This window comes from Phoenix dactylifera, chromosome 13, assembly GCF_051530095.1.
Source record: "Phoenix dactylifera cultivar Ajwa chromosome 13, Ajwa_hap1_PhDact_Kaust_v1.1, whole genome shotgun sequence".
Lineage (NCBI taxonomy): Eukaryota > Viridiplantae > Streptophyta > Magnoliopsida > Arecales > Arecaceae > Phoenix > Phoenix dactylifera.
In genome coordinates, this window is record NC_143202.1 from 22,459,784 (window position 1) to 22,561,656 (window position 101,873).

General features: G+C 38.5%; 3 protein-coding genes across 7 annotated transcripts; 2 read left to right on the top strand and 1 right to left on the bottom strand.

Moving 5' to 3' along the window:
• Positions 1-7,533: 7,533 nt before the first annotated feature.
• On the bottom strand, positions 7,534-25,576 carry AUG6 (HAUS augmin-like complex subunit). 2 transcript variants are annotated; one of them, XM_008814203.4, is made up of 13 exons: positions 25,225-25,576; positions 25,021-25,077; positions 24,839-24,933; positions 22,460-22,610; positions 21,302-21,427; positions 21,022-21,181; positions 15,956-16,016; positions 15,607-15,877; positions 13,170-13,295; positions 9,304-9,459; positions 8,901-9,147; positions 8,264-8,722; positions 7,534-7,885 (listed from the first exon to the last, which is right to left on the bottom strand). In XM_008814203.4, exons 1-13 carry the CDS (start codon positions 25,447-25,449, stop codon positions 7,845-7,847), a joined length of 2,175 nt encoding a protein of 724 aa, XP_008812425.3. In that variant the 5' UTR covers positions 25,450-25,576; the 3' UTR covers positions 7,534-7,844. The 2 variants fall into 2 exon arrangements, with proteins under 2 accessions (XP_008812425.3, XP_008812424.3); XM_008814202.4 differs by having other exon boundaries at positions 8,901-9,153.
• Positions 25,577-32,559: 6,983 nt separating this feature from the next.
• On the top strand, positions 32,560-46,677 carry LOC103723315 (plant UBX domain-containing protein 1-like). 4 transcript variants are annotated; one of them, XR_015972816.1, is made up of 9 exons: positions 32,584-32,796; positions 37,291-37,393; positions 37,660-37,728; positions 37,980-38,053; positions 41,275-41,404; positions 42,861-42,965; positions 44,468-44,686; positions 45,117-45,170; positions 46,443-46,660. XR_015972816.1 is itself a non-coding variant. In XM_008814201.5 (8 exons), exons 1-7 carry the CDS (start codon positions 32,776-32,778, stop codon positions 44,671-44,673), a joined length of 708 nt encoding a protein of 235 aa, XP_008812423.2. In that variant the 5' UTR covers positions 32,560-32,775; the 3' UTR covers positions 44,674-44,686; positions 46,443-46,677. The 4 variants fall into 4 exon arrangements, 3 of the variants coding, with proteins under 3 accessions (XP_008812423.2, XP_038986823.1, XP_008812422.2); XM_008814201.5 differs by lacking the exon at positions 45,117-45,170 and having other exon boundaries at positions 32,560-32,796; positions 46,443-46,677; XM_039130895.2 differs by lacking the exon at positions 46,443-46,660 and having other exon boundaries at positions 45,117-45,339.
• Positions 46,678-52,972: 6,295 nt separating this feature from the next.
• Positions 52,973-98,118, top strand: LOC103723314 (glucose-6-phosphate 1-dehydrogenase, cytoplasmic isoform). The gene is made up of 16 exons (XM_008814199.5): positions 52,973-53,196; positions 55,123-55,380; positions 57,657-57,742; positions 60,295-60,361; positions 60,441-60,627; positions 63,139-63,296; positions 63,471-63,539; positions 66,142-66,200; positions 66,786-66,822; positions 70,748-70,819; positions 71,023-71,170; positions 71,407-71,502; positions 79,659-79,729; positions 93,467-93,582; positions 97,633-97,678; positions 97,747-98,118. The coding sequence occupies exons 2-16, from the start codon at positions 55,177-55,179 to the stop codon at positions 97,912-97,914; spliced, it is 1,584 nt and encodes a 527-aa protein (XP_008812421.2). The 5' UTR covers positions 52,973-53,196; positions 55,123-55,176; the 3' UTR covers positions 97,915-98,118.
• The last annotated feature ends 3,755 nt before the right edge of the window (positions 98,119-101,873 follow it).

The following is a 101,873-nucleotide window of genomic DNA, read 5'->3' on the forward strand; positions in this document are numbered from 1 at the left end:
GATATAGATTGGACTGATTGAAATTGCAAGGTCAAGTACAACTATTTTTTTATGGATTGACATTGTCGTCTTCAACTCTTCTCTTTCCTCCTCTTCTTCTCTCTTCTTCCACTTTTTTTTTTTTTTGCGCTAATGTGGGTGGATCATACTTGACGGGTACGGATACATCTAATAAAGTCAAAAAATAGGATATCTCGGAGTGCCAAAGGCGGCTTCCCATCTCCAGTTCACAAGGTGCCTCCGGAATGACGAGCTACATACGCAGCCACCCAATCCGTAGCACCATTGGCTTCACGGTAAATATGCTTGGCCTGAAAGGCCCATCCATCCCTCTTCATAGCCCAAATGTCCTGGAGCAAGGGATGGTCACTACCATCACCCCTAGGACCCCTCCGGATCCAACTAATAACGGTGGCTGAATCACCCTCCAGGATGATAGACCTGGCCTGCAACACACACCGGGCGTGGCGAAGGCCCGCCCTAGCAGCTCTCAGCTCCGCACTCGGAACCGAAGTGTCAAATAACTGACTACCCCCAGCAGCCACAACCCTAGTAGACGGGTCCCGAATAACGAAACCCGCGCCTCCCTTCGTGCCACCATCCAAAACTGATCCATCAAAGTTGACCTTGAGGAAGCTCGGGGGTGTGGGGTCGCAGGTGAAAAACACCGTACGGGATACTGCCGAAGCAGAGTGGGAGCCCCAGATGTCCCGAGCTATCAAGGTCCCTCCAGTGGGGGTGGTGTGACACAGCTCTGCCGCCTGACTGCGGGCACTCTCGACCACCAATTTCGGCGACTACATCGTTCACCGAATGTACGAGCGTTCCTGGCCAACCAGATCTGGTAAGCGGTACAGTTCGCTCGAACCACCTCCTGACGAAGCGCCGGAGACTCCGAGCCCTAGCGCAAGGCCTGTAAGAACTGGTCTCTACAGCTCCACACCAGCTGTGGGACCCCTGCCAGATGCCAAGTATCCCTTGCCCATGTGCACCGAAACAGGGCATGGTCCACCGTCTCGACCACACCGCAAACCCCACACTCCAATGGGATCCTCACTCCTCGTCCTCTAAGTACAGCTCTCGTAGGAAGACGGTCTCAGACCACCTTCCAGAGAAACAATACAACCCTCGGGAGGAGGCACAATCAGGACCTGGCTCGTACTCCCGCCTAAAAATGTGGGAAAGATCGCCCATCCTGACTCTGGGACTGGCCGAGGAACTCCACACTCGTACATCTGGTCCACCACTCTTGGTAAAGAGAGGGAGCGGACCCGCTCCGCCAGATGCTCCTCGAAGAAACGGGCCAATCGAATTTCATCCCAGCCGGCCTCCCCGGGGGTCATAAGATCACAGACATGTTAGACCCTCCCCAGCCTCGACACTAACTGTAGTCAACCAAAGGCGCAGGGGGAGACCATCAACCCATGGGTCCCCGGTCACGTCGATGCTGCGCCCGTCGCCTATCAGCCATCGGGTGTGATCCAACACCATAGGCACATACCTCGCTATCTCACGCCATAGAAAGGAACTTCTCCGCCCTCCTCGAGCCCAGCCCTCCGAGCCTACCCCCCCATAGCGGGTAGTCATGATCCGGCTCCCAAACCTCTGCGGCTCGAGGAGCCTCTGGTGCTGGCTTTTGAATTGGAAGAAATGCCACGCGCTTGATAACGTATTACTATGGAAGTCTAAGAGGGGCTGCCCCTCTTAGACTTCTCAACGATAAGCGGGAAGCATGCCGGGCGAGGAGCAGCTCTCGTCTCTCCAGGAGAGACAAAACCCCTAGACCACCCTCCCTAAGAGGAAGGCAGATACTCTCCCATGCCACCAGGTGCACCCCACGGCCCCCACCATGCGAGCCCCATAAGAAGCCCCGAAGAAGTCGCTCGATCTTCAATAGGACTGATCTTGGCACCACCGTGTTTACCATGAGATAGATGGGCATGAAGCCCAATACAGATCTAATCAGCGTTACTCTACCCATCATAGATAGAGATGTTGCCCGCCAACCCTCTAGCCTACTCTGGACCCGTTGCACCATCCCGGTGCACTCGGATACTCGCAGTCTCCTACCTGTGATCGGAACACCCAAATAGGATCAGGTCCCGTCCTGCTCGAGCATCTCCAAAATCCTCCGAATCCCCCGTCGAACCCCGGGTGGCATACTCGGGCTAAAGAAGATGGCGGATTTCTGGGCATTCACTCTCTGACCGGATGCATAGCAGTAGGCGGCCAAAACCCGCCTGATAGCCTGAGCATCTGCTATGCGAGCACGAGTCAGGAGGAGGCAATCATCGGCAAAATGTAAATGTGATATCGGCTGGGCCCCTGGAGCTGGGACATAAGCCTCCAGCTCTCCGGTGGCACACGCAGCCCGCAATGATCGAGACAAGACATCAGAACAGATGATAAATAGGTACGGGGATAACGGGCATCCCTGCCGAAGCCCCACAGTAGATCTAAAGAATGGGGACGGTGAGTCGTTGACCAAGATAGAAAACCTCAGATCATGGACACACCCCATAACCCAACCAATCCAGGTCTCATGGAAACCCAGACTCTCCAAAGCTAGCGTAAGAAAACTCCACCTGATTTTATCGTAAGCTCGTTCCATATCCAGCTAGATAGCCATCAGGCTTCGTCGCTTCGAGGCCCCTCGAAGATCCTACATCATCTCTTGAGCCACCATGACGTTATCGGAAATACTCCTACCTCCCACAAAAGCACCTTGCTCTTGACAGATAATGCCAGGGAGAAAGGGCTTCATGTAATCCATCAGTATTCTTGCCACAACTTTGTATAAAGTTGTGCACAAACTGATCGGTCTAAGGTGGCTCGGCTCAGACGCATTTTGACGCTTTGGTATTAGCGTGACAAATGTGGCCTTCCAGTCGTCAGGCATCCCTGCCCGATTGAAGAAACACAAGACCGCTTCCACCACTGCAATCCGGACAATACCCCAGTATCTCCAGAAAAAGAAAGGAGGAAAGCCATCTAGAACTGGAGCCCTATCCTCACCCAGTGCCCAGATCGCCTCTCGCACCTCCCCTCCGTCACTGGTCGAACCAACAGTGCATTCTCAGCCGCACCAATTTGGGAATCAGCTCTCGGGAGCTGGCCGGCGACGTCAGACCCACTATCCTTCGTCCAGCGAGAGTGAAAGAAATCGAGTAGGATATGGCTGATCGCCGAATCATCCTCCACCCTGTGGCCCCGCTCATCCCGCAAGGAACGAATCATGTTCCTCTGCCTTCTGATGACCGTAGATCAGTGAAAGAAACTAGTGTTCCGGTCACCCTCTCTGACCCACTGAATTCTAGTTTTTTGTCTCCAGAAGATCTCATGTTGACGCAGGATCGAGTGGTGGGTGGCGAGAAATCCCCGGAGGCTCACCATGTCGACCTCGGGGAGCGCACCCACCTGATCTTCTCTTCTTTGGAGATCAACAATCGCGGCCTCCACATCCTCCAGCTTCCTAAAAATGTTGCCCACTACCTCACGGTTCCAACGACGTAGCCGTCGCTTAGTTAACTCCAATTTGCATGAAACCCTCTACATGGCGTCACCGTGAACCGGCAAACCCCAAGCTCCCCGGACAATGTCCCAGGATTGAGGAAAAGACAGCCAAACCTTCTCGAAGTGGAATGGGCTCTGGTGACTCGAACCCGATACCGTCGAAAACAGCAAAGGACAATAATCCGAAGCAATTCGGGGTAGATGACTAACCCTGTAGGAGGGAAATCTGATGAGCCAGTCAGTGGAAGCAACAGCCCTATCCAGTTGCTCCCACACCCTAGCTCGTCCGAACTGGTTGTTACACCAAGTGAACTGCGGACCGGAGAAACCCAGATCTACTAGGCCGTTACGCGAGAGGAAATCGCGGAACTCCCTCCTATCCATAGTGTCAGTGAAGGCCCTACCTCCTCGTTTCTCGCTCCCCTTCAAGATGCAATTAAAGTCACCCACCATCGCAGTCGGAAGACCCTGAGCAATTAAGTGGGTGAGCTCATCCCACAAAACTCTCCTAATCCGATGGTCAGTACTAGCATACACTCCGCTCAAGACCCACGATGCAACATTAGGTTCCGAGATAATCATAAGGACCTGTTGGGAGCAGTTATGGAATACATCGACTGTAGCCACCCCCCGCTTCCACAGAGCCACAATGCCTCCGGACAGCCCCTGGGAATCTACTGCATATGACTCCCAGTCAACCTCAAACCGTCGTAAAACACGACAGAGTCCTCTACCGGATAGTCGTGTTTCATAGAGTAGGTCGATCTCTGGACTATAGATCTGGACCAACCTCCTAAAGGATGACATGAAGGCCGGCTTTGCCGCCCCCTACAGTTCCACACAAGAATCCTCATGGGGAAAAGTCCGAGAGATCGGCCACAGGCACGTCAACCCTCTGGGCCGCAGGGTCCATCACCATCTCGTGATCAGGGTCGACCCGCTGACCCTCATCCACACTAGCCCCGGACACGACTCGCAACACTGCCGCCTTCACCCGTTGTACGACTGTCGAGTGATCCGCGGACCTACTAGCAGCCCCCTCATGACCACTCGAGTCACCTACCCCTGGCTCCACAAGTGCAGGCGTATCCCGCCCCGCCAGAGAGTCACTCATAGGGCAGTCAGCGCAGACAGGAACCCCACTAGTCCTAGTCGCGTCACCCAGATCGGGCCCGCTCGAGACACCATCCCCCTGCCCCACATCCACCTCTAGAGGGCCTAGAGTAGTGAGGATAGCGGACGGCGGATCCGCCCCTGGGGCCTGGGCCCTAAACTGGAAACCACAAGCACTGGGCCCCGCAAACTGGGCCAGATCAGGCCTTGTGTCAGGCCCCATAGGGCCCAGTTGGGCCATGAAAAGTGGAAGGCCCCCGCCCACAGGGGCCTTCCCAGGGACTTCCGCGCGTGGCCCAGTCAAGTTGGGCCACGCGCAGACCTCCGCGCAAACCACGCGGGGCGCACGTGCCTCGCGGGTCGCTTGCCCGGCCGAGCCGCCCTTGTGGCCCGCCCGACCCCGGCCTAGGGAGTGGCCCACTTCCAGTAGCAACCCAGAATTTCTGGGCCGCTTCTTGGGCTGAACCACGGGCTGGCCCGCCGACCCAGAGCTCGGCCCAACCTGATCCGACGAGCCGGCCCGAATCCTAGGCGGCCAGGTCCTATCCACCGTGGGCACCGAGTCAACACGTCCCACGAGCGAGTCGCCGGCCGTGTCAACTCGAAAGCCCTCCTCTTGCCCGCCGGAGGCCAAGGCCGCCACCACCGGCGGGGAGTGGCGGCGGGCCACCTTGGTAGGCTTTTGCCAGCCCTCTAGGTCCGGCAGGGACACCGGAGGGCTGGGCGGAAACTCTGAGGAGAGAGAAGATGTGTTATATTATAATTCCCTCGCAAGTTATATGGCAAGTACAAATTTTACTTTATTTTTCCTCTGGATCCTTCCTTTGATAGTGCATATTGTTGCCGCTGAAGAAATCGACAAGCTCCAAATTGAAGAGATCAGATAAGCTCCAAGCTGAAAAAATTGGGAGTATATAAAAAAATATAAAATATATAAATAAATCTATCTTATCCTATTAATTTAAGTTTTAGAATCATTGGTGATTTTAACATGATATCAGAGTAGAGATTCTGACTTCGCTTAAGCTTTTAGAATAAGTAGTGATTTCAACGTAGTATCAGAATATAAGTGCGAAAGGTGACGCAAGCGCAGGCGGCAAATGCGCCGCACTTGGCTCTATAAACGACAGGCTCCGAGGTGGTCCATCGCTGCTGCCGTCACCGGACAATGGCAACTGCTGCATGCTCTCGGCAGAGGAGGATGAAGACTATGTAAGGAGGTTGCGAGGGCCGAAGGGGTTCTCTTTAGCAGTTGTGGAAGCAGTGAAGAGGTGTGGAGGGAATGGCTTTGATCTCTATTTTGCAGTTGGCTGCGGCTGCCGGTATACCAAGTGGATTTTGGGGTGGAGAAGGCCAGTGTGGGTGGGGATGGCGAACAAGCATGCGAAGAGGCGTGGGTGTCACTGGAGGAGGAGAAGGAGATGGTGTGGAGTTCGAAAGGGATGAGGAGCTGCTCTCCTTTCTTTCCCACCCGAGATTTTGTGAGACGGAGAGCCATCTTATGAGGGCGTAGAGGGGAAGGTAGGAGGAACGTAAGAGTCCCTTCTTCTGATCTTCTCCTTGAGTTGTCCTGATGGTTATTATATTGTCGTCATCGCCGTTTATCGTGTTGCTATTATCATTTTTGGATGAAGCTAAATCTTGGCGCGTGCAAGAGAGAGTATGAATAAAAAAGATGTAAGGTGCTGAGAGTGGATCTTTTTTCGATAACATCGCTAAGAAGAATGCAATTGCAATGTTTTTTTCGTGGGCTTCGGCTCTCCTTTTCCTAAATATATAATAAAAAAGATACAATCTTTTTACAATAACCCTACTAGAGGAAAATACAAGTTCGTTGTCGAGGATTATTTCGGCTTCCAGCATAAAGGTAAATTACAGGTCCATTTGCAGCAAATGGATTGCGGGCAGTCTCATAAGTTACTGAAGAACAGAATTTTGTTTGGGTTTTTTTATTCATAACCATCCACATGTTTTTAGAAGGCAGCAACGTAGCTTTCTACTTGTATCCGGATAGAACTAGAATAGAACTCATATGAACCCGTTATGAGTGGGAAATTATCTGAAATTTGGCTACGAGCATCTTCTAAAACTCGCAGGCCGAAAATAATCAATTGATAGTCCCTGCAGCTTCCTGAAACTCATCAAGTAGAAACAGGGGGCATGAAGAAGAACAGATTTACCAACGGCATTTCATAGTCTGGAGAAGGGATTTTGAACCTCGACAGTCTACAAAGACTCGTACTGGTTCCACAACCATATTTGAGGCGGCAACCAAAGGCATCACATTGAGTCCAGCACGTAGATTGACCGGAAGGTTGTTAAGGCTATATAATGGAGATCATTTACCCATCATAGCACACCAACAGTTCAGGGCAAGTTCTATTATGTGTTTCCTGACATGGTTAAATATCTTGGTAATTCATGGACTTCCAAGGATGCTATCTGTTGAGGGATGATTTCCCGGGAAACTCCATCTTCAAAAAACTTGCATCACCAAAAGTTGTACATATAATGGCAAATGCAACGAGGCAATAAGTGAAGCACTGATCTTAGTTAATCATAATTATAACAGATATGTTATAACCTCCAAACATCAATCCATACCATGTTTCGAGATGAGATGAATGGACATGTTATTACAATATTGCAGGATTTGGAATAACATGAACAAAAATGCTTCAGTAACTCAGAAATATCACTCGACAGTTAAGTCAGCTGGTGTGGTGCTCTCATTGCTCCCTTTGAATTGTTATGGTGAACTGTGCCACATTTAATGAAGCAAAAGGGACTGGTAAAAGACACCTCAGTGACTTCCTTGTGATTTTTCTGAGTTACTGTAGCATTGCTCTAAAAGAAATAAGATTCAAGCTCAGAAACCACATAAGAAGCATTGATGGCAAAAGGCAGTGGGAAAAGTTGATTTTGACTTATTACAATACAATTACAGCTGCTGTAAATTAAATACAGAAATGGCTGGGCATCTCTAGTGTACATTGATGTTAGTACTCGCCCATCCCAATGAACTCAAAAACAATTCCATGCCTCCAGAGAATAAACTCTTAACTCACCTTTCCACCACACGAGTCCGCATGCTGAAGCTTGGTGGATGTACAAACACGTGTTGGTCCTCAAACACATGGACTGAAAAGAATTCTGAACATTCTATCTAGTTGCCGAGCATCAAGTAATTGACAACCGCGAAGAACTCATTCTCGACTCTAAAGCTCCATTAGGGCGGCATCAGTTTCAGATAATGGCGCTGCAAAAGGAGAAAAAATAACCTATGAACAAGTCCTGCATAGTTTGTGAAGAAGCAGGCTGGGAGGTGCGATCAAATAAGCAATGATTTGGTGAGATTTACATGCCCTGGTATGCAAATCTACTCTCCGGCATTAAATCCCCCACAAAATGAGGACAACCCATGAAAGACATGATTTGTGCAACTGATTTGTGAAACAATATGTCCTTATAGGATTTATACTAACAATTGTCAAGTGGTTTTCCTCATCTAAGGTCTATTATATCTGAGATGGATGCATGAGTCTACATGCAAACAGCTAATAAAAAGAAACGACATTTGAAAACCATTACAGAAACAAGTCAGGGAAGTAATTTGGTAGGATAAATATTTATATACCAAGCAAGTCCTCATATGTATCTTGGAAGAACGATGATTCCATTAGCAATGGAGGTGAGAACACTTGATCCAGACCATCATCAATGTCAGTAAATGTGCTCTGCGCATTACCAAGGGCTGGCTGAAGCAGTTCTGTCTGGTTTCCGTAATCATCAAGACCATTCAACTTATCTGACACGACTGGCACTGAATTTAACTGGCTCTCAGTGTTAGAATGGAGATCTTTTGTATGCCTGGAGACACCGATTTCTGGTGGAGAGAAAACCAATCGCTGTTTTCTTCGATTCGGAATAGCATTTACTTCTTTTCGAGAAACATCTACTGAGAGAGGTATGAAGAAGTGTTCAGACTCATCATCACTGCTCTTATCTTGGGACCATTCTGCGTTGTTTGACAGCTTTGACAATGCAGCTTCACGAACAGAACGCCTAAGGTTCCGAGCATAATAACCATCACCATCTGTAAAACCAGGAAAAGAAAGGAACTAAGTAGATAAATAATAGTATGCAGAAGAATGGCGGTGCTCTTTATCACCAGAAACCTAGAGAGTTAAAAAAAAAAACAAGCAAAGAGGCTTAAAGTTCCGTAGACATCTATAGGAAAAGCCTCAAGCAGGCAAACGATCAAAGGTTCTAACCTTGTGCTGCACCATCAGTTTGACCTTTTGTAAGCTGTTGTGCAATTGATTTCCCTACTGGTAGACTTTCTTGGTTGGATTGTGTAGTTAATGCATGCCGTTTTGGTGCATGCATGCCTTTCCCAGATGAATTCGGAGTTAAACTAAATAAATGAGGAAGCTTCAAAGTTGGGCTAGTTGAAACTTTCTCAAGCTGGACAAAGGAGAGTTTAGAAGTCATCTCTGCAACTTCATCAATGGCATTTTCCTGTTTCTAATTGAAAAATGATCAGTTGGAGGACAAATAAACATATAAACAAAGATAACTTTTGTAAACAAAACTAAAAAAAAGTATGTTGGATTACTACCATTCAAAGCCAAAAGTGTTATAACACATATAGTAAGAGGATTGATGAATTCTTACTGGCGGTCTTCCAATACATTGAGACTGCATGGGTGAGTTTGATCTCGCATCATATTCATCCATCGTAGTTGAAGAAATACTGTTTACTTCTTCAGTGAGCTCTGATATTGACTTCTGCATTGCTGGAACAGCTTCCTTTAGTTGATTGATGAGGCCCTATATTGCAGACAGTTGATATCAAGACGTAGCCAAAACTATTGAAATTTATGGCATAACATGACCTGAATTTCCAATGCAAAGATAACAACAATGTAAAACGAAGAAATGATATGCATGATTTCTAGACGCCATTAGGACAATTTCCATAATATAAATGCATATACAAGAATGGGGACACTACATATTAAGGAGATATACACCTAGAACGGCAGTGCACATCCCATTCTGCAAGGTCCAAATTGTAAAAACTAGTTATGATCATCAACTACCAAGGATGAAATCAACTGAAAATAAAATTCACTGTGTGCACACATATGCATATGATGGACCACCTATATTGAAAATTCACAACATTAATCATGAGCTATGATATATCAAATACCTATAAATTTAAAATCAAATACTTTGGTAGTTATTTTTTTATCTACCAGAAGAAATAGGATAACAAAATGCTTCGTTATCGTAAAAATAGCGAAGCCACCGATCATGATCCAATCTCCAACACAAACAGATCAAATTCCAGCAAATTCTGATGTTTTCAGCCATAATTTGTAATAATTCGTTGTGCCTTACCAATAAAATCATTCATCTTGTCCACTTGATGCATAGGTACGAAATTTCCAGGTTTACCACTTCAACATTATAATACTCTAGATCTTGATCAATAGCATAGATTTCTTTATTTAAATAGCCTATCACAAAATTTGCACTGAACTACCGGCTCAATAAGCACTCGCACATGTTCCTTTGTACGACGAAGTTATCTTCAGCTCAAGCAGTAGCAGACTAGGCAAGATATTGCTGTAATCCAATTGCACATGACAGTCAGTGTTACCCTCACAATCCACATCTTAGGTTTTCTGGACATGCCAAGCACTTGGAATGCTTCATAACACTCAACACATTGAATCATTGACACAAGATATCATCACCGTTATGTGACTGCTTGGCACTTACAAAAAATTCATAATTCTAATACTAAATTTATCAAAGTTTTTATTAGTATCACAAAGCAACTGGTCCAACTAAATACATATAAGATAGAACTCATCCCTGTGTCATATATCTTAAAGATTTCTGTGTTAGGATCTTTCAAACACCTCAAAACTTGACATCATGTCACATGTCTAACACTGACATGGATGTCAATGTCCATGACGAAAGCAAATGTCTCGGCATATATATTACCATCCACTTTTAAAAATCCACAAGAATTAAGCCTTATATCACACGACTTATAAAAGTACTAATATGACCAATCAAATGATGAGAAAATATTATTGCATCATCCGAATATTTTCTGGACAGAGCCAAGATTATCAGAATGTTCTAATTTATCCATAGCAATCCGAAGAGACAAAAACACCACAAAATTATAAAAACTATAATTGTTAATGAATGCAATCTACATGATTTAATTTACTATTGTGAGTATAGTAGTATAAATTTATGACTAACAATTAACAAGGAAATTAATATAAGCAGATTTACATGTTTCTTAGGAAATTTAGCAGCTTGTCATCAAGGATAAAGGATTCATGTATCATGCCCATGCCAATCAGGGTCAGCATAACATGCATATGATTATGTATGCGCATGTATTAAATATAGTAAAATTCACAACTATAATGCTAAGCTACTTCTCTTTATTCAACTTATTTTATAAATCAACCCACTTCAGCTGTTTTATACTGGTATGTAGACAAGTTGTAAACACATAAATTTAGCTTTTAACTAATTCATAATAATTTAAGATCATAAACCATTCTACATAACTATGTTGATTGCTATTCAATATGCATGCAGCTCAACTTCAATTTATTCATCACATAGATTAACTTTACAAAACTATATTACACAATAACACAAACAAGTTCAAACAATCATGCTGAGAACTATCAGAAATGTGCAATTATTTTACACATTACCAATGTATAGTGTGTATTATACAAATACTACTGTTACTATGGAAAGTCAATATATTAAAGTACCATTGGAAGATTATATAATATGGGATACCATATTATACTAGGGTGGTACTTTCCAAATAATTATAGTCTCATTATCATTCAATCTGTAGATCAGTTTTCCAAGTTCATTATAAACAAAGCAATAATAGTAATAAAAATACAGATAAAGTATTCCAGGCAATTTAGAAAGGAACAAAGGTTGTGCCACTATGTATCTAACTATAACAATATGTATCAAAACGACATGCATCAATTCGGGCCAAAAGATACAAATATAGAGATACGAATCATTATCATGTCAATAGACTAACATAAATGGTACAGATTGTAGATTAAACACAGTACGGATGGGCACCTTAATTCCAAGTTATTATTTAATTGAAATAGCACTAAATTAATAAACAAATTTGTTTTCTATCAAAAACAGACAAATAAGCAGTTCATCTATCTACCCCTTCTTAATGGAGCCAATGGGGCCAAATTAGGCTTGCTTTTGATCTTGATATTAGAGGTTCCCCTTCATAATGGGGTTGCATTAGCCTTGATTTTAGCCCCTTCTTGATGGGGCCAAATGGGACCAAACTAGGCTTAATTTTATGTTTGAGATTAAAGTCCCCCTCCCCCAGTTTTGTTCGATTTTAAGCTTATTGGGTCAAATTAGGCTTGATTGTAAGCTTGAGATTAGAGTTTAATAGAAGTAGACAAGATCTAGATTTGCCCTAGCTCATAATCAAACCTATTTGCAGTGTCTTTGGGAAAAAGCTACAAACATTCATGTAACTTAAAAAGAAGTCATAAGAATGAACTCCTACGAGCCAGTTTTACTCATATTATGGGCCTAAGTACGTAATCAATAACATAGTTAATATAGTTAAGCATACTATTATGCTTAGTTCTAGAAGCACTAGAAGATTAAAACTCTTTCAAACATATTGTCCATATAGAAACAACATCAACATGTTAATTGAAGTAATATTATCTTCATCTAGACTCATTAGGTCCTTGACCCTTTTTTATTAGTTTATATTCTCTGATAATTAAATATATTCTTATAAGAGCAAAATAAGAACTGAGAAAAGGAAAAAGAAAATATAAGAATATCTCTTTAAATCTTGGAGGCAATAAAAAGAAAGAAAGAACGAAAGAAAGAAGAGGAATTAAACCACGCCCTCAATTATCTGCATAAACAAATAACTGAGAATCCTTTCTATACACAACTTTCCTTCTAAGGAATCCTCCACTAATAGCCAGGTACTCTAGGAATGCCAATCCTTAGCGTTGTAACAAGATTCAGTACTAACTCCAAAAATAGATAAACTTCAACTAACTAAATGATTTTCACCATATGTCATGGAAACCTTTTGGCTATTAGTTCTTCTATTCTCAACTTCAGTGGTTCACATATTTAGACTTTTATGAGGACGAACCTTAACCGAATATAGAGGAACTTCATGAACAATGACAGCCTGAACAAGAATGATAAAATTACTTCATGAACAATGACAGCCTGAACAAGAATGATAAAACTACTCCCACACCAAAGACAGCAGAAGCTGCTTGCTATATTTCCTGCTTTAACTCAGTATGTTGCATACTGTATATTTCTTGACAATGTTTTGTTCCTTTTTTGGATAAAAGAACATATGCTTAGCCCAATCAATCATTCATAAAATCAAACATTCAGTAACAGCAAAAACAGTTATGAATAAGATAACTGCTGTGGAAGTATCGCCAAACCTGTATGCTAACTAAATGTTGCCGATGTTCTGCAAGGGTTGCAGCCAATGACTCAGCATGACCACTCGTACTGGTGTCACATGTACTACGAAGTAGTTCTGGGCCCTCCCCATCATTAGCCTTAGCCTATACAGACAATTGTATAGCAATTTCTTGAGTCACAAAAAATAGTAAACATTATAGAAGAAATTAATCATGTATTGGGTTAGCCTCCAAAAAAAGTATGAGCATGATCTAAAACGGAATAAAAAGATCAAAGAAGGCTAGATTATGGAATAACATGTGACAGCATCCAATGATATACATATTCCCTATGGCACAATAAATTACAAAATAAATTGATATCTAAAAAAACTGCAGTTAGTAATAAACTATATATCAAAGAACTGATTAACAATTATGTGACCAGCTTATTGGATAGCAAGTAACAAATCGGAATGGACAAATCAAGTCTTGATACAATTAGTTAGATAAACAAGAATTGATTTATTAACATTGTTATTGTATTCCATGAACCTTCCTTAGTAAGTCATTCTAAAACACACCCTTCACAATTTATCGGCTAAAAAATTTACTTACCAGATATCAATTACTCAGTAATACTGATGCATTTATTAATATTTTTAAACATTCAAGTTATTAATAGAAGAATTAGGGACAAGTTGGGATTTAAAATACATAGGACCAGAACATCCAAATCCTAATGCTAGATCAATTAAATCAATCTGTCAATCAAACTATGCATTCTGAGGAAAAAGGATGTTAGACATGACATGTTGAATTTTACGTGAAGAAAAGAAAGGGTAGATTCAACCCTTTGCATCCCCTCCTCTCTCCCTTAAACTCTTATTTTACTATATTAACAATTTATCCTCTTTCAAATGTTCCTCACTTATCCTTGTTTACTGCTATTAACAATAAAAAAACTCAGACCATAACAGATCTGAGTCAACATCTGCTAGAATCTTCAGCAAATTGTCATCAATTGCCCCTTTTCCAATCTTCCTATCCTACCCTTTTTGCTGCTACGTGCTTCTTTTTTATGTCAGAACAACAAATCTGAGAGATTTGAAATCAGCTATGCATTAAAAACCTCTCTAAAATCTTCCTCCTTTTGGGCTACTAAAAAAACAATTTGGGTCGACAGCAAAATATGATCCACTAACATTAGTCAAGGGTTTTTTTGTGTCCTCAACCTTTTATCATTTTTGTTGCAGTTGTGTTGCATATAGTTTGCAATGAATCAGCTAATATTTAGGCATTCCGCATTTTATGGCTATATTTATCACCTCACAAAAAGGATGAGAGGCACTATCCTGTGTCTTTATTGTTATACTATAAGCCTGTAGTATCTTGTGAACATAGCATTATTGAAACAGAAGAGGGAAAAAAAACTAAATACAGAACAACACTTCAAGCACTGCTGGTATATATAATGCATAAAAAAATCATGTAATTATTTATTTGCATATTTGTTGTTTTGAGAAGTAACATAGTCACATTTCATCTCTCTTCATTACAGCATCTTAAGGGAAAAACAACTAGAGTTAATCCTACACAAATAACAAACCACGCATCATATTAAGGATGAAAAGTAAGTACATGCTCTTATGTTTATTCTTTATTATATCAACATTTATATAAATCATATGTCATTTGATACCATACAAATTAGCTGGATACTTAAGGATCAATGGGTGCTTTATAAAGCCAAGTTAAATACAGGCAAAGGTAAAATTCAAGATGATCCATGTGGTAGGTTCCTAAAGTCTCAGATATCTTAAACCTTCACAAATAAGTCTTACCCCATAAAAGGACTCGATGTTATTGGAAAATTATGGCTGATAGATGTTCAAAATGTTCTACACAGGTGTACCACCATGATGAAAGGAAGAAAAAAGATATCTAAGCACATGAATTAAAGACCTTAAACAAGGCTCGCACAACTGAATTTTTCCACCTTTTTACTTGACTAACATTGTTGAAGATGTGTTGTGCCTTAAATAGATAAACTAGACATTTGACATCAGTATACTGTCAGTTGCACAAAACAGACCAAACTATCAAAGGCATCACATTCAATCTACATTAATCATTTGACATAAGAGAGTAAAGAATGTTTTCCAACAGAATATACAGAAAAACAACAACACAAGAGACAGAATGTCATGTCCAGCACTTAGAGATCTGCACCAGATTTGTTGGCGAAACATAGGTTTTGTAAACTCATGCATAATGCTAACAAATTTTGTTTGATCTTCAAACACACACCACATGATCCTAATAAGACCTCCAGTAAGAGCCAATCATGCAACCATAAGACACTTACCATTTGAATATTTTTAGTAATTCTTTGTTTAAAAAAGAAATCACAATTACAGTTGATTTTAAATGAAGATACATTTTGCAACTTAATTTACAACACAGATTAACTTACCAAGTGAAGTGATTGTTTATGAATTCGTTGTAAAGCATGGGTCCAACGTCTGAGAATTTCGGCTACATCAACAGCTGGGTGAACCCTCCCACTTCTGTCATCTGCCCTAGAAAGATTTTCATTTTTTCCTTGAAATTGAGGCGAATCCATTTGCTCCCGATTATCTATGGGTGAAGACATTTCACCAATGCCAACTGATAGCACATCTGAATAAGGAACATGTGAACTTAGATCCATGGCTGCAAGCAAAGATGTTCCAGAGATGCGGTACCTGATAAAAACAACCTGAATGTAAGAAAACATCGAGTTTTGTTTTCATATATATATTCTAGGAAATTTTATATTTCACCTATGTTCACGATGGGCTATCAAGTCCTCAATAGGGCCCGAAGCTAAAACTTCATGTTGACCTGCATACAAAAATAATTATCAAATATTCCTAAAGCAAGTCTAGCAAATATAAATCATTGATGGAGTCAAAAAAATTAAAATTTCCTTAACATTGTGAAAGTGTTAACAATAAATTGATTACAATGATAAAAAAAAAAAATCAAGGCCTGGTAACATAACTATGTTTCATGCTAGTGAACATGCAAACAAATTTAAAAAGAAAAAAAAAACCTGAATTCAAATGCAGCACATGCACAATATAAGCAGGAGAATCTCCCAATCCATCTGCATATCTAGGTAAAATAAAAAAGAAGAAACTCCATTTCAAACAAGAAAAATTAGAAGCATGATTACATATAAGCCCATGATAGAATAAGGTTTTATTTTCAGTAATGCCCACTAAAACAATTTGATAAAGAAAAAAAAAGGAAACGAAGAAACACAGGTAGCAATGTCATATTTTACTAAACTAAAAAAAAAACTATTAGTAATTTGCTCATTGCATAAGAACATCATTTTGTAGCTTTATATCTAACAAAACATGTACAAGCAAACAGATTTCTGCCTGATGTTGGAATAAAACATTATTTCTTCCAACACTGTGAAGGACTTGATAGTGCAACTGCATATAGCATATTTGCATATCCCATTTGGCAAAAACAAACATAATAAATAAGAAATAAAAGCAGCAACATGAAAGATAACAAGGAACAAGAAGCTAAGAAACAAAAGAGATCATCTATTCTGGACTTTTTATTTCCCAAAAAAGGTGATGTTTCAGTTGAGATCGATCAGCCTTTTTGTTTACATTACACCATTCATGCATAGTAGTCCCTAAACTTCACAAAATTTAAATAGGAAATAAAAATATTTCCAATAAGAACTCTGAAGCAATTCTTCTCTTAACCAATCAATATACGAAGCTCCCTTCATCACCTATCCCAACTAACAATCTAAGGGCCTGTTTGGGTACTCCTGTAGGGACCGGAGAGAAGAGGGCTGAGGGGAAGGGTGCAAGAGGGAGAGGGAGAGAGAGAGGGGAAGGGAGGAGAGGGGGGGGCAGGGGTTCAGGAGAGGAAGAGGGTTGATCTCAAGAGGTCTTTTTTTTTATCCCACATGATATGGGAGTTTGGCTTGATCTGAGATGGGCCCAACTAACTCTCTCAGCCCACAGAGTCCTACAAGACTGGGTTGGGTTGTTCCTATACATGCCATGAATAAACAGCTAGTTTTAGAGTTTCAGCCCGTACTTTTGTTTATCCAAATCTTTTGTCATTTCTTCACTTTTTAAATGTTAGGAAGCATTTTCACTAGATTAAACTTAAATTTTGTAACTTATGAAAAACATATGGAAACATCTCGGCATTAATTTTGTCGGTGAATTGAAAGAGAAGCAAAATTCCAACATAGGTTCGGGTACTCTTGATTTGGAATCTGATAGGCATCTCCATTATCATATGTAAGTTTGCCATCAATGAAAAAAGTAATGTATTGGAAACCAAACATAGTTTTTTAACACATTAAAAAAAAATAATATACCGATGTGAAACCACCAACAAGAGAATCATCTATGGAGCAAACTCCAAGGTAAGAAGGCTTGGTGGGATGATTAAGCAAATTTCTACAATCAACTGCCAACATGACATTAAGGTAGCATTTGGTGACCCAAATGGGATCACCGAGGTGATCATAGATCACTAGCGACCCTTATTCTAGGATAATCTGATCTCCAATGATTTAAGATCATCGTATTTGGTATGCTATGTTCTAGTGATTAAAGATTTTCAGATATCCACAAGTAACATATCCGGTATTCCATAGGAATCCAAGATCACTGACCATATAATACCAAAATTACCCCAGATACATTTCATAAAAATATTTTTATTAATCATATAAAATATATTAGAATAAAATATTAATATATTTATTTATATATTAATTATTAGTATATTCTATAAAAATATATTTGTTAGTGCTGCAAATAATTAATCCAATAAGATATATTAATTATTATAGAATTAGTATTTTTATTTAGACTCATAATATATTTTTTAATACTAATAATTATTTTGATTGGGAAAATAAGGCAAACAGAAGTAAGATATTAAATACTTTCATTATATATGTATAAAATACAATAATATTTTTATTATAATTTAAAATTATCATTGAATAATAATATGACAATAATAAGAACTATCAGATAACTTAAGCTAGACAGAAAGGTGCAAAAGTCCACAGTTCCTTAAGGATCGGTGGAAGACCTATTTGAGTGATCTTTCTTCGAATATGCTTGTTCTGAGCCCAGCTTTCAAGATGATTATAAAAAAATTTTACGCTGCCATTTTTCCAATATCATTGAATAGCATGGCCCGAGCCTAAGGTCACTCTAGTGACTAGTTCTCCCTCTCTTCCTGAAGCTATCCTTAAACAACGGTGAGATCCTTTCGTCCTCTGACTATGAGATAGAGAAAGCCAATCTGATCACCAATAATATATTATAATATAATATATCATATAAATAATATATATAATATCATATATATATTATTGATATAATATATTAATGGTATATTGATATACCTTTTTTTTTACTAGACTGAGGGACATTTTTGTCCTCGACTTTTAACCCAAGATCACTATTCTGGGTTGATCTTGGATTTCCGACCTCGAGGACCGACATCCCATCATTGGGGCGGGCGGTGATTTGAGGGGTGGGGATGATTTGGGATCATTGCCATATAGGATCACCATGATGCAAACAAACGCGCTAATCTCATCACCTCCTTCCATATCACCATTGATCTTAGGATGATCACCCCATACCAAACGCCCCCTAAAAATTGGTGTTGAAGACAAAGCAACTTTAGTCAGAAGTGAGATATCATGAAATCTGGAAGGTTAGTTAGCAGGTATAGAAACCTACCTTATTGATTGCATTTGATGCCCATGCACCTAGGGAGAGATAAGACAATTATATATTACCATAAATAATTGATTTTGAAATACTCGGGCAATCAATTCTAATACCAGGATCTAATATTTATCCTTCCTCATAAACTAAAAGATAATCTCTTTGCAAATGCCAAAGAGCCCTTCAAGAAATTGCTTCAACTAGGAAGATACCTTACCACTTCTTCGGTGGTAGGAGGTTGAGGGGGTGTAGAGTCCAGGTAGAAAACAATTATTTTGCATTATATCCTTTAAAAAAAGCATACACACATCTATTTTACCAAAAAAGATATATCAGTAACTTCTAAATTTCAAGTCCCATTCTTGCCAAAATTAGGAGTGAATGCAGGTATGTCAAAGCCGGATATTGTAGAAACACTACTAGTAAGAAAGCAATTAGGAAGAACGTGCAGGTTTAGGATTCCAGAAAGATTTTGAAGCAGATGCATTAACCTAAAGAAGATTCCAGCTAATAAGCTCTCATTGCTTCAACAACTTTTAGCGAACATATACAAGCCTAAGTAGCGAGATGTAGAATTTGACATTCAGCTTTCACATGTCCCCACTAAATCTAGTCAAAACATTCCAAGCTTGCTAGCCACAATGTCTCGGTAGAGAGTTTGGAAAAGAAATTCAGGCTGATAAAGAGGATAGCACATGAAAGAATATATCAACCCCCTAAGGAAGTGAAGATGCTTCAGCATACTGCAAGGCAATTTCCACATTGGAGCTCGATCAAAGGCTGCAGTTCTTTGGTCAACAGAGGAATGGATGGGGCAAAAACTTATAACCCTTTTGGTGTTCTCTTATATCAAATTTGATCTTCGTTTGAGCTTGATCAAGGCTGATGTCCTCTGGGTTGAAAGAGGACTGGATGCAACTCTAATTTAACCCTTTTTGCTTCTCTCTTCTATCAACTTTGATATTGAAAGGAGTATTTGCAATAAAGAACTAATTGCAACTTGGGTAGACTCGAGAACAAAAAATTGTTTTCTATTTATCTGGTGCCATTGAAGCATAAAACCAAAGTATCATCTACAGAAAACTTCAAATGACAGATTAGAGACTTTCCTCTATAGGAAAGAAACCCAAAATTAAGCTCGTATCTAATTTTATTCGTCAATCTGTTGAATATTTTTCCAATTACAGGCAAATAGGGGTCAACAACTACATGTGATGAGTGTGGTATCAAAATACCAACAATTGGAACTAAGATTTTTAGATTGAGAAATCCACTTGCACCTTTTCTTCGAGACCCTAGATTTGAGTTTGCAAATTAAAGCAAGAATATTCTCATGAACCCTACAGCAGATACATTCATGTGTGACAACAAAGCCAAAGTGCGTTACTTCGCTGTTCCAAAAAAAGCATCCTTTGATTGGTATTTTTATTTAAGATGGAAGCATGCTTAATTCTCTGGGAGCCCAAACATCGAGTTGCTAATAAAACCTGGAATATCCTAATGACTCCTACAAAGAATATATTCATGTGTGGGAATAAAACAAAGCATGACACTTCACCATTCCTGAAAAGCATATTTTGATTGATAATAATATCTTTGTACTTAATTTGGAGATATGCAATGTGGAAATAATAAACAACACCTAAAAAGGTACTTATAATCCTAAAATTTTTATAGAAATTATTCTGTATCATAGATTCGCACCAGATGATGGAAGTAATTTATCAAAGTTGCCCCTGACTCTCTAAACATAGTTAGGATGCCATATTCCAATTTCCAAAATCTTCACAAGAAAATTGACGAAGCAGGAAAGTCAAATCCTCTTCTATGGAAATGAACTCTAGCAATTTCATCTTATCAAGGATGTCCTACAAGTCCTTTATAAATTGGGTCCTGAGGACATTAATAACCATAGCTTACAGCTTTTCAATAAGTGGGTATTACTAGAACTGGAAATGAGCTAGAGCCAACCTGAAGCATTTAAGGCAATATAAAAGGAAGATGTTTTAGCGTCAGACCTGTGAAGTCTGACAGTTCAAGGAAGTTGTCCAAACAGTTCAAGGAAAAGCATGTATATGTGTATTCAAATGATAACAGTTTAAACTTACTCTTGCGAGCTAACAATGATTCCCAAAGGCGAGTCGCTTTAGATACTAGATGGGAATTCTGACCAGAAGAGCCAGAGATGCGATCATCCCACAATTCCCCTTCCGACTTAGCTCTGTTTCTCATATCCTGTAGCTTTTCTAACTCTTGCTGCAAATAGGCCTGAACATAGCAATTGGCATATAAATAACACTGATGTACAAAAGGGGGGATTTGGGAGCAGAAACTAATGAATGCATCATATGTAATAATTTAAGAGACTATATGGAAGTTACCATCTACCTCTTCAGCACAAAGACCACGAAACTCGGCAGTCATTTCATGGGCTAAGTTAGACCACATAGTTTGCCTATGAACAGCCACATTTGCATTTTTCAGAAATCTCCTTCGCTCGAGAGCTATTCTAGCCTGTTTAGCAAGAAAGGTTATAAAAGCTGTAAAAAGTCACCAGTGTGAATCTGTAACGACTGATTGCTATATGCTTTTGAATAACAAATACTAAGCAAGGAAGAAATATTTAACATGGTAAGAAAGGATAGAGAGCTGGTACCTACCTGAGGGCCAGCTCAAATTTTCCAAGAGGCATGCAGCCCATTAGAAGAGTTCAGGCCACATTTTACACTGCTTCTCAAGGCCCAAGAAAACTTGGGTTTGACAAATGATTAATCATCTCTCAAGGGAGTTGGAGAGAGGAACAGAGAAAAGAAAGATGAAAGAAGGGCAAGAATTTAAGAGGTCCTGAACAGCAACATAACAAGGCACAGCCTGCATTAAGGCAATGAACACCACAATAGACATGGAGCATACAAAAAGCTAGATGATTATGTATGCAACATGGTGAGATGTCAGAGCAAGGAGGACAATAATGGAAGCAGGCAGAGGGAGAAGCAGAGAAGGCAAGAAGAGGAGTAAAAAGAGAGAAGAGAGGGCGTGATGGTCAGAAATGGAAGAATAGGAGTAGAGGAGGGGGAGCAACAATCGGGCAAGTAGTCAGTTTCACAAAAGGGGTAGGCTGATGACAGTTTTCACTCAATCCAAACATGTTCTGTGCCTGAAAAACTAAGATCGACCATCCTGAAGCCTGATTTTAATTCGCCCAAACGAAACCTGACTATGGTCTGACCCATCAAGCCTATAGCCAACCTATGCTACCCATTACCAAAAAGCTATAACCATCCCAAAATAGTTCACTTTTTCCTCTTTCTATTTGAAGTAATTGAATTTTCAACTTGCTATAATTATTCTATAAAAGAAAGCAAGGTTGCTATAATTATTCTATAAAAGAAAGCAAGGGAACATCACTAGACAAAACAAAATTCTCATGTAAAATATTGAAATGAATGGTATACCATAATCCAAGTACTACCAGTCAAAATATACGATCAAATAGAACCCCAAAGATTTACCTAATAAAATAGAAGATCAAATCATTTATATTACCTTGGTCACAGGAAGTAATGCAGCTGCATGCAAATATGAAACATCAGTTAGTGGAGCAGGTAGAGGGTTAGAAGTTGCATCGGCAGCAAATGTTCGCTTATGAACTTCTCGTAAGGCATGCACGGAAAGTTGCCACAAAAGCTCAACAAATCTGCAGTCAAGGAAATTCACACTTTAGATGTTGCAATGGTTGCACTGATTGATCCAAGGAACTGACCAACAAAAAGCATAAAGCATGAATATCTTAAATGGGGGGAGAGAGAGATTGTATTCATAAAATAGAAAGTAAACCAAATAATAAATCTTTCAAAGTAAGATCTCTAGATAAATAATGATGTAAAGACTATCGTGGTAAAGAGGAGAGACAAACTATAAGAAATAGAAATGGGAAAAAAATAGCAGCCCTCATTAAACTTCCATTTAATGATAAAGGTATGGCCATATTTCATTTAAGTCTCTTGATCTATTTACACAAAATTGTGAGTTGTCTCGCACACACTTACTTTTGTTTATCCCTGAAAGACATGTATAAGTCTGATAAAATCAAGCTGGGCGCAGGTCAAACCATAATGTACCTGATCAACTTGAATTACTATTAATCTGAAATTAATCTTCGAAATTTTTACATGTAATGGATATTTATGCAGTTTCCAACACTTTATAGTGATGTACCTATGTCAAATTACTATCTCGCTATGTTTTGATATCAAATATTCAGTACTTCAACTGCAATGTGTCCTTTCCTTTCTTTATTTTGCACCTTCACTATGTTTTAACTCGAAAATTTCAGTAGTTCAACAAAATGGTCAAAAGATTCACTTTAACAAGGTCGCTTGGCCCATTATATCCAAAATTCAAATTTTGAGGCAAACCTTAGGCATATCACATCTTGATTTTATCTTCATGAGATGTAGTCCTTCATCAGACATGAATATTGTATATCATTTATAAAAAGAAATTGAAAGAAAGAAAACAAGCAAAAAGGAAAAATTAGACTTCCATAGTGATTGATAAAATTAAATGTGGTTGACCCTACTACAAAATTAAATTCAAAGTAATCAACTGCAATGCTTTTTCCCTCCTCTTTCTCTTTTACCACTTAAACTTACATTCTAAATCAACTCCTACACAAGGCAACAACTCCATGGGAAATATTAACAATGCCTTCAAGCATGAGTTTGAGCTAGCTCAAAACTGGGCACCATTTAGGTACCCACATAAGGCAGTCAACGATGTAATTCATACCCTGGAAAGCAAGTAATCACAGAAAAGAGATCGACTGCACTTGAAAACTCAGGCTTATATCCACCCGGAACTTAGTAGAATCTTCTACCTAGGTTAATGCACCCTCTTCAAAACCTCCTCTAAATCTGAACCCTACACAAGCTTCCACAATTAAAGTGTTTTTAGAATATCCCTCTAGCCACACATGTACACGAAAACGTTTCTCATTCTAGCAATCAAGACCTAGAATAGGACCTAATATGCTTGGCAAGTCCAATAATAATCATATCTTGTTAACTTCTAACATTAGGATAGGTTATTTCAATATGTATCGTAAGAGGAAACCATTTCAAGGACTTTAAAAAGCATTAATGCTATGGGTTTTTTGATGGATATGTTTTATATAAATTTCTATAACAAAAAACAGAGGGAAAGGAAAGAAGAAGTAGGAGATATGATTGCACACTGGAAGATGGATGATGTTTAGGTAGAAAGCAACAAGAAAGTGAGGATCAGTGTTTAATATTTCATTATTATGACAAGAAGTTTTTTGAATGTAACCTCTACTTTGCCTGACTCTAAATGATGCATCTATATATGGCATGCAAATCCTCCCAGTTTGAAGCCCAAAATTTTATAGAAGTCGTGCGATGTCAGAAAAACCACCACAACTTTAGTTTTCATATCTTTTGAAGTATCAGCATCATGCTGCTTGTCATCTCAAAACCTTTTATTGGTTATCATACCTCGTGCCTCCAGTCAAGGGCGGAATACTTGTCAGCCATGTTGCTCAATTTGGACAAATATATGGCATTTCCAACACCCCATGAGAAGCAACAGCATAAAAATCACCCAAAAGATATGCAAATAGAAATCTCCCAACATTCTAGAAGTAACGCATACACTAAGATCATGACATAGATCTACATTTCAAATAAAATGGCCAGCAAAGTTGGTAACTTAATCATGTCCAACTAGAAACTATTCCAACCCGTCCAGCAATACCAGTCCAGAATTGAAATTACATCCGAACATCACTTTGGAAAACACGTGATATGAGTTCCAACATTCTCATAACAGGAAACGAACAAAAGCTTGTGATCTGAAGCAAAACAGAAGAATGCTTAAAGGAAAATGTGGAAAATGAGAACTAACCTCGGCCCACAACAAGTTGCAAGCGACGAAACCCTAGAATTACTCCTCGGCAATGCCCCTTGAGACTCCAGCTCACTTATGATCCCTTGCACAATCTTCCCAGGGAAAGGAAACGCAAATTTCAACAAAAACAACACTCCAAAAACCAAAAATTCGCACAAAAAGAGAGAAACGGGATCAACCTTTCGAAAGTCCCGGGATTGGGCCGAATCGAAGATCGGCCACACCTTGTCGAAATCCTGCCAGATCAACAGATCCTAGTCAATTAAAAACAAATAAAGAGAATCGGAAGAACCCACAGCGAGAAATGCCGATCCAGATCAAATTCGAAAACGAAGAGATGGGACAAGAAAAGGAAAGAACGGGGCGATTGGGTCGGGTCATGCCTTGGCGGATTGGACGGGGCCGCGGAGAGCGGAGAGGAGGAAATAGAGGAGCTGCTCGCCCATCCGGGGGTTGGAGTGGCGGAAGTGGCCGACGCGGGGGCTGCCTCCGCCGCCACCGGCGGCGCCCATGCCAAGGATCGCCGGATCCAGCCCTAGGAGGAGGCAGTTGGTGTACATGGCGCTCTCCAGCTCCGCCTCCCGCTCCTTCTCGCGCTCCGTCGCCATTGCCGAGCCCTCTCTCCCTCTCGATCGATCGATCGATCGAACGACGGACCGGCCTCCCTCTATATCTCGGGGGGAAGGAAGGATCTGGCTTTTTTTATTTTGTCGCTCTTTTTTTTATTTTCTTTTCTTTTCGCTTCTTTTGGTGGAAGCTTTATAGGCTGGGGTTTTGCAACTTGGTTTCTACGGGGGCGGTGGGACCCACGTCTGGGAGAGGGGAGCGGATTGGCCCGTTTGAAATCGAAAGAAAGGAGTCGAACGGAGGAGGATTGTGGTCACCGCTTCGTAGGCTTACCGGATCCCGGTGCGAGGTGTTGTCCTGGTTGGGTTCATTAGGTAGGCGGAGTAGACTGGGTGGAAGGGCTGGGAGGAGGGTGCGATCTCGTTGCCGCAGGCCGGCAGGGTGTATTTTTTTGGCAATTAAAAAATATTAGAAAGAAGTTTTAGCAAGATCCCTATAACATTTTAGCAATTTACGTCTACATCCCAAAACTTCTAATTTGTTTAATTAAACCCCAATACTTAGATTTTCATTGTAATATAGTCCAACTGTTGATACGAGCTTTAACACTATTAACAATATATATGAAATATTTTAATTATTCTAGAAAAATCCTAATTTATTTTTTTAATTTATCAACACATTCTTTCGAAAATGGGGTACAGAAAAAAAAAAAAAAAAAGGAGAGGCAGCTATGTTTCCTCTTCCAATATGGTGTTGTCGCCGCCGTCGCTGCTCACAATGAGATATTTAAAACTCTTATTTTACCATTAGCAATAACTTATTTCAATTGTACATCATAAGAGATTCGAACAACTGCTTCAAATAGAAAGCACAGTTTGCAGAATCTATGGGCTTATTAGTTATATAACAATTGGCACGTACAATAGGTTGAACCCTGACTCTTTCTGGCAGTGTTGGTTCGAGTCCAGCCCGTTATAAAGCAAGAAGAACTAGTTGTAAAGTGCCAACTTTCTCCGGCATGGTACAGGCCTTTCTAAGTGAGAAAATTTTTTCTCTCTCTCGTCTAAGTGCTTTCCTATATTGATTTCTTGGTCATCAAAGACAAAAGCTTCGTCTTTGGAAGCACTAGTAGCGTAAGGCAATCGGGCCACTCGAGCATCTCTGTATTAGTTAAGGCTTTGATGACTCAAGATAAATATTAAGATCATGGGGTGCCTACAGGGCGATCACGGGTGCGAGCCAGGGATCTTCATGCTCTAATTAGTAGGGAGTCGGATCGACAGATTGAGGGAGGATGGATTTGGAGGATGACGATACATCCATGTGTTGCTCTCTTTGTCTGAAAGGTGGCATGGGGTTGCTTACCGACCAGAAGTTTATTGGCCTGTCGAGGTATGCAAATCACTCAGTGTTGTGAAGTGTGTGCAAATATTAAGGAAACTATCGATTATGTCCTCCTGCGGTGCCCCGGGCTAGGGCGATTTGGTGGAGGGCCTCTGGGCTACTACCTCATTCAGTGGAATCGGCACAGAATTTGATCCTTTTGTTGAGGGCTTCCATGCGGAGCCCTACCACTCATGAGGCCGGGACTTGGAGGGCATACCTGGCCTACCATATATGCTTGGACAGGAATGACAGTTTGTTTGAGGGCAGGAGGTCATCTCCGTGGTTGGTGGTGGACGGAGCTATGTGTCAGGCAGGGAAGGTCTCTACCACTACCACTTTGTTCTCTTTCGGAATGACCAAAGACATCTGGGGTACCCCATTTGCTCTCTCAGCCCTAGATTCGTCTTTGTTTCTTAGGTGCGTTTACCCCTTAGTCATGTCAAAGTGAACTTTGATGGTAATATGTCGATGGATGGAGTATCTGGTGGTGTTGGTTTTGTTATCCGAGACCACCTCGATAGTTTGATAGCAGCAGGTGGCCGCCGCACACCTAGTCTCATTATACTAGGGGCAGAGCTCCGGACAGCTTGGGAGGGGCTTCTCTATGCAAGGCGGGTCTTGGGAGCCGAGTGTGTATGCCTTGGGGGGGATTTCTTCATTGTGATAGACTGGATCTTGGGAGTGGACAGATATGGTGACGGTCACTCTCTTATCCGAGAGTTTCGTAAACTGGCCTAGGAGTTGAGAGATATTCAGGTAGCACATGTGTTTAGGGAGGCGAACAGTGCAGCAGACTAGGTCACCTCCTTAGTCGTCCGACACTCTGGGGAGTATTTTTGGATATGGACAGGAGACATATCCCAACCTTTGTACTTTTTGTTTTCTTTTGATCTCATTGGATGTACTTGCGTTAGGGCTATATGAATTGCCGTATTTATCTTAAAAAAAGAGAGAGATAAATATTAAGAAAAGAAAAGCGAGGGAAAGAGGGGGCAACCCGTAAGAGTCCATAAGCTCCACGCGACTATCAGACGGTGCTCCTCTTCTTCCTCTGGTCACTTAAGCAAAATAACACAAAACTCTTCGTACCCCGCAAAGCGGGAGTGCTTTTTTTTTTTTTTGCTAAAGCAGCTATTTCATACAGGCCGCGGCAATGGCGAAGCTCCTCCTCTTCTCCTGATCCGATCGCGCAGCGGTGGCACAGGCGGCGGCGCGCAGGGCGGTGGACGCGGGCGGAGCCGAGCGCGACGAGGCTTCTTCTCCTCCGGATTCGGCACGGCGGCGGCACGACGAGGGCCTCTTCTCCTCCGAGTCCGGCACGATCGGCGACGGGGACGCAAGCGGCGGCGCGACGGGGCTCCTCTCCCTTTCTTTTCCTCCACGGGAGCCGCCGCAAATAGAGAAACTCACTCAGGAAGGGGAAAGGAGGTGAGTTGTTTTTTTTTTGTTTGCGTTCTCAGCTTGGGAGAGAGAACACCCACAAAACCCCCTTATTTTACCAAAAAAAAAAAAATCCCCTTGAGCCCCCACGTGAAGCAAAAGCCTCCCACGAAAGAATTTTTTTTTTTTTGTTTGTTCTTGGCTTTTGGGAGAGTCGGAGAGAGGAGACTAGACACCCGCAAACCCTGAGCCCTCCGCCGATAGAATGAGGGGTATTTTCGTCTCATGATAGAAAATAGCTAAATAACGAAAAGTCACTGGATCGGTTGTTATAAAACCAGTCAAGAGGGACTAAAAGTTAAAATCTGGCCCAAAGATGGACCAGCCATTAATTTGCCCAAAAAAAAATCCAAGACATTCTTCGAAGCAACAGCAATGGGAATAGCTAAAGTGGTTGTAATTCCTCTTGTGAAACCCTCTGCCCAATGAAGCAGGAATAGTTGGAGCAGCTGCAATTCTTCTTATGAAACACTTTGCCCAGTGAAGCATAAGATTTAGACAAGTCTCCCCAAGGAGGAGACAACCCGGAAGGAGGCCACTGCCCAGTTCTGCTGGCATGATGAAGCTTGATACCAACTGCTTCATCATGAAAACAAGGTGACTGAGGATTACTTGAGTTTTGCCCAGTTATTCACTGCCATTTGGAAGGAGATCTCTCTATTACTTGGAGTTCTGCAAAGCCACTCCACCTTTGATAGCTTGTGCATCAATTGGCGAAGGAGAAACTTCCCAAAATCCACCTAGCCAGCAGTCCTTATGCTGATTGTAGCAATGGCCAGGGTGACCTGGAAGGAATGTAATAGGAGGATCTTCATATGCAAACAATCTTCTGTCTTCAATTGCTTTTGAAGGTCTACATATGTCCTTTCAGTGAATGGTCTGTCCTTTGCAACTACAAGCTCTTTAGGATAGGTTAAGCCCCTGTTGACCCCCTAATGGATTTTGATGAATACAAAACACTAGAGTATAATTCCATTTATCTTAACAATTTAATTGAGGATTTCATGTATTTTATTAGGAATATTGTTAAGAAATGTCTAGGCAAGTTCCCATGATTTTTAAGGACTTATTAAAGAATTTTTGAGATGAAAGAAAAAGTTCAGGGACAGCCGAGACGTCTCCGGGTTGTCTCAGAGACGTCTCTGGCACAAACAGGAAGGACTGGCACGTCTGGAGACGTCCCTGGCACCTGCCGAGTCGTCCCCGCGATAACGGAGTCGACTCTCTCAGTAGCGGAGTCGACTCTCTCAGTGGCGGCAGAAAGGCAGTTTTCAAGAGATATGCGCGAGACGTCCCCACCGTACGCGGAGTCGTCCCCGCAAGTAAAAAGCAGACTTCCCGAGTCGTCCCCAAGATAGCGGAGACGGCTCTCTCAGGGTTTTCCAGAGAATGACTTTTTCGGTGATAAGGCAGCGGAGACGTCCCCTGAAAGAGCGGAGTCGACTCTCTCAGGGAATTCCAGAAGACATGTTTTTCTGAGATAAAGAAGCGGAGTCGTCCCCGAGGCAGCGGAGTCGTCCCCATTCAAAAAGTGCAAACAAGCCGAGACGTCCCCGTAAAGTGCAGAGACGACCCTCTCAGCAAATCAGAAAGGCAAGGATTCAAACGGTACAATTCCAGAGTCGTCCCCGTAAAGAGCCGAGTCGTCCCCAGACAACGTAAAAAGTAAAATCTTGTAGCCGAGACGTCTCTCGTTGAAGCAGAGACGTCCCCGGAGCGCCTGGGACGCGACTGACAGCTTTTACAGGTTTGGTTTGAATTTCAAACCTCTTTTACTTTATCTCTAACGGCTATATTTGCTTTTTGAGCTATAAAAGGGAGCTCTTAAGTGCTTCTCAATAACTTTTTACCAACCCAAAGCAAAATCATTCAAGAGAGAAGAAAGAAAAAGAGGTTCAAGGGAGTTAGTGCATTCAAGTGAAGAAATCAAGTGCTTTCAAGCTTCCCAAGTGATTTCTAGCTCAACTACTCTCTTCCGCCCGGGATTCAAAGCTCACACTCAAACCTACGCAATCCACATCGGAAGAATCACCATTTCCCACGCTTCCAACGGCAAAAGGATTCTTCCGGGTTCTATTATTTATCATTGTCATATTTGCTTATTTAGAGCTTTCTAATTGTTTGTAAAACTCTTTCAATATTGTGCTTGTTCCAGTCAAGGGACTTGGAACAAGGGAAAGGCGTCCCAAGCCTAGGTTAAATTGGGGGTTTTAGGGTTCGTTGTTAGCCCGGTGTAAAACAACGAGTTGGGTAGTGCACTCGCAAAACTACCGGACTGTAATCTTGGATTATAGTGGAAATTCCCAAAGGTGCTTTGGGGAGTGGATGTAGGAACAGTGGAAGCTCCGAACCACTATAAAACCTTGTGTTTGCGATTGACTCTTCTCATCCCTCTATCTTTACTTTAGTTCATACATTTGCGTGTTTTACTCTTAATTAGGCAAAAAGTTTTAAAACACCCAATTCACCCCCCTCTTGGGTGACCATCTCTGGGCAACAGCCCCTCAATGCTACATCCGATCCCATTGTCTCTTATGAGATCTTTGCTTCAAAGTTTGATCTAATGCTCAGAGTTCGGAAGCTGCAGGTGAACTTATGGTGGCAGTGGAAGTAGTGTTCAGAACTATGCTCTCCTTGCCGTTGTCTCCTACTGTCAATCAAGATGGAGAATTCATCTTCGGGCTCGTTTGGTTCGGGGAAAAAGAAGAAAAAAAAGTGTGGTCAACGGAAAAGTAATGAGATGCCTCTTGTTTGGTTGGAGTTTTCAAAGTAGAGAGACGAAAAAGCTATATTCCCATGAAAATATGATTTTCATATTTTATGAAAAAGTTTTTTCATGAGAAACATGGAAAAGTCTTTTCCATGAGAAACATGGAAAAGTTACTTTTTCATGAGACATGAATCACTTTATTTTTATTTTTTTCCAAAAAAGCCCTTCAGCATTAAAGAGTTATTAAAGGCCTAATTTTTATTAAGGGTATATTAGAAATTATACATAACTTTTCTAGAAAAGTGGATGGTCAACCAAACATAAGTATTCTGAAAATCTATCACTTTTCCATGGTCAACCAAATATGCCAAAAGTACTTTTTCAGGCATCATCTTTTTAGGAATATGCTTTCCAGAAATCATAATTCTAGAAGAAAAAATGCTTCTCACAAACCAAACGAGCCTTTAAGTGATGTCATATGCCTTCTTCTCGGTTTAGTTTCTGTAACTCTGTTGTCATCTTTTTAATAAAAGTCGGATGGTGTTCGCACCTCCTATCTCCTAAGAATAAAAAAACAAAGAAACCAAGGTGACGAAGTAGCAATCATATCGAGTGATCTTAGAATGGATTTGGGTCTCATTCAACTTGAAAACGTGGAAGGAGTAAGTGCAAACAAGTAGGTTTTGAAGCTATACAAATAAAGATAAAATAGAAGTATGTTTGAAGCTCGGAAAAAAAAAAGGAGAAAAGAGTGAACCTCCTATCTTCTGACCCACTTTATCATAAAAAATAACAGAAAAAAAGAGCAAGAAATAAAGAACGAGGAGGATCCATATTCAAGAAGAAGAACCACCCAACAAAGCACCGGATCCGTCGCCTCCCATTGGACGACTCCTAGCCAGCGGAAAGAAGGAAAGAGGAATGGGGAGCCGGAGCGGCTCAATGCATTTGGGGGCCTAAGGTAAACTCACTAAGTGGCTACGGAGTCGAGTAATAAACAGTCTTAAGAACAAGACATGAAAAAGAAGAAAAATAAGTAGGATCCTTGTGCAAGGGTGCTCTATCTCTCTCTCTCCATTTATGCTAACTTAGGTATTTTTTCTCTCTATCATCCTCATCTAAATTAAATTATGATGCAATTTTACCTAATGCTCAAACTTTTTCAAAGAAAGTTGTAGCTATTAGAAAAAAAAGGAAACTTGTAGCTAATACCAAGAAAAAAAAAAAGCACCAAACAAAAAGAAAAACCCTCTTTCATCCACACACACACACACACACACACACACACACACACACACACACACTATATATATATATATATATATAATTTTATAAAGATAAGTTTTGGTGTAATGATAAACTTGCTTCACTCCAACCTAAAAATTCTGGGTTTAAAATATGGAATTTAGCCGCCTTTTTTAATTATTTACCTACTCCATATTCTATAATATAATAAACCAACGAGTGCATTTAAGAATATAAATTTCTTAGTAAAATTATTATTTTATATTTATTTTATTATTATAAATATATTTTTATATTAATATTATAAATTTATATATAATTATTTTTTTGGTAAAGATATAATTATTATTACTTGATATTAGTGGATATAAGCATTTGTATTATAGCTAGTAATGGTAAATAACCGTAAGGGGAGAGGCTCCCCTGGAATGTTCGCCGCTGGTTTCCAGCAAATGAAACCTTACCTAAGAGTCGACTCCGTCACCGATGATGGCACGAAACCCTTCTGCCTTCTTTTAAACTGGTAAACCTCCGCTACCCCTTCGATTCCCAAACCGAGAAGAAACTGCTGAGACTGAGATCCATGGAGGCGCAGCAAGCCAAGGTCTTCTCTCCCCCTCTCCTTCTCTCTCGCGTTAGTTAGTGGTTCTTCTTATGATCTATTCGCTTCCTGTATCCATTCTGGATGCTTGTTCTTCTGTACGTGCCGGATCCAATCCCTGGTCTCTACAGCGATAGGGTTTGTTTTCTTGGGTGTTATGTGAAATTCTGGGTGGTGATCGAGTGATCAAATCAATTGTGCTTAGATTTGTGATGAAAACCCGGTTTTGCTCGAAAGGAAAATAGATCGATAGATTTGTTGCTCAATATGCTCTCAGTATTGAGTACGATAGATATGATTGGGTCAGGCAAACGAAACCGCTCATCAGAATATTTGGAAAGTTTGGCCGTTCTCTGAGTTTGGCTTTTAAGTAAGGTGGTCTTGAGTTGTATTTGATGGATCATAGGGTGGAGAAGTAGGCTATGATTGTATTGCTTCCAAAATCTATAGGAATTGGCAGCTTGATGTGATTTTTCAGGGAGTTTTTAGTTGTTTTTTTTAAAAAACATTATCTGATTTTAACTTAGCTTTGTTTCTTGCTGTCATAAGGACATGAGGGTTCTGTTTGAAGTCTCATAGATAAAATTAGTGTTGTTTCTTCACTGCAAAAACGATGGTGGGCTCTGCTAGTCTCTTTCGCTGTAAATATACATGTTTGACGTTGCTACTACATTTTTTCAGTGGACATGGTAAGAAAGTGCTTGCATGAAGCTGCGATCAATAGAACCACTTTGTTTGGTATATGATGTTTGGTAAATACATGACACAAAATCAACTGATAGCAGGGAGAAGAATAAAGAGGGTCAGATAAAATGTATAGGCAGAAATATTGGTGTAAATGGGTCTATTCATGTTTGGAATTGACATGAACTAGACCTCACCTATATTGGACGAAGATTTTGGATTTAGACATGAAATTACCTATTTATGTAACTCGAATAAGGGTGAGTCTGGCTTATGCTTGCTTCAGCTTTGAGTTTAGTAATTTTAAGATAGAATTTAAGGCAATATCAAGTCAACTCTGTTTAATTCCAAGGGGTTGGATATGGTCTTGCAAGTCTTAAGTTAATTTGGTTTTAAGTTCTGAATTAAAATTGAGCTGGCTTGGGTCTGTGATGAGCTGAATTGGATTTGATTTTTGCCTGGTCCTCTTGCATTTGGAAGAATTTGATCTTACACAAGTTGAACTCATCATTATGAAAAGATGAAGAAGCTGCTTCATATAAGCATAAGGTGAAATCCACTTTTCTTGCCTCGCCGAATAAACTTCTGTAGACCTTTTCTTATTTTAGAAGTAATTTCTCACCTGTGGAATTTTTCATATAAAAGTTTATTTTTTTGCTTTAAAAGTCTTAGCTTTTTAAAAATAAGTCAGTGAATGATAACGTATCTCAGTGAATGATAACATATCCTGAGATGGTTCTCAACAAGTTGACTTGACCTGACTCATTGAGTTACTTGAAGGCCACAATTTTTTGCATGGCAATCAGCATTTGTACTCCTAAGCTGGGAGTTTTTAGATACTCTTGCGATAGCCAGCCTCTCCACCACTCAAGAAAGTGAGCTTTGTAAGACATTGACATTCTAGTGAATACCTCTTCCTCCTTACAAGCCTCACTAGATCGGACTTCTTGCCTGTCTAAAATTAAAGCTGTCTTTCTTAATATTTGTATAAACTGTCAGACTCTTAGTCATGGAGCTATTGGAATTAAATGCAAAAACCATAACATAAAGAACTTTAATCGGCCAATTCTTAAAATATTAAATAAGATATAGAATATTCAACTGATACGGTTTATGTGAAGAAAACTTTTTTAAGTAGTCAATTCTTCATGTTCAATTGTTAAGTTTTATTTTGTTTTGTTAATTCTCATTTCTTATTCCCAGTTCCATCCTAAGAACTTCTAGCCTTTGAAATTAATTGATATATTTGGACATGGAAAATGCCTCATCTCGCCAGAAACCTCCCTGAAACACATTCAACTCATGGTTTTTCTTCCTAACTAGCAGGGACAAAGTTGGTATTTTGACCTTTAATTAACCACCATACATCCTATATATGGTGCTAAACCAGTTTACACCATTTTGGGAGCTCCTTGGGAAAATGTTGCAGTTCTTCCAATATTAGGCGTACTGAAATGCACTTAGAACCATATTTCATCTGTTCTCTACAATCATTGCTAATGGCCTATATACATATCTGGCTCCTTGACTCATCAGAGAACTTGCAGATTTTTTTTTCCAATGAAGAACATTAACAGCATGCAAGGACTTACTGGTATACCTACCTAGCTCATTAAGAAACATGAAGATGCATCATTAATGAAGGCTCAGGAATTGATGGTTCTCTCTTTCTAAATTGTAGAAAACATCTCCCAAAGGTGACACTCCATTAGGGCATTGCTTTAGCAGGAGACAATTCAATGTTTATCCCTGGAGCCTTTTTTTTTTTAAAAAAAGTACAAGTACTGTCTATAAATTTGTACATTATGAATAAGATAATTACCATTTGCTTGTATGGAACTACATTATTTCTGAATGAAAATTGAGTGATTTCTCACAAGGGAGATCTAATGTTTCTAAATGAAGACTCATGTATTCTTACTCTATTACAATTCCTAGTCTGTCTAGCATTATGACCAGAACATTTTTGTGCATGTATTATAAAATTAATGCATGCAAGTTTGCATTTTTTTCTAAATTTGTACATATTGTGTATTTCTCAATATTGAAGCTAGATGGCAGACAAGATTGAGGTGGAGTGGTGGAGATAATGGATGTGATGAAGGCAAAATAGTCCTTAAACAGATTGAACCCAAATTCATTCATGCCTTGCGGCTCGTAAATTGTGAGAAAAAAGCTCTTGAAAAAAAATATATTTGGATGTGCCTAGGAAGTTTCTCTATATGAAGTAGTACAGAAATATTTTAAAATATGAGAGCCACTTTTCAGTGATTTTGGTGACTGTATTTGAAAAATCTTTGTACTAAAACAATGCTAAAGCAAGAAATTGGACTCTAATTGAATCCATGGCTACATGGGTAGAATGTGTTAGCAATTGAAAGGTTATTAACTAAAGAGCTGCTTGCATGTGCTAAGGAAGTAGGTGTGAGAATAGAGCCAAATTCCAAGATGAGTGCTGTTCACTAGGGAAATGTTGCGAAGGGTGAGCTTGGAATTTTTTGCTTAACATCGGTGAAAGGGAAAAGAAAAAAGAATCTAAACAATGGAGATAAAATTTCCTCTGTTGATTTGTTGAAAGAAATAATGCATGGAGATGTGAACTTGGCTTTCCATTGACAGACATTTCGATGTACAGCCAGACAGATCAATTTTTTCCCTCCCTTTGGAATGCTTAGGCTATGCCTGGCTGGAATAATCAAGTTAAAAAACCTTGTTATATGTTGAATCTACAATATATCTGGATGCTGAGATGGGACAATAGGAAAATTAAGGAACATTTGTTTGTAAAAGTTTGCTCCTACCTCTTTTCCTTCAGTCGCTTATGTGAGGTTCAAGTGATTTGGCCTTCTGATAACCTGATAGTTCGGAAGAATTGGAGATTCTCTGGCATTTGTGTAAGATTTGAACACAAATTGTTGATAGGATTGGCATTAGTGGCTCAAATCTTTATCAGAGTCAAATTCCTACTTTATTTGCCTTGAGAATTGAAGCTAGTCATTGCCATTAGGGAAGAATATTTGTAATATGGCCGACATACTTATAGTTTCAACGTGGACATGCAAAGAAGCAATGATATAGGTAAAGGAAAAGGATAAATGTACGATGGGATATGTTCAGAGTTCCCCTTCAGTTCTATTGCAGCTAGGTTTCTATGTAATTAAGTTATGATCTTTGTGCATTTCAACCTTGTGCTGCTAGATTTCCAGTATAAAGTATTTCCATATAGAGATCATCAATTTTCATAAGGAGAAGTTTATTGCTTGTTGACAGTTGACACAGGGAGTTTAAAACAGGCATGGTAAGTGCACTTAATATCTTGGGATTTCTCAGAAAGGTCCAACTTATTCATGCTAGAAGGAAGGTGAATGAGCAAAGATCTCTTTCCAAGTTAAGCCCCTGCTGTTGTTGTTCGTTTGTGATAACAAATAACCCCTGCATCGAGAACTAGATGATATCTTATTGGATGTAAGCAAGGAAATCTATTCATTTCCATTTGGCATATATTATCCTGTCCAGTTTTTCTTTCCCAGTCAATAGAATCATTCTTTACTTCCATATACATTTGAACCTCAGCATCAGTTAAAGTTTTAAATTATGTGTTGCATTCAGGAGTGTTGTTTGCTAATTTTTGAATGCGAACAGTATGGCTTATAGGTCACTTTCGAGTTTCAACTTTCATTGGTAAACATCTGTCAGATATGCATCTCTTTAGTGACTGTTGATTGCGATGGCTGTGCATTGGTGTAAATACTCATGGTTCTTTGTTTTGTTTGTGAATTTAATGATTGTAACTTGCGATTGGATTACTTTCAGGCCAAGCTTTTGGCTGTGGCAGAAGAACTTGGCCACGAGATACATGTATTTACAAACGCAGCAAATTCTGAAGCATCCAATGAAATGTCTGCTTCTTCCAAAGGTATCTGCCTTTTCTAGTATGATACTCAAGCTTGTTTAGTGTTTTACTTTTCCCCAAATAAAGTAATATCTTATTTGAAAGAATCACAAGAATCTTGTGAATTTCAGAGCTGCTGAATTGTTTTTGCACTATGTATGATATTTACCCTTTTTATGTAGGACTATGCTTTTAACTGTATTTTATTTAACTATAAGGGATCACCAAACTATTAACAAATAGTATCTGGACATTGTACATGTGATATTAACTGCTGGTTGTATGCACAGAGGAACCTGATGATTTCTATGATTTGACTCCTGAGGATTATTATCGAATCATGTCTGACAGAATAGGAGGTAATGTTGATATGACATGTTACTTTGTCTGTAATTTGGCCCAAAATTTCTGTACTAGTAGTACTTCTGAAGCTCTTAGAATTTGTTGAAGTTGGTTTGTCTTTATGTATTAGAATATGTTGTTGCAATCCATAAAATTTGTCATAACTCTCTAGCACTACTTCTCAACTTCTTTACTTCTTGGAATCCAATTTTACTCTTAGTTCTACCATCTTCAGTACATGGTATTGATGTAAATAAACTTTGAACAGCCCAATCCCAAATTCTGAAGACCCGTAAAATGCGGGAAGCAGAGGCAGCAGCCCGTAGAGCAAAGATCACCAAGGTACTTGTACATACAAGGACTTCTAAACTAAGAGTGTCCCAATTATCTTTCTTCCTTCTTTCTTTGTTAACTAGCACTACTTCATACTGCCTAAAGGTTTTGAATTTTCCTGAAATTTATGTAGTCTCTCTAGCTTGTTTCTTCATGTGCCTTTTGTTTCCTGACACTTTTTCTAAAATCTGGTTAATTGAAAGATAAATACAACCTTAAAATAATCAGGAAACCAAGAATTTGAATTCAAAGATTATTCATATATTTAGCCTTAAAATAATCTCATTAAAAAAAGTGTTTGTGGAGGACTGAAATATGGAGATGGAGTACCAAGTTTTTGTAAAAACTTTGAAACCTTTGGATACAATGCCAAAGGAAAGTGAATATTGTGAAGTTACTTTGGATCCTACTTAGTGGGATAAGCTGAACAGATGAGTTAAAAGAACATAACAAAAGAAAAGGAATGAGTTGTTGTCTCCTAAGGGAAAGTGAATATTGTGAAGTTGCTTGGATCCTACTTATTGGAGAAGCTGAATAGACAAATGAGTTAAAAGAACATAACAAAAGAAGATGAATGATTTGCTAGAAGATAATCACGGAAGAGTTGCCAAGTGTGAGGAAAATTCACTTGAATTAAAAATCTTGACCTTATATCATACATTTATGGAGGTACCTTTTTTCCATTTCATTTTCATACTCATCGTAATTGTCAAAAACAGAATTTGAGGTGAAGGACCATTAAAGAGGTAGTCTTTAATGGAAGACCAATGTCTTGAACACCAATAGATACTGTAACCATCAAACCCCACCCTGTGGACCTCTCGAGCTTTTGAATGATTTTGAAGCATAGAGCAAAGATATCGAAATCAATCCCTATGTTTGGATTCATCCCAGCACATGATTCACATTAAAAAGGCATCAGAATTGAGGTGTGCTATTTCTAGCTCTCCTTGACAAACAATTCTTTATAGATTAGTTTTATGATTACATGGGATGAATGAAAGAAGTAGCATAATACAACAAAGTTCACCAAATCAATATTGGAGGTTGTATTGGCTGGAGAATGGTTCAGTATGGTATGAGTCCATACAATGCCGTTCTGGGGTGTACCAAAAACAGGAAGGTGGGGGAGGAAGAAGGAGAGGAGAAGAGAGAGAAAAACCCTAACTCAAACCTTTGGAGGTGTTCTCTTGGATCCATGGCGCATAAGGAGCTTCCAGTCCTGGTCTACTCCTCCTTGGAGGTGGTATATGGTGAGGGATCGTTGCTGGAGGAGGTGCAACTCTAATTCCAGACAATCAAGGCTAAGTTCGTCGAGCTCTTCGTCTAGGAGCCCGAGGTCTACACTTGAATGCCCAGTGAGGTTTTTGATCTATGGATTTGTATTCTTTGGAGCAATGGAGAGGTGTCCGGTGAGAAGACTCACAGAGAGGGGGCAGAGGGAGAAGGAGGGAACGTTGGGTGGGTGGGTGGGGTGTTGTGTACCTAGGAGCGACGGGTTAGTTGGCAAGGGTGTGATGAGCGCGAGCAAATGAGAAGCAAGAAACGATACCTTTGGAATTGAACCGAGAGGTTTTTGAAAAGATTTTATAAATGGAGGGCCGAACTGAGTTGAGCGGCCAAACTGTCCCAGGCCGGTGCTGGCATAGGCCAAACCGGACGGTTTGGGTCGGCTTGGCAAGCATTATAATACATGATGCATTATGACCTATGCTAATATATTTGTTCTACTTGATTAGGATGGAAGTGTATAAGCTTTGTATTTTCTAGATAATTTTTTTACAAGTAAGGTTGTACACTTTTTGTAATTGTATTTTTTCTATATATCCTCCAAAATGCATATTTTGCAAACTTGAAATTTCATATATTTCCTTGCAAAATGGTGAAAAATTTGCGGACTGATCTGCCCTTCCAATTAACTTCCATACGATGATCATTTGAAGCTTAACATTTAGTAGTTATTTGATTACTCTTTAATAGGTATAGTTTTTCCTAACTTCTCTAGTCATTATAGTCTATAAGAAAATGTGGCATTGCCTTTAGCTTGCGCTTCATGTGTGGCCTCCATTGCGACACCTGCAACATAAGCGGCCACCTCTATGCGACCAAGATTGCTCTCGACCTGACCGGCTACTCTGGCACCCTCTCCTCCTCCTATTGGGCCTTCGCATGCCTTATGTCCCTCTTCCTTTGCAATAATTGTTTTGATGGCCTTGTACCCCCACCACACCCATCACTCTCCCCACACCTTTGCTACCTCACCCTCTCTCATTATGCCTTCTTTAGTGAGATCCTTGCCATCGGTCCGCCTTCACCATCGATGAGCTCTACCTTGACAACAACCTCCTCTTTGACTCGAGCCAACCAGGTCTAGTGGCACTCTTTACCCTCTAGTTGGAGCTCCATATGAACAACTTTACTAGTGAGTTCCTAGACCTAGTCCCATCTAGATCTCTACTTCTACGATGCCAGGAACAGGAACTTCTCCTGCAGTTTCCCTACAGGAACTTCTCCTGCAGTTTCTCGATAGGAAGTTGCCCACACCAGTGATGATCTCTCTCTAAAGCAACCGGCTAGTGATGGTGGTAACACCGAAGATGCTCTAGGTGATGGATTTCCGCCACAACGGGCATTATGGGATGGTCTTGGCATTAGCGTTGGAGCACCCATTGCTCAAGTAGCTAACCTAGCCACTAATTTGAGTTAATTCAACACTTGGGAGGATGGCGGTTTGGGGAGCTGAATTATTGTGTTGGACCTAACCACAATTAGCCTAATTATAGGTTTTTTCCTGCTTATCTAGTTGCATCGAAGGCATTATGGGATGGTCTTGGCATTAGCGTTGGAGCACCCATTGCTCAAGTAGCTAACCTAGCCACTAATTTGAGTTAATTCAACACTTGGGAGGATGGCGGTTTGGGGAGCTGAATTATTGTGTTGGACCTAACCACAATTAGCCTAATTATAGGTTTTTTCCTGCTTATCTAGTTGCATCGAAGGTATAAGAGTCCTTTTGCACCTATAGTTGTGTTTTAGCCCAAGTAACTAAATAGGCATATGCTAATAGGATGGGCAGATTTGCAAATTTGGACCATTTTGCAAGGATAAGGGTATATATATGCAAAATACCCTTTCCTTTTATGGCTACTCTTTGATCTCCTTCTACAATGTGGACTTGATTTGTAGTGTATGACTTTTAAAATTAAAATTTTCTCTTTATGTTTGTGCAGGTTGTGATTAGGGTCTGCTTCCCTGATAATTACATTCTTGAGGTAAAGTTTCATCCATCAGAGAAAATTCAAAGTTTGATGGATCTTCTCATGAAAGTAGTGACTCGACCGGACCTACCATTCTATTTATGTAAGTACTATATGATTCGGCTGTATGGAAGAACTCACATAAAATTGTTTCATTATATGGAGATATTAAATTTTGGTGGAATCATTTTTTTCATTTGTAAATAATCACTAAAATTTTTCTGTATGATATTTAATACTTTTTAATATTTAGGTGTACTTCATTTGTACTTGTAAAATTTTAGGTGATTTGCCTTGAAAAGATTACTAAACTATGCAAGTATGATGTACTTAAATTTCCTCATATTATCCACTGAAAATAATTAAAGAAAAAACTACAAAGCCTTAATCTGGAACCATGACCCTATGGTGGGCCTTATGGTTATTTCTTTTGTCTCTTTCTTTAAAAAAAAAGTGCAGCAGTTAATGTTGAGAAATTATTTATAATATATTAAATCCTGCTTATGAACTCTTATTACATCTGATTATTAGTTATTGACTTACTAAAGATTGTTGAGCAATATCAATACGAGCTTTAATGTTAAAGTTAGTTTTGAAGGTCTTTATGGGGATTGTTAAACTTTCCTTTTAAATGCACATCTCAGCATCTTTATATTTATTTAACACATCTCTAATCATTCACCTAAAATGCAAATTCTCAAGTTATGGTCTTTAAAAAATATTAGGAAAAGCTAGATAAATGTAACTAAAGGAAAACTTTTTCCTTTTTATCAATTTTTATTCCCTCTATCACCAACTTCTTAATGTAGCTTATCTTCCTCCCTTTTATCATGTATAATAGAAGCTATCTTATCTCCATTTTTTAGCACATTATTTTAGATCTCTTTTGTTTCACTAAAAACTCTTTTTCCTGCCTGACCTTTCGGTATACTCTTTTTATAATCCTCTCTGTCTTCTCTTTTTCTGATACTACTATCGCCCCATCTTTCAAACAATTTGATTGACAGCCACCAAAATCCTAGAAATGCTACTGATTTTACTAGGGCTGTTAACTGGATGAGTTTGGAGTAGACCATCCCTAATCCATGAACAGCTTGAGCTGGCCAAGACAAGCCCATAACCAATTTAGGCCTGCTGCAGCTAAAGTCTAATCCCGAGTTGCCTGTTTGATACAATGTCTAGTCATGTTTGACACAACCTGTAAATAACAAAGGCAACTAATTTTATCGAAGTTGAAGATAAATAGTGATGTACTGTTCAATGGTTGCCACTGAGTTGTCATGTTATCTTTGGGGTTCAACTATAAGCCGTATCGTGTGTGAACCTTGCAAAATCATATAAAATTAGTAGATCTTGATTCAAATTAAATACTCTTGCATGCTATTTTGCAAAAGTTTTGACTATAACAGCATCTACATCAGTAGCTTGAAATCAAAGATGTCTTGAACATTTTTATTATCTCCTCAGATCATGTTTATATGTTCACCTAGATAATAGCTATTCCAGCCTATGCATGCGGAAAGTCACTGAGACACTGACTTTATTTTTCTGTGCTTCAGATACCACTCCTCCAAAGGAGCGAATCAAAGACATTTCAGAGGATTTCTATTCAGCTGGCTTTGTTCCTGGAGCTATAGTTTACTTTTCTTATGATCTACCAAAAGGTTTACTCTTTCTACTCAAATGGCAAATCAGTTAAGAATAGTCCATTACATGTTACTACAACTGATGTTGTCAAACTTTGTTGCCTAAGCGGTTTGCATATCCGCCATATAGGACTAGCCTCTAGGTGTAGCAGGCATAGCTGGGTATCCTCAGGCTGGTCTGTGAGCACAATGCCTGCGGCAGTTCAGGAAGCTGCATAGCTTATAACCTTGCACCATGATGTATCCGTGATACTTTTATAGTGTATCACCTAGGGAACTCTGGCTATATTAGAATAACATGTGGTTTGTGTATACAACTAAGCTCCTTTTCTGATATTTTATATATTATATACATGGTTTTATAAGCTAGCCTTGGGGCTTAAAAAAGCTTAAGCTTCAAGGAGAGACGATGAAAAAACAGCCCAAGACTTCTGCCTTGGGGTCACTTACTAAGTCTTACACTTATGAATTAGAACTTACACTTTACAATGACTTTTAAGGCAAGAAAGAGGGATACAACTCCTTTATTTCCTCATATACTATCCTCTTAAGATTACAAATGTAAAACTTAGCTTATAATTTAATTGATGGTCAACATGATGATTGGTGGCCTCAGGAAAGCTGTAAACTCTTTTACTTCATTTTTTCATCCCTATTCTATGTGACATTTTAGGATTTTAGCCTATGCTTGACACCTTATGAGTGATGTTTCTATTGTCATTGTGTTATCTATAATTTATTGATTTTAATTTGAGGCTTATGCTTTAATCTGCTGTTCATGCTTTAAATGGCCTTGAGGCTTACGCCTCGTATTTTTAGGCTGAGCTGCCTTGTCTCCACTTTTAGCCTTTTAAATCATGCTCTGTAGTATAAAATACAGGTACTTGAATCTAATCTTTTATAAACGTTTGCCCATAAAGAATAAACTCTCTCTCTCTCTCTCTCTCAATAACGGGAACTCATGTTTCAACCATTTAACTCCAGTAGCTATTTGTGTTACCTACCTCTATGCTATTCACCATTTTTTATTCCCGAATGCCTAATATATCATTTCTTAAAATCTGATAATCCAAATTTTGTAGGTGAGTGTTATTACCAATATGATCACACTCATCCATGTAATATATGTTTAGTTACTTTGTCTGAAGTAAGCTGTTTAACACTGAAATATAGGAAGTCCAAACTTCATGTTGTTTCAGGTTGTTGACTAGACACCATGACTTCTGTTCTACTAGCTATTCTGATTATAAGAAGTTTCATGCTGTTGTTGCTACTCTTAATTTTATTACCTGTAACTAAAATAAAAAGATACGTTAACTTTGTCCTGTTACTCTTTGTAAATAATTCCTTATAACAGGCTATTCACATTTTAATGTAAATGCAAATTTTAATGGTAGCTATGGAGTTAACACAGGGTCTGGTACTGCCCATTTATAACTTATTTGATATATTATTGCACCATGAATCTTATGTGTAGTAATCAAATATTCATTAAATAACTTGATGTGTTGTTGTGGCAGATAAAGAGTTTCATAGTGCAGTTGCAAAGATGGGGCCTTACCTTCGTGATGATATCTTATCTTTGAATGGATTGGATCTTACTCCTGAAAAGGTGGATCCCATCTCTTCTGGACAAGAACCTCCAGCAGTGGAGAGACCCGCTGCTGTTCCTGATCCTAAGCCAGCTGTGAAGAAGCCGGCTAAGCCAAAGTGGCTTAAATTGTAAAACCATAGAAAAGGTAATTTTCTGATTTCACCTTTTTGTTTGTTATTCTAATGGAATGAAATTTGCTGTAATGTAGCAGACCTATAGCTAGGTTTTCCTTTGGGAATAAAAGGATATTGGTTACTAAAGATGACAAAGACTGCTTTAAGTTTTAAAGTGAGAGACTGCTTGAAGATGTGATTATTGTCTAGCAATTTATACAAGCAAAGAGCATGCACAAGACTGCACCAATTATGTGGAATAAATTTTATGATCTATTGGAGAGTGGTATCTCCACTGCTGAACCTACTTTAATTAGATGGAGAGAATATTAAGACAGGTGACACAGATCTTAAATTATTTAGATATGTGATGACTGGAAAAGAAAAGGAATCTTCCATTTTTTTATATTGAAAAGGAGAAAACATATAAGAGTACTAATTATTGGTCTTGGCAACATTAAGGGCGCTAATGATGGAGCATCCACAAGGCTGAGTAGTTGTTGCAAGATTGAACTGGTAAGATCACTTGTAGTGTTTCCAAACAGGAGTTGACTTCCAGCCCTTGTTTCTTTGTATGCATACTTCACATCTGGAATATTAAATGTTAGTGTATTGGGTCTATGCTCCTGTTCAAGTAATGTGTTTGACCAAGCAATCAAAAATTCAATTATATTCTTCTTCCTTACTTTTCTCCTATTAATGAGGTTTGCTAATAGGATGTTTTCTAATTCCAGGGAGTATTTACTAATGCACTATCGAGTCTGTTGGAAGTCGTGGTCCAATTAATTAAAAACCATATCTTGTTGGGGGAGTTTGATGGGATCCATCCATTGATTGACATCAAATTCCCTGTTGACATATCAATCATCTAGGGATGCTTCCTAGCCCTTGTGCTTCTGCTGAAAGATATCATTGAGATATTACATTCTAGACTTGTAGAGGGTAAAGTGGTGGGGAAATGATTTGTTGGTACGGTCAAGGATAATGAAGTCCAAATGAGGAGTGCAATAATGATAGGTGTGTAGATTCCTGAAAGTGTGAAGAGTGGACTGAGACAAACTTGTGAAGATGTGGAAGAATTTGTATGAATGGTGCACCCATTAATAAATAGGATAAAGCTTATTGTTTAAGATTGGAAATGTGTGTTCGGAATATTGGAGAGCAGATACAAGCCTGAGTGTAGCAGAGATGTCAATGTTGGATGGAAATGAATCTTGGAAGACAAGGACAGAAAGGAACAGAAGACTAGATTGCTAATTAAAGACTATGAAAATGTGAAGAATTTTATGAAGAAAGATTTTTCGTTTTTGGATCGCGGGTTTGGTTGATGCAGTGGGCAAATTCTAGATATCAAAGGTGTGAGAAAGGATTTATATTACTAGTTTCCATCTAATTACTCCGCTGCGAATTGTGCTAAACTGTAGACGAGCTCATGAGGAATGTTCATGGGATGTTGCTTCACACTAACAATATAACCATGTTTTGTTTAATGTTGTGGGGATGGATTGTGAAATTTAATTAGGTGTATCAATGAGCTACGTTGTGAAAAAGCTCAGGAGGAATTTTCGCATAGTCTATTCTTCACAATGATGTTGCTGTAACCATTTGTTTGCTATAGTGTGGGGGTATTCATGCAATGAGGTATCCTAGATATAACTTGTCATGAGGGATTAATTATACTGTCATTGATGCAGACCCTATTCCAAAAGCATTGTTTACAAAGCTTGCATTTCTGCCATGCAAGGTTATATGCCACAGAAAATAACATAACACCCTGTTTTTTCATAGGTAACAAAGAATTGGAACTTCACGACAATGCATATTAGGAGTTCTGACCAGAAAGAAAGTGTGCTATGAGTTTCCATCTAATTCACCATTATGAGTGGTGCTACACTTAAACAAGATCAGAAGGAATCTTCACAGGATGCTTGCTTTAGTGCTATAACATGATTTATTTAATGTTGTGTGGATGGACTAATTTTATAACAAGGCATTCAAGAACTAAATCTGTTCCTGGTGGAAATGCTTCTCTTTATTGTTCTCTTCATTTATGCTAATTTTGTCCAGGTTCGATTGAGAAGGATACTTAATCTAACATGTCTCACTAATGGTGGTGCTAAAGGATGCTCAGAAGATAAAAATAAAGCAAATTATTTGAAATCCTGTCAGAGAATGAGGACAACTATGGATTATGTGCACATATTGCATCTCAGCATTTGAAAGAGATGATTTTTAAGAATCTTCATTGTTTAACTTGTTTCCCTATATGTCTGCCATTTATTTTCTCAGTTTGGCTTTAAACCATACCATCAGCAGTTTTTTTCATGGCCCCTTATTTGATATAAGCTCTACTTAATAGCAAGCTTAATACACTACTTATTGCTCACGATTCTCTTACCTTATCAGTAGCAGTTCATTCTTCTGAATATCCTCTGAGTGGCTCAACTGATCTGCAAAGTGGTTTGGATTTAGTTCAGTTTCTTGACTTCATTTGTAATTGGTTTGGATCTAAATCTGATCGCATCAATAGTATTGACGCACTAGTGCAAAGCACTTATCGACATTTTCGCACCAGTTGATGTAACTTGTCTGATCTAAATGGACTGTATCAAGAGGAGCTATAGGTGATCAGTGTAACATGCTTGAACTTGTGTCGTCTCCTTTAATTTCAAGCTGATTTCAAGCTTTTCCTAAAAGCCCATTTAAGGGATTTCACAAGAATCTAAGTCCCTAAGACTATCATACCCCCCCAGGAGAGAACCTGGGTAAAATTGAGTGGGGGATTTAAACCCATGTCATTGATACCAGCAGGGATTGTAAGTGAGTCAAGTTCGATCATGATCGAAACAATCTAGATAATTTGCATTTGAACGGAATTGAATCCAAACCTGATCCAATTCCTTTTGGGTTGGAATGGATACAAAACTATCTTTATCAATCCATTGGATTTTGTAGGTCAAATCTATTGAAAATAATTCAATCAGAAACTAATAAATATATACAAATCGATTATCCAATTATATCATAAATATATAATAAAATAATAGTATGCAATGTGGAAACATTTATCAAAAATTTATTCTATATAAGATTTTGATGGATGATCACAAATGATTAACATCATAAATTGTTGATAGTGTGTGTTACAAAAATAAAACCAATTTCTTATATTCAAGGAGGGTTCTGGATTAAGTTTGGAGTTTTTTTTTTTTTGCTGTAACGAATTCTTCATACAGTGTGTGTACGAATACACCTAATAAAATCAAAATACACTAGCTCACGAAGTGCCAGCGGCAGCTCCTTTTTTTCTGACCAGAGGGTATATCCTGAGTGGTGGGCTGCATGGCAGCCATCCGATCGGCCGCCCTATTTGCTTCTCTGAGTACATGCTCGGCCTGGAAGGCCACCCCATCCCTCATCATCATCCCTATGTCCCAGATCAGGGGGTGGTCCGTGCTCTCACCCCTCAGCCCCCTTCGAATCCACCTGATAACCGTGGCCGAATCGTCCTCCAGAATGACCGATCTGGCCTGCAGCAACATTCGTGCATGTCGAAGACCAGCCCAGGCAGCTCGCAACTCTGCCCTCGGAACTGACGTATCAAACAACTGGCAGCCGTCCGCTGCCACCATCCTGGAGTGCAGGCCCGTTATAACAAAGCTTGCACCGCTCTGCGTACCTCCATCCAGCACTGACCCGTTGAAGTTGACCTTGAGGAAGCTCAGGGGTGGGGGCTTCCAGGTGAAGAACATCGTCTGAGGAGCTGCCTGAGCAGAAAAGGAACCCCAGGTATCCCGAGCTATCAAAGGTCTATCTGAAGAGGGGGTGGGCTTGATCTCCATCGCTTGTACTCGAGCGAACTCCGCAACAAACCTCGGTGACACCCTACGCTCGCCAAAAGTACGAGCGTTCCTTGCTAGCCAGATCTGATGCGCTGTGCAAGTCGCTGTAATGGTCTCCTGACACGTCCGCGAACTGGCTAACCACTGGCGTATCACTTGTAGAAACCGTAGCCTCTCACTCCAGGCCTCCTATGGGATCCCTGTCCACTGCCATATCGACCTCCCCCATATACACTGGAATAGCACATGGTCCACCGACTCCTCAGCACCACATGTCCCGCACTCCGCGGGGATCCCCCAGCTGTGCCCACTCAACACTGCTCTCGTCGGAAGGCGATCCCACATCACTTTCCATAAGAAGAGTGCTACCCTCGGGTGCAACTTGGACCTCCAGATCCAAGAACAGTCTGGCCCCAGCTTATGCTCCTGCTGGATAACATGGGAGAGATTTCCTAATCTAACACTAATCCTGCACGAGGTACCCCAAACCTTGACATCTGGCTCTGCATATCCTGGTACCGGAAAAGACCGCATCCTCTCAGCTAGGTGTACCCCGAACAACCGTCGTAAACTAGCCTCATCCCACTCTGCCCCACCTGGCACTAGGAGGTCGCACACTCGCAGCCCCTCCACTGCCTCAGTGTCAACCATGGTCGGCCAGCGCCTCAGGAGAAGGGTATCCATCTATGAATCACCAGTCACATCGATACTCCGTCCATCGCCTATCAGCCACCTGGTGCTTGCCGACACAGTCGACAAGTACCTCCCAATCTCACGCCACATGAAGAAGACTCGACGCCCGCTCCGTGCCACCTCTGAGCCCCCGCGACCATATTTAGATGCCATCACCCGACTCCAAAGCCCATGTGGCTCTAACATGAACTGAACTGTGTGTTGAGCAATGAAAGCCTCGCGCGCCTCTCCAGGAGGGACTGCATCCCTAGACTACCCTCACAGGTGGGAAGGCAGACCTTCTCCTAGGCCACTAGATGCACCCCATGGCCTCCACTGTGTAACCCCCACAAGAAGCTCCGAAAAAGTCGCTCGATCCTCAACTGAGTTGTCTTCGACACCACAGTGTTGGCCATGAGATATACCGGCATGGACCCCAACACCGATCTAGCCAACGTCAATCTCCCCATCATGGATAGGGATGCCACCCTCCATCCCTCCAACATGCTCTGGAGTTTAGCGATACAAATCAAATCCATATTCGAAATGGATGATGTTTTTAAACGCAAACCTAGTCCACTAAATTTTAGTTCGGATCAAACTAGATTAATCTCGAATCAACACCATATTAAAAAGCGGTCAAATTAATCCACTTGTAGCTCTAGCATGAACCGCCAATTGCTTCACCAAGTTCACTAGTTGGCACTCTCTAATCTTATAGTTAAAAAAATTACATTCTTTTCATCATCAATTATATCAATAATTAATTATTATAATATATTTGTTATTTATTTATCTAGAAGTTTGGATGGTTTGTTAATATACTGTGCTCGATATGCCAGAGCCAACTCCAGCGAAAGAGTTGAAATCATTTTTAGGAAAAAGCTTCCTTAACTAGATAGGAACGCCAGAAACAAGCAGCCTAAAGGAAGAGAGTAATGTCTCTATAGGTAGCAAGAAGCGAATGTCAGTCAAGCGGGCAGGAGTTAAACTTTGAGCTGACCACAGCTTGCTGGCCAAAGTTTTGCATTTTTAGAGAGCTCTGATTTCAAGGATTCGAGGTCCCTGTAGTTTATGCTTGATATGACCCCCAGAATTGGATTAAGTTTTTTTTTAACCTCTCTCCTAAAAATATCGACATAGTTAACAACAGACTCCACCAACCATGCCTGAGTTTTGGTAGCTTCCGTGACCCACCCACCGAACCAAGACCCATCGGATGGTGCCCACCATCTCTCGCTCCTGTCAATGTGTTGTTTGAGGCAATGATGCCATGGATGGTTGCAGCAATTGCGTGCCTTCGCCGACCAGGTGGACTCATCCACAGCCAAATTCAAGAAGAGTCCATAATGAGTGAGGGCCCAGGCTTGCACCAAGTTTAATCCAAGTCTGTGTGCATGCCCCAGCACACAATGAATGTAATCCATGGGAATCCCCCAAATCCATCTTCGATGACAAGGAGTTTCTGGAACTCAATGCAGATTGTACGAGTTCTTATGTTTAATCACATATCAGCTATGTACTGAATTAGCTCTTTTAGATGAGATTCTGAGTTGTTACAAATGGTATCAAACTAGATTCGTAACCATGAGCTGATTTGGATCTTTAGCCTAACAAGGATGCTGGCATATAAATGAGTAGAGAATATATGTTTAATTTCACATCAGATATATGCTGGATAGATGTTGGATACTTATATATAATTAAAATATCTAAATAATATTTTTTGGTTAGGATTCGACTTTTTTGTGTGGCTTACATCAACACCAATTGACCTTTTTTTTCCCTTTAGACTATAGTAAAGAGGATTTCTCTTCCATGCTTATCGCAACGGATAGGAGAGTTATGGCTGAGCTACCGGTATAGGCTGACGTTTAAATAAATTAGGTGGGATGGGCTTTGGACAGCTTATCGTCCAACTACTCGTGCCCTCCGATAACAACCATCCTAAATGAACGTGGAACTGTGGAAGTGAGACCTGCGTGATGCCAAGAGAGTAAAGGAGGAAAAAAAAAAGGACCGCCATGAAGCATGATTCTACTGACACTGCATACATGATAGGATATATTTTCTAAAGACACTCATCAGCTGCTACAATGATTTTTTTACTCATGCATTCACCATGTTAGGTCTTTTAGTTATTGAAATGTATGATTTTAATGTTAGTACTTGCTGTACAATTTAATAGTAAATTGCTCTATGTAGTCATTAATCAAGACAATGATTCTTTTCGTTAATCCTTTTACCTTGATGAGATAAAAAATTTGAAAGAAAAAAAAGGATGTGTTCTAAAAAGCACTTCTTAATTTCCTTTCTTTCTGAAATTATTATAAATATGAATTGACTCAATGTTTAGATGGTTAGAGTTACAATGTTATTTGTTTAGGTCGTAGGAATTCCTTGTGAAGCTATATGAGATAATGAGGCACAGGGGTTTCGTTGGAATTGGAAACACATGAAAACTAGAGCATTTATGATGCATTCCCATGCTACATGGTGCCGTTTTTTTTTTTTTCAAAGGGAAAAGGTGGCAGATCCCTGCTTCATTTCATGAAATGTAAAATTAGATGATAAATTTCTCTTGGACAATGCATGAAAAATAGAACTAAAAGAAAGGCAAAATGCTTCTAAATTTAGGATGATAAATAATGAATCAAAGCAGGAATATCAAAATAATAGAAGGATCCAAAAGGACCTTAAATCTCACCATGTTATCTAAGCATGATTAATAACCTATGGAATGAATAATATTTAAAATTTAGAAATATATTTATCGGTGAAATAAAAATTCGACATTCTTTAGTTCAATCTTTTGCCCTTGTGGCTTTTCTTTTGTTCCTTTTTGTCATCTCGGAAGATGTTAGGAGAAAATATGTTAGGTATTTTTATATTTGAAATCAAAATTTCAAAATGCACAAGTCATAGCCAAGCACACTCAATGTGAGACAGGTTTTTATGCAACCTTTTGTTACTAGGTCAATATTCCATCCCGAGTAGTCTAAAATAGTATTCAACGTAAAAACAATGATAAAAATTGATTACGACACCCAACATGTCAAATAAAATTCTATCACTTTTGTCTTTCAAACTTATTCATGGAGATTGTGCCAAAAAAAAAATTATTCGTAGAGAGAGAGAGTCAATGAATGTATAAATCACAAAAAATTATAATACTTGTTATTAATCAAGTACATCTATAATTTTGTAAATATGCATCAAACACATAATATTCTTTATTTTAATGTTAAATCAATTACATATATAATTTTTTTTTCCTAAATGATACTATGTAGTTAGTAAGGGTGGATATTGGTGCAACGATAGAGTTGCTTCATTCTGACTTGAATGCCATAGGTTGGAAAACACAAAAATATAATTCCTCTCCATTTTTTCAAGACTATAGCAGCGGGAGTCTCATACTAGAATATCCTTATTGTTGTGCAATTGTGGAAGTACTTGGATTATCAAATTTCACGATGATCAAGAACATGAGATACACCATTCAAATAGTGCCATAGCTAATGTAAATAATTCTACTCCACTGACCGTTTTGAATAAAATAAATTCATCAACCAGGTGACGGCCGGTATTAATTGTTGTAGCACAACCAGTCACACGATTTTGACCTATGTATAACCTTGGTAATAATCTCCGAACGACACAAGGTATCCAAATCGGCCCGCAGGATTTATGTGGGTCCCAGCAATATCTCTTTCACTGAATCACGTGACGTATGTTCATGCGTCACCCGCTGGATTCGACGACCCAAATCTTTTTTTCTTCTGAAACGTTGACCGTTAGATTCTCTTCCAACGAACCAAGAGATGGGAAGCTGGGAACAAAATATTTATTCCCTCTTCCCTTCCTGTTTTTGTTTTCGTTCTCATTGCACGGTGCATACGGTGGTTGGTAAGGGGGAGAGAGAAAGGTGGTAGGTGGGGATCTTAAAAACCACGACTTTGGAGTATAAGAGGCGGTAGAACCCCAAATTCGTCCTTCTGCGGTGCTCCGAGATCGCATCTTGGAAGGTTTGCTCTTCTTCTATGAGCTCTGTCTTTCTTCTCCTTTGATCGTTTATGCTAGTTGTGTCGTGATCTCACTTGGAATCGATCGGTTTGATCTCTGCCCCATTATTGCATGCAGCTTATTTTTGGAAAAACCTGGGGGTTTTGGTGGGGTTTAGTGTTTACGTGGGCGTGCTTGGAGTTGATAGAATAGAAGGATTAAAAAGCCTCCTTTTTTCTTTATTCTTTTGAAATTTTTGTTTCATTAGAGGTATTTAATCTGTTGGAGACCGGTATTCAGATGTTTGAGTTCCTTCTATCAAGCTTAAATTTCATGACGTTATGTGAATTGAAGTATTCATGTTAATTTTTCTATTTGGCGTGAGCGCCATGGAACTTTGTTTCATCTTATGGTTCATACGTTAATACAATTAGTTTTGTTTTAGTTCTAGTTGATGTTATTGTTTTGAGGAACTCGTAAGATTTCGTTTTGGGTTAACATATTACTTTTTTCAAAAACTTTCTTGCTGCTAGAGATGTTATTACAGCATCGCAGTGGTTTAGTTAAGGTCTTGCTTTTGTAATTTTGCTTATTTATGTTGTTCTAGCAAGATGCTTAATAAAATATTTAAATCACATAAAAAGAAAAATTAACAATTGTAATAAAATAATAGCAAAGAAATATCTGGCTAGTGAGGTGTGAGGCACACCAAGAGACGCACTGTCCTAAAGCTGTTGTTGCCTCCTCACGTGCAGGTATTGGCAGTTAGCGACGGCTCCAAGATACAACCCAAATAGCTCACAGTGGGCCTAATCTACAGTACACGTCTGTAGTAGGCAAATTACCTATTTTATATCGGTTTCCCAAAATATAAAATAATATATGTAATTGTATAAGAGAACATGGTGGTAGGGAGAGACTATGAGAACAAGAAGAAATTTTTTTTTTTGGTGCAAGGAATGACTCATATATATTGGCCTTTTGTAATCCAACCATAATGGTTAAATACTTATGGCCTCATTAAGGCCATAATGAGAGATAATGGAAAGTTTTGAAACTTCCAAATGGAATTTGAAATACCTAAAGGCATGGTCTGCTGTATCGGTCCGTACCGGCCGGTACGGGCCGGTACATACCGGTCCGGCCTAGGACCGGTACCAGATCAGCGTGGAATCCGGTACCGGTAGTTTATTGTTGGAGAACCGGTACGGGACCGGTCCGGTCCGATCCGCCACCGGTACGCCGACCGGTACCGGTACAGCGGACCTTGCCTAAAGGTTACGACAATTCTTTTAAAATTTTGGGAGTTACAAATCTTTTTATTAACGCCTCTTTAAAACTTTTAAAACTCATTCAAATTCCAACAATTTATACTTGTTTGTATTCATATGGTGTGTTATGCTTTCACACAGTGCTAATCATGTTGATATCTAGTGCAAATACAGTCAATTGAATGCTAAGAAGGGCAGTATATCTGACACTGTAATCATTACTGCGCTATGATTATTCTACAAAGTCTATGATTGCTGGCAGAATCTATGATTGCTGGCATTACATATTTCTGATTTTTTTTCAGGGAAAAAACTTATCACATCATCTAGGAGTTGCTATTTCTGAAAAAGATACATTATAGTTCCTGACCGACGTTTGACATTTCATCTTTAAAGAGCAATCTTTATTTCCTTTAGATAATTATGGAATAGATAATATTGGAACTTTTGATATAATTATAGTTGAAAGACAGAAACAGATATATGGAACATAGTTTTTCTTGATTCTGGAACATTTGAAATTTAGATGCTCTATATATGTATTCTTACAGAAAATGCTGATAAGTTTTTCCCTTGGTTCTTTTGGGAGTATTTTAAGTATCACTTATGTGCTGAACTGAAGACTGCTTATTCTCTGCATTCAATAAAACTCTTTATCATTCAATATGCATGCTGCAGGTACAAATAAAAAAAACTGACCCGTGATACAGAAGAGAATTGCAACAATCAGCCATGTCAATTGAATCGCGTGGGTTATATTCAACATCAAGAAATAACTCACTTGAAAGAAACAGTTTTAGGAGTGAATCTTTCTCAGAGGACAGAGATAAGGAAGTTATACCAGAGGCTGGTGTCCTCTCAATTGTCGTGCTTGGTGCTTCAGGTGACCTAGCAAAGAAGAAGACTTTTCCAGCACTCTTCAACCTTTTTCGGCAGGTTTGTTGGATTCAGCAGGCTAGGAAGGTTAATGAAGGTCTTATATCTTAATCACCATATCCTACGGTACTTAGTTTAAAATATAAAGTTGCATTTGGGAGCTAAAAGACACAAGAAGTTAATGTATTACTTGCATATTGACTGATGAAAACATTATCAACCAATTCTTTTTGATTAATCTCTTTATGGAGTGGCAATCCTGGCAGCAGAAGAGTAAAGACAATTTTTCTATAGATTTAGTTACCAATAAGAAGGTAATTTTATAAGTGGGTGAAGTTTCTTATCTCGTTTTGATAAATGAAAACTCTGAAAATAATGTGCCTGGTTCGGTAATGTACTTTTCTGCTTTCAAAATTGTAATAAGAGACTGCTGTAAAAATAAAGCTTGTGTTAGAAAAGAACATCATTTAAGGTTCTCAACGTAGAACACATAATTAGATGTTATTAAGTTCATCTTATTACCTTTTGTCACTACTGCTTGCATTGCAGATGTCACTAAAAGAGCGGAAAATTGATGTTAATGCTAGGTCGTTTGGACCAATTAAAGTGGGGCAGCATTTGAAATCAAAAGCTCATTATGATTTTTCTTTCACTAATTTGTCTGTAAATACGTACTTCTGATGCACAAAGGTTCTGTTAACTGATTAGTTAATATCCTAAATTCTCAGATATCAATTCTTATTTTTGACAGGTGACCAGTTAATGACACTGGTCTACCTTCAGCATTGATGCATAGTATGTGCCTCTGGGGGACATCTTATAAATAGATTTTGACATAGTGCAGGGTGTGTAAAATTTATTGGTTTAAAATGCTCACTAGTAGAAAGAGCTCAGGAGTCACCAAGTAACACTGCAGACATTTGGATTTCATTGAGACAAAACTTGTTGTTTAGAATTTGGCAAATAATTCTCGCAAGGGAAGTAAACAAATATATATTGACTATACAATGCTTTAGACAGATTGGCTTTTTAAGAAACTTACTAAGCACTTGTTTTGGAAGCTGAGTGTGATGTTTGACTTGTTGCAATGGTTGACTGTAGATATTGTCGTAAGTCTTAGTTAATAGCTACTTTGCTCTGGAAGGAATTCCTTGCCTTAGAACCTCTGCGTATGAAAGTTTTGGGCTGTAGGTCTGGTCATTCAACAATTCACTCAAATATGCTCACTCTTTTGACATGCTATTTATTGAACCCCCAAATATATTCACTTTACATCATTAGTAAAACATGCATGTCTATGTTATTTAGGGTGTGGAACTATGGAGGGTTACTATGGAGTGTTTATATCCTTATATTGGTGCACACATATGATAACATTTGCTTCTCATCAATGTAGACTTATAGGTATGTTAGAGAAGAAATCTTTTGGATACTCTACTGTTTTATGATATATGATGTGAGTCATGTGACACATATGTACTGAATCTATACATGATTCATTATAAAATTAAAGTAGCATCATTCATCTTTATAATTGTTTAATAAGTGAGACCTGGTGCCTGAAATAATTCTGATGATCAGATTGTAAGGCGGTAAGTACTTTTGCTGATTCAAACTACATAAAGTTAAAACATGTAGGTAAAGCTTCATATATAATGCAACAATGATAACGCCACCACCCCTCCGCGCAAAAAAAAAGAAAAAGGAAATCTGGAAAACAGAAAAAAAAGCTTGCACACACTGAAATGCAAGCACTTTGGAAAATGGTCCTTTTGATTGAAATTAGGCAAGCAATTATAATTTCATACATGAATATCTTCTTTTGTTGAGTAAAATAAATTTGATAAGAGGATAAATGGGTGATCAGGAAATTGAATATCCAGTTATTCTCTGAAAGACTTTAACATAGAGAAAACTCGCTAATAGCTTATATTCAGATTTATATCCAGCCACCTTGGTTTAGGTCGGATTCGAACCCAGGTCATTGGATATCACAGCCCAATGGCTTAACCGACTGCAAAACCTACTTGTTTCTTGTGATGGAATTATACATATAATCTATCGATCTGTTGCTTTTCATGGTAATATTAGGCCATTTAATTTGAGCATTACTCAAACATGATAGCTAACAGCTGAAGGGCATTTGAAAATTTGTTGAATGGTATTGTCTATATGACAGTGTCACGATTAAGATTTAAAGATTTTTTGACATATATTGCTAAATTCTCATGTGTTATGGTCAAAGCATGTGTAGCTTCTTTCACTTGTAAACTTAGTTTCTTCTAATGTACAACATATCCTATATATATTTCTTATATTGGTTGAAATATTGACAGGGATTTTTACTACCCAATGAAGTTCACATATTTGGATATGCCCGAACAAAGATTTCTGATGATGAGTTAAGAGAACGTATCCGACGGTGAGATTTCATTCTTGTGATTTTACCCTGATTGGCATCAAGAATAACTACAGAAACTATCACAAGAATGGCTTATTTGTCTTTTTTACTGATCACTTTTTGCCTTGGAAAAACATTAAACAAAACATTCAGTGCTTTGCTTTATTAGCCCTTTGATGTTATACTGCAATTTCTTTTTTCTGGTCTAAAGAACAAATTTCTCTCCCATATATTTGTTTTATTAATCCAACTTGGAGCAAGTCGGGATGTTGTGTGCTTCTTTTTCTTCACCTTCCATGCACATGCTAGCTTGAAGGCATGGAGATAATGGTGGTTCATGGAGATCTGGTGGATATTTCATGAAAAGTCTTGAAGGGTTGGACCTAGAAAAGAGAAGAAGGTCTGTTGTTGACTTGTCATGTAATGTGGTGGGAAGTTGCTTTCAAGTGGGTTCATTTATGATATATGCAGGTGTTGAGTAATGATGACCCAGGAAAGTCTGGATGGTTGGAGTGGTATTAATGAGTAGGCGTAGAATTCAAATTTGGTCCCATGAATAGTGGGGAGAAGAGGGAAGTGGGTGATCTTGACGTGTGATTGACGTATCCCTGCAAGCTATCAAAGTGGCAACAACGCCCCTACAAAATTAGCTCCAACACATAGTACATAAAACAAGGAACTAACTAGTAGCATTAAATTTTCCAGAAAAGCACTTTACAAAGCTTAGGAGTTTGTAGGGTCCAATAAGGAGTGTTTACCATGTTTCTGTAATTTGTTGTCAATATGTGTGATACCATCTTCATGAATATTTTGACTTGGCACAGAGTGAGTGTGCAATTGCAGCAAGGCTTCGCAATCGCAAGAGTTATAAGTAACTAATAGAAATATTGTGAAATTTGGTAGAGATTGCTAGTAGGAATTGTAAGTTATAATTGCATTTAAAAGCAGTCTCACAAGATATGATTAACATTAAATTAATCAATTCTATGTGACTATGGAGGATCATGACTAATAGTCTAATGAGAAAAAAACAAGTGCAACTAAGGACATGAAGGCACTTCCACTTTTAAACTGAGGGTCGTCGAGCATGTTGTGGTTGATAGAGAGAGGGGGTCGTTGATCCCTTCATGGGTTCTTTTCCAAGCCTTATTGTAGTTGGCCTTTACATTTATCATGTGATGAGGAGAGTGATCTAAATTACTTTTTACAAAATGTAAATGCATTTGTGTAGACCATCTTGAATTGCATCCACCCATGCTTTTTTTTCCCCCTTAATTTTACAAAATGTGAATGCATTTGTGCAGGCCATCTCTAATTGCATCGACCCATGCTTTTTTGGATTGCTTCCATGATTCTCTAATATGGTTGTCTCTTTAGAATCTCTTGCATATTATCCAGCACAAAAAGAAAAGATTCATGGCATCCTTAGAGGATTCATCCATTCAAATAGGTTAGAAGGATGCACCTTGAAATGACATAAATAGAAAGAAACAAGATACATTCATCAGCAAAATGATTGTGGACACCATAAAACTTTAGATTAGGTTGGACATCCGCTCTAGAGGTAAAAGAAAAAGATGAAGTGGGTTGGACCTCCACTCTAGAGGGGGAAAAGACCCTAGAGCAGGTCAGATGTCCACTCTAAAGTAAAAGAAGAAAAAGATACATCATAGGCTTATATGCATTGTTTATTGGCTTTGTGTTGTGGTACATTGTGTTTGTCGAGAGAGTTTCAAAATGGAGGAGGATAGTTAGTTGCAGAAATTAGCTCCCCTTGCGTGTTAACTGATGGCTTTCTCCATAAGTAACAAACAAACTCCCCTTTAGTGGTTCCTTTAACTCCCTTTAGAGCTTGATCCATAAAAAACTTCCTCTTGATAGTTAATTCCATGAATAAGTACATGGCCTTCTACAAGGTGAATTGGTCATCATTGATTTCCTCGTGTCATATATAAATAGTAATTTTATCAAATAATGGTCAATTCATCAGTACCAACCATTTCAATAGTTGGCTGACAATCAACAATATTTGGATACAAAAAGATAGTAATAATTTGATGGTTAATAGTTCATGTGCTTAAAAGGAGAGATTATGACAATACTATAGCTGATGGCAATAGCCGAGAGGGTAAGAAAAATAGGGAGAGAGATACACCTAGAACTTCCTGGTAATGATGATCTTACTGATCTTAGAATCCCTGCAACATCTCTTAATTATTGAATTGAACTAGACTGAGCACCTCCCTTACCATGAGTGTGCGAGAGAGAGAGAGAGAGAGAGAGAGAGAGAGAGAGAGAGAGAGAGAGAGAGAGAGAGAGAGAGAGTAAATGCATACAAATGGATAAACTGATGGCAACAAAACCTTGCTAACAGGTTGAAAGAAAGCAAGAATATTGAAGGACAATTGTGCTTCTTTCAGGCCTGAATTTTTTGCTTATATATTCAATTTAACAATAACTGTCCCCCTTACAAAAAAGAAAGAAAAAAGAAAAAGATAACCGTCCCTCTACAATTCTGGCTTTGGCAGTAATTTCTCTATTGCAATTGCCTCACACTAATATTTATTGTACAGATTCCTTAGTCATAGTAAAGGAGCTTCAACTGAGCATACAGATGATCTGTTGAAGTTTTTACAATTGGTAAGTCAGCCATCTGTTTTCTGCCCTCTGAAGATTCTCAAGTGATGTACCTGAAAAAGTATTAAATGGTACTTTGCAGGTCAAGTATGTTAGTGGTTCTTATGACAGCGAGGATGGATTTTTGTTGTTGAATAAGGAAATTTCAGCGCATGAGTCATCAAAAAGAAGTCAACTGGGAACCTCTCGCAGACTGTTTTATCTTGCATTGCCTCCATCTGTTTACCCTTTGGTCTGCAAAATGATCAGAAGATACTGCATGAACCAATGTAAGCTTATTATGCTGAGACCCATTATGAACCTGGATTCTTTAACTTTCAGTATTCTAATTTGAACTTTGTACCATAAATATTGCACTTGTACTAGCACCCTCTACATTTTGCAGCGAGGTTCATCATTAAATCTCAGTTGTTTAAGTTAGGGATTCCAAGTGACTTGAAATGCTCATTCACATCTTTTTGTGATTGGATTAGAAGTTTTTATGAATGTAATTTATTCTAATGCCTAAAACTTTCTTTGAGTTGCACATAGGTAGCTTAATGCGCTTAATGAATGAATGTCTGGTTAGAGCAGATTGGGTCAAAAGAGAGGACAATTCTTTTCTAATTTTACAGCAATATAAATGCTAATATGCTACGGATATGACCATTCAGGTTTAGTTGAGAGAGGAAGTAGATTCAGTTTTATTCGAGCTCATGCAGTATTCTGTTGTCTTAAATTGTTTATTTTATTTTTAGTATTGATTCAACAACGCAAGTATATCATCATTGTCATCATTAAATTATTATTATTATCTTCACTGTTACATTCTGTCTAAGGACACACTGATAGGAGTCCTTCAGTAAAAGAGTTTCCTGCAAACCGATAAGCCAAGATGCTATTTGTTATGCATAAATCAACGTTCTACATACACTATAGGCCTAAATCTCATGTCAGGTATGCTCTTCCAATCATATGCATGCAATCAATGTTTTGTAAATTCTTCCAGTTGATATGTTCTACACTTACTTGGAACATGAAATGCTAGTGCTTCTTGAGTTAGGGAGAATATTAAACTCAATTGCTATTTGATGTTTAACCCTTTTTCTATTTTTAATTTGCAAAAAATTGAGATGTAACAAAGTATGGATATTCCCAGTTTTGAACATAGAAGCAACCAGCCTCCCCTATTCTATGGAACATTGACTATTTACAGTTCACATTATGGCAATGGTTAATTTGTATAACTTCAACCACTTCTCATTTTGTTTCAGCAAAAGAAATATTGCACACCTCGATGGAAAGGGCCGTGAACATTTACTTCCAATGGCTTTCTAACAATTTCCTACTCAAGAAGATTGCCCCCATTGTTAACCTTCTTGCATAAAAACTAAATTAGTTCTCTTTGATTGTTGTCATTTTTCTTAGTCTTTATACTATCACCCTTTCCCATAAATTTAGGTTCCTTGCAAGTTTGATTCAAATAAATTGAAGCAGCTTTGGAGGTCTTGATGATAGTTTGATGTCCAAAAGCAAATAGCAAATATATGTGCATATGCGTGTGTGTGCATTTGCATGAGATTCAACAAAGTTGATGCAGATTTTGATTCCGATTCTTTAAGGATAATGAGTTGATTGATTGAGATAATGAACCAAGAATATGGATGTACATGCATTTGTGAATATGCATATGCATGTGAATGTACCTGCTAGTTAGTTTATTCCTCCTTCCATCTTGGTCAACTAGTTATAATTATCTCCTCTTGGTTTATTGAATAAGTGGTACTTATAGGCATTTAATTAGATCCTCACATGCCCCCCTTTTTTTTGTTTTCTTGGATGAGGATTCAGATGTAGTACAGCATTTGGTTTTTACTTGATAGAACGAATTCCTACTAATGTTATAGCACATTAGCTGAATGATTGAATCTTGAGCCAAATTCTGCATTACTGATATCCATCAGTCATCAACTCTATGTTTTTTACGCCTTTGGATACTTAAGTAGATGCTCGAATTTTGGGAATGTAGCCAGTATTTTGAAAAATGTTGTTGAAATTTTTTCTATGATGCTATCATGACAATTAGCTTGTATATTTGGGTACCATTGCGTTTAATCATTTTCAGATATTGTTGTTTAAGGTATTTTGAAATTGTCATGAGATGATAAACTAGAAATAAAAAAATATGAGTGTGCCGTTGGGTACCATTGTGCTTCATCATTTTCAGATATTTTTATTTAAGGTATTTAGAAAGTGTCATGAGATGATAAACTAGAAATAAAAAACTATGAGAGTGCCGGTCATGTTTTTATTAGACTAGGAGTTTTGACTTCATGAACTACATAATCCAAAGGCAGGATAATGCAAAGTTATTCTGCAGGTTTATATGAGAATTATACACATAAAATGCTGAAGCTCATTATCTCATATACTTTGCAGCTGGAAATTAAATTTGGCCAAACACAATTAAACCATTTGGCACTTAGGTCAAATTCTTTTTTTTTTTGTTAGATTACTTATTTTGATGATAACTCATTGTTAACTGAAAGAGCTAACTGTTCTAGAAGAGAGTTTACCGAAAATTTTACTATTTACTTGCATCTAGAACTACTTGCATGTGATTCGTTACATGAATAATATAAATATAAAATCTTATCTTGCTCTATACTATTATTCACTAATGTAACTCCCAATGCATTTTCTCATTCCTCTCATAACATTGTTCAGTTGTTTCAGCAATTAAGTTTTATGGATCTTCTTTGAAACCATGAATTGCCATTTATTTATATTTTCTTTTTCAGCTGATCTTAGTGGGTGGACTCGTATTGTTGTCGAGAAGCCTTTTGGAAAAGACTTAGACTCTGCAGAAGAACTTAGCATGCAGCTTGGAGAGCTATTTGATGAACAACAGATTTACCGAATTGATCACTATTTGGGGAAGGAATTGGTCCAGAACTTGGTACCATTCAAACTATAACTGAAATATGTCCTTTTTTAGCTTTCGGTGGAAATTCTCACAGGCCATGGGTAGCCCTTTCCCAGATGCCTCTGCCTCCCAATCTCTGGTGAATTTAAATATTCTACTTGCTATTCTCTATTGATCATTTTGTTCTGTGTGCATTTGAATTGGCAGCTTGTGCTTCGTTTTGCCAACCGTTTCTTTGTGCCTCTATGGAATCGTGATAATATTGCCAATGTTCAGGTAATAATTTCTCTGTGGTTGCTGAAGATTGTTGCAGATCTATAGCTATAATAAGTTATTCCAAAACAATCTGATATATACCATTTTACGCAGAAAGAATCTATTTTCTTATTTGTTAATCAAATTAGTAAGTTCTAACCTTTTCCTTTCTTTTTGCCTCTAGTGCTGGGTATTCTACATTTCATTGTCATTTTTTCAAATATTTTATTTTTTTTTAAAGTTAAAAATCACAATTTACAATTCTGTTTATGTTGAGTAGTGAGAACACATCCTTTCCTTGAGTGCCATGTCCAAAACAATTAGATTACACTGAAGACTAAAATTTCCAACAAAGTTTAAGGTTTCATTCCAAGATGTATAGTCTGGCTGTAATCAACATAGTTGGAGAACTACAAGTATGGTGATTTTAGCATCTTCTTGGGACTTTTGTCCTTAGCCAATCTATTTTTGTGTCTATTTTTCTCTCATCTCCATTTACTGCATTTTTAATTTTATGCTTTGTAAAAATAAAATTAAAAGTTGTAAAGGACCCATCCATATATTCCGCATGTTATCTTCCATACCTTTCAATGAACTTATTTCTCTTTCTAAACCCTAGTTTTTCCAAATCTTAATTCCCTAATGTTGCCCTGTGGCTCTGTCCAATTTGCTATTTACAGATTAGGGATTGGAAACCGGCAAAAACACTTGCACTGTCTTCCTTATCAAATCCTAAATGTGATTTTAGAGAATCTGATTTCATTTCTGTCCTTCGTTCTTATTGTTGTTGATTGCTCAAATTCAACACCTTTGTTTGTTTTAGTAGAATGTCTTGCAACATAGGTGATTACCCCTACTTCAAGAAATTATTTTGTATCCTTTAGATTTGTAAAATTTAGTTTAAGGGGATATTGGATATGATTCCCTAACTTGGAGTGACATCATTATCTCCATTGGAAAAGTTAAAGTGTTAATTTATTATTGTAAAACAAAATTCAATGAAAAAAAAGAAAAGGGGAAAAGGGATATTTTCCTCATCGGATATAATAAAGTAGGATTTCTATGACCTATATGATACTCAACCTTACTAGCTTGTTGGTCAGTAGGGCTTGATCGATACCTGACCACCAAATGAAACACACTTAGGGCCTATCTGGGAAATCCAGCAGGATTGGGCTAGATTTCCTACAAGAATCAGGTACGTTGCTCTGCCCAACCCATATTTTTCTAAAGGCCATCCTAATTATAGCCTAAATCTCATCTGTGGGTTTGTTGGCCTACAAGAAAAAAAAAAGATCCATGGAGGTCTTTGTTCTCCTTCCATGGGATTTGGTCTGGGGAGGTATTGGATTGATATGGGCCTACTTAAATAGACAGCCCACTCTATGAATCCCATGTGAAATCCAGCCCAATCCTACTGGATTTCCTAAATAGGCCCTTAATTATTTATTCATAGCTGACATCTTAGCTGGTTGAGTCAGGTAGGTTCTGGTCAACAAAACATATGGAGATGACGTCATTGGATAATTGAATATAGCTTATGTCAAGTCTTTTTTTTTAAAAAAAAAATTAGTAGTAAAACTAGATATGTACCCTAGAATGGATGGAAGTGATCTAGAAATTACTGAAACAACCTGAAGTTATGATGCAGTTATGGTTCTCACTTCTCAGTGTGGTGGTACAGCAGCCACTGCCTACCTGACCTATCAGATGAATCTTCAATCCATGCATGACTCTGTTTTTGTCTCATGGAATAGTCGATTTTACGTTGCCATTTTTTGAGGTTGTAAAGTATCTCATGAGAAGGTTTTGTCTAATGATGATCTTTTGATGGATTTGTCAACAAAATGTGTCAAATATTTTTTTGTTGAATCTTTCTTATACATTTAATTTACTATTGTGTGGCTTTTATTGTTAAATGAATTTAGGGATCATTCTTTTATGCTACTTATTTTTATTAATAATATGATGGTTGAGAGGAATATCCATATCTATGATTTTTACAAATAATTTCAGAATTGAGAACTGCTAGAATAAGATTCTGCACACACATATATGGTGGAGAGCGAGTAGCAACTTACATACGGTTCATCAGACCGATGGTTTAGTGCCAATACATTATTTTCTCCTAGACCATGCTATCATGATCCTTTGTTTCCTTTTACTGGCTTTAGCGCCAAAGGCTCATCGTGAAACATACTTTTCCTTGACTGGAACTCATGAAACATTGATATTTCACTAGGGCCATAGAGTACTTTCCCATACTGCGGCATGAGTTACCGAGTTCATGATTTGTAGGTGACCAGGAGATTGATTAAATTTCTGTTTTGTAAAGTGCAAGTTCTGATAAAAGCATATGTATTCAATTGCTGCTATGATGATTATGATAATGGAATACTTATAATTTGAGTTGAAAAAATGGAACAGGCCATTATCCCTTTCTTTTTTTTTTTTACATTAAGTCATGGTTGAGGTTCAGCTCACTGCTTAAAAGCTGCACAGCTTTAGTTTTTCAAGATGCTAAAATAAAAAATTGTGTTTAAGAGAAATCCAACATCCATTAAATTGTGAGCATATCTTTTGAAATTTTTTCACTTCTGAGAGATAAACCCATTTTCTCCAGATTGTCTTCAGGGAGAATTTTGGAACTGAAGGGCGTGGAGGATATTTTGATCAATATGGGTACCGAAACTTCATATCCTTTATAGTTATAAATATTCTTCATTCAAGATATTCTGTATCAAAATCTTACAAATGTGCAAGCTTGTAGCTGGTGCTATTAAGGAAAATGTGAGACCCTTGGTTGACAATATTTTATTCAAAGCTCAGTTTCACATGCTTTGTATGATTCTGTTCTCCTTGAGGATTTCAGCATCTGTTTCCTTATTGAAGTAGGACACTGACTTTTATCCTAGAGTTGCTAAGCCAAATCATTATACTCATCAATTCGATGTTGAGAAAATTTGGTCCAATCATAGTTTTGCATAATAACTGCTTGTATATAGTACAAGACCCCTTCCCTGTATTGATTTGAACCCAGTCCCACTTCTCCTTGGAATCACTGACTTTTAGATGTGCTTATTTCCATGTGTTTATTTTTTGGTATAGGTACCATATCTGTTCACTTGTTGAAATAGCTCAGTCATCCTTTATCATATGTGGGAATTCAGAAAACTAATATTTGTTTATGCTGGCGATTTGCTCCCTCATTGCATTAAAACTTTTGACAAGCTAACTTCCTTTGATTTTTTTTTTTTTGTTGTGCAGAATCATTCGTGACATTATTCAAAATCATTTATTGCAGGTAAACAAGTCATATCTCATTGTGTTCTTTGCTTGCACCAAAACATTTGGCATTAGAATGGTTAAATTTTATTTATAGTGACAAGGATTAGTATTTGTTTACTAAGTTTGTGCACCACTACTATTTATTTATGTATTTGTTTGATAAAACAGTTTCTTCCTGTTCTTCTATCATCACATGTTTATTATTCTATACTGGAGATTAATATTTACAAAAGCAACTCAGGTCATACATGAAGTATTAAATTTATAGTTGAGTACAAACATCTCAGAGATTGGAGGCATATTACTAGGCATTTTGGATTCTAATCTCCTAGATATCAAAATGATCCAAAAAAAACCTGGGCCTTTTATTCAACATAAATCAAGATAGCTGTTGCATAATTTCTCACAAATTTATGCAATATTGTTCAAGTCTTTTGGAAAACTGAAGATCACATCTCTCCAAGCACCTCTAAATCTTACAAAAACCTTTTGCTCCCTATGTTTAAATTGCTTTTCCTATTTCTATTTGTTGTTAACTCTTATTTCCATGTTTGAAGGTGGTGGTAATCATTGTTGTCAAAATCTAATAGTTCACGACCTAATTCTTATGATCCAGATCAAAATGGTCTTAAAAGACATGGATCTTATATGTGGTTTGGGATCAATTAGAAACATAGGATCCAGATCCATATTTTGAATTATACAGTTCCTTGCACCATAAGAACCAACTTGATTATACTATCTCAGGGCTTGCCAAACCGATTCGAATCACTCGGTCTGGGCATATCTACCCAAACCTCTACGGAACCAAGTCAATTTTCTGTGTGTTTTAGAACAAGCGGAGAATTGGTCTAAACCGAGCGAAACTCGGATCGGCTCAGTTCTAATTAGCACTTGCTGGTTCGATCATATCGATTCCTTTAAAAAACCCCTACCATCCCCGAACTCTCTCTCTTGATCTCTCTCTCTCTCTCTCTCTCTCTTTCTGCCCTCCCTTCTTAGTCACTCTCTCTCTCTCAAACTCTACTCTCTTTGCTTGGGCCATCAGTAGGATGCTGGTCATGAGGGACTTTGCCTTGTTAGCCATTGGCCCCCTTCCTGACCTCCAAGCTCTCAATCTTCTCCATCACTCCGCTTGCCACCAGCTCCCTTTGTGACCTCTAGCCTCTGATTGGAGACCTCTGGCCCTAGTCAACGATCTTAGGCCTCTGACGGACTACCTGCTGCCTCGATTGATGACCTCCAGCCTCTGATCAAAGACCTCTGACCCCGATTGGTGACCATCGATCTTCGATGGATGACCTTCGACCCCTAATCTGCCTATTCTTTGGTATCCTTTCTCTCTGTCTCTTGCTCTACCTCCTCTCTTTCTTGCTCGCTTGCTCTTAGCGGCACATGATCAACATTGATGTACATTCCTTGTATCAATATGGTATGATACTGTACCAACCCAATATTGGACCATTGGCGGTCATGATACGGTTTCACCAATTTTGCTTAACAATTTTCCCATTGAACCTATAAATGTTCGTATTTTTGTGCTATTTATTTATTAAATTATATGTAATTCCATTTTCCATAGTTTATTTTACTATATGACTTTTTTAATTTTATCAATCATTTATAAGTCTTGAGGCAAATTTTTACAGCCAAATGCTAGATCCAAGGTTCTTCGAATTGGTACTTGAGGGATATTGGCTGGCGACTGGTTAGGCAGGTACGAACCCATACCGTACAGTTCCGGGCCATACTGACATAGGGAGAGCCAAAGAGGGAGGGGAGAGGGGGGAGAGGGAGAAGAGAGAGAGGGATGGGAGGGAGAGGGAGAGGGAGGGGGAGAGAGAGGCCGAGAGGGAGGGCTCAAAATCCCTCATCTCATCGGCAAGGGGATTCCCTTGTTTGGTTTGAAATAGGGGATGTCTTGTAAATTTTTTTTTTTGAAAATTTCGAACTAAAGTTGGCGAGCTCTCCCTCCCCCTCCCTCTCCCTCCCCCTCCCTCTCCCTCTCCCTCCCTTCCTCCCTCTCTCTCTCTGTCTTTTCCTCTCTCGCCTTCTCACTCTCCCTCCATTTTGATTTGCCTCTCTCGCCTTCTCGCTCTTCCTTTGTTTTGAACCGATGGGCTAAATCGTGCCGGTAACCTACCGGTCCGGTTTAGTACGCTCCAAATCGGCGGGTTCAGCATACCTTGGTTTGAATCTTATTATTTTTTGCTAAATATTCTAATTAAAATGATAATTGAATTGAGAGGTATTATATAAATCTCTTGGATAACCAGACACACTGTGTGCTCATTAGATATGCTCTATATGGGCTGGAAACTAGATTTCTTATATGTTTTCCTTTTTGTTTTCAATTCATATGTTCCATATTTGACTCATATTTCAATTTTGACATTGATTTTACATTTTAAAAATATTCATGAGATATCAAAAAAATCTTACAATCTATGATTCGATTCACCATCTGATCTGATCCTAACCACAAATCCATTTACAACTTGATCTTGATCTTAACATTGGTGGCAATGTCTGTGGTATGCTGAAGTGGACCAATTATTGGTTAGGGTTCAAGTTTATGTCAAATCTTAATAATTTCATTTTGAAACTGTAGGAGGCATACATGTGGCATATTATTAACTAGAGTAGAAAAATCACTGCATATTAGTCACTGCTGCCAATATGTCCTTTCTGCTCTGGATGGCACTATAGATAATGTTATCACATAACTTTTGCTTCATGCTTGACCTGCTCAACCATTGCATGTATTGTTAACCTTCTGAAGCCCTACTAACTTATTATATCGTTGCTTTTGTTTTTCTTCCCTTTCCTCGCCTTAACTTATTCTTATGTGCCATTAGTGTCTCATGTATATGAGATTCAATCTTGTTATGTACTTTCTCTTTAACTAATTTCTCATAATTAATGGTCTAGGTCACATTATCTATGTCTATTTGTTTAGATGGTTTAAGGCTTAGTGTTTTGATCATGCTAACTAAAAACTTGACCTAAAAAGCTTAAGCTGTTAGGAAATGGGTCAATATACATTAATCTTAACATTCCTCATGTGTGGCCTAGACCATGCATATGGAGGGGTAAATGAGTTATGATATAAGATGTATCAAGATGACTACCAGGTTAATTAATTATATAAATAATTGTTTTGGAGGGGATTTGAACCCTTGACCTCTAAAAATTGGATCGTGGTTTCATCCTTCGCGTGAAAGGACACAGTCATTGGGCATGAAGAAAGGTGTATCCTTCATTTGCGTGAAGGTTACAACCGCTATCCTGAACAATTGCAGATTTGATAACTTGTAAACTTATCACTTGATGCCAAAAACTTAAGCTATTAGGGAACTGGTCAACAATGTATGTCAGGTTTAACAGATCATGACACCACAATGAAAGTGAAATATTTTTCAACTTAACATTTCCAAACAATTGTCTCCATATTCTCTCCTTTTGTACTTGGGAAATGAGTAGCCATATTATGTTCCTAAACCATCTCAGATTCTCAGTAAATTATAATCATTTGTCGTATTGCAGAGAATTTGCCCACCTAGGGGCAGCTCAATAATCTGTTCACGTTTGCAATAATAAATAATAATTCATAATCCTGTGTTGAACTATGTCTTTTTTTATGATTTTATTACAAATAAGCAAAAAGTTATCTTTTGAAAGCACAAAATTTGTCGAGAATGTAGTATACTTGGTCAGATCTGCAACAAGAAGTTTTGTTGTTTTGCCATACTAATCTCCATAATGTCTTTAAAACTGGGCATCAGTATAGTCTCATTCTGATTATGTTTAATAGACCTACTTACTTTTCATATACTTGTCTTCTTGCTTACTTCTTTGCACATAATTTTCCTAAGAAACATCTCTTTTGGTTGTATCCAAAATTTGAAAATTGACCAATAAATTATTTTGCACTGGTGCAGGTTCTTTGTTTAGTTGCCATGGAGAAGCCCGTATCTCTTAAGCCAGAGCACATACGAGATGAGAAAGTGAAGGTTATGAAGTTCATTTGCTATTGTAGATACCACATTGTTCTACTTGCATCTATCTTCTATTTACCGGATAATATAACCATTTTGCTTTGTACAAAATTACAAATAATAACTAGACAATGAAGAATATTGTTTTTCTTTTTTACCTCCTGTTCATGCCACACCTAACCATGATATTGGGAAACTTGTATGATTGTTTATATCAGGTTCTTCAGTCAGTCCTACCCATAAAATACGAAGAGGTTGTTCTTGGACAATATGAGGGATACAGAGATGACCCAACAGTTTCTGACAAGTCCAACACCCCAACATTTTCAACTGTTGTTTTAAGAATACACAATGAAAGATGGGAAGGTTTGTGAAATTTTAGAACAAACTTTATTAGTACTCATTATCTCGAAGTGCATCCATTATCTAATCTTTTCATGGTAATGTTTTCAATCTTGTGTATAGACCACTAGAATCTAATAATTCTGGCTGGATATATTTTTATGAAATCAATGACTAGGCAAATGTCTTGAATTACGTTGTGGTCAATATTGTGTTTTTCATTATTTTAAACCAATGCTAATAAAAACCATGCACTGCAGGTGTGCCTTTTATACTCAAGGCAGGAAAAGCTTTGAATTCAAGCAAAGCAGAAATTCGTGTTCAATTCAAGGATGTTCCCGGTGACATCTTTAAATGTATAGCTATTTGCATATACTGATTATACAGATGGCTTCTATCAGCTTTGTTACATTATCTTTCTGGAAGTTTTTTCTTGATTACTTTCAGCATCTAACAGCAATAGTAGACAACCTGAGAAAACTAGGAAGCAAAACTTTTAATGAAACACTTTTAATGAAACAGAAGTAATTTTGCAATCTCAGCATATCTAACAATGTTATTATAATGTGGAACAACACTATAGTACTTTTACTGAAACAGAAGTAATTTTGCAATCTCAGCATCTTGGTGCTGCTATTTGTCGAAAAATATTTTTATGTCCTTGGTTTGCTGTGCTGGTATCGGGCACTGTACTGGTTGTCCAATGGCACAAGTCGATACGGGCCCGCGCCGTGCCGTGTCGGTCTGGGCTTGTACCGACACAACAGAGGAGGCAGGGGAGAGAGTGAATGAGAGAGCAAATGGGAGAGAGGAAAAGAGAGAGATAAGGGGGAGAGAGGGAGGGAGAGAGAAGGCTGGTGCCTGGGCAGGAGGCGGAGGCTGCGGTCGGGTCCCTGTTTCGTTCGAAATAGGGGTTCGGCCGCTAAAAATTTTGCGATTTTTAAGTGAAGTCGCCAAATCGTTTGCCGACTTCACTTAAATATTGCAAAATTAAAAAAAAGTAAGTGAAGTCGGCAATGAGTTTGCTGACTTCAACTTAAATGTGCAAAAATAAAAGAGGCCTCTTCGGGCTCCTATTTCGAACGAAACAGGGGATCGGAGCTGGAGCCCTGCCTCTGCTCTCCCCGGCCTCTGCCTCCTCTGTGTGGAGGCTCTCTGGCCTCTGCCGGTTGGCCCCAGGCCGGCCTCTCTTCCTTCCTCTCTCCCTCCCTCTCCCCTCTCTTTTCTTTTTTTTTCTTCTCCTTCCCCTCCGGCAATGGTGTCTTGGTTTGATTGCCGGAAGCGTCCCGGTAAGCTGCCGATACGGCTTGGGACGCTTCGAACCGAGTGGTTCGGAATGGTTCCGCCGACCATATTTATTTCCAAATAAGACTATTCATTCAGTTTTATTTCTGCCTCTATGATATAACATCCCATTCAAGGGTGGGCCTTGACACAACAGTGAAGTAAGGTCGCTCTATTGGGACCTAGAGATCACAGGTTCTAAATATGGAAATAGTTTTTTTGCATGCGGGGGTAAAGCTACGTACATCTAACTCTCCCTAGACCTGCAAGGGCAGGAGCCTTGTGCATTGGGCTGCCCATTATGATATAACATCTCATTGGCTATCTTTGTCCATCTACCTCTTGATCAATGCACTGATCTCTTTCCTAGGTCTATTAAACAGGCTGACATTGGGCATGACTCGTGCATTAAGGGTTATTTCCTCTATGATCATACTAATTCATGGCTTTTATATTTCATATGTTGTTACTTCTTTGAAGAAATTCCTTACCAGGTCTTCGCCTAGCCATTTTTCTAGCTTTCTTGCAAGTTTTTGATCAAGTTATCCATCTTTCTCTTTATTATTCTTCCTTGAAATTCTTGCTTTACTTTCAACCACCTCTTGAGCTTTACCAGATAAACTGCTTATCCCCATTTTTCCACAATCTTGTGATTCTTTTCTTGTTATGGTTCCTGTTGCAACTTGCTTTCTTGCTACTTCCTATGCGTGCACCCTGTATGAGTTCAATTTCTCATATATTGCATCAATTAATCGTTTCCAGCCTAGATGATGGCGAAGATGCTTCATATTCTAAGTGGCTATTCATTCTCACCAAGAGCATTGATCCTTCCATGCACTATGCAACATTTAGAGTTGCATGAAAACCAAGGTAAGGGCTTTTAGTTTCTCTTTAACTCTAGGGACATTCTTTCCACCCTGATGGAAAAAGAACCCTAACATCCGCAAGTGGGTTGAACAACCAAAGACTAATCTACTGTTGTAGTCTTGTCTTATTGCTCATGTCTTCACAAGACTGTAGTACTAATTACAAAGAGACCTTCACCTTTATGGTGATGATTTCTGCTGCGGGCATTCATATTGTTGTTGACTTATTTTGCGATTAAAATCTCTCTTTATTAGACATGAATGCTGCTTTTTATTTTTCATGTTGAGTGGTTTAAGTGCACCATTTGGCATGACAAATTTTTGTAACATCGTTATGATGTTGTGAACCAAAATGAAGTCATTTTACCTGAAAAAATGCTTCGGTCAAGTAGTCACTCGCGCATCGCTATATGAAATTCTTTCTATTACTCTATTTTGCCTTGAGGTTCATTCTTGGGGATGTTTTCTTTCAAATATCATAATAAAATTACCTTCTTAAGACTTAATATTAGATACATGGTTTAGGTCTCTTTGCAACATCTTCAGTTTTTGTTTTGTCTTCTCTCACCACACACACTTGTTATTATGAGTGAGGAAGCTAGTGGATCAATCATGTGCTTGTGGAACACTCATATCACTGGTCCTGCAATCAAGCTTCATGTTTAGCAAGTTTCAAAGAAGGGAAGTTTCATGCTCCAAATACGGAACATAACACGACCATGCTATCAAGGGGTACAACTCACGATAACATGAAGCCAAACATTTTATTTAACTTCCAAATTTATCTGAAACAAAAAAAATAAATAAAAGTCCAATTTCATCATCCATTAAATGAAACCAATACTGGTTTAGAGTGCTTAAATTCAAACACAAATACCAAACCCATAATCCTCAATATACTAGGCTACAAATTCATGACCATTAAAGAATTAATGTTTTTATAGATCGCCAAGCTTGTTAGCACGAACTCTAAGCCTGGGCCATCCTTCGCCCCTATTGATCCTATTTGTCTGAAGAGAGAAAAATAAAAATAGAGATATATGAGCGACACTGCTCAGTAAGTAAATCTTACTCTACCTTACTGGATTAACCATAAGTTTTTTCATGCCAATGCATCATTTAAGAAAAATAATAGATATTACAAAAAGCATTTCATAGTACAAAATATAAAATATATTATAAAGCCAATCATGCATGCATAAATCATTTATATTTCATAAACATGGTTCCAAGAATAAATTTATAAATCGTCTTTTTGCTATTTAGCCATATCATAGTTCAAAACATTGCTCACAGATATTCGTGCTATGATCACTTTATATCCGTGACAGGGTTCGTGTTCGTAATCGATAAAGATTTTTGTTTCGTATGCCAATTTTATATCTGTTGGTGGGGCCTGTGTTCGTATGGATGTTAGCTTCAGATGTTGATTTTTCTAATTTTAGGAATCATACATAGCTATCTAAGAGCTTTTAGAAAACTTATATCTTTTTCTTAAAACATACACATAAATAGATTAAAACATATTAAATGGCATGATCAGATTCATATCGCATAAATAAAGCTATTTTCATTAAAACATTCATGAAACTATTTTTCATAATAAAGCATGATTTTCATAACATATATACTGATCCGTAATTTTAAGAAAAGCATAATATTTCCACAAGCAAATTTTATGCACGGAAAACATGATCATTTGAAAAATAATGAGTAAAATCTACTTACCTCTTCTGCCTTAGACCGTCAAATTTTACTAGGCAAATCTGCTAAACCTAATTAAAAATATTAAAAGCGAGATTAATTTCTGTTCGACGATTTAAATAGAATTAAAGTAATAAGAAAAGAAGTTGATTGATCAAGTGATAGAGTACGACAGCTCCGGACGGGTCAGGTTTAAGCAACTCGATCAATGAATCATGGGGCATGGACTTGATCAGGACCAAGGTTGTTCGACATGGCTCATCAGTAGTGGGTTTCAGGGATACTTAACATGACCGAGTTGATCGGTCCAATAGACGGCCCGAGTAGTTTAGGGCTTCTTTCTAGGGGTCAACTTGGGTTCATAGATCAGGTCAACAAAATCCTATATTAGGATCTATAAGTCTCCTAGAGAGAGAAAGAGGGAGAAGAGAGAGAAGGTAGAGAGAAGAAATGAGAGAGATTCTCTCTCTTCTTTTCTTTTTTAATTTTTCTTTTTCTTCTCTCTTTTCTCGTTTGCAGAACAGGGGAAGGAGGCAGCACACCGCGACCGTAGTCATGGTGGTTCGACGCGGTGGCAGCCAGAGGCGATCGAGGGCAGTTGTCGTCGATTGTTGGATGACAAAAATCAACCCAAAATAGGGCCAAACATGGGAGTTTCTTGGCTCGGTGATTCTCGGGTCCCAGCCCACTCGCCGGTGGTTGGAAGTTCGGCTCCGACTAGGGATGAAGGTAGGGAGCCCGGGCGACTCAACCAAGGTCTCGACATCAACAATCGGTGCTGCTGGTGGCTGAAATAGAAGGAAAACTTCGGCCAAAAATAGGAAAAAAATAAGGGGTCTGATTTTCGGCCGATTGCTAGGCTAACGACCTTAATTTTGGGTCATGGAAGAAGAATAAGAAAAGGGGCGGAAGGCTAGGGCTTTACCTTGGTTCTGGTGGCATCCGACGGCTTCAATTTTCGGCGAGCACAAAGACGGGCAATCGTGAGTTCAAGGGGAAAAAAGAGGAAGAAGAGCTGATTACCATCGATGGAGCCCAAAAGGAGAAAAACTTGTTTATATAGAGGAGACCTAGGGCCACCGGGGAGAAGGAAGGAAGACATCCATCGGGAGTCTTCCACTCGTCACGTGCGAAGCACATGCAGGGCTAGCATAGGCCAAGCCCAGTTGGGCGAGTCAAGTGGATGGAGCTCGGGTGGGCCCTCACATTCTTCCCCCTAAAAGAGTTTCATCCTCAAAACTTAACGTTCCTTAATTTTTAAACAAATGGGGGTACTTTAGTCTTTCATCTAACATTCCACTATGCTTTCACTGCGCAACTCTGATTTGATCTCTCTTCTATACTCATCCTATGCCTAACTCTATGAATCATAAACCTAAGCTTTAGTTCTACCCATTACTAGACTTTTAAACTTAACCCATAATCAAATCTATTGCTCTGATATCATAAAATGTCGCCCCAAATGTGGAACATAATACGGCCATGCTACCGAGGGGTACAACCCACGATAACATGAAGCCAAATATTTTATTTAACTTTTAAATTTATCTCAAACGAAATATAATGAATAAAAGTTCACTTTTATCATCCATTAAATGAAACCAGTAGTGATTTAGAGCATCTGAATTCAAACAAAAATAGCAAACTCATAATCCTCAATAAGCTACATATTCATGATCACTAAAGAATTAAAGTTCTGCTATATAGATCGCCAAGCTTGCTAGCATAAACTTCAATTCTGGACCATCCATCGTCCCTACCGACCCTATTTGTCTGGAGAGAGAAAAATAAAAATAAAGATATGAGCGACGCAGCTTAGTAAGTAAATCTTACTCTATCTTAGCGAATCAAGTATAAGTTTTTTCATGTCAATGCATCATTTAAGAAAAATAATAGATATTACAAAATAAAGCATTTCATAGTACAATACTACAATATATTAAAACAAGTTATAAAGCCAATCATGCATGCATAAATCATTCATATTTCATAAACATGGTCTCAAAAATAAAATAATAAATCATCACTCTGCCATTTAGCCATGTCATGGTTCAAAATATTGTTTACAAATATTCGTGCTACGGTCGCTTTATACCCATGACTGAGCCCGTGTTCGTAATCAACAAAGATTTTTGTTTCGAATGGCAACTTTATACCCGTTGGCCGGGCCTGTGTTCGTATAGATGCTAGCTCCGAGTGTCAATTTTTTCAATTTAGGGATCATACATAACTATCTAAGAGCTTTTAAAAAAATTTATATTTTTTTCTTAAAATATACACATAAATAGATAAAAAAGTACAAAATGGCAAGACCATATTCATATCTCATAAATAAAGCTATTTTTATTAAAACATTCATGAAACTATTTTTCATAATAAAGCATGATTTTCATAGCACATATACTGATCCTTTATTTTAAGAAAAACATGATATTTCCACAAGCAAATTTTATGCACGAAAAATATAGTCATTTGAATAATGAGTGTAAGATTTATTTACCTCTTCCGCCTCAAACCGTCAAATTTCACTAGGCAAATCTGCTAAACTTATTTAAAAACATTAAAAGCAAGATTAATTTATGTTCGATGATTTTAATGGAATTAAAATAATAAAAAAAGGAGATGGTTGCTGGAGTGACAGAGTATGGCGGCTCTGAACGGGTCAGGTTTAAGCAACTCGATCAGGACTAAGGTCGTTCGACATGGCTCATCATCAACGGGTTCTAGGGATATTTAACATGGCCAGGGTGATCGATCCAATAGGCGGCCCAAGCAGTTTAGAACCTCTTTCTAGGGGTCAACTTGGGTTCGTAGATCAAGTCAACAAAACCCTATATTGCAATTCATAAGTCTCCTAGAGAGAGAGGGAGAAAAGGAGAAACGAGAGAGAGAGATTCTCTCTTCTTGTTTCTTTCTCTCTCTTCTTGTTGGCGGAATGGGGAAAAAGGCAGCACACCGCGGCCGTAGTCATGGTGGTTCAACGCGGTGGCAGCCGGAGGCGATAGAGGATAGTGGAGGGCGATCGGCAGTGGCGGCCGGCCGACAAAAATCAACCCAAAATAGGGCCAAACAAGAGATTCTTGGCTCGGTGATTCTCAGGTCCCAGTCCACTTTCCGGCAGCTGGAGGTTCGGCTCCAATCAGAGATGAAGGTAGGGAGGTCGGGCGACTCAACCAAGGCCTCGACATCAAAAAAATAGTGGTGCCGGTGGCCAAAATAAAAGAAAAACTTCGGCCAAAAATAGGAGAAAAATTGGAGGTCTGATTTTTGGTCGATTTTTGGCTGAGGCCGATTGCTTGGCCGATGACCTTGATTCTAAGTCATGAGAAGAAGAAAAAGAAAAGGGGAGGAAGGCTAGGGCATTACTTCAGCTCTGGCGGCGTCCGGTGGCCCCGATTTTTGACGAACACGAAGACGGGCAACCGTGAGTTCAAGGGGAGAAGAGAGAGAAGGAGAGTTGATGACTGTCGATGGAGGGCCTAGAGGGAGGAAAAGGTGTTTATATAGAAGAGACCTAGGGCTCCGGTGGCCCTAGGTCTCCGACTCTAGTTGGAGTCGTTGGGGAGAAGGGAGGAAGGGAGACTCCCATTAGGAGTCTTCCAACCATCACGTGTGAAGCACGCGCGAGGCTACCATGGGCCAAGCCCAGTCAGGCTGGTCAAGTGGATTGGGCCTAGGCAGGCCTTCACAGAAAGCCTCTCTAGGTCATAATCAAGTTTTCTTAGCTAATTGGGTCTTTTTCGATTTCACGCTCAAACCTTTGCATGTTGTCTATATAGTGTTATTCCCTCCTTAAATTATGCAACCAAGGATTCGAAAATGAAGGTGTGGATCCACACCAATCATTGTTCTGGTATGTACCATGGTAGGGGGAATGCAAGAGATCAGCATGGGCTGGTAAGAGGATGGTACAAATGAGTAAAAAGAAAAAGAAGGTATATTGAGTGGTATGGAGTCAATACTGCATATAATGGGGTGATAAAAGTCGACATGCAATCTAGGGGCTTATTGGGGGTACCTAGTATTGTCAACACCCGTTATGGTGCCAGTATGGGCTGTACTTTTTTTTATGGGAGTATGGGCTGCACTTCAGTCCTTGAGAAATACATACAAACCAAATTTAAACTATTTAGGATGCTTTAGTTTTAAAATCAAATAAAAGATATCGTATCATATTGTTAAAGTTGTCCATTTTGAGAAATTTACTTCCAAAACTTAAATTTTGTTCTTAGGCATTTTACATGTGGTAGATCATGTTTGGTCATGTCGATAGTATTCACTCAACTCTCTCTCTCTCTCTCTCTCTCTCTCTCCATATATGTTTGGTGCATGTAGATTTCAGTCATTACCTCTGAATTATGTCGTATCTCAACGAAAATGCTTTACGTAAGAGATGGTAAATTTTACTAATGTTACTTGTGTACCAATTGTACATGCACACAATGAGGATGGTGCTAAGTATGTGCCTATAAATCATTCTGATTCTTCACCCATTTTTTGAAAGCTTAGAAATTGGGTAGCACTAGGTTTTAGTGGATACCTACCTCTTTCTAGTATGAATAATATCTTAATCTGTTTTGCTTCTTGATCATTTTTGATGCTAATATAAATTTTTGTTTAAGAGCTTGGCTACTAAATGTGGTTTTTGTTTTACAAAGCTAAGAGGCAAGGAAGAAATGAATTTGTCATACGCCTACAGCCATCAGAGGCCATGTATATGAAACTAACAGTAAGTGCTTGATTGCTTTATATTTTCTACTTTTCTTTTTGTCATCGTCATAGCAGTATATTCTTTATGCATTCTGTGATCATCATACTGTACCACCCACCCGTAGATACCATATTGATCCTAGAGATTTGAATCCTTTATTGGCTGAAATCTAAGAGGAAAGAACTTGATTTCAAGTTTAAAAATATCCATTGATGATTTTAAGATATTTCTCAAGGCAAGCAGGAGAGATTTATGGAGTAGACTAGGTGTCTTATATAATGGATTTGCAAGATTTGAGCTTGGACTTGTGACATTAAAACCCAGATCTGCTATCAGGGTGTCAAGATCCAAAACCCCTAAAAATTATATACTTCCTAAATCCTAATTCGTTTATAGATTTCATAGATTAATCACCTTTATGTGCATATCTTGTGGATCTTTCATGAATTTCAGATCATCATAGAAAGTCTCACAATCTATCATGAAAGATATGGATTAATTAAGTTTTTCTTATTTCTTCATATGGTTGCATATTGGATTTCCGTCACATGATTAAAGATATTACACTCTAAAATAACATGAAACATGCATTTTGTCAATTTTTCATTGGAAATTATTAGTAACTATAACCCCGAACAATCAAAAGTGTCCACCCAAAGTTCCCAAATAATATAATATATTTAAAAAGATGTTCAATAAATTTTCCAGCTTTGCTTTAGTTATCTTTATTTTTAAACTTTTTCTTTGTGGCGTGTTGTGTTTTATTGTATGTTTTACTCTAATCAATACTGCCAAAAATAATGTAACAAAAACTGAGTTTGGATATGATAACGAGTAACTAAAAGCATAACATGGTCATTTGACAATAAAGGAATAATCACTTGGAAGTATGGTAGATTTAATAAGATAACTAAAACTATGCCGATGGAGAAGATTCCAAGGAAAACACTGACAGCTGGAAATTCATGGATGTTTTGTGAAATTGTTGAACATATGTTCAAGTTAATTCTTAACCATATGTTAACTACATTGGATATACTTGATACTCCTTGTAGGCTGGCGGGCTAAAGCTTAAAAGTTAGATAAACTAGGTCTATTAAAAGCGGGTTTTGATATGGGAATCATATATATGTCTTCTAAGGATTTATTAGTCTTGCTCATAAAAAGAAATTATACTGAAAACTTATGGCCATTGTTTTGCTAGACTCAAGAAGTGTTTAAATATCCAATAACTCCAAAGAATTAGTCCAAATCAAAGTATGCCGATGGAGAAGATTCCAAGGAAAACACTGACAGCTGGAAATTCATGGATGTTTTGTGAAATTGTTGAACATATGATCAAGTTAAATCTTAACCATTTGTTAACTATATTTGGATATACTTGATAATCCTTGTAGGCTGGCAATCTAAAGCTTAAAGTCAGATAAACTAGTTCTATTAAAAGAGTGTTGTGATATGGGAATTGTCACGCCCCGAATCTGGATCATGACACGGCCGTGCTATTGCAATCTTATGCACACAATAATACGAAGCCACTTAAAATTTCATAACAAAAATAAATAGTTTTATTTACTAATGTCATAACATTATTCATAAAGTTGGAACAGTACATAGCTTCTAAAATTTGATTATTACATAACATTTTCAGTTACCCCAACCCTGAATAACACCAAGCTCCCTGCTTCTAGTAGTCTTATTCATCTGTAGGAAAAAAAATAGATGAAAAGATATGAGCTACACAGCTTAGTAAGTAACCAAGTACTATCTTATTAGATCAAGCATAATTATGCCAATGCAGTGATTAAGAAGCCAACAGTTGTAGCAAAATAAAGCATTGTATAGATGATATACACAAATCAGGTCATAAAGCAATGCATGTTCCATCCATGAAAGTTCATAATTATGATAATGCAAGTCATATAGAAATATTGCCATTTATCCATACTTTATAAAACATACTCTCAGACAGATGTGCTGCCATGGTCACTATAATCCCGTGACAGGGCCTATTAATTTTAGTCGACTAATTCTGTTATTCGTTACCAACTTTAACCTGTTGGTAGAGGGCTTGTTATTCTTTGGATGCTAGCTCCAGGGTATCGACTGGCCTCTATTTCTAGATGTGGTCGTAGCTATCTAAGAGTTCATAAATCATATTCTTTTTCTTTCATAAATCATAATCATCATAAATAAGTTGAAAAATGATAAATGGCATCATATAATTTAAAATGCATAAACATGCCTCAAATATCATTTTTCATGCAGTCTAACATAATCATAATTTCATAACTCATACACCATCAAATATTCATGAAGGATGCTCTTTAATCAAATTCATGAATCACATGCAATCATATACTTGATCCTAATTTTGAGAAGAAAATATCATAACAAATACATTTTCATAATCATAAATAAACAGTAATTTGAAAACTTTAAGATCAGTGCCAAGGTTACTTACAACAATTTGCTTTCTAATTTCTTACGTTCGGGTGACGAATCCTTGATCACCTAAATTAATCATATAGGTGTCACTATTCCTTATTTATTTCATAATTTTTTAATTTATCATAACTTGAATTTACTTACTTGGATCTCAAGTCCAATTTATCCAATTTGGAGCCTTTGGGCTCGATTTAGAACCAGATTGGGTTCACGTAGGTCAATTGGGTCTTTATTTAAAGGATTGGGCCCGATTCCTGATTGGGTCTAGCCTTTTTGGGCCAATTTGGTCTTCTGGTTAGGTTATTAGGCTCAATTTTAAGTCCAATTAGGTTTAATTTTGGTCCAGGATCAATGGGGCTCATTTGGGCTTGAGTCAGGGTCAGTCCGAAGTCAATTTGGTCTCAATTTAGTTGAACTGAGTTTGAATTGGGCTTGATTCATATTCAATTGGGTCTGCTGAGACTAACTCAGCTTAATTGGGTTCTGATCCAATTTGATTGGGCTTAATTTGATTCGGATTTAACCCAATTTACAGTTTGGATTCGTCCGGACTTAGCCCAATCTGATTGGGCTCGAGTTTAGTGAAATTTTGCTAAACTCATTTTCCTTTCCTTTTATTTGGGCCTAACGGGTTCGGACCCGTACCCGAATCTGACCCGTTAGGGCGGACCCGTTAAGGGTCTCTCTTCTTCTTTTTTTCCTTTTCTTTTCTTTTTCTTTTCCTTCTCTTCTTTCTTCTTCCTTCCCGAAGCTTCTCCCTTTCTTCTTCCATTTCCACCGCGATCTCCTTCCCCTTTTCTTCTCCTCTCCTCCCACGAGGCAAGGAGGCTCGGGAGGGACAGCCAACGGCCGACAGTGCCTGGCAGCCGGCCTGCGGCGCCCACAGTCGCGCCCGCGGCCGTGCCTGCGGTCGTGCTCGTGGCCGCATTGGCATCTCGCGTTCCACAACCGACGATCCGCGGCGAAGGTCGGCGCCCGCGGATCGACCACTGGTAAATATTTCTATGTTATTTTATTTTTCTTCCTCTTCCTCTCTTCCTTTTCTTCCTTCCCTTCTTTCTTCTCCCGTGGAGGGGAGATTGGACTCGGGGAGGGCCCGAGCCGCAGCTGGCGGCGCTCCCCAGCCGGTTAGCGGCACCGGCCGCCCCTACAGCCGCGCCTGTGGCTGCAACTGGTGCTCGCTGCCGACGACCTGCGGCCAACGTGGCCTGTGGCCGACGCTGCTCGCGGCCAGCCCGGCTGACGCCCGCCTTTCCTTTTTTTTGTTTAGATTTAATCTCTAAGCTAGGTCTACAAAAATAAATTATGAAGAAGGGCTTTACCTACTCTGAAGGTGGCGTCTGCCTCCTACTCCGGCGATGCGGCCTTCTGCTCCGGCGGCGTGGGTCTAACAGCGGGTCCTACCAACCGTAAAGGATTGTGAGAGAGAGACAATGGAGGAGAGAAGGTGATGAAATTCTCCACCGATCGGGGCTTCTTGCAGCCTCTGATTGCAGGGGAAGGTGGATAGTTGTAACCGCCCACTATCAGGCAACCCAAACGCCTGCCCTTTGGTGTGATGGCCTCCCCCGTTTCTCTCAGAAATGGGGATGGTTATCACATTCTTCCCTCCTAATAAAAAAATTTCGTCCTCGAAATTTACATACCTACATTTTCAAAGAGTTGCGGATGCCTCGCTTGCATTTCCTCCTCAAGTTTCCATGTGGCTTCTCTCTCCGAGTGGTTGCTCCACTGAACTTTCACATAGGGTATAATACGCCGCCTTAGGACCTGCTCCTTATGATCAATGATGCGTAGAGGATACTCTTCGTAAGTCAGGTCTCTATTAATCTGCAGGGACTCGTGCTGTACTATATGGCTGGGACCAGGAATGTATCTCCGTAGAAGAGAAATGTGGGAGACATGATGCACACTGGATAACTCTGGTGGCAAAACCAATCTGTAAGCAACCTCTTCTACTTTGTTCAGAATCTCAAAGGGGTCAATGTAGCGAGGATTCAGCTTACTATGTCTTCCAAATCTCATAATATCTTTCGAGGGTAAAACTTTTAAGAATACAAAGTCCGCTTCTTGAAATTTTACTTCTCTTCTTTTCTTATCTGCCCAGCTTTTCTGTCTATTTTGAGCTGTCTTGAGCCTTTCTCTGATCTGTAGGATCTTCTCTCTGGCACTCCGAACTAATTCAGAGCCCAACAGCTTCTTCTCTCCAACATCATCCCAATGTAGAGGAGACCGACATTTTCGTCTATACAAGGCTTCATAAGGTGCCATCTGGATGCTAGAATGATAACTATTATTGTAAGCAAACTCCACAAGTAATATATGATCATCCCAGCAACCTTCCAGATCAACAGTGCAAGTCCGCAACATATCCTCCAGGGTCTGGATTGTCCTCTCTGACTGACCATCAGTCTGAGGGTGATAAGCAGTGCTGAGCCTCAGATCAATGCCCATAGCAATCTGGAAGCTTCTCCAAAATCTAGATACGAAGCGAGGGTCCCAATCAGATACAATACTTACCAGTACCCCACGTAAGCGCACAATATCATCAATATACCTCTGAGCCAGCCTATCAAGTGAAGTGCCAACCCTAAAGGATAAAAAGTGAGCTGACTTCGTGAGGCAATCAACAATCACCCACACTGCATCATTCTTCCTTACTGTCCTCGGAAGCCTAGTAACAAAATCCATAGTAATGTGCTCCCATTTTCACTCTGGAATCTCTAGTGGTTCTAGCAAACCGGCAGGCCTTAGATGCTTAGCTTTCACCTGTTGACATACCAAGCACCGAGCTACAAATCCTGCTATCTCTCCCTTCATGCCATTCCACCAGAAGTGTTTTCGTAAATCTCTATACATTTTAGTGCTACCGGGCTGAATAGAGAAACGAGACTGATGAGCTTCCTCTAGAATCTCTTTTTAGATCAGTATCCTTGGGCACACATAATCTACTGCCAAAACGCAGAGTACCATCCAGGTGGATTCGGAGTTCGGGTCGTAACCCTATCTCCACATCATTTCTAAGATGACACAAATGTGCATCTGTCTGTTGAGCAGCCTTTATTCTTTCTATCAAAGTAGGTTGCACCAACAAACTGGCCAACATACTCCCAGCATCCTTGGTAATCATCTCGATCGGCATCATATCAAAATCTTTCAAAATCTGCTTCTGAGTGGTAAGCAAAGATATGGAGCCCACTGCTGACTTCCTACTGAGAGCATCTACCACAACATTAGCTTTTCTCGGATGATATTTGGTGCTTAGATCATAATCTTTTAGTACCTCAAGCCATCTTCTTTGTCTCATGTTTAATTCCTTCTGAGTAAATATATACTTTAGGCTTTTGTGATTAGTAAAAACCTCACAAGACTCACCATACAGATAATGTCGCCAAATCTTCAAAGCAAAGACCACTGTTGCCAACTCCAAATCATGTGTTGGATAGTTCTGCTCATATGGCTTCAGCTGTCTAAAGGCATAGGCTACTATCTTATCATTCTACATTAGTACACAGCCTAACCCTTTCTTGGAGGCATCACTATAGATGGTGAAACCCCCAGTACTGGTTGGCAAGGTAAGATTAGGAGCAGATACTAGCCTTTGCTTTAGCTCTAGAAAACTTTGCTCATAATATTCACTCCATACAAACTTTGCTCATTTCTGGGTCAAACGAGTCAAAGGAGTAGCGTTCCGAGAGAATCCTTCCACAAATCTTCTATAATAACCAGCCAGACCCAAGAAGCTTCTGATTTCAGTGATATTAGTAGGATGAGGCCAATCCACCACTGCTTCTATTTTCTTTGGGTCCACTAACACCCCTTCTTTAGAGATCACATGACCAATAAATGCAATACTATCCAGCCAGAAATCACATGTGCTCAGTTTGGCATATAATCTCTTCTCCTGAAGAATCTGTAATACCACTCTCAAGTGATCTTCATGTTCTTCTTTGCTTTTAGAATATATCAGTATATCATCAATAAAAACAATAACAAACTGATCCAAATACTACTTAAAGACCCTGTTCATCAGATCCATAAAAGTAGCTGGCGCATTGGTTAGTCCAAATGGCATAACTAAAAATTCATAGTGCCCATACCTAGTTCGAAACGCAGTCTTCGGCACATCATCAGCTAGTATTTTCAATTGATGATACCCAGACTGCAGATCTATCTTGGAGAAGACTTGGACACCTTGCAGCTAATCAAATAAATCATCAATCTGGGGTAGAGGGTATTTGTTCTTACTGTCACCTTGTTCAACTCCCCTTAATCAATACACAGCCGCATACTTCCATCCTTCTTCTTGACAAATAGTACAGAAGCTCCCCATGGTGAAACACTCGGGCGGATGAATTTCTTTTCTAGAAATTTCTGTAGCTGAACCTTCAACTCTCTCAGCTCTGCCGGGGCCATCCTATAAGGAGCATTTGAGATAGGTCCAACACTCGGTAAGAGATCGATTCGAAAATCAATCCCCCGATCAGGAGGTAATCCAGGTAGATCATTAGGGAATACTTCTGGATACTCTCTCATAATAGGGATATCCTCTAGCCTTGATTCTTTTGTAGTGTCTACCACACAAGCTAGGTAGGCCTAACACCCCTTTCTGAGGGCTTTCCTTGCACTCATTGCAGAAATAATGTGCAAAGAGGGATTCATAGTGGGTGCATCAACCTGATAGAAAATTTTCCGTTCACCATGAATCTGAAACACTACCCTCTTGCCAAAGCAATCAATGTGAGCATGATATTCAGACAACCAATTCATACCAAGGATGACATCAAAATCATACATGTCTAACAGTACTAAGTCAGCCAATAATTCTCTGTCCTCTATCTGAACTATGCAGTTTTTATGAACAGAATCAACCACTACTGTCTTCTTAAGAGGGGTAGCAACAAGTAAAGGCTCATCTAACTTATCAGGCATAAGATGCAAGGATGCGGAGAACTTGGAGGATATAAAGGAATGTGTAGCGCTAGAATCAAATAGTACACAAGCATCAACAGAGTTGATGGGAATCATACCTGCCACAACTCTGACACTGGCAATAGCATCATGTCATGTCAGTGCGAACACCCGTGCAGCTCCTCTCTGCATCTGATTAGTTGGTCTAGAAGGTCCAGATTCAACCTTCTTTTTGTTTGGGCAATCTCTAGCTATGTGTCCTGGCTGCCCACATATAAAATCCCATCCTCTTCAAGCAAGGACCAGTATGCATTTTGCCACAGTAATGACAAGCCTTAAATTTTTTTTCTTGTTATAAGGGCCTTCAAAATTCCTTGGCTGGTTCATCAAATTTCTTAACGTCTCGAGCCTTTTTTGCTCATCTCTTTCCTTCCCTGATTTCTGCAGATCTGCTTCTACCTTCAATGCTCTCTCTAGGGCCTCTCCGTAGCTGGCAAAAATTAGAACTGACAATCGGGATCGAATTTCGTCCCTCAATCCCTGCTCAAATCTGTTTGCCTTGCTTCTCTCAATCTTTATCATCTGAGGACAGAACCAACCCAGCTCAGTAAATTTGTTTGCATATTCTAGCACAATCATATCATCTGTCTGCCTCAGAGATAAAAATTCATTTTCTTTAGATATTCTAATTGAGTTAGGAAAATACTGGTTATAAAACATCTTCTTGAATTCCTTCCATGTTGGTAGCTCGTCCTCACCCTCGAGTGCAGCTTCAATGGCCGTCTACCAGAACTCTGCATGTCCCTTCAGCATAGGGATAGCCAATTTGACTTTCACTTCTTCGGGATATTGCAAGGCTTTGAACATCTTCTCTACCTCCCGAATCCAGATCTCAGCAACCAGAGGGTCAGCTCCACCATCAAACATAGGTGGGTTGAGCCTACGAAATCATTCATAGTAGGACTCAATGGACTGTGCAGGTCGGGCAGTGGTCTGCACCTGCTGCTGCATCTGCTGCATCTGCATCTAAAGGAGCTGAGTCATCATCTGACTTGCTCCGGCAAAATCATCCTGGGTGGCAGCTGGGTTAGGAGTTTGCTCGGCTGGCTGCCTGGCAACTCCTCTCCCTCTTGCTCCTCTCCTCCGAGCTGCAATATTTGCCAAGACTTCTTCCTCTCTATTCCTCATTTTCACCTATCAAAAATATTAACATACAATTAACTAATTTTCTTTCTTTTGAATATGCCGAATTTAATAGAACGAGACTTAACTACCCATTTTCCTTACTAAAACTTCGGTATCAGAGCCGAGGACGACTCTTGTCCGATGGTGGGAAGGGAGTGAGGCCTAATAGTCTCACATCGGAAAGACTCGTTTTAGAGCCTGGGAATATGAAGCGGGTGTCTCCAAATCCTACAGACGCGTTTTGGGTGAAAAACAAAATCGGGGAGGGGTATGAGCGGTGCGTGTGCGCATGTGCGGGCTCTAGAACCGGACAATATCTAGCAGGGGAGCCCTGTGTTCCCCCCTCATATGGCCCCCACGTGGGCACTGGGTGCCGCACGTGCCCCGCGGAGGCGGGGGCGTGACAGGAATCATATATATGTCTTCTAAGGATTTATTACTCTTGCGCATAAAAAGAAATTATATTGAAAACTTATGTCCATTATACTGAAAACTTATATCCAATAACTCCAAAGAATTAGTGCAAATCAAAGTACTTCAAAACTTCAGAATAGGAAATGGCAAACAAGTGTTTGGATAAGAATTTTGGCGTGAAAAATTACTGGAATTTGGATAGGAATTCAATGAATTGTCAGGCCTATCCCCTTTTGTGCCTTAATCTTCTCTTCCCTTAGCTTCTTACTCATCAAATAGATAATCTCTCTCTCTCTCATCTCTCCTCTGTGGCCAACCTAGGCCTCAATTTGGGTCCTAACTCCTACAATCTTGACCTCATCTTGGCTCATCCCTCACTGCTAGCTGGACCCAACCACGACCACAACTAGTACCACCATCACCTTCATCACCACCATGGCACCATCACATTTTGAAAACCATGACCACCATCATCATGTCCACCATTACCTCCATCATCACCACCACCATCGCCCCCACTATGACCACCATCACCTCTGCAATTATGAATTTGACCACAACCACATCAACCATCACCACTACCAGGATGCTGATTTTCCCCTTAAAGCTTTGAAAATCTTGTGTTTAAAATTTGCACTTGAGTCTTGACCTCTGTAGTCTGCTCCATTTTTGGAATGAAGAACCACCATCTTATTGTCCTTGGAAATAGCTCTAGATTCCATTACTCTGATATTTGGATCTATTTGTAGCAAAAAAGCCTTGCTTATTCAAGCTACATTGGGAATAGAGCTGATCAAAACCCGGGCCGGGCTCTACAGCAGAAATTAGGCCCGATGGCTATGCCCAGGCCCGGCCCGGCCCGACTGTCGGGCTTAAATTTTTGTCCAGGCCCGACTCGACTTTATAAATCTGGTTCTAGGCCCGTCTAGGCCGGCCCGACCCGATAGGCCCGACCCGACAGGCTCGATTTTTTCTTTGTTTGGAATCTAAAAATGGGCCAGAATGGCCCGACCAGGCCCGACCCGATTGTTTTGGTCGGGCCGCTTTTCTTGCCCAGGCCCGACCCATGGGCCTTTTTTTAATGCCCAAGCCCGAAAAATTCCGGGTCGGACGGGCCAGAAGGCCCGTGATCAGCTCTAATTGGGAATATGCTTTCGGGTTTCATCCAAAGATTTGCTCTTGATTGTTAGGACTTAGTATAATCATTTTCTTTCCAAAGATCTGTTATTTCATCTTTCCTTTCTCATTTTGTTATTTCCATCATAGCCAAATTCTTTCCTTTAGGAGTTAATAAGTTCTACCTTTGATCTATTGTAGCATAGTTCATATGGGAGTCTTTATTTACTCTTCTTATTACTGGGTCAAACACTCAAACATTTCTTTTTTAATTGTTTTTGATCTTGTTCTGTTGAGCCTTCATGCAGTTACTTACAGATTTTATGTTAATTTACAAAAATCCAAAGGATGCTTAATGAGAGGTTGTTTGCAAGGAAATTTTTTTCCTATGAAAATTTCGTATGTATACCCAAATAGTTAAAAACTTAAAAACATCAAATTTCAGCGCAAGGTATGTCATACCGGCCTGAACTGAGATGTACGGTGGGTACCGTACCGTATCGGTATCCAATATAGGTGGCGTATCGACATTTGGTACCCTAAAAAAATCTCATACCTTATCGTACTGACACTGTGCTAGTGGGGCACCAGCACGGGATTCAGTACTGAGATGGCGAATCTTGTTCTGGAGTAAACTTTTGGTGTTCACATGATACATCATTGTATTACTATTTACTAGAGTGTTTTCCTCCTCGAAATTTTTCCAAGCATCCAGATAGGGCCTTAACCAAAGTTGATTACAAGAAAATTGTTATTAAAATATAAGAAGGCTAGAGGATGCTATTTGTCATAAGAGCAGCTATATTAACGTTGTATTCTCCTAGAGATATTAGAATAGATGTCCCAGTCTTTGGTATCCTTCCTTTCCTATTATCCATCACAAAGAAATCTAGTGGTAACAAGTCTTAAGCATTATATCTAACAAGGGTAACTAGTAATATTCTATTATATTCTAACAATAATATTATTCCCAACTATAGCACCATTATAGCTCTCAAAGATCGTAACCTACTGCTTTTATACCTCAACTATCATGACTTGGAACCATACTCCGCCAAGTCCCGAGTTAGACAATAATTTCGATGAATCAATGGCCGAAATTCAATTAAATGAGTGTTGCGAAAGCACATAATTATCAATTGAAACCTCAAAACATGCAATTATATAGTAAATGACCATTTGTTCAAACAGAGCAAAGCTAAATCTCATCCAAATTATTTTTTTTTTTATTACAACACATAACCCTGAAGCCAAACCAAGATCTACTTCAATCTATTGTCTCATAATGCACAAACTAGTTTATTATGCACACATTTTACACCTTTACTATGGTACTCTCTCTCTTTATTCCTAATACAACAGTAATATTTAACACGCCTTGCCTTGTAATACAACCCCCAATATCACATTGTCTCTTTTTGAAGTAGGCCTTGATATGCACACTCAAAATATTTCCTACTTCTAGTAAGCTATGTTAATAAGTACTTTACTCTGAAATATGATAAATAGGTGTGAGAGCTGCATGACTCAGTAGGTGGCTAAATATAGCAAAGAATATAATATAAAAAAACAATGGAAACATTAAGGATCTGTACCAATTAAAACTCAAGAAGTCAATAACAGTATCTTATAATAGGTATCAACTGACTACATTTACTAATATAGCTTTGTCTTGATACACTTAGGAACACTTTAATGCACTAGGATACTAGAAAACACTTGAATATTCTGAAAACTTTAACGGCACTTATTACAATCATTTCAATACAAACTGGTCAGTAACCAACTATGATACCCGTTGGTCATAGGTTCATTGATCAATAGGCCATTAGCTAAGGGTTCATTTAAAGTAACTGTTGTAGCCTCTGGTCAATATTCACTAATGCCAACTATTATACCTGCTCCCTATGATTCACTGTAATAACCAATTATTATACCTGCGGGTGGGGTTCTCTGAAACTGCTATTATACCCCTAATGGTTAGGGGTCATTGATTCAAAAGTTTATTTCAACTCATATAATAAGAGATTTTCAATATAAAGAATCATCATTGTTAAAAAACACTTTTGATAATAACATGTAATTCCATAACATACTTTACCGATACCATGTTAGATATAATTAAGGCAATATAATTGAAGTATAATAAATTCATATATTACTAATTAAAGCCAAACTTTTGAGCTTTTCCCACAACAAAACAATTGCTTGAAATTCAATTCCTTTAAGATGATTCAAACATCTATACATACAAGGATATAAAATTGATGTTGAACAAGAAATGGAAGGAGCAAAATTCAGAATCAATGGACATTATTAAATTCCTTGCAAAGTAGAAAAATATACTATTTAAGGACACTTACGCTAGAAGATTTCCAAATCTTCACACTACAGCTCCTCTTTTTTCCCTAGCTTGCCGCTATGCTCTGCTGTATTTCTTTTATTCACTAGCTGCTTTCTATAGATGACTGGGACTTCTAAGGTTGCAAAATAGTAGAAAGAGGGCAGCACCCTCTTATTTATAGCTGGCTTCTAATCATGAGATGTTTAGTCATCTCGAATTAGTAACTAGGTGTCAAGTCCAGGTTCGGCTAGGTGGCTGAATTTCTAGCATGAGGTGGCTGTTTTACCATGAGGTGTAATTAATACTTAAAAGGAATTAGCTCGAGGTTTCTGTTCCTAAGAAAGATGAGGTAGCAGTACAAGAACGAGGTCATACAAGCAGGTGGTGGCAGTATAATAGTTAAAATGAGGTGGCAGCTCGCTGAAGAAAGCTTGAGGTGGCAGCCGGTAGACAAGCATGAGGTGGTCATGAGCATGCAGTGGCATTAAACATGAGGTGGCCATTGCTCTACTAGCAATTCAATCCCTAAACCTTTCTAATTCATGCTTGGGCTTTTATCAATCATTAAATTCGAGTCTTTACTACTGAAATTCCCATACTAAGGATTCATTTCCATGATGATCTCATTTACACATATTAATACTTAATACAATAAATACACTAAGCTTACATATACAAATGATCATGTAATAGGCACTAAAATATATGTGAGTATTACTCTATTGTCTTAGTGAATTGCTTAGCGAAAGGAGTTAATCTTTTTAAATTTAATTTCATAGAGATATGGAACATACTTTAGTGTTAGGATGCCATCTCATGGAATGGATGGGGAATTAAGTCATCGAGTTTTATTTGATATTGTATATGATTACCGGAGATATTACTGTATGAGTTTTGTGACTTGGAATCATGTTTTCCTAAGGCAGTGAAAGCTGTATGAATAATCAGGTTATTGCTTGGCTAAAAGGGATTAAATCTTTAAATTCTTTGTCACAAAGATATGAGATATAATTTAAGACTTCCATCATCTCATGTGATATAGGATAACTGAGTCATTGGATATATTTGATATCATATTTCATGAATGACTTTGATGATATATCTTTGAGAGTTTTATGACTCCAACACATGTTTTGAGACCTCACTGGTAAATAATTTTTACAGGATATGAGGAGTATATGTTAGTTACCTTCACATCTTTCCTTTTCCTCCTTTTTTTTTGTCTTACTAGTTGCGTGCTGCTGGTCAAAAATTAAAATAAAACATATTTCTAAGGAAATTTTGATTATTGACCTCTCCTAACCTATTGACTTCCATAAAACCTTTACTTTCTCCTGCAGGTGAAGAAACCTGGATTGGAAATGTCAACCATACAGAGTGAACTAGATTTATCTTATGGGCTACGATATCAGAATGTCACAATTCCTGAGGCATATGAACGGTTAATCTTGGACACGTAAGTTTTGCTAGCTTATGTTTCTTGTTGTTTGGAATTGTCTATAGTTACTGCTTCTTTCTGCATCGGTAACATGAATATAGCTTATTACATGTTAATATTAGTTGTAGTTGCAAAAACTCTAGTTTATCAGTTGAGTATTCATCCTTCAGTCATGTTGCAAAAAACATGGTTAGGCAAATATTCTGGTGCAATGGCCATAGAATCATAAATAAATAATGAACTGCCCTTTACTGATTTTGGACTATAAATGATTTTTGGTTGAATAGGTATTTCTCAAATCTTAAGATCTCATCGATTTTATAATAATACCCAAACATTACTAAAACCCAAAGTCATGTGAGAAAGGTGCTGAATCTTAAGCATTAGTCTTCAAGACACATCATCTATTATGACATTAAGCAGCACTGGGATCTTCACTAGACTGCTTTATTTTCTAGGTTACACAGATATCTGTCTATTTGTATGTTTCTAGTTATAAGTTCATTTCTTACAATTACTATTTGACGAAATGCTATCAATAGTAGTCTGTCCTTAGTTCATAAGCTTTAACTCGGTTTTGTTAATATCCTTTATAGCTGTCCTATAAAAATGGGAAGCTCATATAGCTTGCCGTAAAGTATCAAGGCTTAACTCCTTATGACTCTGAGCATCTAGTCTTAAAATATTGCAGTTTTCTATTCTTACAATATTGCAGTTTACTATTCTTAGAAGAGATTGTCATTGCTTTCAAGATGGCTATAGAAGGGCTGAGATACTTGTGATACAGTATCTTATGATGTTTCCTTAACTATGATTTATGTCTGGATCCTTATCCCTCCTGAGCATGTGTTTGTGTGTGCATGTGTAAGTTTAGGTGTGTATCAATGTTGGTAGGTGTGTGGATGTGTGCAATCCCATGCTTGTCTTTTTGTATGATGTGTATGGGCATGTCAGTGCTTGTGTCTGTGTAGGAACTGTAAAATTTGATCACGTAGCATTGTCCTGGAAGTTGTTCCATTTCTTAAAGTCAAAGAACTAGTGGATCAGAAATAGTAGCGGATCCAGATTGTTAGACTGTTGAGGATTATCCTAAAAAAGTTATAAAAGGAAGGGTCTAGCAAAGACAATTAATATTTTGGCCTTCTGCATAAACTTTTCCTTGTCCATATATCAGTAGGCCCAGAGGAAATGTGCACCATAGAATCTATACACAATGTCTTTTGCTTTCTTTTTATTGGTCTAATTCCTAATTGGTGACAGTTAGTTAAATGTAGAATATGTTAAGCAAATGTTGATACAGAAGGTTAATTGATCTAGGTTCTACTCAAATAAGTGGTAAGAACTGAACTGTGAATTGTAAGATTGTAAAATGAAAAATTAAGCGTGGGTCTAGCAAAGACAATTATTATTTTGTCCTGCATAAACTTTTCCTTGTCCATATATCAGTAGATCCAGAGGAAATGTGCAGCATGGAAGCTATACACAATGCCTTTTGCTTTCTTTTGCTTAGCCTGATTTGAAATCAATGGCAGTTAATCAATGCTAATGTTGCTATTGTTTGATCAGTCATATTTACTTCTATACAATATGTCAAGTACATGATAGTACAAAAGGTGATTGATCTATCTTCGACTCAAATAAATAGCAAGAAGTAAACTGTAAATTGTAAGATTGTAAAATGAAAATGAAGTGTGATACTCATATGGTTTAGAAGCTTAATGTCATAGTTTGAAAGTTAAATAATTTCGTTCTCCCTTCTTATTTGATATTGATTTATCATTCTTTCTCATATTATAGCTTCGTGTCAGTATCTTCAAACACTTGATATATTTAACTGGATCTTATTGCTGATACATTTGATTCTATTTATTTTAACCAGACAGCATTTTTTCAGCTAATATAAAAAAATGAATCCATCAGAATTAAGCAAGATTTCAAATAAATTTTTATGCCATTATAATGGATCTCTATTGAAACTGTTACTGGCCATTATAATGATTATAATAGATGTTATTTGCCTTCAAAAGAAGCATTTCAAATTTTTTATATTAAACAAAAAATAATGGGAAATAACAGGAAAATATTGGCTAATAAAAGAAAATAATGATGCTGTCTTTCCCTTTTCATTGGATAAAAAAATGTTAATTTTTGACTATACAATCATTTTTTGAGGGAAATTTGATTAAAAATTTGAATTTTGAAAATAGTTTTTTATTTAGAAAGAGGTCCATGTAAAAATAATGGCCGTTATTTATGTTTTAAAGGGCCATATAATACTTAGTAACGTGTTGTAATTGTTGTTATCTTTCCCCCATTATTGTATATAATAACATAATTTGGGACCCCGAAACAGTTTTAATGCTTATAGCACTGTTGTGTGAAACCCTGGCACTAAGCAAGCACTGACCCTTTTGGCAATATTGGAAGTAATCAGAATGGACTTGATGATGGAGTTTCTTCACCTATAAATCCAGGAAGTCTAGTAGTAAGGGAGTTAGTTCAAGTTTAATAGTAACAAAAGGTTTGTAGATGTCTTTTCTGGGATCCTGTAAGCAACAGAAGTTATATCTATCTCGCATGCGAAAATTTGACGCTCTATATATTGGAATAGGTAAATAGTTATTAGCAGAAGCAACAATAACGACAACAACACACATATATATTCCAAAGAATTATTTGTGTGAAGTAGTTATAGCTTCAAATAAAACTTTAAGCATTTGCCATCTAACTACACCATTCACACTGTTGTTGTTATTAATAGCAAATTTACATACCAAAAAAATATCTGGACCATTAAAGCCTTGGCACTTTGAAATATTGAGTATCGAACTTGTATCAACCAAGGGTGAGTAGTTGGATATGGTATGCATCATATTGCATCAAATATTGAGAGAGTATCAACCAATATTCTTTGACACGGCCATTATGCCCTTGGCACTTGGTACAACCTGTTATGATCTCTAAAATCATTCTTTTGTCTTTCCTTATGCTTTAATATCTTAATGCTATGTTTTTGCAAAAACAATGATAAGAGTGTTTATTTAAATGTTCTTTCTGGTCATGGTTTTTGATGATGTATGCTAAAGTTTTTATAACACATTTATAACATAACATCATATAACTTGGAAGTAAAGATAGATTTAAAACACCCTCTCCCCTAAAAGCATGCTTTTCAAGGAGTCAAGGGTTCAAATCCGAGATATTTCTCAAATATATGCATCTGCAATGATTTTGATCCCGAATTCATGCTCTAAGGTATGAATCTGGTGATCAAAGACTACTAGATCCATCAACAATTAAATCTCAACATTTTTTCCAAATTAAACACTAAATAATTCTTGGATTTTTCAGGAAATGAGAAAAAGGTGTGGAGAGAGTTGTACCAAGATAGAAAGCTTTTCTAGCCGTAAACTCCATGATGCTTAATTCAATCCCATAGAATTTGCATCTAATGGCTGCTATCTTCACACTTTTGCTTATTCTCATCTTGAAATGATAAAGAACAAGCTTTAGAAATCACAAAGTTGTCATCTTGACTGATATTGCACAATTCTGCTCAGTTTGCCCATGATTTAGCCTCGGAATGGGTTGGTTTTGGCCTGATTTCCCCTTTTTCAGGGCCCAGTGGGGGCTGATATGGGTGCCTGCCCCCTCCATACCCGCTCTTGGCCAATACAGTTTGTACCATCTGTAGGGTGCCATCACGACTTTATAATCCTTGTGATCTTTACATGCACAAGGTTATCTTTTAAAATACCTCCCTAGAAAAATAATGTTTTGTTTTCTTTATTCCTTTTTTTTTCACATTTTATTGAGGTTTAGAATATAGTTGGTTTTGACTGTTGTTTATTCTTTTATGGTTTGTAAAATTTATTGACTGACTGTATTCTTTTGTTTCCCTGTCTTGTCTTTGCCTCATATCCCCATTCATCCATGTAATATATCTATATGCCCACAGACATTCTCCACTTCATATATTGTTATGTTTTAGATTATAGTAGCCACTTATTATAATATCATGCAGCGACTTTAGTTTGGCTACTAAGTCATTTGACATCCTTTTTGCAGAATACGAGGAGATCAGCAGCACTTTGTGCGCAGAGATGAACTGAAGGTATATAATTGCTAAATATAGATTTATCTGAACAAGAGCTGGTTCTGATTCTATGTAATGACCTTCAGGCAGCATGGGCGATTTTCACTCCTCTCCTACACAGTATTGATGCTGGGGAACTGAAACCTCTTTCTTATAAGCCAGGTAGCCGTGGTCCAGCAGAGGCAGATGCGTTGCTCTCCAAAGCAGGTTATGTGCAAACACACGGCTACATTTGGATACCACCTACATTATAAGAACAGCATGGTATTTCCTAATATCAGTGTAGTTAACTGGGTGACTTTTGTCACCACATATGTGGCGGATCTGCAGTGTTTGTGTTGATTAATGCAATCTCCAGTTTGTCTAAATGAGCCTAACTTCAGTTTGCAAAATGTGGCCTTGCTTTGTATCAAATCTAATAAGTTGCTTAAAGAAATAATAAAGTTTTTTCTCTGTTACGTGCTGTGCACAATATGCTTGGCGACAAATTTTGTTATATTTACTTGTTTCAATACAAAAACCTTTCGTAGAGATGTAGACCATGCCGTAATGAAAAAAATGAGTGGGATGGAGTTCTTAAATGGTTCTTTTTCATGCCCCATTGTTGAATGATTGGTGTAAAATTGAACTATAAATTTGTGAAACTACCGAGAAGGCTCTTGGGTGTGAAGACGGCTCTGATTTTTTCATGCCCCATTGTTGAATGATTGTAGCAATAACTATCTTTGCATATTTATTTTCAGCCATCTCTCTTTCATTGTAGGTTTCGTGTATGATTATTTGGGCAGTTGCCCAACATTATTTATTTATTTATGTGGATATTTTTGTCAGAAGCAATTCTTTGTGCATGGCTTTCTCTGCATGGATGTGTCAAACTTGAAAAATGTCAATGTATCGTTGCCAGATCATTTTAAAATTGTTTGTGAATGATCATAGTATTGTTTTGATGAATCATTGTCATGACCTAGGACTCAGGCTTTGCCAAATCCTGGGTGTGACTTCCCTTTTGGATAATCAATTGCTTGAATTAGATTCCAATAATTTATGGCACAACTTTGAGACCAAATCAGGATTCACTTTATTCCCTCCTTATGTGGTACACAAACTAGTTCATTATAATAGATGCTATACAATATTCTCATTGCACTACTAGTATAACAATTTTTTCTGACTCCAAGTCTTTCCTTAAGGTATACAAAATGATTCTAAATCCCTTCGGCCTCACTATATACACTAAAAATGCTTCGAAGCTTTTAGTAGTCTAATTCAATAGGTCTTTCTGAAATGTAATAATAGATAGGTGATCGGTATAGAGTCGGTAAGGGGTCAAGCACAGTGAGCAATATAAAATTACGAAAAGATAAAATGATACACTATCATTAGAATGCATTTAGCAATTTGCAATAAAGATGGGTACCTTGAATACTATCATTGAAATCAGTTGTTTTTTGAAAACAATGGGATACATCTGAGACACATTTGTGTACTTAAATATACTGAAACTTAAAAATACTTATGACAATCATTTTAACACCAAAAGGTGAGTAACCAGTTATGATATATGTTGGTCATGAGTTCACTGGTTAAGAGGTCCCCTAGCTAAGGATTTGCTAGACAAACTACTATATCCACTGGTCAAGAGATAACCGATGCCATCTATTATACCCGCTAGCTAGGGTTTATTGATAACCAACTATTATACCCCTTGCTTAGAGTTCATTAAAACCAACTATTATATTCATTGGCTAGAAGTCCATTGACTAACCAAAAATTTTATTTAAATCATAAAATGGGAAATCTTTCATTTGCGGGAAATATGACAATGAGTAAGCATTTCGATGGCTAAGATCAGATAAAATCTCTTTGTTGCAAAGATACAAATTTCAGTTATGATAATTTAACTTTGATAAACTCAGACACCATTGTTTACAACACAACCTTTCCAAACTTCATTTAGTGCTGAATAGAAAAGATCGGTAATCACGAAAACTATGATCACTTGTATGCAATAAGAACATGTAGTATATAGTTTTCAATTAACCAGGCAAATTGCCAAAATTAGAGTTTATTATTTGCTTCAAACTTCAGTTTTGAAATAAGGTTTAAGATCCAATCATGGGCAGTAAGAAGTAGAAGACAAAATTTTCTGAACCATTATAAAGTCCATCAGTCATTTGCAAAAGAATATAGGGTGTCAAGTGTCAACTATATGAGGACACCCTACAAAATATGTTCCAGTGCTTCACAATACAACTTCTCTTTTCTTCTAGCCTGCTGCTATTCTTTACCTTACTTCTTTTCTTCAATAGCTGTTTCTGTAGGTGCCCAGGATTCATTCTTAGAGTTGCAAAACAATAGAAGAGGGCAGCACCTTCTTATTATGGATAACTTCTAAGTAATATATGTTCAGCCACCAAAAAGTAGTGGTTGGGTGTCAGCTAGGTGCTGCCTTATAGGCTTGAGATGGCTGTTTTTAATAAGGATAAGCATGAGCTGTCCATCAATAGCCATGAGTTTAGTGGGTAAATATTTGTCATGAACATAAGATGGGTGCAAGTAGGAGTTAGCAGCTTACTGGAGAAAGCATAAGGTGGCAATCATATAGCGGGCATGAGGTGGTTGTTAGCATGCGATGGTGATTTGCTAAATAAACATCAGGTGGCATCTCTCTTGCAGAGCGAGGTGGCTCAAATCTTGAGGAATTTATAATTCAATTCATAAACTTCTGACCTATCTTTATGATATCATGAGAAATTTTCTTTTACTCCTTGATATTTCCTATATAATTCCTAAGATAAGTTGCATAAATCATTTCACTTACAAATGAGTCATATGCATTTATATTGCTAAAAGTGTAACCCATTTTAACTCAACTATGTCATTAATCAAAATTAAAATATTGAAATGTTTGGCTGTTATAAGAACTCCATCTTATTATGTCTCTCCACTTTAGTCTAAAGTATTACCAAACACCTACACTTCTTCACAGAACAGGCATGTCCCAAGTATGGGAATATATCCCAAGTTTCAAATTTTGTGGCCATTGGCTTATTGGCTGTTTAAAATGAAACTGAGTAAATTTAATTAACGGATATCGTATTTGATGTTATAAGGTAGCACTCAGCATTTGATTTTCTTTCTTCTTTAAGCTGAGTTTGATCTCTAGAATTTAAAAACCTAAATCTTGGATAAGAGGTAAAGAAGATGAAACTGCTAATGATTAGATAATTGAAGACATGCTGCATAACAAATGGCAAGAAATTATCAAGATATAACCATTGAAAATTTGAAATCCACGATCTTCGATCAATTTTCATCCACCTTACCAAGAAACCCCTGGAATTCAACAGTTTATTATCATAAGCTGGCTGGGTTACTATAATTCGCAAGATTCATATTTTACACTAACGCACTCCAAAGATTGAAAGTTTTATCTATCTACCTTATCAAATGCAATCAATCAAACATCATATTCCCTGCAAAGTACAACTAGCTTTTAAATAAATTTTCCATGTAAAAAATTCTTGGTCATATTGCCTTCATTCATGACAACATTTACAAGGCATGCATTATGATCAATCGTCTTTGCTATCTCCACAGCCCCCATGATCTCTCAACGTCACTCCATGAGGAGCAGCTCGTGATGGAGTAGCCCCACCTCGTAGGATTATGGAACCACCTAACAATCATGCTGACACTGAAAAATAGCTTCTTATCATTCACATTCCTCTTGGGACCTAACTGAATAAGCATAAATTGCCGGGCAGAACCATCATTGCTTCCATGGCTTTAAACAACCAGACTACCAAATACCAACCAATTGGCATCGGCCATCATCTCCATGTTTACCAATTAATCAAGAGTCCTCATCACACAAGGAATGCCAATCTGCTACTTCAGCACTCTGTTAGGATAACATATATATATATATATATATATATATCACAATCACTTTGGATAATCTTTCTTGCATTTTTGTAAGCATTGATATTATATATATTTAAACATCTAAGCAATTAAATTAATCAAGGGGGGGAGTAGTGGTAGGTAGGTACAAGTTTGCTGTAGAGAGCCGGGTTCTCCAGGCTCTTATCTCCTAGTTTATCAAGTCATGTAGAAAGAATAGACAAGTGGCCTGGTTATGCTCCAAAATTTTTCATATCTGAGCCAATTAGTTCATATTATGTGGTTGAGACTAGAGAGAGACCTTCCT

Bases quoted from the DNA above. Each gene is read 5' to 3' on its own strand.
- LOC103723315 (XM_008814201.5), top strand. From the start codon at position 32,776: ATGGAGGCGCAGCAAGCCAAG. The intron at 32,797-37,290 runs GTCTTCTCTCCC...GATTACTTTCAG, and splicing joins TGGAGGCGCAGCAAGCCAAG to GCCAAGCTTTTGGCTGTGGC. The intron at 38,054-41,274 runs GTACTTGTACAT...ATGTTTGTGCAG, and splicing joins GTAGAGCAAAGATCACCAAG to GTTGTGATTAGGGTCTGCTT.
- AUG6 (XM_008814202.4), bottom strand. From the start codon at position 25,449: ATGGCGACGGAGCGCGAGAAGGAGCGGGAGGCGGAGCTGGAGAGCGCC. The intron at 21,182-21,301 runs GTAGATGGTAAC...TGCTATGTTCAG, and splicing joins GTGGTCTTTGTGCTGAAGAG to GCCTATTTGCAGCAAGAGTT. The intron at 15,878-15,955 runs GTGAAATATAAA...TGTTTTTATCAG, and splicing joins ATAGCCCATCGTGAACATAG to GTACCGCATCTCTGGAACAT.
- LOC103723314 (XM_008814199.5), top strand. From the start codon at position 55,177: ATGTCAATTGAATCGCGTGGGTTATATTCAACATCAAGAAATAACTCA. The intron at 70,820-71,022 runs GTTATGAAGTTC...TGTTTATATCAG, and splicing joins TACGAGATGAGAAAGTGAAG to GTTCTTCAGTCAGTCCTACC. The intron at 71,503-79,658 runs GTATAGCTATTT...TGTTTTACAAAG, and splicing joins TCCCGGTGACATCTTTAAAT to CTAAGAGGCAAGGAAGAAAT.